The sequence below is a fragment of the Neoarius graeffei genome, chromosome 18, assembly GCF_027579695.1.
Source record: "Neoarius graeffei isolate fNeoGra1 chromosome 18, fNeoGra1.pri, whole genome shotgun sequence".
In the NCBI taxonomy this organism is placed as follows: Eukaryota; Metazoa; Chordata; class Actinopteri; order Siluriformes; family Ariidae; genus Neoarius; species Neoarius graeffei.
In genome coordinates this window covers 43,100,098-43,244,276 of record NC_083586.1, presented here as the reverse complement: position 1 = coordinate 43,244,276, position 144,179 = coordinate 43,100,098, and the positions used below count along the sequence as shown (strand labels likewise).

The window sequence follows — 144,179 nt, the reverse complement described above, 5'->3', positions numbered from 1 at the left end:
CATGGCTTTCTGCTCCTTGATGGATAGCAGGTAGATATGATTGCATGGAGGAGTCGTACCCAGGAGGAGGTCTATGGCACAGTCGTATGGGTGGTGAGGAGGTAGGCCACTAGCTTTATCCTTGCTGAATACTTCTTTGAGCTGATAATAACAGACAGGAACGTGCTCAATGCTCCCAGGCGAGGGGCTCTCAATGGACGTGGATGCCAGGGTGACTTGTGGAAGTTGGCATTGGTGGAAACAGGAAGATGACCACTGCAGGCTTTCTTGCTGTTGCCAGGAGATGAGGGGGTCATGTTGTTGTAGCCAGGGAAACCCCAGAACCACAGCTTGACAAGCAGTACAGGTGACAAACAGAGAAATGTAAGGTGTCGACTTGAATCTTTACAGGTGCGGTGCATGTGGTGATAAGTCCTTCCCCTATGGGTCTGCCATCAATGGCCTTTAAGCTTACTGGGCATGGTAGTTCCTCTGTGGGCAGGTTGAGGCTCTGGACAACCTCACGATTGATGAAATTTCCCTCTGTCCTGGAGTCTATGAGGGCAGAAAGGGCTTGGGTGGAGTCTGAGTCTCAGTAAAACATGAAGCTTGAGAGATTGTGGTATATGTGTTGGGCTGTGACTCACTGGGCTGTTGGGGCTGGATTCAGGTTGAGGCTGACCAGATTTTCTTGGGTTTGGTGGGTGCACTGGGCACAGTGCCAGGAAATGACCCTGTCCTCCGCAATAGAAGCATAATCCCTCTTTCTGATTCTTCTCTCGCTCAGAGCATGGCATACGAGTGTTGGAGACTTCCAATGACATGGGGTTTTGCGAAGGTAGTGGCAGAACTGGTTTGTGCTGCAAGGAGGCTTGGTTGAGGAGCAGGTGGTCAAATCTAATCACCAGGTTGATCAAGGAGTCTAGAGACAACTGTTCATCATGACATGCCAATTCGTTGAGGATCTCGGCGTTCAGACCCTGGAAAAATATGGCTTTAAGTGCCAGTTCGTTCCATCCACTTCCTGCTGCTAGCGTGCAGAATTCCAGTGCATACTCGGTCACTGTCCTCTCTCCTTGCCAGATTGTGAGTAACTTTTCTCCCACTTCTACTCCCTCAGGCTGATGATTAAAAACCCTCTTAAATAGTTCAACGAAATGATCATAAGAGGTGGTATGCTCACCGCCGTGCTCCCATACGGCACTAGCCCACCTCATAGCTTTGCCGGTGAGAAGGTTAAAGAATTGAGTGATTTTCTGTTCTTCAGTGGTGCCTGTGAGGGTAGTGAAGTACAGCAAACATTGAAGGGGAAAGCCTTTACATTCCGATACCTCTCCGGAGAATTTGTCTGGTTGAGGAACCATTGTTGTGGCACTGGCTGATGACATGGGACATGTCAGGAAGGCCTTTAAGACAACAGCAGTTAATTGTGACATTTGGGTGTTTAGTTCACTTAACATCTGCTGGTCTTCTCCTAACAGTCGTCCCTGTGCATTCAGAGCAGTTTGCTTCGCTTCTTCTGCTGCATCCATAGCGGTGAAGTATCCTGTCAGAGTGCAGGCACTTACTGATGCATGCACAGGGGACAGTGGGTGCATTGCAAACTGGCAGCCAAATCCAAATTGTGATCCAGAAGTCATATTCAAAGTCAGGCAAGGATTGATCAATGTGCAAATGGAATATTAGAGGGTACACAAAAGTCAAGGTCAGAAACAAACAGAAATGAGGTCAGGAACATAAGAGACTAACACTAGATTAACAGCTCAGTATGATCAGGTGTAGAATGCTGAGTGATACTTTGCAAAGTCTGTCTGTCAGAATTTTGTTTATATAGGCAGGCTGATTAGTGGAAAACTAGGAACCGGTGTGCTATCAGTACTCAGGCAAGGAGGGGCACCGTGGTGCTTGGGAATTGTAGTCTATTGCAGCCATGTTTGGAGGCTGCTCTGAACTGAGATCGTCTGTGCTGTTACTGACAAGCAACAATAGTGCAAAAACAGATTATTAAAAACTCTATTTCTCCCACCCCTCACAAAATTGCACACAATAGGAGAAAATGTGGGTCTTAAGACATATTTTAAAAATCTCAGTAGAGGAAGAAGACCTGATATGGATAGAAAGATCATTCCAAAGCCTAGGGGCAACAACTGAAAAAAAGCCCTTTGCCCCTAGACTTTAGCCAATATCTTGGAACTACAAGGAGTAGTTGTCTGGATGACCTCAGTGATCTTGGTGCTGAGTAGAAATGAAGAAGGTTGCAGATATATTTTGTAGTGAGACCATGCAAGGCTTAAATAACAAACAACTAAATTTTAAACTCAATATGGAATCTCACGGGCGGCACGGTGGTGTAGTGGTTAGTGCTGTCGCCTCACAGCAAGACGGCCTGAGTTCAAGCCCCGTGGCCGGCAAGGGCCTTTCTGTGTGGAGTTTGCATGTTGTCCGTGTGGGTTTCCTCCGGGTGCTCTGATTTCCCCCACAGTCCAAAGACATGCAGGTTAGGTTAACTGGTGACTCTAAATTGACCGTGGGTGTGAATGGTTGTCTATGTCAACCTTTCTCAACTGGGGTGCCATGGCACCCTGGGGTGCTGTCTGGCTTCATTAAGGGTGCTGTCAAAAAATTATATATTCTAACATTGAAATAAATAAAATGAATTAAAATTCCAAAAAACAATAGTTACACTAATGCAGATCATTGCCACCTCATGCATCATTAAAATTTGTCTCACAGCCCCCTTTCCCATGTCACAACGTCACTGCCGGGGTCAGCGTGACTGCGTATATTTTATATGAGGGTGCCTTGAGAATTTGCGTACTTCTGAAGGGTGCCGTGACTGAAAAAAGGTTGAGAAACGCTGGTCTATGTGTCAGCCCTGTGATGACTTGGTGACTTGTCCAGGGTGTACCCTGCCTTTCGCCCATAGTCAGCTGGAATAGGCTCCAGCTTGCCTGTGACCCTGTAGCACAGGTTAAAGCGGCTAGAGATGATGAGATGAGATGGAATCTCACTGGTAACCAGTGGAGAGAAGCTAGTACAGGTGAGATATGATCCTTTTTTCTAGTGCCAGTTAAAAGTATAGTTGCTGTTAAAAATCTAGTAGACCACTGCTAGCAAGCTAGGCTCCAGGGATCCTTGCTGGACTGCCACAAGTGAGAACAGGCAAAGAAGACAGTCTGCAACAAGGCTAAACTACCTGGCTCCATTGGATTGGCAATGCTGCTGAAGACAGCTTTTGGGCAGGGAATCTCTACCCAGCCTACAAGTCCCTAGAACTGGGCTGGGCTGGCAACCAACACCAGTCATACCTCCTGCTTGCAAACAATGACACCTTGCTTACTAAAGCCTCAACCAAGCTACATTGTTGGTGTCAACACTACTCTAGTGCCTTCTGTAAGTCCCTGCCACCTCCCTCTGACAGACAGCAGCTGTTTGCCAACTCAGGCACCATAAACAAATCCATCATGCAAAACCCACCCAACATCAGAGAGATCAGGGACACCATTAGGAAGCTCACGTCTGGTCAAACCTGAGGCACACATGGCATTTCAGGTGAAATGCTAAAGGCAGCAGCTGATTTGGTTGCTCCTTGGCTACAACAACTTTGCCAGCACATCTGGGAAGAAGAACAAGTCCCAGCCAATTGGAAGGAGAGTATCATCCTCTCATTTTACAAGAACAAGGGTGAACGGTGGAGTACCTCCAGCTATTGTCCCATCATGTTGCTCTCTGTGCCCTCCAAGGTTGTTACAGCCATTGTTCTCAGATGAATTCAGCCTCTACTGCTAGCCAAGTGCTGCCCCCAAAAAGCTAGATTCACCCTGAAGTGTTCCACCACAGACTGAATCCTTGCTCTAAGAGTCCTGGTGCAACAACAGTGGGAATACACTGTATGTGGCCTACATGGACCTCAAGGCTGCCTTTGACTTCTTGGTTAGGAATGCCCTCTGACTCCTTCTCCAAGGCATTGGAGTCCCCTCTGGGACCTCTACATCAACACCACTGTCGTGGTTGACTGCTGGCTGAACAGCATGATAAAGCACTGTCCTGATTGTGGCATCAAGTACCACTTCCACTTCTCTGATCTCTGCTATGCAGATAACATTGTGATCTTCACCATGTTCCTGGATATCGAGATTGAGATTACCAGCATCTGTTCACTGGACCCTGAGACTGACCGTTGCCTCCAACTAGCCCATAGAACCTTCAGCTGACTTGTCTGAGTGTGGCACGGTGGCGAGAACCACACAGCCACCAAAATCCACATCTTCAACACCTGCATCCTTCCCATCCTTTTTCACGGCTGCAAAACATGGACCCTATCCACCACAACCAGTCACCAACTTGATGCCTACCACTGTACAGCCTGCCTACATTACATCCTTGGCATCAACTTGTATCACCACATCACAAATGATGAGGCCTGTTCAAGAGCAGGCGACCTTACCCCCATCTGTCATCATAAAGAGGGGCAGACAGTGGCTTTTGGGCAATGTCACCCGTCTTGTGGATGAAGTTAGGGCAAAGTGAGTGCAGCATCCCATCCACCACCTGGTGTCACACCCTGGAACATCCTCACCTCACATGGACATCCCAGGTTGCGCAAGTAAGCCCACTGTCTGACCTCCTCACCTCAGCCTACGGTCTTTTTCCACTCTTCAGCTGTCCAGTTTGGGTGAGTCTGTGCCAAGAAAACCTCAGAGTCTTGCTCTTGGCTGACAGGAGTGAAACCTGATATGGTCTTCTGCTGTTGTATCCACCTCAAGGTTTGATATGTTGTGCATTCTGAGATGCTTTTCTGCTCACCATGGTTGTAAAGAATAATTATTTGATTTTCTGTAGACTTCCTGTCAGCTCAAACCAGTCTGACCTGAGTTTCCCCAAAGCACTGCAGCACAAAGATCATCGTTAAATGGTAGCTCGAGCAGCACAATGAATGCTGTCTCTCCTAGTTAAGAGCCTCTTAGTTTTAAGAGGCTTTTGGGAAATCCACCCCTGGTCATTCTCCTCTGATCTCTCACATCAGCAAGGTGTTTCAGACTGCAGACCCTCCACACACAGGATGCTTTTTGATTTTTGCAGCATTCCGTGTAAACTCTAAAGACTGTTGTATGTGAAATGCCAAGGACATCAGCAGTTTCTGAAATACTCAAACCAGTTCATCTGGCACCAACATCCATGTCATGGTTAAAGTCAAGATCACACTTTTCCCCATTCTGATCTAAATATCCACTAAAGCTCTTGACCTGTATCTGCCTGATTTTATGCATTGTACTGCTGCCACATGATTGGCTGATTGGATAACTGCATAAATGAGCAGATATATAGGTGTCCCTAATAAAGTGGATGGTGAGCATAAATAAGCTTAACTATATCATGATAGAACAATCCATATATAAAATTTCAGTAACTCAGGGCTTGACATTAACAGTAGTCCGACTGTCTGGGACAACCAAATGTTTGGTCTGGACAAGTAAAATCTGCATCTGCCTGTCCGATGGGACCAGTTGAATATTTGTTGACAATCACCAATTTTATAGTAATTATTCAAGAGTTACTCGTACATCAATAAAGTTCCAAGAAAACTAGTGCAAGCACCTTGTTACCGTGTTATTGTTTATGAAATTCCAGGGAAGCTGAGTACAGCAGGTGTGTGTAAAAATAACCATGTTGTTATAAATCTTATTATAGATTATTAGACTTTGAATTCATCAAAATCAGAAAAATGGCAATCAAATACCTCAATAAAATAAATATCTGTGGTGAATCTTCATTTCATTCAGACATTCATTGTATTTTTCTTTTGTATGGTACCGTACACATTAACCATCACAAATGTTGTAAAATATTTCAGGGGAATGTTACGACAGTGCGGAACTCACTTGCAATTTGTTTTCATTCACAATGTGGTCCTGTCACCCTTATCAGGTCCAACATGTTTTCTTTCAGTTTCATTTTGTCAAAAGAAAGTGAAAAAGATGACAATCCCAAAATGATAAAAGGATGTACAGAAATGAAACGAAAAGGAAACGCGAGTTCCTTCCAAAGTAGCTCAGAAAAATTGAGTCTCCTTTCACCTGGTGATCACAATGTTTTCTAATCTGTGTTTAAATTAATATATACTTCAAGTTTTACTGGATTAATCAAGATTTAACTTTATTTCCTCCAGAAGCTCTGAATTTGGATGAGTCTAACTCTTAAAATTGCATAAGAGATAATGGGTTATAACAACATATGCACCATAATGGAGCATTGGATCTCATTTCTTATTATCTGTAGCCGGTTTATCCTGTTCTACAGGGTCGCAGGCAAGCTGGAGCCTATCCCAGCTGACTACGGGCGAAAGGCGGGGTACACCCTGGACAAGTCGCCAGGTCATCACAGGGCTGACACATAGACACAGACAACCATTCACACTCACATTCACACCTACGGTCAATTTAGAGTCACCAGTTAACCTAACCTGCATGTCTTTGGACTGTGGGGGAAACCGGAGCACCCGGAGGAAACCCACACGGACACGGGGAGAACATGCAAACTCCACACAGAAAGGCCCTTGCCGGCCACGGGGCTCGAACCCAGGACCTTCTTGCTGTGAGGTGACAGTGCTAACCACTACACCACCGTGCCAGGAGCATTGGATAGTTTTTGTTTATTGTTACAATTAAAGTTTGAATTTTATTGAAAAATTATAAACCATTACAACAAATGATTATCATAACTATACCTGCTTTTTGATAAACTTTTTTCACCACTTTCCTTTCACTGAAATAGTAAATACATAGTAATAAAAAGGTTATGGTCAGGACAAGTGAAAAATCTTGCTGCTTGTCCAACTGGACAAGTGGATTAAAAAGTTAATGTCGAGCCCTGTAACTCATGCTGTTTATATGATTTAAAGCTTATCAACTGAGATTAACAGTAGTGAGTCTCCTTATATCTAAATAAACTCACAAGCTCTCATAGGATACAAATGTTTTTCCAAACAAACTCTATTTTCAAGAATACCAAGCTTATTGTTTTAATGCTCCTGCAAACCATTTACGAATAAACTTATGCATATCCAGTTCAAGAAATGAGACCCATTAACAATAAATATATGCTTAAAATATTGTTGGTTTTGGTTATGAAAAGACTACACACTGTAAACCCGAATAAGTTGAGTTTACTTAAAAAAATTGAGGAAAGTGGTTGCCTTAAAAAAAATAAGTAATTATTAATGATTGAATTGAGTACCTTAAACTTACAATCTTCTGGTAAGTTTAAGGTACTCAATTCAATCATTAATAATTACTCATTTTTTTTAAGGCAACCACTTTCCTCAATTTTTTTAAGTAAACTCAACTTATTCGGGTTTACAGTGCAGTTGTTCACACTAATAATAATATTCTCACATTTACACCAATTTGTTCCACAGTTTTTAAGTAGGGTCTGTATTCCAGTAAGGCAGTCATTGGCATTTTCACAGGTATCTAGCTAACATGTGCAAAACTGACAGGAAGTCCATCCATTATCCATAATCACTTATTCTGTGCAGGGTCGCACACTGTAAAATATAATAAGTTGACTTTACTTAAAAAAAATATGCAAAGTCGTTGCCTCAAAAAAAGTCATTTATGTTGATTTAGATAAATTAGATTGGGTTAACTTATTTTTTGTGAGTTTGCAGTACTCAAATTAACTTAGATTAGTTTGATTACATTAACTTATTTATTTTGAGTTTGCAGTACTCACATAAACTTATATTAATTTGATTACATTAACTTATTTATTGTGAGTTTGCAGTACTCATCTTATATAATTTTGATTACATTAACTTGTACTGTAAACTTAAAATAAATAAGTTAATGTTATCAAAATTATATAAGATGAGTACTGCAAACTCACAATAAATAAGTTAATGTAATCAAATTAATATAAGTTTATGTGAGTACTGCAAACTCAAAATAAATAAGTTAATGTAATCAAACTAATCTAAGTTAATTTGAGTACTGCAAACTCACAAAAAATAAGTTAACCCAATCTAATTTATCTAAATCAACATAAATGACTTTTTTTGAGGCAACGACTTTACATATTTTTTTTAAGTAAAGTCAACTTATTATATTTTACAGTGCAGGCAAGCTGGAGCCTATCCCAGCTGACTATGGGTGAGAGGCAGGGTACACCCTTGACAAGTCACCAGGTCATCGCAGGGCTGACACATAGAGACAAACAACCATTCACACCTACGGTCAATTTAGAGCCATCAATTAACCTAACCTGCATGTCAAAGTCTACTTTATTGTCAATACTGCAATATGTACAGGAAATACAGAAGATTGCGTTACTCTCAAACCCATGATGCAGCAAGTCTTGTCTTCAAATCATGTCACTTTGGACTGTGGGGGAAACCGGAGCACCTGGATGAAACCCACGCAGACACAGGGAGAACATGCAAACTCCACACAGAAAGGCCCCCATCGGCCACTTGGCTCGAACCCAGAACCTTCTTGCTGTGAGGCGACAGTGCTAACCACTACACTACCGTGCCGCCCCTGACAGGAAGTCATTTATACATCTTCAGCATTTTCACCACTACCTCTATCTATTTAACATAAACTAACATGACAGGATTTTAAATGTTAAAATGTTAAATGTCTGCAAGCTGAGAAGTCTACCATTTCTCAGCTTGCATAAGCTAAGCTGCAGTTCAGAGATGTTTATCATTTACACTGCTGGCAGCTAACTAACCTGACATGATTTCTAAGTCGTATTTTGTAAATATTTATAATTTTAAATGGTAATACTAGCCAACTAGCTATTAGCTAACCTGACTGGATTTTAAAGTCATAATAAGTACATGGTTGGAAATACCAGTCATCTAACTGAGAAAAGTTGAGCTGATATGTTTTCTTAAAGGATAAAAGGTAGCGTGACTACATTTTCAAACCCCAAAACTGGGACACTTCAATGTACCGCATGTTCATGCACATGCACATATATGCACTTATGCATGCACCACTGGCATTTTCATAAGGATGGGGGACAATCATTTCAGTGCTTAGCACACCTAGTGACTGCACCCTTCAACATCGTGCACAAAAACATAGCTTATTTGAAAACTGCATAATAACACTATAGTAAACACAAAACGCAAGGATTGCACTGGTGTAATATAACATATTTATTGATACTCAAATACCTTTCAAAACATAACGTAAGGTATTTGTAAGTATGCACAAGTGCTATTTGCCAGCTTTTTTTTTCCAACAAAACAACAAATAAATATCTTAGAATAGCCTATAAATAACTAAACAGGGTTTTTTTTTCCTCACAGTTTTTATAACATAAAAATAACTTTAACTTGCATCCTCACAACATAATGTCACCAGCTGGTCACGGTGAGTTTTATGCTGCTCTCTCAGTTCATTGAGACATTCAACCCCTCAGGTAGTTTGAAGTACTGGATCACTATTGGAATTAGCTTCACCACTTTGTAGTTTGAGGCATTGACAGCAACAGAGACGAGGTCGACATTCATAGTGTCAGCCTTCAGAAACTTCATAGTGTGAGGGGCGATTACATTGCTCACAATTGCCTTGGCTTTGGTGTGTAAAATGCTCTTCACAGAATTTTCGCATTAGACCAGCAGTATAGTCCATGGATCGAAAGCCATGGTTGTGTTTTACCAGATGATAGGCAAAGGTCTCCTCCTGAGCAACCCGTTTCAGATCACTGTCCCTGGCGTTTGCCCCACTGAAGTAGGCCGCAACGGTGCTACTTCCCGCTTGTCGCCACTGCTTATGTTTGGCCGTCTTAATCATACATGTCAACCTTTGGTCAATCAAACCTATATAACCAACCTCCAAAATCCGTATTTCCCTTATAAAATCCGTATAAGATGCAAATTAAAATAATTTACCTAAAATTTGAATGATAATTAACAATGATATATCCCAGTTACTTTTTATTCAATATTAATAACAATAAACCTTCAGAATGAATACAAAGCTCCAATGTTTGACAAAAACACAAAGTGTTATCAGCGTAGTTATGAAGGAAATACTTCGTTGTTTGGAGACAGGTTTCACCGAGCGGCTATTATGCGCGAGACTTCATATTAGCCACAAAGTCAGGAAAATCTGTTCGTAAAATTACGTTATAACGACCAAATACAATGAAAAGTATTTTTCCAGTCTCACCTGTGAAAGGTAATCCCATGTGATCTCGTTTGGACGGTAAACCTGTTGGTACAGTTAAACGCAGCACGTGAATGAGGCATCTTTATTCTCGGCTACTGTCTAGACGCTATACCAGAGACGGTTGAAGAATCTCCACTTTGCCACATCCAATATGGCGGCGAGGATGACATATGATTCTACGCAGAAGGCGGCGTCTGTTTATATGTCTATGACTTCACGGTTGGCGGGATTCTCGCAATGCGGTGATCAAAAGTGGAACAAAGTCTCGCTACCACAAGATAACGCGCGATTTCATAAGACTCTTTACTGGTTGTCTGTGGTGTACAGTACGTTTGTAAATGTTATGCGCTCTTTTATCATCGTGGGAATTGATTATAGCTCTAAATAAATATTGAAGTTTTTTTAAAGAATCCGTATAACTTTATTTATACGCCCGTATACTACGTTTATTGAATCAAATCCGTATAAAATACGGACATTCCGTATAGGTTGACATGTATGCTTAATGTGATCTTTATGTCAGCTTTTCCACCATGCGAAACTGAAAACACATGCAATGTGTGCAGAACGCAGCACTTTTGTAGCCAGCTACTTCACGAAGAAACGGGTAAGCCTTCTGAAGGTCTTTAGAAAAGACTGACTTTCTCTTCGGCATGATAGCATACCACTACTGACAGATTCGATGAGACCAAGCCACAAGCATCATAGCAACAGCTACTGATTGAGTGGCACACATACAGACAAATCAGTGTTGAATTCAGACGTGTGGTGCACTGTTTATGTTTTTTTGATTGGGTTAGATAATAATGAGTGGGACAGAACAACATATATGTGAGCGCTGAAAAGAAGTATGAGATTATTATTATTTTAATTTGTGGTGAGAACCGGGACAATTTGTTGGCGAGCTTTGAAAACCAGGACACTTTAGTGTTTTACAGATATTTGTCGGGACTTGGGATGCCCAGCTTGAAACCGGGACAGTCCTGGACAAACCAGGACATCTGGTCACCGTAATAAGAGGTCATATTTATTGATGTTCAGAATTTTCACCACTGACTCCAGCCATATTTTAAACATGAGTTAATCTAACAAGATTTCACAGTAATATTTAGAAATGTTTGTAATCTTTACTATTAACACTAGCCAGCTAACAAACTAAACTGACATGATTTAGACAGACAGACAGATTTTTTCAGATGATTTTTCAGTAGTAATGCTAGCCAACTAGCTAACGTGAGCTAACCTGATTATCTGTAAATGTTCATATTCTAAATTGTAACAGCTAATAAGTCACTTAGATGACGTGAACTTATATGCTAACCCTAACTCAAATTTATAGACCTTTGTCATTTTCATGAATAATGCTAGCCAGGAACTGACATGAGTCATATTTATACATTTGCATACTCTTCATTGGCAGTGATAGCTAGATGGCTAATTTAAACTAACTTGTGCTTAAAGCCTAGATGATAGACAGCATACTGCTATTTACAAAGCATTTACAATTTCACATGCTTACAATTTTGCATTGCATTAAGTCATGTTTAAGTTACTGTCCAGTTATTTATTGAGCTCAGCTTTGTCCCCTCTCACCCTTTTGAAGTCTTCTGTTTGTCTGCAAGCACAGACAATAGACCCCTTGCACTGATGTCACGTTTCGTTAGCAACTGTCGCTACCCTAGACCTGGGGGACAAGCGAACTTTGTTTACATACTGTTCACATACTGAAGCCAAGCGAAGATGTCCAATGTCCGTTGCTGTTGTCCGAAGAAAACGACAGCTAAAAAATCTCTACTACTGGGGGCAAAGCTGCCCTTGGTGTATTAAATTGTACCTTGCAGCTTCCTATGGAGGCAGCAATGAGAAATAAAATCTGAATGTGTTTGTGATTGAAAAGATAAGCTGCAGCAAGGGGGGGGGGGGGGGGGGGGGGGAGCAGCAGACCACAGCTGGACATAACCAGTAAGGGCGTTTTATGTCTTTCCTAAAAACAGACTCCTCTCTCATTCTCTCTTTTTCTGTCATACTCTTGCTCAACAAAGCCTATCTTTCTTCTCCGACCTGCTGAAAGTCACACAGTGATAGACTTCTTGAGCTGAGCCTTTCTCGTTAGCATTATGATTGACACAAATGGGCTCTGCATTTAGGCCTGAGGTTGACCTTTGACCTCCCCATTCACAGCAAGGGTGCCTAACCTTGCGTCAGTCATGCACAATGGCCTTTTTTTCTTCAGTTTCACTCTCAAAAGGCTTTAAACAGAGCTACCCATCTGACCGATGAACCAAACTGAATTGGGCGTCCATTCAACAGGCTGGTTTTTCTAGTGCTAACAGCCCGGCCCATGTCATTAATGTGAGGCTAGTATTTAAAAGGGGTGTTTTACACCGGTCAGTTAGATCCTGCGTCTCATTCAGGTCAGAGGGTTTTTTGTCAAAAAGCCCCAGCAAGAGATGACCTCACTCCAAAGTGTGTGAAGCTGAAGGGATATATGTGTGTGTAGTGCTAGCATGTGTCAGAATAGAAAGGCTTAAATGGATCCCTATTAGGTCCCCCAGGACTGTGAAACACACCCTCTCAATATGATTCAGCCTTCCTCTCCATCTCCATCTTGCTCATTTAGTGTGGGCTTCACGCCTTCGACTTGCTTTGTTTTCATTTAGTCAGGCTTTACTCTAAAGAAAACATTCATTCATTATTAAGCATATTGCAACCCCTTGTGATGCTATCAAAGTATGGTCTTGGAAAAAAAATTGATTTTTAATTTATTTTTGTGATGGGTAATACCAAATCCTGCACTGAAGTTTGCTTTAAATTTGGTCAATTTTGTGTAATTTTCCATTGAATTTCAGTTTATTGAAGGCTCATTCAGAAAAGACAATGATTTATCCTACTGTCATTAAATAATTTCTTCTCTAGCCCCTTCTTAGTTTGGGTAGTTTGTCTCTCCATTTCTCCCTCTGTCTCTCTCCACATCTCTTTCCCTCCCCCCTTTTCTCTCTCTCTCTCTCTCTCTCTCTCTCTCTCTCTCTCTCTCTCTCTCGGAGCAGGAGTTAATTAAAGAACAGCCATGACTGGTGTTCACATGGCCCAGCCCAACGGGCGCCTGGCAAATGACAGGGCAATGTTGATATGCGGGCTCCAAAACCCAACAAAGCAGCCAAGGATAACCACCCCATCCCCCCATCCCATCCCAAAAACACACCCCCTCAGACCATCTACCATGACTACGGGCTCTTGATGTCCCCCTCCCCTTTACCTTATGGTGTTCATATCAGCTGCCCATCACTGCTGATCTGTGAACAGCATTGCATCTCTGGTTTGACTTCTTTTTTAACTATCAGATTAACTGAATTATGAACTCTGATTTAGTCTGAACTAAATAGCCTCTGGGAAAAGTCTTCCTTGGCTGGTCTATCTGATTCTGGGAAAAATGTACTGTACAACAAGGTTCAAGATGCTATCAACAATGCAGCAGTATTCCTGGTCCAAATATCTATTGTAAATTATATTCTTTAAGGACACTGGCCAGGGACAAGTGTTTGTAATCAAATTAAAAATCTAGTAACACCCCTCCCCAATAAATAAATAAATAAATAAATAAATAAATAAGAAATGGACAGCAATGATGGAGTTAGTCCAAAACTAAAAATGGGTGGTGAAGCAGAGGACAAGACTCCCTCCCTAAGCCTGGCCTCATAATCATCAGTAATTGTGATTGTTACTGTTTGTTTGTGTTTGAGTCCACCATAGTTTATGGTAGAGAATGTCAAGTGTGGAAGATAGGAGAGAGAGAGAGAAATTAGGTTTCAGAGAGTTTGGAGCAAAAGGGCAAAAGTGCAAAATCTTGTGAATGTTATGGTTACGTTAAATACATTTTGCAAGGCATAAACCCACGTTTGTATATTAAGTAAAGCAGGTAAACAGGAACACATACTGAAACAGCATCAAGGTGACCCAGAATTTTCTCATGGCTCATGAATATTTATTAAAAATTTACCATGACCTTCCTTGGCTCATAATAACCAAGTATCTGAGTAAACATGATACACTATATGGCTGGAAGTATGTGGCCACCTGACCATCACACCCATATGTGTTTTTTCCCTAAACTGTTGCCACGAAGGTGGAAGCACACAATTGTCTAAAATGTCTTTATATGCTGTATGTATGCAATTTTTGTATGCATACTTTGTATGCCATTTCCTTTGGCACTAAGAGGTCCAAACCTGTTCCAGCATGACAATGCCGCTGTGCACAAAGCGAGGTTCATGAAGACATGGTTTGCCAAAGCTGGTGTAGAAGAACTTGAGTGGCCTGCACAGGGACCTGACGTCAACCCCACTGAACACCTTTGAATAAACTGGAAACCTGACTGCACACCAAGCCTCCTCACTTGATATCACTGCCTGACCTCACTATTGCTCTTGTGGATGAATGGGCAAAACTCCATGTTTGAAAATCTCATGGAAAGCCTACCCAGAAGAGTGGAGGCTGTTATAAAAGCAAAGACAGGATCAACTCCATATTAATGCACATGGTTTTTGGAATGGGCTGTTCAATAAGGACATATGGGTGTGATGGTCAGGTGGCCACCTGGCGACTTGTCCAGGGTGTACCCCGCCTCTCATCCATAGTCAGCTGGAATAGGCTCCAGCTTGCCCACAACCCTGCACAGGATAAGCGGTTACGGATAATGGATGGATGGATGGGTCAGGTGGCCACATACTTTTGGCCATATAATGTATATAATAAAAGTGAACATAAATGAATTAAATTCAGTTGCATATGAAGACTCACGATTGGTTTTTATCTCAAAACTTTAATGAATGTAGGCCCCTAAGAAATGTGATTTACTCATGGTGAAGTGGCCATATTATTGTTTTTGGACATGTTGGGCTGTTGCAATAGTTTGGACTGAAGTCTTTTTTTTAGAACACATAACATCAAAGAATAATGACATATGAATAACTGCTTGCGATATTTAATCATCATCATATACATTCATATTCAGTGGCATCTTCTTCTTGTGATAACCATGGAACAGCCACAGCATGCAACACCCTCAGAAGAGGAATTTCACTCTCTTACAGCCTCAAACAGGGACTTCACCCTACACAATCCTTTATAATCCAACTCTGAATAAATGGAGCTTCCACTCAGCGCGCTCCCCCTTTGGCCAGAGAAACTCGATGAGTCACCGTAAGGGATTCCCTTCCCCTCTCTACCAAATATGGGCAGGAAGAACACTCTCTATTCAAGAAGGAATGCAGGGAGCCCTCTGGAGTTGTGCGTAAATATAAGTGTAGCACAGGGGAGCCTCATGTATTTCTTTTATCACACTTCACACTCACCCTGCAAGGAAAATATCACGACAATGCAACCAAGAATGTCTAGAACTTTTTGGATCAGTCATCAACGCAGCATTTTAGCCAATCAGGACCACACGTGTGACTTCCAGCATCGTTCCACCCCCCACAATTTTCCTTAAGTTTACAGGAAGGCCTGGTTATTTGCCAAAGGTTGAGCCAAACATCTTTAGTCCAATTAAAGTTGATGTTTTTATTGTTGACTCTTAACCTTCTCTATGTGTTAGGAGGAAAAAATGTCAACTATGCTTGCAGGCTTTTAAGCTCTACATAAATGAAGCTTTTTTTCTTGAAACAGCCTTTTGGAAGACTTTATTACTATTTAAATCTTGAATAAAACAACCAAAACAAAACAAAATATGAAAAGCATTCATCACTACGAAAGTCGTAACAATAACCAGCTAAACATGAAATCTACTTTACATTGCAGTTATCCTTTATTTATACTATCTTTCAGTGTGTTAACTGCTTTGCAAAAGAAACAATCACAGAAAAAGCACAAAAGAGTAACGTACATATACTGACTCACAAAACACACTTGGCTGGCAATAGTATAATACTTGACTCCCATGGAACAGCCATTAGTCTAATCAAATCTGTCACCCATAAGAAAAGAGTTTCACATATCACGACTTATTGTTACAGTAAGTGGGGGTTAAGAAAACACACCCATGTAGGTGGTCCACCACATAAAAGACTAAGCCAAGGGTGGTCATTATAACTGTATAGGAGGTGATGACTCTAGACAGTATGACAGAATAGTGAGATGGTTTGTACAGAATTTGCTAATGCTTCAATCGGATCAAATCACATTATCTCAATTTGAGGAGACTGGGCCTTTCCCAGAATGATACAATGAGTATATCTCATCACAAATGTTATTTAAAATAGGTGGAAAACATGTTGCAAATGTAATCAAGACAATTGATATACATAATAGCACCATTCATAGAGCGACTGAGGTGGGTGGAAGATGATGAGCAAGGCTGAGATCAAGCCTGTACACCCACAATTGCAGATTTCGATGTGAATATTCCAGGAAATTAGACAAGTTAAACATTTACACATGTCGCTAAAAAGTGACTGACACTATAATGACAAAGATATTTCTCAGAAATGTGTCTGTAGTAGCATCACTGAAGAGAAAAAAATTGTCCTGTCTTTCATGCCCACACAAAACTCACCCAACATTCCCAAATAAACACCACTGCTGGGCTGGTGCCCCCAAACTAGTCGTGATTACTGGAAAAGGTGAGCATGTTCTTCCCTCACTTCCTTGGCCATTCTTCTCTGGAGCCTTCTAAAACCCGGCAGCCTCACAGTAAAATTACATGTGCCGAACCGACTCCTACGGAGTTAAACTGAATATGATTCAGCTCCGTAGGAGTAACTCTAGGCTGTGGGAGCAAATTTATCACTGGTGTTTTTATTCAGTAACTCTAGGATGTTTGTGTGCCCATGTTTGAGGAGATGTTGCATTATTGAGTTTTGGAAGATGGGTCATAAAGGGTCACTCTATAAGCATACACTACTCAACACTTCATCATTGCTAGCACTAATTACTGTTTTGCTACATCTCTTGTCTACTGTTACAACAATCCTTTTTTTCTCTCGCCATCTTTTTTTCTCTTTTTGCCACTGCCGCAATTTCGAGAGACCCAAATGTTCCCGACAGGAGACAACAAGAGGATAGTGGCACAGAGAAATTAAAGACCCAAGGAACCCGACACTATCATTAAAGGGAGCAATATGCCAGCAAATCACTCTGCATCGTTTCTGTAGGTTGGAGGAAAAAAACACAGTCCCTCATGGTGGCACGGCAATTCCAGATGCCACTACCCCTCATTGAGCCACTTGGTGGAGTCAGGGTGAAATAACATATTACTATGTCATCTATCCTGGGAATACTAAAGTCACTTGACGTACTAAGCAAGGCAAAGCTTACAAGATATTTGAACATTTAGCCTTCAGACTGGTTAGCTCATTGCAGAAAACATAAAGAATCATGATAAAAAGGCATACATTTAGTGCCATAAACAGAGATACACATAGAACAGGATGGAGATCAGGAACCTGTAAGTGGCCACTTGGAGTAAAAAGGGTTCCTCATAGGTTTTTGGATACTTAAGAGATCCTTGCATTCTAAAGAGGTTCTACATGGAGCCCTCACTGTTAAGGAAGAACTCTGTTGTAAGAGTACTCTGCTGTACACAGAACCTTTATATATACGGTAGGTCCTGTGTACAGCAGAGTACACAGGACCTATATATAAAGTACGTGGACCCAACCATGACCCAACCCTTAATAATCAAACCAAAGAGCCCTTAATGGTTCACAAATGTTTATATATAGCTTATGCAAATAGTATCACCAATTGGAACTACAAATGAATGGTTCCTCAAGGGTTACATGAATAGTAAGGAGTTATTATCTTTCTAAAGTGACTCTACTTTAAACCCTCACTGTTGTAGGGTTCTACATAGAACTTTCAAGAACTTCTCTAAATGGACAAGCCAATTAACCATTTCATGTTGTAAATTTGGAATGTAGAGATGATGGATATAGTAGCAACAGCTGAAATACTATAATTCAGTGGGTGATGGTTAGGTACAGTCTTAGAAAAATGGTTCATCAAAGGTTCTACTTGGAACCCTTTTGAAATAGAAACTGCCTATTGTAGGGGTTTACAAAAACTTTAACGGATTCCCCCAGAGGCACAAGAAAAAGGATCATAGGGTTCAAGCTTAACTTTCTGTTCTAAAAGTGTAGAGGTTAGAAATAACAAAGCATTTAAATAGTTCAACTTGAAACCCTCTCTGAGAGCAAAATCATTGACGTATACTATATGGCCAAAAGTACGTGGACCCAACCATGACATTCATATGTGCATCCTACTCCAAAGGCATGGCATTAATATGGAGTTGACCCCCCCTTTGCTGCTATAACAGCCTCCACTCTTTTGGGAAAGCTTTCCACTAGATTTTGGAATGTTACTGAGGGGATTTGCCCATTCAGCCACAAGAGCATTAGTGAGGTCAGGCACTGATGTTGGGCAGAAAGGCCTGGCATACAGTTGGTGTTCCAATTCATTCCAAAGGTGTTCAGTGGCGGTGAGGTCAGGACTCTGTGCAGGCCACTTGAGTTCTTCCAAATCAACCTGAGCAAACCATGTCTTTATGGACCTTGCTTTGTGCTCAGGGACACTGTCATGATGGAACAGGTTTGTCCCCTTAATTCCAGTGGAAATCAATTTATTGCTACAGCATGCAAAGACATTCTATACCTTCATGTGTCTTATGTTGCCAACTTTGTGGCAAAAGTTTGGGGAAGACCTACACATGGAGTTCATGGTCAGACATACACATACATTTGGCCATATACTGTAGGTTTAGGTATACCCTGAGAACAAAGGGTTCCTCAAAGACATAGTTAAGGGTTGATGGCTTCCTGAAAAGGTTAAACTCTCTATTATAGGGTTCTACATAAAATATTTAAATGGACCAACAGAAGGACAATCCAATGAATACCTTAGAGTTCAAGATTAATCTTTTTTTTTCCAAGGAGGGCAATGTAGGACAAGTTGTGTAGGCGAAGGTCCACTCAAGCAGGATCATGTGTGGTCCAGCTGCTGAAAGCTTAGTTGGTGATGGAAAGTTGAAAATGTGAAAGGAGTTGAATCTGTACATGCCACTCCCATGGTAGTCATGGGATGATGCAGTCCTTATAAGGTTCTGCTTGTGCTATGTGTTTGATGTACTATGACTGAAATTAATATTTACACAAATGCATCCTCCAGTTCATGATGATCTCCCATCAAATTAAAATTAATGATAATAAACCCAAATGGCAGTTGAATTACTCTGGCCTCTGATTTCTTGTGTCTCTCATGATAAACCAAACAAAAGATCCCCATCTGGACTAAACACCTGTGATATTTGGCAGCTAAGTTTCAGTAATGGTTTGCATTAGTGAGCTAATACTGTGGATCTGAGTGGTAGCAGTAGTTTCCCATGATGGGGGGTGTCTCTGCTATTCCCTGTGCCTGACTCAGAGCTGTCTTTGGGGTGAGGATCATGACTCCATCGCTTGTCAGATTGAAAGTCTGGATGTCTAGTAGGGTCTCATTACCTTGCAAGTAGTATGTCTGACTCACCTAACTCACTGTTGGAAAGGACATAGTCCCAACAAAAGTACTTTATCACACAAATATTCAGACATGAATACATCTCACTGCCATTCCTGTTCACTCTCTTTCTCTCCCTTGTGAGGCTTTTTCCACGACTTGTGGAATTCATGACTAAGCGTCTGATTCCTCCACATGGGAATCACATGTACCTTTCCCTCTCTCTGTCTCTCTTCTTTCCTTTTCTTTTCCGTACATAGAGAAAAATAATTACCTTGACATTCCAGCGAGGTCACCCTTAACAATGCAAGAGACTAGCCACCAGTAACAATCCAGCCATAGTCTGCCAGCAAAAATATCCAAAGTATTTCTAAACTGGGAGACATTCTTCCTGTTATTGCTGGTCACTGGTTCCTATCTTATTTCTAGATGGGGGGGGGGGGGGGGGGGTTGGAGGGATGTCAAAGCATCTTCCAGACCATAATTTTAGAGATTACATGAACATTAAGGTATTCAGACTGTATGCTGAACCAGACGGTGTGAGGGAGTGAAGCTTAGTGAGTCTGTGATAACAGGAAGTTGCTGGAGAAGCTACACAATGCATCAACGATGGCCGAGCTGCTCTGATGGTCCTATCTGTCAGCAGCTATTCTTGTTCTTCTCACACACCCACACGAACATGAATACACACTTTCCCCTCCTTCCCTCAAATGAACAGGCACTGACGTCCTCCCCTGGATCGGACCCCATTGTGATAAAATTGATTGTTTCACCACCATGTGCTTAATCCACTGAATGACCTACTCAGGGGGATTGAAAAAGACAAGTCTAAATCACTATGATTCATATGCCCATCTAGTACCATGGTCTATCCTAGGGCTCGCACAGTAGATGTGGTGAACCTGGGCCAAAATATGATCTCAAAATGTACAGCATCATCAGAATGTCCCCACACCATTACACCACCATGACCAGCCTAAACTGTTCAAATAAGGCATGTTAATTCCATGGATTCATGCTGTTGATGCCAAATTTGGAATCTACTATTTGCATGTTGTAGTAAACTAAGCAATATTTTTCCAATCTTCAACTGTCCAGTTTCTGTGAGCCTGTGCCCACTGTAGTCTCACATTCTTGTTCTTGGCTGACAGGAGTCAAAGAACCACCCAATGTGGTTTTCTGCTGTTGGAACCCTCAAGGATGTGTTGTATGTTCTGAGATGCTTTTCTGCTCACCATTGTTGTAAAGAATGGTTATTTGAGTTACCATAGACTTCCTATCAAGGCAGCACTGTCTGGCCATTCTTCTCTGACCTCTCACTTCAACAAAGTGTTTTTGCTCACAGAACCACTGCTCCCTGGATGTTTTTTGGTTTTTACACTATTCTGTATAAAATCCCAGATGATCAGCAGTTTCTCAATAATAAATAATTAAACCTGCTTGTTGTTTTGGTTGATTAAACACACTTTTGTTGCTTACAGTCCAAGTGATTACCAGTGATGATCTGGAGTGAGCAGATGAGACATAAAACAGTGTACACCACCACAAACCTCCAACTCTACAACGTCCCTAACTACCTTACATGCTGTATACTTACCTAACACACAGAAAATACTGTATGCTCAGGCTTTTCCTGCTCCCAATAAGACACAAGACCTGTAACCATATAACATTTCAAGTTTTTGTAGCCTGTCAGTGAACGTCAGAAAGTTACAGTGTACAAGAAAGTCTACAGTGATGGACTAAGCAGCACTAGTTGAGACCTACTTAACAACAACAACATTTTGCGACTTGAAGAACATATTCTACCTTCCAAAATCAAACCCTTTTAATCTATACCCTGTGATAGACAACAACTACAGGCCTGATCCTGACCAAGATAAAATTACATGCAAGATGATCTATAATATATACGTTTTAAGAACTCATATGTATGTATCTGTAGTGTGAAGCTACAATGTTTGTTTGGTGTTGCCAGTAAACTGGTTGTTTCTTACTTGGATCACTGATTTATGGTATTTATCCAATGAAGTGATGTCGCACAAGCAGGAGTGTGGTTATAATGAATACTGGCATGGATGTGATCTGGCCATAGGCAGGAGGCCACAGGTCAATTGTAACAGCACGATTAACAAGTGCACAATTATAACAGCACGATTGCTAATACGATATTGGTTTTATACCACAGGTTTATAAATCATGACAATTATGAAAATATGTGATATTCTGGATACAATATGGCCATATATATATATATATATATATATATATATATATATATATATATATATATATATAAATAAAAGACTAAAAATAAAAGATGAAAGGGATTGCTTTTATCAGAAAATACAATCCCAATTCCAAAAAGTTAGGCCACTGTGCAAAATATAAATAAAAACAGAATGTGAAGATTTACAAATCATTGAAACCCCATATTTCATTGAAAATAGTACAAAAACAACATATCAAATGTTGAAACTGAGAAATTTTATTGTTTTTTGAAAAATATATGCTCATTTTGAATTTGATGTCCGCAACACGTTTCAAAAAAGTTGGGGCAGGGGCATGTTTACCACTGTGTTGCATCACCTCTACTTTTAACAACATTCTGTAAATGTTTGGGAACTGAGGAGACCAATTACTGCAGTTTTGAAAGAGAAATGTTGTCCCATTCTTGCCTGATATACAATTTCAGTTGCTCAACAGTTTGGGGTCTCCTTTGTCACATGTTGCGCTTCATAATGCGCCAAGTGTTTTAAATGGGAGACAGGTCTGGACTGCAGGCTGACCAGTTTAGCACCCAGACTCTTTTACTACAGAGCCATGCAGTTTTAATATGCGCAGAAAGTGGTTTGGCATTGTCTTGCTGAAAGAAAGAAGGCTTTCCCTGAAAAGATTTTGTCTGAATGGCAGCATATTGCTCTAAAACGTGTGTATATATCATTCAGCATTAATGATACCTTCCCAGATGAACAAGCTACCCATGTCATGTGTACGAATGCAGCCTCATACCATACAGATGCTGGCTTTTGAACTGTGCACTGATAACAAGCCGGATGGTCCCTCTCCTCTTTAGCCTGGAGGACGTGGTGTCCATGATTTCTAAAAAGAATTTCTACTTTTGATTCATCAGACCTCGGGATAATTTTCCATTTCACCTCAGTCCATCGTAAAAGAGCTTGGACCCAGAGAAGGTGGTGGTGTTTCTGGATATTGTTTATATCTGCTTTTAACTTACATTTGTGGATGCAGTAATGAACTGTTTTCACAGACGATGGTTTTCTGAAGTGTTCCTGAGCCCATACAGTGATTTCCACTACAGACACATGTCTGTTTTTAATGCAATGTTGCCTAAGGGCCTGAAGATCACAGGCATCCAGTGTCAGTTTTCAGCCTTGTCTCTTGCATACAGAGATTTCTCCAGATTCTCTGAATCTTTTAATGATATTATGTACCACAGATGATGTGATCCCTAAATTCTTTGCAATTTTACATTGGGGAACGTTATTCTTAAATTGTTGCACTGTTTGCCCACACAGAGCGGTGAACCCCTCCCTATCTTTAATTCTGAGAGACTCCGCCTGTCTGGGATGCTCTTTTTATACCCAATCATGTTACTGACCTGTTGCCAATTAACCAATTTTTTTCCCTGCATTAGACCACTTTTTCAGTCTTTTGTTGCCCCTGTCCCAACTTTTCTGAAACATATTGCTGACATCAAATTCAAAATGAGCATATATTTGTCAAAAAAAACACCCCCCCCCAAAAAAAAAAAAACCAATAAAATTTCTTCGTTTCAGCATTTGATATGTTGTCTTTGGACTATTTTCAGTGAAATATAGGGTTTCCATAATTTACAAATTATCATATTCTGTTTTTATTTATGCTTTACACAGTGTCCCAACTTTCTAGAATTGGGGTTGTAATCAAAGGTGGGGTGGTTACAAAAATGGCACATTCTGCAGTATTTTATTCCTCTTATACCATGTCAGTGCACACAACTCTTTTATTTTATTTTCATTCAGTGCAATAAATATATTGTTCTTTTAATTTGTTTATAGTTATATTTAATTTTGTGGAATATCTGAAAAATAAAAAGTTGTTTTCTTTAAAAAAATCAAGTTGGCATGTGATTGAGAAACTGTAAAGCATTTCACTGGCTTTATGGAACACTTACAGTTACAGCTTTACCTCTGACCTCTGATACAAAGCGTTGACACTGGAAACTCCTTCTGTACCGTTACCTCAATGCTAAATAAACATTTCTTCACAAAATAATTTATCATGCCAAAAATTTTGGAGCATTCACCATAAAAGTCCTTTATGTTAGAAAAAAATACATTAATATAAAGCTTGCAGCCAACACTGCTGATGATCAGAGCTCATGTTCTGGCAAATTTATCAACAATTCTGACCAATTAGAACTGAGTATTCAACAATTTTATATATATATATATATATATATATATATATATATATATATATATATATATATATATATATATATATATATATATAGTGGTACTTGAAAGTTTGTGAACCCTTTAGAATTTTCTATATTTCTGCATAAATATGACCTAAAACATTATCAGATTTTCACACTAGTCCTAAAAGTAGATAAAGAGAACCCAGTTAAACAAATGAGACAAAAATATTATACTTGGTCATTTATTTATTGAGGAAAATGATCCAATATTACATATCTGTGAGTGGCAAAAGTATGCGAACCTCTAGGATTAGCAGTTACTTTGAAGGTGAAATTAGAGTCAGGTGTTTTCAATCAATGGGATGACAATCAGGTGTGAGTGGGCACCCTGTTTTATTTAAAGAACAGGGATCTATCAAAGCCTGATCTTCACAACACACATTTGTGGAAGTGTATCATGGCATGAACAAAGCAGATTTCTGAGGACCTCAGAAAAAGTGTTGTTGATGCTCATCAGGCTGGAAAAGGTTACAAAACCATCTTTAAAGAGTTTGGACTCCACCAATCCACAGTCAGACAGGTTGTGTACAAATGGAGGAAATTCAAGACCATTGTTACCCTCCCCAGGAGTGTTTGACCAACAAAGATCACTCCAAGAGCAAGGCGTGTAATAGTCGGCGAGGTCACAAAGGACCCCAGGGTAACTTCTAAGCAACTGAAGGCCTCTCTCACATTGGCTAATGTTAATGTTCATGAGTCCACCATCAGGAGAACACTGAACAACAATGGTGTGCATGGCAGGGTTGCAAGGAGAAAGCCACTGCTCTCCAAAAAGAACATTGCTGCTCATCTGCAGTTTGCTAAAGATCATGTGGACAAGCCAGAAGGCTATTGGAAAAATGTTTTGTGGACGGATGAGGCCAAAATAGAACTTTTTGGTTTAAATGAGAAGCGTTATGTTTGGAGAAAGGAAAACACTGCATTCCAGCATAAGAATCTTATCCCATCTGTGAAACATGGTGGTGGTAGTATCATGGTTTGGGCCTATTTTGATACATCTGGGCCAGGATGGCTTGCCATCATTGATGGAACAATGAATTCTGAATGATACCAGCGAATTCTAAAGGAAAATGTCAGGACATCTGTCCATGAACTGAATCTCAAGAGAAGGTGGGTCATGCAGCAAGACAACGACCCTAAGCACACAAGTCGTTCTACCAAAGAATGGTTAAAGAAGAATAAAGTTAATGTTTTGGAATGGCCAAGTCAAAGTCCTGACCTTAATCCAATCGAAATGTTGTGGAAGGACCTGAAGCGAGCAGTTCATGTGAGGAAACCCACCAACATCCCAGAGTTGAAGCTGTTCTATACTGAGGAATGGGCTAAAATTCCTCCAAGCCGGTGTGCAGGACTGATCAACAGTTACCAGAAACATTTAGTTGCAGTTATTGCCACACAAGGGGGTCACACCAGATACTGAAAGCAAAGGTTCTCATACTTTTGCCACTCACAGATATGTAATATTGGATCATTTTCCTCAATAAATAAATGACCAAGTATCATATTTTTGTCTCATTTGTTTAACTGGGTTCTCTTTATCTACTTTTAGGACTTGTGTGAAAATCTGATGATGTTTTAGGTCATATTTATGCAGAAATATAGAAAATTCTAAAGGGTTCACAAACTTTCAAGCACCACTAATATAAATAAATAAATGCGTGCACACGCGCGCACATACACACACACACACACACACACACACACACACACCGGCGACTTTATTACATACACCTATCCACCTGCTGTTGTATACCGTTATCTAATCAGCCAATCCCTTGACAGCAGCACAATGCATAAAATCAAGAGCTTCAGTTAATGTTCATTTCAAACATCAGAATGGGAAAAATTGTGATCTCAAAGTGTGACTTTCACTGTGACATGGGTGTTGGTGCCAGATGGACTGGTTTGAGTATTTCAGAAACTGCTGATCCCCTGGGGTTTTCACACACAAGAGTCTCTAGAGTTTAAACAGAATGGTGTGAAAAACAAAAAACTTTGAATGAGTGACAGTTCTGTGGGTGGAAATGTCTTGTTGATAAGAGTGATCAGAGGAAAATGGTCAGATTGGTTCGAGCTGCCAGGAAGGATAGTATAGTAACTCATATAATCACTCTGGTATAAACTGGTCAGAAGGCCTGGCTCAGTCTTGGACTGTCCTCTGGACTCCATTGAGGTGGTGGGTGAGAGGAGGATGTTAGCCAAGCTGACCTCAATCATGGATAACCCCTCTCACCCCCTACATGAGGCTGTGGGGGCTTTAAGCAGCTCGTTTAGTAGTAGACTGCTACACCCACGGTGTAAGAAGGAGAGATACCGCAGGTCATTCATACCTACTGCTGTCAGACTGTATAACACCCACAACTTGTAACGTAGCACCAATAACCTGTTTGTCGTTATATTTGCACTACTTCACCACTACTACCTCTGCCATCTCTCATCGATGCAATTGTGATGTGCAATTAATATAGGCCCTAAACTATTTTTATGCATACTTATATATATATATATATATATATATATATATATATAATTTATGTATATATGTGTGTATATATATACAGAGTCTACCTGTAATGTGCAATTTTTCCAAGCCTCTCAATAAGGCAATTTTTCTATACTTTTTCATGGTAGATAATGCAAATAGCCCTCTGTATTTAATCCTTCATTTGTCTAATTTTTATTTCAGTTTTATTTGTTATCTGTTTGACATTTTCTTGCTACTGTAACACATGAATTTCCCCAATGTGGGATGAATAAAGTGAATCTAATCTAATCTAATCTAATCTAATCTAATCTAATCTAATCTAACCGTGGTGAACAGAAAAGCATCTCAACATGCAACAGCAGAAGACCACATTGGGTTCCACTCCTGTAGCCAAGAACAGAAATCTTAGAATCAAGAACAAGTTCCTATTAAAGTGGCCGGTGAGTGTGTGTATATCCATCCATCCATCCATCCATCCATTATCTGTAGCTGCTTATCCTGTCCTACAGGGTCGCAGGCAATCTGGAGCCTATCCCAGCTGACTACGGGTGAAAGGTGGGGTACATCCTGGACAAGTCACCAGGTCATCACAGGGCTGACATATAGACAACCATTCACACTCACATTCACACCTACGGTCAATTTAGAGTCACCAGTTAACCTAACCTGCATGTCTTTGGACTGTGGGGGAAACCGGAGCACCCGGAGGAAACCCACGCGGACATGGGGAGAACATGCAAACTCCGCACAGAAAGGCCCTCGGCAGCCGCTGGGCTCGAACCCAGGACCTTCTTGCTGTGAGGCGACAGTGCTAACCACTACACCACCATGCCGCCCGTGTGTGTGTATATGTATGTGTGTATATGTATGTGTGTATATATATCTTCTGAATGTTAGTGTGAGTGCTCCTTCTGGCACAAAAATGAGATACTAAATATGCGTCTTCTTATAAATAATTCCTTATAGAAGTCTGAATAGCTCTATATTTTTCTCTAAATTATGGGTGTGACTGAATGTACCCTGTGTGTGTGTGTGTGTGTGTGTGTGTGTGTGTGTGTGTGTGTGTGTACTGTTTTTTTTCTGCCTGTCTGTCTTTTTTTTTGTATGTGGAGTAGACTAAACAAAGTGTGTCCTTGTCCCATAGGAGAAAGAATTTGTGTTCTGGGACTGTTTAGTGCCGAGATCTTTCATGTGTTGCTGAGAAAACAAAATGCTTAGAGTAGACCACAAACACGAGAGAGAGAGAGAGAGAGAGAGAGAGAGGTAGTTGATATTTTATAAGGTCATACATCACCATTTCAATGATGTGATACTGCTTTTGACCAACTTAAATCATACTGGTAATCACTCCACATTTTCAAAGTAAACCAAGAAATGCGTTTCTCAGTAGAAACCAAGGCCACCGCAGACAAAAGAGAGCTTGATAAAAGGTAGTAATGTAATATTAACATTTACACCTTATAAAACAACTTTATTTGGTTTCCTCTCAGTGGAGCAACATCGGATATTGTTATGACCAGAAGTCCATCTCAAAGAAAAAAAAATACACAAAAATAATGCTTTAAATGTATTACAAACTAGGTTGAGTGTATGTGAGTGAGTGTGTGTGCCTACTTAAGTCAGCATACATTACAGAAAGTCTCAGCATAAGCATAGTGACATCATTGGACATGGCCAGTGCCCAAGAATCACTCAGACCTATTTCATGAATAACTAGCATGATGTTTTTTGGTCTGCCTCCACAGGATCAAATAAATCACATCAATGGGGTACATCTAAAAGTTGCGTTGCTTGAAACACACTCTGTGGAATCTTGACTTCATTTTGCTGTTAATGGAATTGCTTCATTTTCTCCGCGTTGCTGAAACTGAGCAGTCGGACCAGAGCAAAATTTATACAGGCTGTGTGTTTAGGGCAATTCAGCAAGTTACCACACTATATAACTTTCTGTTCCCTTAAAACACTCATTATGCAGTAAATCAAGACCACAGTCGAGTACAATTTGGTTAACAAAAACATACTGATACTGACACTTCTCGCTTCATCAACTAGGAAAATGAGAAAGTGTAGCTACTGACTTCAGAGCTTCTCCCACTGTTTGGCTTGACAAAAGAACACAAGTCCAAATCAATCCCAGGCCCTCCATATCCATCAGCCAGGTCCACTGGGAAATGTTTCTCTATGGGGAACATGATAGTTAATCTAGCAGGTCCATCTCCACTGACCTTCTCTGTCAAACTTAAACACACACCGATCTGTAAAAAGCATCCTGACAAAATATTTACTATAGATGATGAATGGCCAGAGGGAGGATGAGTTTGTCCACCAGCCAAAAAGAGATGAAGAAAGTTAACTGCTATTAACTGTCCTTGACGGTAAGGCTGAAAATGAGGTAGACTTAGAGAGTCTAGAGGAGAGAGAGAGAGAGAGAGAGAGAGAGAGAGGTTATCCAGCTCCTATGAAAGTTAAGTGAGTAGAAGTGGTATATCTTGTTTGCTAAAGACAAGCCCAGGCTTGAAATGGTAGAACATGTCAGGCTGTGCTGGTGATGAAATGGCTCACCAAAATCTCAGTGCTGTTACAAAGAAAAAGGGGTTTTAAAAGTTTTCTTTAGAGCAGGATTATTGAACTTTGTTGGCAGGTGGGCTAAATAATAAAACACATGGGGCAGATGGGCACCTCTCCTGTTAACAACAAAAAAGGGGGGGGGGGGAATATAACCTACTCTAACCTACTCGCTCTTAGTAGAACAGGCCAAATTACAGCACAGAATATTAAATATAAGGAGTGTCTTTTTGCGTACAAAAACATCTAGCCAACATGTGTAAATTACATCTCAACGATGTCTCATGCTGCTTGTTTGCTAATTAGCAAGACGTCATTTTGGACCACTGTGAAAACATGTTCGTAATATTCCACCTTTTTAAATACCATTAGGAAAGTTGGAAAATTTATTCAGTTGCTGATCTCAGTCAGTTTTGTGTTACTGGCTAAAGAACACCCCTAAAAAGTAGGTTATGTTGATTAATCATGGGAGGAAAGTTGTGTAAAGGGAACTTGAGCTAAATCTGATTAGCTTATCACAGAGGGAGAGTGTGGAGGTTGAATAAATCTTCAACATGTGCTGGCTCTGTCTCACAACACTGATCGGTTTAAATCACACATTATACACATTATAAGGGCAGCTGGAAGTAGCAGATAAAAACAATTATGTTTGTACTGGCATATTCCCATTTAGCAAATGAGATCTTACCAATATACGTGCGCTACCTGGTATTAGCTACACAGTATATCCATCCTTATCTGTACCCTTACCTAAAAATATAGAAGTGGGAAATCATGATTACTGAAGGACAGAAGTAAATGCAAAAATGTGATCATGTGTCGGAAACACTAGCCTTTTGTTTCACCATATGCTTCACTGGTTCGGTGGGGAAATGTTAAAATATATTGTGTTTTACACAATGTAATCAGTTAGCACCATTAGCTAAGCTAGCCAGTTACCTAAATACAGTATTGTACTCATGATAACAGCTAATTGATTAGCATTGGGCGGCATGGGCAGCATGGTGGTGTAGTGATTAGCACTGTCGCCTCACAGCAAGAAGGTCCTGGGTTCGAGCCCAGTGGCCGACAAGGGCCTTTCTGTGTGGAGTTTGCATGCTCTCCCCATGTCCGCATGGGTTTCCTCCGGGTGCTCCGGTTTCCCCCACAGTCCAAAGACATGCAGGTTAGGCTAATTGGTGGCTCTAAATTGACCGTAGGTGTGAATGTGAGTGTGAACGGTTGTTTGTCTCTGTGTCAGCCCTGTGATAACCTGGCGACTTGTCCAGGGTCCATAGGCAGACTTGTCCATAGTCAGCTGGGATAGGCTCCAGCTTGCCTGCGACCCTGTAGAACAGGATAAGCGGCTACAGATAATGGATGGATGGGCAGTATGGTGGTTATCACTGTCACCTCACAGCAAGAAGGTTTTGGGTTCGAGCCCAATGGCCGGCGAGGGCCTTTCTGTGTGGAGTTTGCATGTTCTCCCCATGTCCGCAAGGGTTTCCTCCAGGTGCTCCGGTTTCCCCCACAGTCCAAAGACATGCAGGTTAGGCTAACTGGTGACTCTAAATTGAGCGTAGGTGTGAATGTGAGTGTGAATGGTTGTTTGTGTCTATGTGTCAGCCCTGTGATGATCTGGCGACTTGTCCAGGGTGTACCCCGCCTTTCGCCCGTAGTCAGCTGGGATAGGCTCCAGCTTGCCCGTGACCCTACACAGGATAAGTGGTTACGGAAGTGGGTGGATGGATGGATGATTAGCATTGCTAATGTTACTTCAACAATAAATAGTTCATATTCAGCAGTTTTGCTAACAAGCTACTAAATATTACTTTGCTAACAAACAATTTAGGTAACATCAAGCTCAATATTAATATGGGAGCATAGTGTTCTGTATGTGTTTGCTTTTTTCTGTGTTTCAGTGATGATTAACTAGATGCTAATATTGAACATGATACATTATAAACCCCTCAGCATTAGCATCACTATTATTTTCTGATTTGCAATTTTGGATTAAAGATCTGTTACTGCCTTTTGAGATTTTACAGTAAATCACAATATGGGGCATGGCTTTGTTGGAATGTATTTCCTTAATGCATTTTATATATATATATATATATATATATATATATATATATATATATATATATATATATATATATATATATATATATATATAAAACCCCGATTCCAAAAAAGTTGGGACAAAGTACAAATTGTAAATAAAAACAGAATGCAATGATGTGGAAGTTTCAAAATTCCATACTTTATTCAGAATAGAACACAGATGACATATCAAAGTTTAAACTGAGAAAATGTATCATTTAAAGAGAAAAATTAGGTGATTTTAAATTTCATGACAACAACACATCTCAAAAAAGTTGGGACAAGGCCATGTTTACCACTGTGAGACATCCCCTTTTCTCTTTACAACAGTCTGTAAACGTCTGGGGACTGAGGAGACAAGTTGCTCAAGTATAGGGATAGGAATGTTAACCCATTCTTGTCTAATGTAGGATTCTAGTTGCTCAACTGTCTTAGGTCTTTTTTGTCGTACCTTCCGTTTTATGATGCGCCAAATGTTTTCTATGGGTGAAAGATCTGGGCTGCAGGCTGGCCAGTTCAGTACCCGGACCCTTCTTCTATGCAGCCATGATGCTGTAATTGATGCAGTATGTGGTTTGGCATTGTCATGTTGGAAAATGCGAGGTCTTCCCTGAAAGAGACGTCATCTGGATGGGAGCATATGTTGCTCTAGAACCTGGATATACCTTTCAGCATTGATGGTGTCTTTCCAGATGTGTAAGCTGCCCATGCCACACGCACTAATGCAACCCCATACCATCAGAGATGCAGGCTTCTGAACTGAGCGCTGATAACAACTTGGGTCGTCCTTCTCCTCTTTAGTCCGAATGACACGGCGTCCCTGATTTCCATAAAGAATTTCAAATTTTGATTTGTCTGGCCACAGAACAGTTTTCCACTTTGCCACAGTCCATTTTAAATGAGCCTTGGCCCAGAGAAGACGTCTGCGCTTCTGGATCATGTTTAGATACGGCTTCTTCTTTGAACTATAGAGTTTTAGCTGGCAACGGCAGATGGCACAGTGAATTGTATTCACAGATAATGTTCTCTGGAAATATTCCTGAGCCCATTTCGTGATTTCCAATACAGAAGCATGCCTGTATGTGATGCAGTGCCGTCTAAGGGCCCGAAGATTACTACACCCAGTATGGTTTTCCGGCCTTGACCCTTACGCACAGAGATTCTTCCAGATTCTCTGAATCTTTTGATGATATTATGCACTGTAGATGATGATATGTTCAAACTCTTTGCAATTTTACACTGTCGAACTCCTTTCTGATTTTGCTCCACTATTTGTCAGCGCAGAATTAGGGGGATTGGTGATCCTCTTCCCATCTTTACTTCTGAGAGCCGCTGCCACTCCAAGATGCTCTTTTTATACCCAGTCATGTTAATGACCTATTGAGGTATTTCACTCACGTGACCAAGTCATGTGATGCTACCATTTTGGACGGCACGGCTCGAATCAGTTTGAATGCGAGGAAGGCGACAAACGAAAAACATAAAAGAAAAAGGAGCGAGATGCAGAAAACACCTTCACTATCCAGTGATGTAGGGCATTTACAGGGCGACCAGAGGGAGAGGTATTTGCAAAAATTGAGGTTAGCAGGCTTAGAGAACGACGTTTACCTGCTTCCACCAGGATTGTTCACTGACGTACGGAAGTACACGAAGCCCTCGTCTTTACCTGACTTCGGCCCACATGATCTGTATACCGATGTCGTTAAAAACCCATCGCCATACACAGGTATTGATCTGAAAGCGTATAAGAGTTTGGATGCCTACAAATATTTTGTGTCAGGCTGGGTAACATGCCTACATCAGCGGGTCGTCCCTGGAGCCGGTGGTTGCCATCTGATTACAGCTAAGGTTTGTTCACATTTTCATTTACTTTCGGTCCTCAGGATAAACAAAATGTTATTAAATGTCATTGAAATAACTTCTTAGTCTGTTGAGACATGGCCCGTTATAAATTTGCTGTTACCAGGCAATGACTAAGAACTGTATTATTAGGGTCGGTGTAGTTGTAGCAGTGTATTAGCAACTAGCTGTTAGCACTAGCTAATGTCAACAACATCGTAGCTGGTATGTTACTGTAGCAATATTTACGTTCAGTCATTTGGATGACTGTTAAAACCTTTCAGTCTCAAGTTTTTCCTTTACTGGATTTACTAGTTTACTGAGCTAGCGCGCTTGGCCAAGCCGGGAGCCATCGCGCGCTCTCCGGCCGAGCCGGGAGCCATCGCGCGCTCTCCGGCCGAGCCGGGAGCCATCGCGCGCTCTCCGGCCGAGCCGGGAGCCATCGCGCGCTCTCCGGCCGAGCCGGGAGCCATCGCGCGCTCGCCGGCCGAGCCGGGAGCCATCGCGCGCTCGCCGGCCGAGCCGGGAGCCATCGCGCGCTAGCTCAGTAAACTAGTAAATCCAGTAAAGGAAAAACTTGAGACTGAAAGGTTTTAACAGTCATCCAAATGACTGAACGTAAACATTGCTACAGTAACATACCAGCTACTGTTGTTGACATTAGCTAGCTTGCCGTCCAAAATGGTGGACACCGGGGCGTCACGTGACCCTGTGACGTCAGGTGAAATACCTCAATTGCCAATTGACCTAATGAGTTGCAATTTGGTCCTCCAGCTGTTCCTTTGTTGTACCTTTAACTTTTCCAGCCTCTTATTGCCCCTGTCCCAACTTTTTTGAGATGTGTTGCTGTCATGAAATTTCAAATGAGCCAATATTTGGCATGAAATTTCAAAATGTCTCACTTTCGACATTTGATATGTTGTCTATGTTCTATTGTGAATACAATATCAGTTTTTGAAATTTGTAAATTATTGCATTCCGTTTTTATTTACAATTTGTACTTTGTCCCAACTTTTTTGGAATCGGGGTTGTATATATATAATTAACAGGAAAAGTATACAAATGCAGAAAGGTAATTCTGAGCTCCCATTAGCAGGCAAGGTAACATTATTCTATTATATTCTATTATATAGTATAATTAAACTCATATTTGTAGCCACATTTGCTGCCACATTAACTGTTTGCTAGTTAATGTTCAGGTTTTTTTTTTTTTTACTGTGAACCTAAAAATAAAAACTAAACTATTATTATTTTTACCCAGTGCGAAGAGTAGACCTGTGATTAGCCTGAACACGATCAAACAAGTTGCCAGTTCGACGTCTTTCCCCCCTCACACTCATAATGTAACATTAAACAACCTGTTATTTTGTGGATGTCAGTAGTACCCATAACTAAATCTGATTGCCAAGAAGGGAAAATCTCCTCAGATTTTTATTTCTGTAAAGTGGTGGCGAGATGCGGCGGGCGATCTGATCTGTATGAGGTAATGGCGGGAGCAGGCGGCGGGAGTTTTTATGGCTCTGGCTCGTGTGCTGCCTGCCTCCATTTGACATTATCGGAACCTAATGAAAATAAATGTGATTCTGGCCGTAAGAGCTGGGACGCTGAGCTTTCTGAAGTTCCTCTAGAGAGAGAGAGAGAAAGAGAGAGAGAGAGAAACAGGTAAGCCCGAGGCTTAGCGGGGCGCGGTTGATCAAATGACCGTCAGTGGATATAAATCAAATCATTATGATGTCCCCCAAGAGAAACAACACAACAGGCTTCCATGCTTTCTCCCCCCCCATGATTTCCAAAACGAAGACGTCACTTTTTCAGCAGCCCCCTGAAGAGAAAAGTAATGGAGGAGCAGGAGAGCAGGCCCGCTAGGCTAACGGCCGTCTGTAGCCTGCCTGCGCGACCTACTGCTCTATTATAAATGACCCGCACTGGGCAGCAAGCGAAAAAATAATCTGTGTGACTTCACCCGATCAGTCACAACGTGCCAAAGTCACCCAGTAACGATGACATCATCATAAAGGATGATGTAATGCCAGGAATTCAGACCCATTTTCAGACTCAGCAAAAGTTTTGCCATCGCTCTGAGTTGGAGACAATTAGATTAACTTTTTTACGTGTCTGCCTATGCATAGTCAAAGTACAATAATATTAGCCAAAATTACAGCTATTGATTTTCTTATTTAGTAATGACATGAATGAAAAATTCAGTATGACATCTTCAAATGAAAAAAAAAATTTAATTATAATATCCCTTAAAATGCCTATTAAGTAACAAAGAATTCATTCTGATGTTAAAAAAAGTTTTTGAAATTGATTTTTATTGTATTTTACACGTCTTAGACTTGATTATTCTGTCACTATTTCTTGTCATGTCTTAAGTCCTTCTCAGTCTTTGGCTATTCTGAGAAATCTGGGGGTGTTTTCCACTGCTTATACAGGAATCTTTCCCTCACCTCTGTCCTTCGGGGCAACCACTCCACTCCCCCGTCTCAATAAATACAGTCCTAATTCAAACCATGTGCTACCAAATTGGAAACATGGATTTTAAACAGAGTATTTGCTTTTTCACAGACTAATGTGTCCCAGGAGACGTTTGCAGCCGGCCTGGCTGTGTCAGAAAGATGGACAGGAGGGCACCAGTGAATATGCGTAACCTTTCAATTAAAGACGTTCTCACAGGCCATAAGTGAACACACCACTTCTGATATACAGAGAAGTGTCAGTAAAAGATTCCCTGTCCTGCTGCTCTGAAATCACTGTGTGGTTTCAGCGGTTAAGTTCTGGGATTTTGGTTGAAGAAGCTAATCCTAGATCAGTGTGAAAAGGGACAGGTTTTAGCCAGAGATTCATGTGTAGACTGAAAGGATAAAAACTTTACATGAGGTTTGGATCAGTGAACACATCTGTGACAACGAACACATCATAACAGATTATATGCTCAGGTTTTTGTGTTAATCATTTACATCCCAGCTACCAATTTTATTTTTTTTAATAGTTCTAGGAATGTCCAGGTCCAAAAGTCTAATAACATTGTGAAAAGAAAAAAAATCATTATGATAGCAAATTTATGTCTGGAATATTAAAGTCTAACTTCTTAGAACATGCCAAATATGCTTTGCATCTAGCCACATCACACCGTCCCATCATTGATTATTTTCCTACAACACCATGCTTCATCATCTTCGATTCCTCTCACACATAGCAATTTGCCAAAGCTGACCATTTTTTTCTATTTATTAAAAATGACTTTTTATCCATTTATAGTTACTTTTAATGTAGTGGAATGTCTGTCTTGAAGTGTTATAGGAATTATAAATAGTTATTCCCTTACCGCGAGTTATTCCCTCACAGCAAGTTGGCCTAGTGGTTAGCGTGTCCACCTCTTGATTGGGAGATCATGAGTTCTACTCACAATTGGGTCATACCAAAGACCATCATAAAAATGGTACCTTCTGGCGAGGCAGGCTGCAATACATATGTGAGTGGGGAGTCAAACTCTTGCGGTTACCAGAGGACTAGCCCCCCACTTTAACCCTAGCTATGTAATAGGCGAGAGGCCAAGGGAAACGGAGATCGGCGCCTCCACATGGCGTGGGAAGGACTTTGATTGATTGATTCCCTCACCAGCTTCACTTTTTTTCTCTGCAGCTTGTCATGTAAAAAAGAAAACACAACACACTTCAATCAAATGAGTGTCAGAAAAGTAACAGCTTTATCTCTGTTATAAAACACTAACACTGGAGGCTCCTTCCATAAACCTAAAATATACAGTGGGGTCCAAAAGTTTGAGATCACACTGAAAATCTGGGAATTTTTTTTAAAACTTAAAATCAGAAGTAAACAGAAGGTTTTTGACTTTTTTTAATATTTAAAATAAAGAAAGTCAGTGATCAATAGGTCCTTATTTACAGTGCTCAGCATAAATGAGTACACCCCCTTTGAAAAGTAACATTTTAAACAATATCTCAATGAACACAAACAATTTTCAAAATGTTGACAAGACAAAGTTTAATATAACATCTGTTTAACTTAGAACATGAAAGTAAGGTTAATAATATAACTTAGATTACACTTTTTTTCAGTTTTACTCAAATTAGGGTGGTGCAAAAATGAGTACACCCCACAACAAAAACTACTACATCTAGTACTTCGTATGGCCTCCATGATTTTTAATGACAGCACCAAGTCTTCTAGGCATGGAATGAACAAGTTGGCGACATTTTGCAACACCAATCTTTTTCCATTCTTCAACAATGACCTCTTTTAGTGACTGGATGCTGGATGGAGAGTGATGCTCAACATGTCTCTTCAGAATTCCCTAAAGAAAATAATTTTTTTACACCACAAAGCTGAAGGCTACAAGAAGATCAGCAAAGCTTTACTTATCAGTCAGAATACTGTAGCAAAAGTGGTACAAAAATTTAAGAAAGATCCAACCATCTCACGAAGATGTCCAGGTCGTCCACGGAAGTTAACACCTCGACAGGAGCGTCTTCTGATGAGAAGGGTTGAAGAAAATCGGCATGCAAGTTCACTGCAGTTATCTAAAGAAGTAGAAAGCCAAACTGGGGTGACTATTTCCCGTGACACAATATGGCGTACAATGCAGAGGAATGGCATGCATAGATGCCGTCCACGAAAGAAGCCTCTCCTAAAGCCCAGGCACAAAAAAGCCCGCCTAGAGTTTGCCAGGGCCCATGCTGACAAAGATGAAGACTACTGGGACTCTATACTCTGGAGCGATGAGACCAAGATAAATGTTTTTGGAACTGATGGCTTCAAAACTGTATGGCGTCGCAAAGGTGAGGAATACAAAGAAAAATGCATGGTGCCTACAGTGAAACATGGTGGTGGCAGTGTCCTTATGTGGGGCTGCATGAGTGCTGCTGGTGTTGGGGAGCTGCATTTCATTGATGGTATCATGAATTCACAGATGTATTGCTTTATACTGAAAGAGAAGATGCTACCATCACTCCATGCCCTTGGTCGTCATGCATTTTTCCAACATGACAGTGATCCTAAACACACATCTAAGGCCACTGTTGGATTTCTGAAAAAGAACAGGGTGAAAGTGATTCAGTGGCCAAGTATGTCTCCTGATCTGAACCCAATCAAACACCTATGGGGAATTCTGAAGAGACAAATTGAGCATCACTCTCCATCCAGCATCCAGTCACTAAAAGAGGTCATTGTTGAAGAATGGAAAAAGACTGATGTTGCAAAATGTCGCCAACTTGTTCATTCCATGCCGAGAAGACTTGGTGCTGTCATTAAAAATCATGGAGGCCATACAAAGTACTAGATGTAGTAGTTTTTGTTGTGGGGTGTACTCATTTTTGCACCACCCTAATTTGAGTAAAACTGAAAAAATGTGTAATCTAAGTTATATTATTAACCTTAGTTTCACGTTATAAGTTAAACAGATGTTATATTAAACTTTGTCTTGTCAACATTTTGGAAATTGTTTGTGTTCATTGAGATATTGTTTAAAATGTTACTTTTCAAAGGGGGTGTACTCATTTATGCTGAGCACTGTAAATGTAAGCAAATTTGTGATATTGATCATATTAACTGCTTTGTAGAAAACATCAGATTTTCCTCATATCTAATCTCTTCTACTGGAGCATATGTTCAGACGACACTCTGATGGATTTTATCTAAAATGGATCATAAGGTTTTGCACAAACCAATGGAATCCATGCCAGCTTGAGTGCAAAAAGGAGAATAAAACCTCTGAAATTTTCACTCAAGGTGTTGTCAGTAATATACAGTAATTTGTAATTAAATTTGTTGTATTTGGACCCCACTGTACCGTATGTTTACTCACGGACAACTTCAACTTATTAACAATTACATGCCTCTGTAAATTAGTTTACATGAAGTGGCTGCTATATAAATCCCTGGGTACGTTGTTATGATAGAAACTGTAACTTACTCTATTAGAATGAGTACATTAATATAAACTTGTGACTTGCCTTACAGCTGGAACCACTGTCAGAGCTGCTGTTATAGAAAATTAATCAACCCTCTGACCAATCAGATTTGAGAATGTAACAGCGCTGTGGTATAAGCTACAGTGATAGTTAATAGTGTTCTGTGTTCACGGACATACACTCTTCATAAGCTTAAAAGCTTTGAAAAATAAAATTGCAAATATAACACTGTCTGATATTTGCATTAGTAGCACTTTTCCTGATTTGACAGGATTGATCGACAGATTGCTTTCACATACAATGCTTTCTGCATTGTTAACGTAGGCCATATGCTTACAATGCAGAATGACCTCATCATCACATTCTGTCATCTTTCAGTGCCGCTGTGGCTTCAACCACTACAAGAAACCAGCGAAAGAAAAAAAAAGATAAATCTGAAAGGAGGAAAATTTTAGATTGTTCACCATGGCTAAGTATCAAACAAATCATATGTCAAAATTTATTGCCCTTGCTGGTGTGAGAGGGAATAATGACTTAGTGTCCCCCTGGAAAAAAAGACGGCCGAGACCTCGTTTGCTTCCTTTATATTGTAATGGATAAAGGAGATGGAAACAGATTGAAGAGGAATATTTAGCTGTGATGTTGGAGTCATTTCAGGGTGGGAGTTCAAACAAGCCTCATGTTAAAACTAAACCAAGTACTTACACAGCACAGATGACCAAGAAAGGGTTTGTTTAAGGTTTGCTGATTCATGTAAGTGTAAAAATCAGAAAACCGCTCCAAGGTTCCTTCATCCAAAAAAGATCCTTGGAATTCCCTCTCTGAATTCCCCTCAGGTGACTAAAAGTACCTCAGATCTGGAGTGTTTTTGAAAACAAAGGCTTAACAATGTGAACTCCTCATTCCTGGTCAGGTTAGTCGATGGAGCGGGAATGCATTATGCACAGAAATGTGGGCTTTACGAAAGCAGAAACTGCAGTTCCGAAGCCTTGACTTAACACAAGCCACATGAAAAAAGGGAGAAAGGCTAAGTGGAATCAATAGACTGATGAGAGAATGACTGACAGGTTACTCTGACACACTCACGTTATTCCCCTTCACAGGAACCACAGAGTGACCTCAACATTGCATTTTGTCATTAAAAAAAGAGCAATAGGGGATGAAAGGTGGACTCTTTAACTCTAGCGGACATAGAAACTAGACTAGGTGACTGAAACTGGGTGTATTTTACTATGTAAACATGAAACCAACCCCCTCTCAACACCCCACCCCCACCCCACACACAATAAACAGTACAAGCCTTGGCAGGGAAAACATGTTTCGAATCACTTATCCGTCTCATTTCAAGGGAAATCAAATATACCATCAGTGTGAATGGCATCATTATGAAATAATCATTATGGTCATCTAAGGAAGTCTTCCCAGGACTTCTGATTCGACAGCGCAGCTGCAAGCCACCAATAAAAACCGTCCACCATTTTGTGGACCTTCAGAACTTGTTGACTCCAAACGCAAGGCCGCCCATACGCTTCCTGTTTTCTCATATAGACACTTAGTCAGAGAGGAGTCAGCCAGGCATCTGGTGGGGAAAAAAGAATGACTTGGGCACATTATTAACGTAGATAGCAGGCAGAAGACAAAAACAATGGGCTCTTTCAAGCTTGATCTTGTGGCCGCACAGCCTTAAGGGATAAAGTTTGATGACCTCTCTGTGGATTTTACGAGTCAGACTGACAGTTTGGGGGTCTGAAAAAAACAGTGACATATGACTAATTAGCTGTCTGTGAGTTTGTCTTAATATGTGCCGTCACCTCACTGTCATGACGAGAGCTCAAATCCATATTTTACAATGGATTAGAAATGTTTTTAATAATGACATGTCATAAACTATGAGCATCAACTTGAACCAAGTGGATAAACCTTTAACATATGAAAAATCTTTGAATATATCCAAAAGGTCAAAATAAAATGGCATTGATTAGTCTCTCGTGACTTCATGTGAAGCCTATTTGATTTCACAGGCAAAGAACGTGACCAGGCCTCTTTCAGAAGGTAGTGTTACCCACAACAGGACCTATTTTTAAGCTTTCTCACCCTAAAAATAACCACATTAATTTGTTTTCTTTTTTTTTTTGCAGTGAGTGGAGTAGCTAGAAGGACAGAGCGTAGGCTTTGTGGCATGATAAGATCGTGCGGGGGGGCGTCACCCTTTTCTGTGATTTAACGATGAATCACACTGAGAAGCTTAAGCCTGCAGGAAAGTCCCTGAGGCTAATACAGCGGAGGTCTACAGCATCAGACCTGGAGGTAGCATGCAATCTGGGGGCAGATGGACTCTACCCCCCCCTACACACACACACACACACACACACACACACACACACACGCCACAGGGCAGGGAAAGATCCAGTCCAGAAGCTAGCAGTGGTAGATGAGGTCATTCATATATAGACTACACACAATACTCATATACTATATATGAAGAGTTGCTACTCTTTCAACACAAGATAAATGAGAAAAAGTGATTCTGACTATTGATAGAAGATTAACGGTAATTCTGTATGCATCTGGAGATGAAGTGGAAATAGAATATGCCACAAAGGAAAAGCCTATGATTGCATAAACAGTGAAGAGAAGGTGACTCGGTTCTAAAGGTGTTTTCTTGTTATAATTTTCTTAATATATTTAGGTGACTTCTGATGGCATCAGAATAAATGTAGGGCTTCCACAGCAATGTTTTTTTTTTTTTACTTTTGTTGGTAAATCCTTTTGCAAACTATACTGATTTTTTTCTTTCTCTTCAATATTTTGGGCTATTTTAGATAGGTTTATAAAGAAAGGTAAATACTTATGCAAGGCATTGTATTTGCTCCATTTAAATGCTTAAGTAAACTGTATGAAACTGTAAAACTGCTTGTCATTGTGGTGGTGCGCTCAAGAATAAACCTTTAATTCCTCTACAATGTACAATTTTTCACCTGGTAAAGTGAATGGATTGATCTGAACTGATTTAATGCACATTATTAGTGAACTTGTACCTTTAAGGAGCACCATATTCATTTTTCCATGCTAAATCTCCATATCAAATGGACAATAATAAGCGGTGAAACAGTTTAATACCTTCTTTCTGTGAATCCAGACAAAGAAAGTCAGAAGTCCAATTTGACAAGCAACCATATGAATGCTTATACAAGCACAAACACACACCTCTGGCCTGCCATCAGTGCAATGAAGAAGAAAAAACAAAGAGAATGAGATAGAAAAGGCAGAAAAACAAAGACAAATGAAAGTACAGATATGCCATAAAGTCCATACCCTGCACTGGAAAAAGAGATGACATAGTGATGGAGGGATGACGTTTTGGAGAGATGAAGTGTGAGAATGGAGAAAGAGAAGATAAGACTACAGACCCCACAGAGAGAGTGAGAGAGAGAGAGAGAGAGAGAGAGAGAGAGAGGGGCCCACGCCAGGGACTTGCCACATAACTCCTTCATGACTACAGTGTTCCTTTGGATGGAAGAAGGGAGGATAGAAGGAGAAAAAGAATTGTGGGAAAAGAAAGAAAGATACCACTATTCATCCCTCTGCAAAAAGGGGGCTCTATCAAGTGACTCATCATATAGAAATCGCCGTCTGGCCTTGAATTAGAGAAGAAAGATGAAAGAAAAAAAGAGGGTGAGAAAGAAACATCTTCAGACCCCCTAGTAAGAAAGGGATGCCTTTGAACGACTCATACCACACACAGACACAGATAGACACACACACACACGTCCACCATGGCCGCCTGTCTGGCTTCACATGAGAGAATGGCGGGAGGGTGGAGGTGTGGGAAATCGGAAAAAAAGAAAGAAAGAAATAAGCAGATGCAGAATGTTTAGGAGAGTGAAAGAGCGATACTGTAGATATGAACTGCTGCTATTACAGGCTTGTTCAACCCAACACAAAGGAGACAGCGGCTGCTGTGGATGTCAAAGAAGTGCAGACTGAGAGAGAACAAGAACATGAGAAAGGAGAGATGAAATTCATGTTAGAAGAGTGAAAAGACAAGGAGGATCCTGAAATGAACAATGAATGGTGTGAGAGAAAGAACAGATGAGTAATTATGTATATAACTACATTCTAAACTTCAGCTGGTATTTATCAGCGTTAATCAGTTTCTATTTGACTCTTTATTAGGCGATATTTCAACATGAGATATGTGTTTGAGACAGAGAAAGAGAGAGAAAAAAGGTTAAAAATTAATACTCTGTCAATATCGCAAAGGATACAGTCATATATACTGAGCTGAATTAAAACGAGAGAAAAACAGCAGAAAGTAAGACACAGATAGCAGAAAGGAGTGAAAAGAGAGAGAAAAGGTAGGAAAGGAGGCAGGTATTTAAAAAAAAAAAGAGTGTTAGCGATACCCCCTGCAATGCTTGTCCCGTGCCCACTGTCCCTCCCACACACCCTGACTCACCCATCTAAATCTGACTTCATCAGGTCACAGGAAGTGACACAACGCCCTGACCATCCACTCTATCAGACACCGTCTGGAACCACTGCGGTGTCCTCAAATCGAGCTGATCCTCCATCGCCCAGCGCTGGGCCACTGAGGGCACCAGGGTCACTGAGTTCAATGCAATGTGTGGAGGCTAAACAATGGCTCATGCGACAAACACATGGGATACTAACCTCAAAACACTCCCGCAGCAAAATTAAAAGCACAAGAGGGACAGGCTAATAAAAGAGCTGCTCCTGGATCAGTATTGTAGTCTCAACATGCTGTGGTTACAGCTGGTACATGTACATGTTGGTTACACAATGTACCTTCTAGTTTGCATAAGCAACACTACACTGAAAAGCTCTGGGCACTTTTGGTGACGCTCACACAATCCACTGTTCGACACTGAACTGAACAGTTCTATAAAACTGCACCGTTTTGGAAAAGAATGATGAAAATAATCTCCTTTTAAAGATAACAACAACACTGGATCAGTGTTATATTTTGTACTAGATATTTCTCATGCCAGTGGCCTTACAGCATCTTCAGTTCAGCACAGCAGGATGACACAGAAAACAATGACAAGTTATAGCAGCCAGCTTGTGTGAAGTGTAAACTGGAAAAAGTGTTTGCGCTACAAAGAGACAAAACATATTATTCTTAGGAGATTTTGATTATGACAAGAGCTAACATGGAAATGGGAAAATGGTTGCATCACAGTTTGTAAGACTTTGTGGGAAAATGAATGTACTTTGACATATAAATGAACTTCTTTGTTAATCATAATAAGATGACATGAATAGCAGCCCATAGTTTTTTTTTCCAAGTCAGTTTCACTGATGAAAATCTTTGGATTTTTTTTTGTTAAAAATGTTATATTTAAAAATATATATATATATTTCATCTCATCTCATCTCATTATCTCTAGCCGCTTTATCCTGTTCTACAGGGTCGCAGGCAAGCTGGAGCCTATCCCGGCTGACTACGGGCGAAAGGCGGGGTACACCCTGGACAAGTCGCCAGGTCATCACAGGGCTGACACATAGACACAGACAACCATTCACACTCACATTCACACCTACGCTCAATTTAGAGTCACCAGTTAACCTAACCTGCATGTCTTTGGACTGGGGGGGAAACCGGAGCACCCAGAGGAAACCCATGCGGACATGGGGAGAACATGCAAACTCCGCACAGAAAGGCCCTCGCCGGCCACGAGGCTCGAACCCGGACCTTCTTGCTGTGAGGCAACAGCGCTAACCACTACACCACCGTGCCACCCCATATATATATATATATATATATATATATATATATATATTTTTTTTTTTTTTTCATTTATGTTTTGGTACTAAAGTGGTAACCATGTAGGGCAGCCATGTTTCCCAAAGTTGTCCCTCAGTATGAATCACATGAACTCATTTGGTGTTTTTTCTTTTCTTTTTTTTTCCAGACACACTTCAACTCATTAACAAGTCCTTCATGAGGTTAACATGGACTTAGATCAGGAACAACACTAACTCTGTCTGCAACCGCATATTATAAGCAACAGTATTTCCTATGAACTCATCTAGAACTATCGTTTTCTCAAAGTGGGGTTATGAAAGATACACATTTATTATTGATTTTTTTGTCATTTATATCTTTTTTGATTGTTCACTTCAATGTTAATAATAAACACAATAATTCAAAAACAAGTCCACCGATGGGGCGGCATGGTGGTGTAGTGGTTAGCGCTGTCGCCTCACAGCAAGAAGGTGCGGGTTCGAGCCCTGTGGCCGACAAGGGCCTTTCTGTGTGGAGTTTGCATGTTCTCCCCGTGTCCGCGTGGGTTTCCGACGGTTTCCCCCACAGTCCAAAGACATGCAGGTTAGGTTAACTGGTGACTCTAAATTAACCGTAGGTGTGAATGTGAGTGTGAATGGTTGTCTGTGTCTATGTGTCAGCCCTGTGATGACCTGGCGACTTGTCCAGGGTGAACCCTGCCTCTCGCCCGTAGTCAGCTGGGATAGGCTCCAGCTTGCCTGCGACCCTGTAGAACAGGATAAAGCGGCTACAGATAATGAGATGAGATGAGATGAGAGAAGTCCACTGATAAAATGTCAGCTTGAACTTAATGTGTTCTATGAGTGGAAAATTCATGACTACAGTTTTTTTAAGGTTCCAATAAACAGCCAAAGTGTTATTTATTATACACTTTTTCAGTATATCACAAGGCTAATATTTGAATAATTGCATGATATCCATTCATAAAATAAATCAATAATCTATACTACAGAATTTATTTTCCAGTTAAAGGTGCCTCTGTATCTAAAACGTATGAGATTTGAATTCCTCTAGATGATTGACATACAGAACATATCTGAAAAGTGTTTGAAAATGAGATATTCATTACATTTCCATATTGTTTTGAATAAAATTTTGTTGAAAATTAAGGTAGCCTAATGTAAGCAATTGGACTATTTTTACTGCTGTCTGTAGTTATGTGGCTAGCTTAACCAGCAACATTTAATGCATTACATTTAAGATGGTTTTAATTTTAATGTACAGTTCATTAATAGTTACTTATTTTTGAGATGGAGACTGAAGTGTTACTACAGACCAACTCTGATCAGTGGGTTGGGGTTTAAGCCCCAGCACCACCAAGCTGCTGCTGTTGGGCCCTTATCCCTACTGGATCAACCTATGCACTTGGACCCCACATAGAATTGGGGAAAAGATGTAAGAAGAAGGAGTGATATGCCACTTTTGTCCATTATCTGCTAGAAATGTCTGTTCTGTGGTGTAAATTCAATCAATATACATTTTATTTGTTCAGAAAATATAACCTACAATCCAGGTGTGTTTATTAATAGTAGAACATGCTCTAATATAATACACACAATATACAGTAGCTGGCAGGGCAGAGCTAGTAGACAATGTTCCCAGCCCTGGTCCCTGAGAACTCAAAGTCTTGCACATTGCTGCACACCCACTTCAACTCAGGAAGGGCTGTTAATCAGGTGATTAGTTGAAGCAGGTGTTCTGGGAGCAGGGAAAACACTAAAATATGCAGGAAAGCAGGATGGGAACCTGTGGTGTAGAAAAACACATCCAGTTGATGCCACTAAATATGTTTGATTTCTCTTACATCTAGATCAGAAGTGCTCCATTTCAGTTCAAAAGTCAAGGTGTCAGACATTACATTAAGATGAATTATGCTTGAGTATTAGAGAAGGATAAACACACCAAAGAGACAAATTATGGGATGTGATCTGCATCTCTTGGAAATTTCCATCTCATTACAGTTTTATTGATCTAAATCAAGGTTTCCTATTTTCATTCATGGAAGGAACCTCCAACACAGGTTGGTGACATTCCTGCTCGAGTACGTACTTTACCAGGTTGAGTCTGAAGTGAGAAATCACCCATCATCACCAGACTGAATGCGGTAATGAACTGGGTGTCACGGTGCATAGTGTGTGTATGGTGTGACCTCTACTGGCTGGACAAGGAACTGCGCTTTTATGATTGCACAGATGGAACTCAAGGATTAAAAATATGGCAAAATTCTATTTTTCATGTGATATTTTTCCACCCCTTAGTAACTGACAGACAGGTTTTTGGTGTTAAGCGGTATGAAACGATAGAAATGGGATAATTGTTCTCATACAATATATATTCCCAGTGTTTACTGTAGGCTCAGGACCAGGATAAAGCTTTACCAGGATATAGATTAACTATATAACTATGATAGACTCTATTTTTATTTGATTATAAATACTAAATTATAAACAGAACTGTACAATTTCGTAAGATTAGATACTGCTATGTTGTGTTTACTTCCAAAGCTGCAACTGCGTTTTATATAAGCTGGTCTGTAGCGGCATCTTGTGGCCATTAGTAAGTACAACACTAAACAAACTACCATCTAACTCGTGGAAACGTTTGAAAAAGAATTGTCAAGCCTGTTTTTCAGTTTTTCCCCCACATACCATAAAAGTACCTTAAGGTGTATTTTAGTATGTGACTGGTATTATGTAAAATGCTTTAATTTTGTGTTTCCACAAAGTTTGTCTTTTATGACAAACTTTAGCTTTTTTTTTTTGAAAGGCCTTATTAAAAACATTTCTGTCATGTAGTGGGGAAAAACAGTCTGCAATCAGCTGTGATAGTAGAATGGGCTTTTCCAGGATGACAACATTCCCCAACCATGGACACGTGAAAACTACATAAACATGAAAACAATACAACCATTTACTGTTGCTCACTCCAAGACAACTCGCAAGCCAACCTCATACAGCATGGGATATTCAGTGGAGAATGGCACTACCATTAACTCTTCATTTAACTCAGGAACCACACTGATATCAAAGTACCTGCCTTTAGATCCTATTAATGGAACAGCAAGTTGTCTGTACGTCAAAACTTGGCATTGTTTAGCTACAACAGGCTACACTTCGAATTATTGCATGCCAATGGATTTTAGACATGGTAACACTGCTGTATTGGCTTCAAGGCATTACAGTTTGTAATATTTAAATTGGTTTTTAAAAGGTCAGAATGAACATGGTCATGCCTCGGAGTTAAAATAATTGCTAGAGCCATCAATATTACTTGGGTATTTAATGGATAAATACCAACACAAGATTTTTACATCATTGTACACCTTGCAGTACAGTTAAAGTTCAGAGACTTATAATGATGCATATACAATAGATTGTTTTAATAATATGCCTTATCAATACATACAGTATTTTGAAATTTACTTTGTAAATTGAGATTTATCAAAAACTTAATCTTTAACACTAACAAATCTAAGACAAATTACACGGACAGTTCACTTAACTCTTCAGTGAAAATCTTTATACCTTAAAAAAAAATGGGCACACTAAACTGTACCTTTCCTCATTGCTGGTTTGGTGCCAATCTTTTGTACACATTTAATACACAGTGTTTGTTGGTTGTTTAGGTGCTGCCTTTGAAGAATATTGCTTGTCTAATTTTTTTTTTTTTGCTTCATCAGTCACTGAACTCGTTCCACCTGTAAAACTGCCTGCTAAGGGGAAAGGCGTTATAGGTATGTTTGACATTATGGAGATAACAATAGATATGACTAAACCATCAACTATTACAGTAGTCCATTTTAATAAATGGGCATAGATGGACGAAATGATTCAGGCAATTACAATGGAGATGAGATACACCTTCACATTGACAAAAAGGAGGTAGTTATTCCTTTAAAACTTTACCCTAAAAGTTACACTAGAAAGGCACTTGATAGAGTGCATACTTACACAAAGCCATTCAGATCTGCATCAAATTCTAATCAATTGTTTCTTGGCCCATGGCCCACCTTTCCTTAAAATTTCATCAAAAAATGTTCATTACTTTGAGTTACGTTTGGGGGGGAAAAAAAGTTGAAAACATAACCTCTTCCAGCAAAGTTGTCAGAGGAAATTATTAAAAGAAAAAAAAATCCATTTATTTTTTCTTGAGAAACCTACTGTTGCATTAGTGTAAATGTAGTTGGCTAAGGCTAGAGATCAGAAAGTTTTGAGGCTAAATCCAAGCATTGCTCTGCAAGCAGCAGTTAACCCTCAACTACTGAGTTGTACTTAACCCTAGGTTAGATATTGAGGGGAAGACCCAGGTTATTACAATGGAGATGCAGCCTTCATATTTCAAAACAAACAAAAACAGCCACTAAGCTATTATATTCATCATTAAACACTTCTACACAGTTGAAGAAACATTGCATGCTTATCAGAGGTCACATATTCAGGGATTTGTTACCTTCACACATAAAATAAGGCCTAATTCAGGGCTCGACCCTGTGAGGTAGTTTGGAGTTGTTCCAGTTTCTCAGCCAAGCCCAGGATCCTGCTGGAGCTCCGGGTGCGCCTTAACTCTGCCTCATTTAAAAGCTAAAAAGAGCAAAAACTGTCAGTTCAGCGTGAAAAGCAGGCACCTCTCCAGATAACACGGCAGTTCAGATGTCAGGCAGTGTGATGGATATGCCCATTAGCCGTCTAGTGGCTCCTGTGGACGATAAATGATTGTGGTCGCGCAGCGCTGAGAGCAGGTTGTTGACGATGAGCTGCAGACAGAGTCGGAGCTCCTTCAGGTTTCTGTCCCACTCACAGCTGCTTTCACTCAGAGCCATTCTCAAGCAGATGTTCTTCAAATCCACGCTGTCCTGAGACACCGACACAGAAAACGTAAAATTATAATAAAATATATATTTTAAAAAAAAAACCTCACCTTTGAACTCATCATGGTTTTACCTTGTGGTGGAGAAAACACTTCACTTCTCCAGAGAGACTGCTCATTAAATCCTGCTCAATGGAGATGGTCTGTGATAAAATGTCCACTAAACGTGCTAATAAACTTTCTCTGGCTCTTTCAGCTATAGGGACAGTGGATTTGTTGGAGTTGGTGTTATTCCTAAGCCTCCTGTTAGAATGAAGCTCGTGTAAAAGTTTAAGAGCCTCTGTCTGATGTTTCAGAGAGCCCATCTCTCTCATCCAATAAGAAATAATCTTCCTCTGCCCAGACTTGTAAACTAAGAGCTTTTTTCCCCTCCTTTAGCACAACAGAAGTCATCTGATACCCAAGTGCTGTATTGCGTCCTATAACTTCCTCGTGTGTTTCTTTTAGAAAAGACACACGCCTTCATACACCAGTCTTGTCCAATCAGCAGCTTTATTTACAGAACTATCAGGCTTGTTCAGAGTCACGTGGTCAGAAGTGTCAACCAGTTTCACTTGAAAAGCACTCCTGACTTTTCAGTTGTCCTAATTCCAAAAAAATCAATCAATCAATCAATCAATCAATCAATCAATCAATCAATCAATCAATCAATCAATCAATCAATCAATAATGGGGTCCTTAATAAAAGGGTCTAATCTAAAAAAAGTGACAGTCAGTAAATGTGAATATAAAGATTGCTTTTGATTGTATGGTTTAAAAAAATGTACTTCACATACAGTATACAGTGGTGCTTGAAAGTTTGTGAACCCTTTCGAATTTTCTATATTTCTGCATAAATATGACCTAAAACATCATCAGATTTTCACACAAGTCCTAAAAGTAGATAAAGAGAACCCAGTTAAACAAATGAGACAAAAATATTATACTTGGTCATTTATTTATTGAGGAAAATGATCCAATATTACATATCTGTGAGTGGCAAAAGTATGTGAACCTCTAGGATTAGCAGTTAATTTGAAGGTGAAATTAGAGTCAGGTGTTTTCAATCAATGGGATGACAATCAGGTGTGGGTGGGCACCCTGTTTTATTTAAAGAACAGGGATCTATCAAAGTCTGATCTTTACAACACGTTTGTGGAAGTGTATCATGGCACGAACAAAGGAGATTTCTGAGGACCTCAGAAAAAGTGTTGTTGATGCTCATCAGGCTGGAAAAGGTTACAAACCGTCTCTAAAGAGTTTGGACTCCACCAATCCACAGTCAGACAGATTGTGTACAAATGGAGGAAATTCAAAACCATTGTTACCCTCCCCAGGAGTGGTCGACCAACAAAGATCACTCCAAGAGCAAGGTGTGTAATAGTCGGCGAGGTCACAAAGGACCCCAGGATAACTTCTAAGCAACTGAAGGCCTCTCTCACATTGGCTAATGTTAATGTTCATGAGTCCACCATCAGGAGAACACTGAACAACATTGGTGCGCATGGCAGGGTTGCAAGGAGAAAGCCACTGCTCTCCAAAAAGAAAATTGCTGCTTGCCTGCAGTTTGCTAAAGATCACGTGGACAAGCCAGAAGGCTATTGGAAAAATGTTTTGTGGACGGATGAGACCAAAATAGAACTTTTTGGTTTAAATGAGAAGCGTTATGTTTGGAGAAAGGAAAACCCTGCATTCCAGCATAAGAACCTTATCCCATCTGTGAAACATGGTGGTGGTAGTATCATGGTTTGGTCCTGTTTTGCTGCATCTGGGTCAGGATGGCTTGCCATCAGTGATGGAACAATGAATTCTGAATTATACCAGTGAATTCTAAAGGAAAATGTCAGGACATCTGTCCATGAACTGAATCTCAAGAGAAGGTGGGTCAGGCAGCAAGACAACGACCCTAAGCACACAAGTCGTTCTACCAAAGAATGGTTAAAGAAGAATAAAGTGAATGTTTTGGAATGGCCAAGTCAAAGTCCTGACCTTAATCCAATCGAAATGTTGTGGAAGGACCTGAAGCGAGCAGTTCATGTGAGGAAACCCACCAACATCCCAGAGTTGAAGCTGTTCTGTACGGAGGAATGGGCTAAAATTCCTACAAGCCGGTGTGCAAGACTGATCAACAGTTACCGGAAATGTTTAGTTGCAGTTATTGCTGCACAAGGGAGTCACACCAGATACTGAAAGCAAAGGTTCACATACTTTTCCCACTCACAGACATGTAATATTGGATCATTTTCCTCAATAAATAAATGACCAAGTATAATATTTTTGTCTCATTTGTTTAACTGGGTTCTCTTTATCTACTTTTAGGACTTGTGTGAAAATCTGATGATGTTTTAGGTCATATTTATGCAGAAATATAGAAAATTCTAAAGGATTCACAAACTTTAAAACACCACTGTATGTAAAGATGCATACAGTATCTGATCTTAGCACTATTGCCTCACAGCAAGAAGGTTCCGGGTTCGAACCTCACGACTGACAGAGGCCTTTCTGTGCGGAGTTTGCATGTTCTCCCCGTGTCCGCGTGGGTTTCCTCCGGGTGCTCCGGTTTCCCCCACAGTCCAAAGACATGCAGGTTAGGTTAACTGGTGACTCTAAATTGAGCGTAGGTGTGAATGTGAGTGTGAATGGTTGTCTGTGTCTATGTGTCAGCCCTGTGATGACCTGGCGACTTGTCCAGGGTGTACCCCGCCTTTCACCCATAGTCAGCTGGGATAGGCTCCAGCTTGCCTGCGGTGCTGTAGAACAGGATAAGCGGCTACAGATAATGGATGGATCCACTGTGGTGACCTCGAACAGACAGCCGAAAGACGATGATGCAGTGTATGTAAGATATTAATTCACAGGATGGCAGTGATGGAGCAGTGGGTTAAGGTCATAGGTTTGAACCCCAGTATCGCTAAGCTACCAGACTTTTAACCCTATCAGTTCAACCTACCCACATCAACCCCACAGAGTAGTGGGGGGTGAGGAGATGATATCAAAGAAGATATTCTTGCCCATATAGCAAAAATAGCGTCCATCACAATACTCATTTTCATAGTACAGGTTAGTTAAGAGACTCTGAAAACAGCAGTGGCATTTTTAAAAACTGAGGAATTGAGGATACTTTTACTGAGCTAAAATAATTTAATACAAAAGGAAGCCGAAATAGATATTCACTTCTAATTGACAACTGTTCCTGTAACAAATGCCTTGGCGTTATGAAATTAGTGATGAAAAAGTGTATCTTGATGTAATTGATCAACAATATAAATATATTATCACCTGGAACCTGAGGATATGACATGCACATGTCTGAGCTACCGGAGGTAATTTAACACCTACAAAAGTAAATTAACATGTACAGTGGATATAAAAAGTCAACACGCCCCTTCTTAAAATTGCAGGGTTTTGTGATGTGTGTGTATAAAGTAAAAAAAAAAAAAAAAAAGGACCATCATTTTAGATCTTTGTTCACAAATTGAGTTTGAATGTGATGGTTCAATTCTGAGCACAGTCACATGCCCCTTGATAAAAGGACACCTTTTTTTTTGCACACTTTTGCTTGCAATATAATACTCAAGGCAAAAAAAAAGGGAGAATGACAGGATTTCTCATCTCATCTCATTATCTCTAGCTGCTTTATCCTGTTCTACAGGGTCGCAGGCGAGCTGGAGCCTATCCCAGCTGACTACGGGCGAAAGGCGGGGTACACCCTGGACAAGTCGCCAGATCATCACAGGGCTGACACATAGACACAGACAACCATTCACACCTACGGTCAATTTAGTCACCAGTTAACCTAACCTGCATGCCTTTGGACTGTGGGGGAAACCGGAGCACCCGGAGGAAACCCACGCGGACACGGGGAGAACATGCAAACTCCACACAGAAAGGCCCTCGCCGGCCCCGGGGCTCGAACCCGGACCTTCTTGCTGTGAGGCGACAGCGCTAACCACTACACCACCGTGCCGCCCGACAGGACTTATATAGGTTTCTTTTTTTACATCACAAAAATATGCAATTTTACCTTTGTATATTGTATCCACTGTAAAAAACGAGAATGTTTCCAATGAGCTACAGGTTATTGTAATAATTAGTTTTATTTCATTTCATTCAGGTTAGTTGGGCATCAATATTGAAAGCCAGCTGTTTGCTTTCTGTCTTTAAAAATCTACACGTCGATCAAACCCAGTATGTTAAATATAGTCAAAGAACAAGAAACATCCAAATTTGAAATAAATGAGATGAAATGACACCAGTTCCTATCACATACTGAATTCTTTAATTGATCTGGTTGTACAGAACACAAAGTGGGGAAATGCTGTGACATTCTGAAATTACTATATTAATTTATTATTTCTACACAATCTCCATTGACATAAACTTCAAAACATCTCAAGGAGGATGTTATCACACATATTTGAAATCCCTGTGTGAGAAACACTCCTTGTGCTTTTCCTCCTCCGCACAAGCCTCACATTGAGGTCATCATTCACAGAGCATATTTTGGTAAAACAGCAGACTTGAAATCAGTCCTCATGAATAAATGTCCAGGATGTGAGGCTACTGAATAAAACATCAGTGCTTTCAAAAAAAATATTAAACTTTAGTAGATAAATAATCCCAGTCTTGCCACAATGTACACTAGCTCCAGTGTCAAGTGATAAACACGATTACAACAATCCTCACTGGTCTACTGTACCTCTCACTAGTAAACGTTTACGTCATGCAGGATTTGCACAATGAAAGCCAAATTTGGTGCAAATGAGCATTACTGAGTGCACACAACAATTTTTTTTCCAAAAATCATAAATCAGACACATTAGACATAAAATCCTGCATGACAAAAATGCACCCAGGTTTGTGGTAAATTTTTTTTTCCCCCATATGAACACAAACGAACAGAAAGCTGCAGTATTATTCTGTTAAGGCCCAGATGGACCTTGGTGATATAAAAGTGGATCTCCATGCGCAAGTGAGATAACTGGTAGAATAAAGGTAAATCCAGTGGAAATCTGATCATCTCATTTATCAAAACGGAACACAAACTCCACTTGCCAACCTATGAAGCCGCGTGTCCTATAAGTACAGTCCTGTGTTGAGTCTTCATTTCAAAACGCATAATTGCCAAAAAATATATAGTAAACAGTCTAACAATTAAAGAATGAGCCTTTAAACAATTCTAAGAACTTGTGAAAAATGTTTGAAAAATGAAGCTAAATCAAGTAACATTTGAATTTTCCTCCACCAAAATACCAATGAACCAAATGGTTCATTACTATTGCTAAATTCCAATAGGAAATGTACTGCAGAGAGCTCAAAAGGATTTCCTGATATTTACAACTCTGCACAGCTAAAATATTAAAAAAAAAAAAAAAAAGCAAGAAGAAAGGGGGGGTTGATCATCCAGACTCTGTGATGATTTCCAATCCCATGTGTTACAAAGCCGTTTGTCACAGTGAATAAACGAGCGGAACTGAAAAACTTGGTCCACTTGTCCGTCATCCAACTTCACATTGTCATCAAGTTTAGCTTTAAAATAATCATCAAAATGTTGAAAATGGTCTGTGTAATTCTTTTAATTACATGGATCATTCAACATTTTAAAATCCACCAACTAAATCTGTTCCTTAGTCACATTTCTTCAGGCAGTCCTTATCTTTAACAGAAGTGGTTTTAACACAAGCGGATTTAATATGAAACGCCATGGAAAGCGACTCCTCAGTTACCCACAATGTGGCGATTCAAAGGAATAACGAGGCACCAAACTGGAACACTTTATTTCTTGCTCTCTTCTTGACCCCGTGTTTTAAACGTGAACCCTGCGGTTATTCTAACCACAATCAGCGACTCATCCCAGAGTCTTCTGTCTACAGTGTAGTGGCTTGGTTGGCACCTGTGCTTTTGCTGGCCTCAGACAACATGCTCAGTATTCAAAAAACAAACAAACAAACAAACAAAAAACACCTCAGTCCAGGTTTTAGTAAGTAAAATTCGAGTTAAGCTTTTGACCAAAATCTGGACATGATCACTTCAAATCATTTCACAGCTTGAGTGATAACAGCTGGACAGTAGGAGAGCTGCAGAGCCGTGCACAGGAGTAATATAACGGTTACGGACTGGAAGTGGGCGGTACCCAGCTATGGGGTTGAAACGGCAACATTCCACATTACATGGCTCTGTAGAAACCTTTCAGGAGCTTGGTCTTGAACTAGTGAGAGACTAAGCTAAGCAGGAGAGGACGGAGCTGCCATGTCCCCTCTCGGTCAACCGTCAGAGTCCGGGCTGCCGAGGGAAATGATAATTTCAAATGCTTTCACACTTTGTTCGTTTTGATGATCATCATAATTAATAAGTATTAACTCTAAATTTATAAATTTGTATTTATCTACATTCCCCAACCCACCCCACATGCTTCAATGCCATGTTGACATTTTTATTATTATCCCCCCCAATCCCCCCCCCTCCCCAATTGGTGGTTGTTTCTGGTTTTTTTCTTTGTTAAAAAGGACAACGACTGCACAGGCGGGCAATTCCGTGCCCTAGCAGTGAAAGTGAGCGATACAGAGGCTGCGGGCAGTCAGACCAGCTGAAAGTTCTAGTTTTCTTTCTTGGATTCGGCGTTTCCATAACTGGAGCCTGTTTTCTTCACCTCCGTTACGCCAATGAGACGGCGCACAGCTACAGAAGCTGGGAGAAAAAAACAAAACAAAACAAACACCACACAGAAACCAGTTAGGAGAGAAATCATTATCATGGGAATTATTTATATATTAACACTTACTGTGTCTTATTAGATCTTGCTTGTTTTTTTCATGAAACATACTGTATGTGCCATTTCTACTGTAATAGGATACATTCTACATAAAAAAACCCCACATACATTTAAAAAAAGCAAGTTAAATGACATTTATTTCAAAACTTAACTTGATTAAAATTGGAAGTAGCAAATAAAATTAATGAGTGAAAATGAAACTTGTTCCTGTAAAACAGAAAAGAAGAAGTTTTCTTCTTCAGCATGGTCCCATGGAAAGTAACAGAAATTAAGGCTTAGGGCTGACTATTTTAATCTGTAGAACCTCATTGCTTGGAATTCATATAAATTTTTCATGACATCAGGTTACACTACATTACATTAATGGCATTTAGTAGACGCTCTTATCCAAAGCGACGCAGAACGTACCCAGAGCAGCCTGGGGAACAGCTGGGGGTTAGGTGCCTTGCTTAAGAGCATTTTAGCCATTCCTGCTAGCCCAGGGAATTGAACCAATGACCTTTTGGTCCCAATGCTGCTTCTCTAACCATTAGGTTACGTTCCTTTTATGACATTTACTTATCGAGCTTCAACTGTCATGTATTTGTACTTGTTCTTAAGATACAACATTTTATTTCCAATGTATAGAAGTCATACAGAGGAATGAAGGACTAACAATTATATATATATATATATATATATATATATATATATATATATATATATATATATATATCGCACATTCAGCAACAGATAATGTTACAAAGCAGCTTTACAGAAATCTGGATGTAAATAGTGCGATTATAAATAATTACCTTTCCACAATTGTATAAAATAAGCTCAAACAGTGCGGTGTTGAAAGGATGTTCAGTGTCAGCATCACAGGCTTTATGATTACAACAGCAGTTTGTAGGTACAACACCTTTTACTCCATTAGTCCTTGTTATAATATCGCTCCTTTCCAAAATTAAAATGCGATTGCAGTGGTAGCCAGGGAAAAGAAAAATAATGATGATTGATTCATCATCTTTGAAAAGATACTTAGTCTAGATAAAAAGAAGGAGAAAGTGGAGAAGATATGTTCTAATCAATGGAAAACAACAAGCTCCCCCCAGTGGAGATTCTATAGCTGGAAAAATATTATCAGATTCTTTTGTACACCGGCCCAGAAAGCTAGTTTCTCAACACAAACGGACTGCTGGAGGCATTGTGGCTGTGATAGAGCCGATCATTACCACATTTTTTGGGACTGTCCCTCCATGGCCCCCTTCTGGGAGGGGGTTCATGGTTGCCTGGAGGAGGCACTACGCATGGACATTAACCTGGACTTTAGAACCATGTATTTATGTGATCTTGAGGAACTTGACTGTGGGAGAACGTTGAAATATTTGCTGAGGGTATTACTGGTGGCGGCTAAAAAGGCCATAACTAGAAAATGGCTTCAAAGAGACCCACCAAGTGTGGATGAATGGCTAGATGTGGTGTACGATGTGTATAAAATGGAAAGGATTACCTACGCAATGAGAAACCAACAAGACAAGTTTAATGATGATTTGGCTATATTTTGTGCTATGCAAGAGACCAGATTTTCTTTAAAGTTTTTGTTTCCTGTTTTTGTACTATTGTCTTTTTTTTTTCCTCCTCAGAATGTGAAGGTTTGTTTTTAAACATCTCCCCTGGTTCCCTTTTTTTGTGTTTTTTTTTTTTTACTTTATTGTTTTCGTGTACAATTTTGAATTGAAAAAGGAAAACTTCAATAAAAATTTAAATTACAAAAAAAAAAAAGAAGTAGAAAGCATGTTTACTTCTGCGAGCACAAGTATTAGTTTTTTGGGTTGTGCAAATGTACATGTACAAATGCCCTCAAATTATACTTAAGTATACAAAGTACAATTTAAATAGTTATGTACTTTCCAGCTTTACCAAATATACAAAATAATTTTATATACACGAGTACTGACCAATAATGAGGAAAATCATGAAGCTGATGATGAGGAGTGGTGAGCCGCTGACGAAGACGTCCCAGGCGAAGTTAATGAGTGGAGAGAGCAGCAGTGTTGCCCAGAACAGGAAGTTGAGCAGGGTCCATAACCGACGCTTGGGCTTAATAGTGGGTCCTGGGAAATGTCCCTCCTTGAAATAGAACTCTTGCAATTCATCCTATTAACCAAAAGACACATGTATATGATTTGCAATCCAGGTGATCACATTCGCAGTCAGATCAAAATGTTAGTTTTTTTAAGCCACGCCAGCATCAAGTCACATTCATGGCAGGAGCATGGTAATATATCAGTAAATACAAAACACAAACAAACAAAACCAAAATGACTAAATAGACAAGCATAAGTAAACTCAAAGGACACTCGGAGAGCGCAGACCTCCGCCAAAGACAGGAGTCGACTCTTCTATAATATGCAAATCTGCAACCGTAACCACTTTACATGTCTAGATACGTTTCCAAAATTATAATTATGTGCCCACATGTGTATCCCAGAGGATTAATGATACCAGTGAATGTGGACTGTGATAGGGTCACATCGTATTTCTACACTGTCTCTGTTTTGTCACGACTGAACTTTACTTCCGTCTACTGGATTTTAAAACATGTTGCGCTTTTGAACACAGACTTCCACCAAGGCCAAATGCCATATCTCACAAAATTAGCAAAAGTGAAAATAAGTTTGTGGATCCGCCCCGTGGCTTAGATCTGCTCAAATTTTTATCGGGTTCTTCCTTGGCCAATGCTACACCCTTCCACCAAGTTTCATTGAAATCGGGTTGGTAGGTTTTGTACAGTTCTGCATACAGACAAACAAAAAAGCCAAACCGTATCAAAAAATATTACCTCTTTGGCAGAGGTAACAAGACGACAGTCATCTATATTCCCCGCCCTATATACCAAGTTTCAAGTTATTATTTGTCACATTTTTCAAGTTGTGCTGCAGGAAACCAACCCTACCTCTTTACACTGACCTCAGCAGCCCATGGCATAAACCCACCGGACCTTTGGTCCAGCTGAGCTAAAAATAAAATTTTTTTACATTTCTTAGTATCAAAAGTCACATATACATTGCTTAATCAACACATATACCAACATTCAAAACCATACCACTCATAGTTTAAGTTCTGCTCCAGAAACAAAACCTACCCTTAAGGCTAACCTTAGAGACTAAATCTGAAATTGTTTCCATGGAAACATGAAAAATTAAAATTTCTCAAATTTATTAGTATAAAAAGACACATCTATATCACCTTGTTAACATGTATACGAAGTTTCAAATCTGTATCATGAATAGTTTTGGATGTATGCTCCGGAAACGAACACCGCTCTTAGAAACGAAGTCAAAATCTATTTTTTATGTAAAAATTTGAAAAAAATACTTAAAAAAAAAAAAAAGCAAACGAGCAAAAGGCACCAGTTCACATGTTGCTTGATATGTATACAAAGTTTCATGAAGTCATCTTCAGTAGTTTTAAAGACATGGCCCGGAAACGAAAATGTGACCAGACGGATGGAACCCGTTTCTATATCCCCCGCCAAACTTTGTTTGGGCAGGAGATAATTAACACAATTAAATAGGTGGCATTTTAGATAGTTTTAAAAAAGGGATTTAAAAGTAGAGAATATTCCATATGGAGCAAGTTAAGAATTCCTTCTGGTGAAACGTTATTAAATATCTCATCTCATCTCATTATCTCTAGCCGCTTTATCCTTCTACAGGGTCGCAGGCGAGCTGGAGCCTATCCCAGCTGACTACGGGCGAAAGGCGGGGTACACCCTGGACAAGTCGCCAGGTCATCACAGGGCTGACACATAGACACAGACAACCATTCACACTCACATTCACACCTACGGTCAATTTAGAGTCACCAGTTAACCTAACCTGCATGTCTTTGGACTGTGGGGGAAACCGGAGCACCTAGAGGAAACCCACGCGGACACGGGGAGAACATGCAAACTCCACACAGAAAGGCCCTCGCCAGCCCCAGGGCTCGAACCCAGGACCTTCTTGCTGTGAGGCGACAGCGCTAACCACTACACCACCGTGCCGCCCCGTTATTAAATATCTTTTTAAAAAAGACCTTACTGAACAGTGCTGAGTTTCCCAAAAAGCATCATAGCACAAAGATCATCATTAAATGGTAGAGCGAGCAGTACAATGAACACACTCTCTCCGAGTTAAGATGCTCTTAGTGTTAAGAGGCTTTTGGGAAACCCACCGCAGGAGTGTTTTCTGATGACGAGTCATATCGTATGGATGCATTTCCATAGTCATCAACATCACATACCAGGATAATATTTTTAAGATCTCTCTCTGACAGCCAGGTCAGTGGAAACCGGGAATCTACCAGTGGCTTCAAAAGATCCACCTCTGGATACTTTTGCGCCTTTTGCTGTAACGCTGGCAATTAAATAAAGAAAAAGTAAAGAAGTGCTCCATCACATATCTAAGACTTCATTATCGGCTCTCAGATTCTACTGGGACCCTAAATGAGCGCTTTATTAATGGTAAGTGCACTTGTTTGGTGAAGCAGATACTGTAAACCTAGTTGATACTGGACTGTTTTCATATCACTTGTAATACAAACATGTGTTGTGTGTTACAAGTGTCTAATTACAGTGCTCCAGACTGGCCATTCCCAGTTAGAGCCAGATTTTGTTCCAATAAAAATAGTCATTAGGGGTGGCACGGTGGTGTAGTGGTTAGCGCTGTCGCCTCACAGCAAGAAGGTCCGGGTTCGAGCCCCGGGGCTGGCGAGGGCCTTTCTGTGCGGAGTTTGCATGTTCTCCCCGTGTCTGCGTGGGTTTCCTCCGGGTGCTCCGGTTTCCCCCACAGTCCAAAGGCATGCAGGTTAGGTTAACTGGTGACTCTAAATTGACTGTAGGTGTGAATGTGAGTGTAAATGGTTGTCTGTGTCTATGTGTCAGCCCTGTGATGACCTGGCGACTTGTCAAGGGTGTACCCCGCCTTTCGCCCGTAGTCAGCTGGGATAGGCTCCAGCTTGCCTGCGACCCTGTAGAACAGGATAAAGCGGCTAGAGATAATGAGATGAGATAAACATCTTTCTTGCACCAATTTCTGTCTTAGATTTGTTCAGATTATAAAAGTATTAAACTTGAACCCATTTCTTGAAGCTTAACCAGAACAGTAATACAGGATGTTTAATGGGATTCGTAGATTGTGAAAAAAGCAAGAATGTGCGAAGCACAAGGTAGGGAGGCTGTATAAATCCTCCAGTTTTGTCAGAAAACAAGCTGTTACTGTGCATTTCTTCAATCATTAGCTTCCTGTTTTTTTTGTGTGTGTCATCCACCCCAAACTTAAAGGAAGTTGAAGGCAAGCCAAATCAGCAACATAACCAAACCAAAAGCAACTTCTGGCTGTTTAAAATAATATGAATAAATATCAGAATATTGTAAACCAAATGATGTCAACCCAAATGAAATTTCAAATCATTGAACAAGGCTTAATTTAAGAAAAAGTCCTGATTGAACTGGATTACTGTTACAATCAGAATCTTCATATGCATGCTGTATCTATTGCATCATGATGCGTGTTGGGTGATTTTTGGATAATTCGGACAGGGGTTGGATGTGCTTCTGACTAATGTTTCAAAACATAACTGGTGCTGACACAAATACAGATATTCAGAGAGCATTTTGCTGACACTGATGTTGTTTAAACACAAGTCAGATGACTGAAAGTGAAGCTAATGTGCTGTAAAATACAGTACGTTACACTTGTTCACGTGGATTCACATGCTTCTCAGTGTCAGTGTGACACTAAATGCTCCGGCAGTTTTCAACAGCTGGATTGAAGTCTGTTAAATCCTTTCCGAATTGACGTAAATACTACCAGTGAGAAATGTGATGGTCCCAGAAACTCAGTTAGGCATTAGAGAGAATCTGACCTTCTCCTGATAGAGCTTGTGAAGCCAGGCAGCACATTCCTTCTCATCATCAGGGATCTCCTCGACTGGGAAACGCCTGTTAGGCAGAACACAAAACACCAGTCAGAGTTACAGACCACACCACTAGAGGGAAGTGTTACTACACGCAAGGAAATGAAGCACTTCACAGGTGCAGGAGGGTCGAATTCATTATTGAGACATTGCTAAATACGTCTTCTGTAAAAGTTAAACTTTGATAGAACAGCTGTTACAGAAGAAGTCTTGATTTTTTTAAGGTTCAAATTACTGTGTATTTTTGGCTCGATCATCGTTTCTCTGTAAATTAAATATACATTAACTATGGAAAAGTTCCTGCGTACATGATTGTGGAACTCCACAAACGTTTAACGGTTATTCCACGAAATCGAGTTGTACGTGAGCTGATATAAGCCGTGTACGACGAGATTGAGTGGAATAACTGTTTTATTCTATCCACATTCACTGGATTTTGAGAAACGGAGCATTTTCATTCTTTGAAAATTCGATAAATAAAAACTTGATACAAAACGTCCAACAAAATCATTTCCGCTCAGGCGGACTTCTTAAAAACCTATCGATGGCTGCATGAATTGAATTTAGTGTTGTTTTTTTGTAGAACGTATCGTCTTGCTGTCGTGCCGAGGTATAGAATCACTTTAGATACATTTAATTCTTCCTTAGACATTTCAGTTATGTAATTTTCAAACTTCTTTGAGCTACTGAACCAGTCTAAAAAAATAAATAAATAAAATCAACAAATTTTAATGCTCAAAGATGAATGTAAACAAACCAGCAAAATTACAATAGCAATTTGTGAAAAATGCTAGAATAATTATTAAAAAATAAAAATACTTTCATTCCATATTTTGTTGCTTTTTTTTGGGGGGGGGGGGGGGGGGGGGGGTGTTTGTTTTCGAGTAGTGTTATTTCGTCCTCATTTGGTTCAGCAACACGTGCCGCCATTTTGTTTTTCTACTCATGGTATAGAGAGCGTGCACGTGACGTCACGAGGTCACGTGATATTTGTTTATCTGCCATCTTGGACGACATGGCCGCACATAGAACTTAGACGAACCTGTTCTAATTATCAAGTGTGTGGGAGCAGATCTTTCGAGAATGGTTATATCTTGTTCAGCATTTGGTTGTACCAATAGACAGGACCAAAAGGACGGCCTGTCATTTTATAGATTCCCCGCAGACGAGGAGAGACGCGCAAAATGGGTGTCCGCTGCGCGAAGAGAAAACTGGTACCCCAGTTCTACCAGCCGAATTTGTAGTGAACACTTCATATCAGGTAGGTGTAATCTTCTAATACATTTATATCTGATATTGAATAATAATTCTGCACAGATAAAGATAGCAGTGATTTGTGATATTTTTTTTCAGACAAAAACATACATATTTACAACCCTGTCATTATCTGGAACTGAGTTTAGATTTCAAACATTCTTACGATAAAACGTCCTGCATAGTCTCTTTATGATAAACGTCTTAATGCCACTTACCCGCGAGGTTATCAAGTAGACATTCTTCTTCGGAACCTTCCAGAGGTATAGTTGGGATACCCATCCCGCAACAAAATATTTATAAGCTTTCAGGCTCTTGTAAGCTTTGAGGGCTTTGCCAGTGTAACATGATTCACGATTAACGAGAAAATTGTAAATGTCGTGGTAGGCCAGATCGGGCAAATCGCTGGCACCGCAGCTCCGAATTTCCCTGAACAAGGATTGCGGCAAGTTGTACGGATCTGCAATCCCCAACCTGGAACACTTTTCCACGTAACACTGCCTCACGTCACCTTCAAGATGCTGAACAAACTTAGACAAGTTATCGCGCGATGTAGATGGGGTATTTTCCGAATTTTCTTGGGGATTACTCCCTGGATCCATTACGCTCGCGCAAGGTAAACAATCCTGAAGCCGTCCAATATGGCGGAGTAAACACGGACGGGTCATGTGACTGCACATCCTCTATACGAGCTGATAGTCTAGTAGCATAGTAGCCAATCAGAGCGCGCGACTGCTTATATCCAGTGAATGGGGATAGAATAATTCCAAAATTCAACTGCTTGAAAAAAATAGACAGGTGGTCATACAAACATGATCCCCTGAAATGACTTGTTCCTTTGCCAGTGGCACATATCCTATTCATGAATACCAATAATAGTTCACAGTCAGGAGATATTTTTATCTTTGTGCACAGGTGCCAATTGTTTGGGTTAAAATCACTCCATTGGTTGTTAAATGGAAAGTGTTAGCTGTTTGCTTCGAGTTTGCATACTGTGGGTATAAGTGCTTTTGTCAAAAGATGCATGAATGCATGATGCTAATAGTCCGTTTATGTTACATTCAACAACCGATGCTCCTTAAACTACTTTAACTGCGCTCACCAGCCACTTTAACATGCAGTTATCCAAACAGCCAATCATGTGGCAGCAGCGCAATTCATAAAATCATACAGATTCAGGTCAAGAGCTTCAATTAATTCTCAAAGCAAAGAGAATGGGTAAAATGTGATCTCTGTGACTTTGACAGTAGCATGGTTGTTAGTGCTAGACGGGCTGGTTTGAGTATTTCAGAAATGGATGATCTCCAAGGATTTTCACACACAACAGTCTCTCGAGTTTACACAAAATTGTGAGAAAAACAAAACATCCAGTGAGTGGCACTTAAAGCCTTGTTGACAGAAAAGTCAGAGTAAAATGGCCCGACTGGTTTGAGCTGACAATAATCACTCTTTACAACCATGCTAAGCAGAAAAGCATCTCAGAACACACAACATCCTGGAATGTCAGGCGGATGAGCTACAACAGCAGGTTGTTGAAGTTACGGTGGGTACAGACAGACTCACTGAAACTATAGAGCTGAAAATTGGAAAAACATCACTTATGGCCCTTTTCCACTACCCTTTTTCAGCTCACTTCAGCTCGCTTCAGCCCGACACGGCTCGCGTTTCGACTACCAAAAACCAGCACGACTCAGCTCGCTTCAGCCCTGCTTAGCCCCTAAAACTCGCACCGTTTTGGAGTAGGGCTGAAGTGAGCCAAACCGAGCTGAGTGAGGCTGGGGGCGTGAGCAGACACTCCCCTGTGCACTGATTGGTGAGGAGGAGTGTCCTCACATGCCCACACACGCCCCGCGAGCACGCTGGGATCTGTAAACACCGCAAACCCGGAAGGAGAAGAATTATGAATTACGAGAATTTCTGAAGCCTTATGCGCCTCGCCTCATCTATACACTCTTGCCAGTATCTGTCCGCGTTGTCGGTGACAACAAGCCACAGCACCAAGACCAGCAACACTAACGGCTCCATGTCCTCCATGTTTATTGTTTACTATTCGGGTCGTGAGACTACCGCTTAAAAGCTCACTGATGTCACTGTTTGCGCTGCTTAACGACATCACCTGACGTCCACCCACTTTCGCTAACTCCACCCAATGTGTCCACCCACTTCCAGCCAGCACGGTTCAGCGCGGTTGTAGTCGAAATGCAACTCCAACAGCCCCGCTCAGCCCGACTCAGCACGGCACGGCTCAGCCCGACTCAGCCGCGTTTGTAGTGGAAAAGCGGCATTAGTCTTTTTGGTTGCATATTTATTTATGGTCTGTGTGTTCAAATTTAGCATTTAAATGATTAAAACATCAATTACTGTGAAGAAGATGCAGATATTTAGAAGAATATGACCTTGTTTACTTTAAAATGCTAAAATCTTAAAAGATTATTTGGGAAAGTATTACATTCCCAAATAATTGTGATCATATGGTTTCAATAATATGCAAAATAATCATCGTCATTTTGGTCATTCGTGCACAGTTGAACTTGGCTGAACTACTTCTGGGCAACAATGAGTCATGGCTAAGCACTTACACTCACTGGCCACTTTAATAGGAACTTGTTCTTGATTCTAAGATTCCTGTTCTTGGCTGGCAGGAGTGGAACCCAGTGTGGTCTTCTGCTGTTGCATGCTGAGATGCTTTTCTGCTCACCACGATTGTAAAGAGTTGCTATGAGTTACTATATCCTTCCTGGCAGCTCAAACCAATCTAGCCATTTTCCTCTGACCCTCTCTTCTCAACAAGATGTTTCCACCCACAGAACTGTCGCTCACTCAGTGTTTTTTGTACCATTCTGTGTAAACTCTAGAGATTGTTATGTGTGAAAACCCCAGGAGATCAGCAGTTTCTGAAATCAGTCCATCTGGCTCAAACCAACACCCATGCCACAGTGAAAGTCACACTTTGAGATCACAATTTTTCCCATTCTGTTGTTTGACGTGAACATTAACTGAAGCTCTTGATTTGTATCTGCATGATTTTATGCATTATGCTGCTGTCAAGGGATTGGCTGATTAGAGAACGGCATAAAACAGCAGGTGGATGGGTGCTCCTAATGAAGTAGCCAGTGAGTGCATACCATCAGTGGACAGAAAATATCTTGTCATTATATACACAGAGCACACACAGGGTCCATAGTAACATTAACAACATCTCATCCAACTGATCAGCCAATTACCTCTTCTGATGCTGGTGTTTTAGCAGACAAAACTTTAAAATGTACAGGATCAGGGTTGGGAACCACCATTTCTAAACTTCGCACTCACCGGACTCTCATGTCGGCTCTGTATTTCTTGCCACTGATGATGCCTAGCAGCGTGGGGTTCTCCTTATCTTTAAAATTCAGTGTGACGTCGTATATCGCTTTGACTGAAAAACAAACGTGACAACATTTGTAGCTAAAGGTCACCACAGCATTAACATTATACCTGTAGGAGACAGAGCACTGTCACAGACCTGTTCCCTTCAGGCATTGCAGTGTGGTGGTGAAGCCCTTGGTGCGTGGCAGTAGGTGGTATTTGAGTTTGGGGAGACCTTTACTTTCAGCCACCTGCATGCTGATCTGGTGCTTTTTCTCTGTAAACCGTGTTCCCTCACAGTACAGCAGGAACTGGAGGAATGCACATCACACACAACAGACAAAGATATAAATCACTGGGCAGGCCTTAAAAGCAGTAATAATCAAATAACTTGGTAATCCCTCCCCTTAGCTGTTCCAAGTGGAGATTTCCATTAGCGTTATGTCCATAGCTATAGTATCACATCAACTACAGGAGTCTAATATAGGTTACAGGGGATGTACAATAACATGTAGTGTCTTGCAAAGTATTCATCCCCCTTGGTGTTTGTCCTGTTTTGTTGCATTACAAGCTGGAATGAAAATGAATTTATGGGGGGTTAGCACCATTTGATTGACACAGCATGCCTACCACTTTAAAGGTCCCATGGCATGAAATTTTCACTTTCTGAGGTTTTTTAACGTTAAAATGAGTTCCTCTGACCTTCTTAAGTCACCCCAGTGGCTAGAAATTTCATAATGTGTAAACCAAACTATGCCCAACATTTGAGAATGGCGCGTCAAAACGGCGCGTTGATAAGCTCTTCCCTTTACTACGTCAGCAAGGGAGATGATCCCCACGCCCCCCCTCTGGATTCCCACTTACTGTATGGATTGCCCCGCCCAGTTGTAGTGAGGAGACCATAGAGGACACAACAACATGGCATCACCTAAGCGAGCGAAACATGGAAATTGTGCTGTACATGGATGTGACAACACAGAAAAGAGTCTGTTTTTACTGCCGACGGGAGAGCCCCTGAAGACGCAGTGGCTTAATTTTATTTACTTCAATAATACGCCGTCGAGTCTACCTAAGACGGTGTATGTTTGTCGGAAGCATTTTCCTGAGGAATGTTTCCACAACTTGGGACAGTACAGGGCAGGTTTTGCACATCAACTGTCACTGAAGCCTGGGTCCGTACCAAGTATCCCTGCCGCATCAGCAACAAACACCGAACAAGTAAGTGTATAACTGGTCGTTTTGCCGTGTTTTAAAATTGGTGCGTTAGCCTAGCAATGGCTACATTAGCTGTGCAGCTAACCGCTTCCTGCAGTTAGCCAGGTAATCTGCGCTACAAAACTAAAGAGCATGCAGCATGCTCTGTTAAACTGAGTTTAGTCTGGAAATTGACTGTAACTTATGAGCTTATGTTTGACTATTGCTCCGCAATGCATGTTTTCTGTTGGATAAGCGCTATGGTGCTGTAGTTGCTGCTTCTATCCTCTTTGGTTATGGAGTGCGTGTTCAAGCCTAGGGTATTATACGTTCGTAAACTACCACTCCGAACACTCTCACTCTCTGTTCTCTGTGTCACGTTGAGTTTACGAAAGGAGTCCGAGGGAGAACGGGGTTTTGTCTTAGCAGCGTGGCTACAGGCGCTGATAGCAGCGAGTATGTGTGTGCGCAGCTTGGTCAAGCCCCTCCCCCTCCACCCATGGCCCGCCCCCACCCTCTACCCTTCCCCGCCTCCTGCTTCTCATTAGCAAAATGACGCACTGGGAAAAGCGCTGAAATGGGGCTTTCTCCCAAGAGGCTATATTTACGTGCCGAGGGTTCATTTCGAGAAAGCCTGCGGATATAACATCCGGAAGCCTCCACGAGCCCGTTTAAAGCATCAACAAACCACCATGCCATGGGACCTTGTGCAAATTGTGTCACAATAAAAAATAAACAATAATTAAGATGAAAAAAAACAGAACTCTAGAACGTGCATAGGTATTCACTCCCTTTCATATGAAACCCCTAAATAAGAGCTGGTGCAACCAATTCACTTCATAAGTCACATAATTAGTTGATTAAGATCCACTTGTGTGCAAAGTGTCACATGATCTGTCACAAGATGTCTATATAAAATCAACCTGTTCTGGAAGGACCCTGACTCTGCAACACTACTAAGCAAGCAACATGAAAACCAAGGAGCCTCCAAACAGGTCAGAGACAAAGTTGTGAAGAAGTATAGATCAGGGTTGGGTTATAAAAAATATCCCAAACTTTGAATATCTCACAGAGCACCATTAAATCCATTATAGCAAAATGGAAAGAACATGGCACCACTACAAACCTGACAAGAGAAGGCCGCCCACCAAAACTCACAGACCGGGCAAGGAGGGCATTAATCAGAGACGCAACAAAGACACCAAAGATAACACTGAAGGAGCTGCAAAGATCCACAGCGGAGATGGGAGTATCTGTCCATAGGACCACTTTAAGCCGTACACTTCACAGAGCGGGGCTTTATGGAAGAGTGGCCAGAAAAAAGCCATTGTTTAAGAAAACACATTTGGAGTTTGCCCAACAGCATGTGGCAGACTCCCCAAACACATGGAAGAAGATTCTCTGGTCAAACAAGACTAACACTGAACTTTTTGGCCATCACGGGAAATGCCATGTGTGGCGCAAACCCAACACCCTGAGAACACCATTTCTACAATGAAGCATGGTGGTGGCAGCATCATTCTGTGGGGATGTTTTTCATCTGCAGGGACAGGAAAGCTGGTCAGGACTGAAGGAAAGATGGATGGCACTAAATACAGGGCAATTCTGGAGGAAAACCTGTTTGAGTCGGCCAGAGGTTTGAGGCTGGGACGAAGGTTTACATTCCAGCGGTACAATGACCGTAAAAAACATACTGCTAAAGCTATACTGGAGTGGTTTAAAGGGAAACATTTGAATGTCTTGGAATGGCCTAGTCAAAACCCAGACCTCAATCCAATTGAGAATCTGTGGTATAACTTGAAGATTGCTGCACACCAATGCAACCCATCTAACTTGAAGGAGTTGGAGCAGTGTTGCCTTGAGGAATGGGCAAAAATCCCAGTGGCTAGATGTGCTAAGCTAATAGACACATACTCCAAGATAGACTGGTACCAAAATCCAGAATTGTGACACCCAAAGGCATTTTTGAGACAAAGTTGGCAAACAGTCTTATTTTGTCAATTTGGGTGTGCCGAATTCAAATCTGCAATATGCCAAGCTCTATCTGACCTCTGTTGACCTCTAGAGGTCACTGAACTTTGGGCCTGTAAACGTCTCAGCTGAACCCAGTTTCTCAGCTTTCTAAGGAATGAAATGTACTAAAATGATTAATGAAGTTAGCAAATGGCCTTGTTTGTTAAATGTTTGGGTGCTGAATTCATTTTTCATTTGTAAAACGACATATGACCTCTGATAATCTCAAGGTCATTAAACTTGGCCTGTAGGCCTATGCATTTAACGGGATTTTTAAACTGACTTTACTCCCCCAAAAAGAATATGAACAGACAAAAAACAAATAGAAAGGAACAAATACAACAGTAAATGCCAGTCCATGTACATGTGACTTACTTTTCACAATGAGAATGCCTAGGCGATCACCTTACATAACATTGCATTACATTTAGCGGTTATTGTTTATACAAAGCTACTGAAAAAAGGACAGATTCAGCAGCATACAAAATGTGGGGGCATACAGGGTATACAGGTTAATCAGGGTTAGTATATATGAGAGTTTTTTTCTTTGTTGTTTTTTGTTTTGTTTTAAACGGGGTAAAGCCTTTACAAAAAACAAACAACAAAGAAAAAAACTCTCATATATACTAACCCTGATTAACCTGTATACCCTGTATGCCCCCACATTTTGTATGCTGCTGAATCTGTCCTTTATTCAGTAGCTTTGTATAAACAATAACCGCTAAATGTAATGCAATGTTATGTAAGGTGATCGCCTAGGCATTCTCATTGTGAAAAGTAAGTCACATGTACATGGACTGGCATTTACTGTTGTATTTGTTCCTTTCTATTTGTTTTTTGTCTGTTCATATTCTTTTTGGGGGAGTAAAGTCAGTTTAAAAATGCCGTTAAATGCATAGGCCTATAGGCCACGTTTAATGACCTTGAGGTTATCAGAGGTCATATGTCGTTTTACAAATGAAAAATGAATTCAGCACCCAAACATTTAACAAACAAGGCCATTTACTAACTTCATTAATCATTTTAGTACATTTCATTCCTTAGAAAGCTGAGAAACTGGGTTCAGCTGAGACGTTTACAGGCCCAAAGTTCAATGACCTCTAGAGGTCAACAGAGGTCAGATAGAGCTCGGCATATTGCAGATTTGAATTCGGCACACCCAAATTGACAAAATAAGACTGTTTGCCGACTTTGTCTCTCAAATGCCTTTAACTCCTTAAATAAGCACTTTTTTGAATTTTGGTACCCAGTCTAAGAGACTTGCAGCTGTAATTGCAGCAAAAGGTGGCTCTATAAAGTAAAGTATTGACTTTGGGGGGTGAATACCTATGCACACTCCAGATTTCTGTTTTTTTCATCTTAATTATTGTTTGTGTCACAATCAAACAACAACTTTCACCTTTAAAGTGGTAGGCATGTTGTGTCAATCAAATGGTGCTAACCCTCCAAAAATCCATTTTAATTCCAGCTTGTAATGCGACAAAACAGGACAAACACCAAGGGGGATGAATACTTTTGCAAGACACTATATGGCCTGTCTCAGTTTTGCACTCTATAGTTTGCGTGATGGATCTTTTTATTTTGAAGGCCTGAAGCAAGTGACCATGTGCTAAAACCAAAAATATCTCTCAGCTAATCATGTCTATAAAAGGGTCCACAGGCCTGTGTGCATCAACCAAACATGCTGTTACATCTGAAAAACAAACATTTCAAACATTAATTTGTTCATTAGTCTGATGAGCGATTACCCACTCCGTAAACAAACCAAACATGGGAAATATCACTACATTCATTAGGCTACATATTTCCAGTTGAACACCTCTCTTTAGTGAGGCGGGATATCAGCACACAGATGTGATCGGGGTGTACATCAGTCGAAACCTGAAAGCAACTAACATTGCCACAACCTTCAACTTTCTCTCGTACGTAAAGTAACATCAGCACTGTTATATCACGTGTAGTGATTGCTAAATTATTGGATGACTTTGGCAATAGAATACAAAGATGAAACTAAGCTCCAGGAAATACAAAATGCCTGGACACTATTTCAGAAACTATGTCTCATCACTTCATTCCTCTCCAACAATTCCTTTAGTTATGCTTCAGGTTTGGGGATGAATTTATGCGGTGCTATTGGAATTATGGTAAAAACAAGTTGCCGACTTGGATGTTAGACATGAACGCCCCTTCATCTCGTAATTTCGAGTGGGAACTTCGGAAATACGACTCAGTTTGCAAAAAAAAAAAATTGGGATGCTGTATCAACTGTAACTAAAACCAGAATGTGATGATTTGAAAATCATGGAAACCCGATATTTAATTGAAAATAGTACAAAGACAACATATCAAATGTTGGAACTGAGGAATTTTATTTTATTTATTTATTTTTTAAAATAGATGCTCATTTTGAATTTGATGCCAGGAGCACGTTTCAAAACACTAGGGACGGGGCATGTTTACCACTGTGTTGCATCACCTCTACTTTTAACAACACTGTAAATGTTTGGGAACTGAGGAGACCAGTTACTGTAGTTTTGAAATGGAAAGGTTCTATTCTGGCCTGATATACAATTTCAGCAGTTCAGGGTCTCCTTTGTCGTATTCTGCGTTTCATAATACGGCAAACGTTTTCAACGGGACACCGGTCTGGACTGCAGGCAGGCTGGACCGATTAGTCCAACTAGCACATGTAGGCAGCATTAGAGCTACAGGAAACAAGAGTTCTGCAAGATTACCAAAAATAATCAGATAGCCTGATAGTCAACGTGCTACTTTGTGTTGTTAAAGGATGTGCAGGAAGTCAGTCTACATCACATACTGATCATAACAGAGATACAAGCAGATAATTCAGACAGGACTGGTTTTCACATGGGGAGGTTTGAAAATGTAAATCATCAGCTCGGAGATTTTTATTCCCGTTCGAATCAGTCAAGTGTTTTTACGGACTGAGCGATTCCAAGTCTGGAAAGAGTATGCAGTCTTTTACCTACAAGGACCTGTAGAAATAACTCGAGGCAATAAAATAACCTGTAAAAAATAACTCTAGGCTATATACACGCATATCTATAGCTCACTTATATCATGCAGCTCAGTCACAATTTCCACCCACACATCCTTCTGCATTACTCAACAGACAGATATATGTCTGGAAAAAGTATCCTGTTAGGATAGTACTGACGAGATTGACTGACTAAATCTGTCGCATTTTCTGCTATTAAAAGAATAAGCAAGTGTGACTGTTTCTCTTTAAATATAATTCCCACCACCACCACGTGTTGGAGTTCAGCCTATTGCTTGAGGATTACAGTCTAATTTCTTGAACACACTCACCCACATATACTCAGGATAATCCTTGAGTTGGTTGAGCCCCTTGAATACCGTCTCTCTGTCCTCCTCCCACTTTCTCTTGCAGAACACGATCTCCAGGAAGTACCAGGTCCAGCCAACCAGAGGAACTTTCAACAGCTCGCGTTTTGCCAGCACCTTGGAACTCTGGGACAAACGCGAAGAAAAAGTAGATTGGTTTTTTTTGTCTGGTTTGTTTCGTCCATTTTTTGTTTGTTTGTTTGTTTGTTTAAGAAGCTCTCCAAAATATCCATGTAGAGTTTTCATAATAATGAATGGTCATAACGTCTGTCATGAAAAAGCGGAAACACTAGTGTTGTATGACAGGGATCTCGCTCTAAGACGAAAGTCAAATTTTTGTCTGATTTTCAGACAAAAAAAACAAAACAAAACTGAATTTCCATTACCTATAATGAATAGAAAAACAGGCCACTTTTGCGCTCAGACAAAAACCAGCCACGTCACTTTGTGAGCTTTATTTACTAATTAGCAGGTTACCTGGCGTTGCCTGGGTTTTGCAAAATTCTGGGTTGTTCCCAGACTTCCATGTCAAATTTGGTGAAGATCTGCCGAGAAATGGTGATGTTAACCCAAGACAAACAAAAATTCAAACATCCACCACCCAGGGGCCCACCAACGACCCCCTGGGGCCCAAATATGGAATTTCTGAGTTTAGCCAAATTGTGGCCATCTCCTGTACCTACATGCCAAGTTTAGTGAAGATCTGTTGAGAGTTTGTGTTGATAAATGTTACATGAAAGGCCCCCAGGGACCTCCCTGGGGCCTGCACATGAATTTTGCTTATATCTGCAAAATTCCGGGTCATCCCCCGACCTACTTGCCAAATTTGGTGAAAATACATCAAAAAATGGCAACATTAGCTTAAAACAAACAAACAAACAAACAAACAAACAAACAAACAAACAAACTTTGCCACATTATATAGATTCAGACGTTTCCAGTACAAAATGTAAGTTTTTTCTGCTCAAACATAGTGAAATAACCCAATAAAGAAAAAATACTGCATGGACAATATTATATTTTGATTAATTTAAACATTCTACAAACAAAATTCCCTGAAATTCCATTAAGTTAAGAACACTCGACCTGTATTAAACACTATATTAATACACGGTACCAGTCAAAAGTTTGGACACACCTAACTCAACGTTTGTTCTTTATTTTAATTAAAAGTCATTTCATGTCTGAAAGTGGTGGCATGGTGATGTAGTGGTTAGCGCTGTCGCCTCACAGCAAAAAGGTTCTGGGTTTGAACCCCGTGGCCGGCGAGGGCCTTTCTGTATGAAGTTTGCATGTTCTCCCCGTGTCCGCGTGGGTTTCCTCCGGGTGCTCCGGTTTCCCCCACAGTCCAAAGACATGCAGGTTAGGTTAACTGGTGACTCTAAATTGACCGTAGGTGTGAATGTGAGTGTGAATGGTTGTCTGTGTCTATGTGTCAGCCCTGTAATGACCTGGCGACTTGTCCAGGGTGTACCCCGCCTTTCGCCCGTAGTCAGCTGGGATAGGCTCCAGCTTGCCTGCGACCCTGTAGAACAGGATAAAGCGGCTAGAGATGATGAGATGAGATGTCTGAAAGTAATGATGGCTGTCGTTTCTCTTTACTTAGTTGAACGGTTCTTGGCATAATATCGATTACTACAGTTGTGGAATAGGGCTATTTACTGTATTATTATTTACCATTTGATCACAAATGCATTAAGGTGGCAAGAAATTGCACTAATTAACTTTTGACGAGGCACAACTGTTAATTGAAAAGCATTCCAGGTGACGACCTCATGAAGCTGGTTAAGATAATGCCAATAGTGTGCAAAGCATCATCAAGGTAAACACTGGCTATTTTGAAGACTCTAAAATATGAAGCATTTTGGGTTTTTTAACCCACAAAATTCTAAATATATGTTCTAGATGTTATTTCAGAGTTTTGATGTCTTCAGTATTGTTCTACAATGTAGAAAATAGTCAAAATATAGAAAAACCTGTGAATCCGTACAGTAGGGGTGTGCAAACTTTTGACTGGTACTGTATATTAAGTCAATACGGGAGGTATCAGTGAAAGAGAACTAATGAGGTACTTTATCTAATTTTAAATTAGATGTCAGCATTAGCATTCTTGTATACGAGAGGCACATTCTTTACGGACTCACCCCCAGCACGCCGTATCTCTCACACATAGTCCAGCCACAGAGGAAATCGATTTCATAGTTGTGGTTGAGGATGATGATGACGTGCTCTTTTCCAAACTGATCCACTGTAGCCTGGTCAGTATAGAGCGTGCATTCTGTTCCTGACCACCACTCTAAAAGCATCACCAACTCTGTGTGTGTGTGTGTGTGTGTGAGAGAGAGAGAGAGAGAGAGAGAAAAATCCATTAATGTTCAGTCATGGTTATAGACTCCAGTGCTGTAGACGCCATACGCATCAGTTTTACTATTTCCCCATTATCACACACACCTTTTTAAAAGACATAAGCTTGATGATGTACATTCATAAATTAAATTTTCAATGTCAGTGGGTTTAGTATGCATGCACACACACCCCACTCTTGTATTACTATCAGACTTTCTATATGAACTATGTATTAGTGTAGCCAAATACCACTGACATAGGATTATACAGATATAAATACAGACACAAATAGAAGGCACATTATTATTATCAAGTTAACTTTATTATCAATAATGCCATATGTGTAGGACATACAGAGAATTGAAATTGTGTTTCCCTCTTATCCACAGTGTGTGTGTGTGTGTGTATATATATATATATATATATATATATATATATATATATATATATATATATATATAAATAAATTACTCATTAAATTATTATTACTTAAATTACTCATTAAAAACATCAGTACTATAAATAAACATAATGAGTTATTAGCTTTAAACCAAGCTCACTGTGAAATTTAAATGTCCTCTAAAAATTTATTTTAACTACACGTGAATGTGCTCTGTGCTGAATTCTTGTATAGTGAAGTCACCTTAATAAACATCATGCTGTTTCATTTTCTTAATTTAAACCCGTGTTCATGTTTTGAGAGTAAAGACACACACAGCTTTATCTTCCCTCATTCCCACTCAGTGAAAACCGTAAATTTTCCATTATTATGCAATAATGGTGTCCTGTGGGAACGGGAGCAAATCAGCAAAAGTTGACGCGTTAATCGTCCCCCTGGTGACCTAGTAACATTTACAGAAATCTTTTGTTACGGATCCAGTGAGGATTGGAACCGTCAGGCTTACGTGTTGTGATGGTTGTGATGTTGCTGGCAGTGAGGTAAATGAAGTAGTGATATTGCGATGGCATTACTCATACTGCCTCGGTGTAAAGCAACTGGTGGCAAACTCAAAACAACAAGCAAACATCAGCAGATACAGTGGGAGCTCCGTATCTGCAGGGGATATGTTCTAAGAGCCAACGCCAATAGCTGAAACTGCAGATAGGAGCAAAACATATAAAGCTTGTTCTTCATGTACATGTATACAGTGGTGTTTGAAAGTTTGTGAACCCTTTAGAATTTTCTATATTTCTGCATAAATATGACCTAAAACATCATCAGATTTTCACACAAGCCCTAAAAGTAGATAAAGAGAACCCAGTTAAACAAATGAGACAAAAAGATTATACTTGGTCATTTATTCATTGAGGAAAATGATCCAATATTACATATCTGTGAGTGGGAAAAGTATGTGAACCTCTAGGATTAGCAGTTAATTTGAAGGTGAAATTAGAGTCAGGTGTTTTCAATCAATAGGATGACAATCAGGTGTGAGTGGGCACCCTGTTTTATTTAAAGAACAGGGATCTATCAAAGTCTGATCTTCACAACACATGTTTGTGGAAGTGTATCATGGCATGAACAAAGGAGATTTCTGAGGACCTCAGAAAAAGTGTTGTTGATGCTCATCAGGCTGGAAAAGGTTACAAAAACATCTCTAAAGAGTTTGGACTCCACCAATCCACAGTCAGACAGATTGTGTACAAATAGAGGAAATTCAAGACCATTGTTGTCCTCCCCAGGAGTGGTCGACCAACAAAGATCACTCCAAGAGCAAGGCGTGTAATAGCTGGTGAGGTCACAAAGGACCCCAGGGTAACTTCTAAGCAACTGAAGGCCTCTCTCACATTGGCTAATGTTAATGTTCATGAGTCCACCATCAGGAGAACATTGAACAGCAATGGTGTGCATGGAAGGGTTGCAAGGAGAAAGCCACTGCTCTCCAAAAAGAACATTGCTGCTTGTCTGCAGTTTGCCAAAGATCACGTGGACAAGCCAGAAGGCTATTGGAAAAATGTTTTGTGGACGGATGAGACCAAAATAGAACTTTTTGGTTGAAATGAGAAGCGTTATTATTGGAGAAAGGAAAAAACACTACATTCCTGCATAAGAACCTTATCTCATCTGTGAAACATGCTGGTGGTAGTATCATGGTTTGGGCCTGTTTTGCTGCATCTGGGCCAGGACGGCTTGCCATCATTGATGGAACAATGAATTCTGAATTATACCAGCGAATTCTTTTTTTTTTTTTTAAAGATATTTTTTTGGGCTTTTTGCACCTTTATTGGATAGGACAGTGTAGAGACAGGAAATGAGCGGGAGAGAGAGACGGGAAGGGATCGGGAAATGACCTCGGGCCGGAATCGAACCCGGGTCGCCCGCATTCATGGTATAGCGCCTTAACCACCTGAGCCACGACGCCCCCATACCAGCGAATTCTAAAGGAAAATGTGAGGACATCTGTCTATGAACTAAATCTCAAGAGAAGGTGGGTCAGGCAGCAAGACAACGACCCTAAGCACACAAGTCGTTCTACCAAAGGATGGTTAAAGGAGAATAAAGTTTGGGGGTGTCGTGGCTCAGGTGGATAAGGCGCCATACCATAAATCTGGGGACCTGGGTTCGATTCTGACCTGAGGTCATTTCCCAAGCCCTCCCTGTCTCTACATTGTCCTATCTAATAAAGGTGAAAAAAGCCCAGAAAAAATCTTTAAAAGAAGAATAAAGTGAATGTTTTGGAATGGCCAAGTCAAAGTCCTGACCTTAATCCAGTGGAAATGTTGTGGAAGGACCTGAAGCGAGCAGTTCATGTGAGGAAACCCACCAACATCCCAGAGTTGAAGCTGTTCTGTACGGAGGAACGAGCTAAAATTCCTCCAAGTCGGTGTGCAGGACTGATCAACAGTTACCGCAAACGTTTAGTTGCAGTTATTGCTGCACAAGGGGGTCACACCAGATACTGAAAGCAAAGGTTCACATACTTTCGCCACTCACAGATATGTAATATTGGATCATTTTCCTCAATAAATAAATGACCAAGTATAATATTTTTGTCTCATTTGTTTGACTGGGTTCTCTTTATCTACTTTTAGGACTTGTGTGAAAATCTGATGACGTTTTAGGTCATATTTATGCAGAAATATAGGAAATTCTAAAGGGTTCACAAACTTTCAAGCACCACTGTACCTATGATAAAGTTTCATTTATAAATTACACACAATATAACAATAATGGTAACTCATAAAATAAAACAGTTATAACAATATACTGTAATAAAAGTGATGTGAATGTGCTCTCGCTCGTCTGACTTAATATTTTTATCGTGCTTGAGGCACGGAGACGGCTGAAAGTGCGGAAGACTTTTATTTACACAGGATAGTCAAAGCAACAAAAAAACACCAGGTCTGAAAACATGACAATACAAGTGAGGAACACAATGCACATCAGCATAGAAAATAAAGAAATAAAGACAAATGCAAGACAAACTAACAGAAGCAGGGGTTTAAATGAGGCAAGTAATAAGTGTCTACATTGAAAGCAGGTATTCGTGGATAATGCTGTCTACAAGCACGGTGTGTACTTCGAGGACTTATGCTTGTATGCTTGAGTGAGTCTGCAGATACGGCGGTCCCACTGTATAAGCAAAAACGGTATAAATAGCCTTTGCTTGAAAAAACCAAATGTTCAGAAACAGGAAAACAACTCTCTCAACAGAGACGTGATGCAGCTCGACTTGTGCCACGTTGCTAACTAGCTCATGTCTCAGCTTGGGTTTTTCACAGCAATGGACTTGCCGCCTCATGAATTAGACGTCATATCCGGTTTCATATGGTGGTCGCTCCGTTAAATACACTCAGCTGGGAAAAAAAAGGATATCCGTAACTTTTTTTTGTTATGGAAGGCTGAGTGGGAATGAAAATTTGTTATCGTTTCCATGTTGTTTTTACGTCATACATTAACGGATTTCCTACATGAAAAGGCCTTTGTTTAGCAGCATAGACACAGAAAGATAAAAGTACATCAGAGAAAGATGGTCTGCTCTGAAGTCAGACAGCACGTTATTAAGGTTCATAGAGGACACAAAATAAGAGAAGAGTAAAGAAAACATTAGGAGACACAGCACAATATATTTTTATTGCTCTAGAAGATGCAGACACCACATTTTCCCACAGACATTTAAAATCATCCCACTTGATAGCCATCGTGATAGTTAGAATCTATCAGTGATTCCTGAGACTATCGTTAATTATCCTAAGTTTAGTAGAAGGAAGGAGGGAAATAAGGAAGGAAGAGAGAAAGATCCCTTTAAGTTTAGGTCACACCCACTTTGGATTTAAATCTGAATATAGATATAGATACGGATATCTGGAGAACAAAATACATACAGATACACCCCTATGGTAAAGACAGACAGACAGACAGACAGAACATACACAGACATGTTTGTTTCACTATCCCTGTGAGGACCTTCCACTGACATAATTATTACTGCAGTTAATTAATGCTGTGCCTGCACCTCAACCTAACCTTAATCTCCGTAATGAAAAGGAAACGTTTTGGCTCTTTTATTTTTATTCTTTTGTTGTTTAAAAAAAAAAACACCACCCACAACAGCAATTGCCTTATGGTGACCATCCAAATGTCCCCACAAGGTCGAAATTGTCAGATTTTACTATCCTTGTGGAGACATCTGATCCCCAGTAGTATATAAAAACATGCATGCTTGTGTCTGTCTGCGTGCACACACGCGCGCACACACACACACACACACACACACACACACCAGGGCTTTACATTAACTTTTTTGCTCAGCGGCCACTGTGGCTAGTGGTTTTCCCAAGTCTTTAGCCATTCAGCCTTTTCACTAGCCACAGTTTTGTTGGCAGGAAATCGCAGTTTTTTCTTCACCGTGATACGTTAAAGTTCAGAAGATCTAGATTTAATTATGAATGGCAGCGTATAATGTATCTCTACAGTAGCACGCAAGTATTCAGTGCTGTTAAGGTAGATCCCTGTATGAAAACATGCAACCAATTCAGACAAAAATATAAACAGAGTATTCTGTTTATTGAACTCAAATTCAAGCCCCTTACAATATGAAATATCGTATAATATGAAAAATAACATTCAGTACAACTGAACTGATTCTAATATTCAAAGTCCAATTCAAAACATTTATCATTGAAAAACATTTGATGTTTTGATATGCAAGTATTATGTGTATTATCAAGTATTATTATGTATTATCTATTAATACTCTCTGTGCGTGTGTGTGAACATGTGTAGAGAGAGACATTAAATGTCCTCATTACATTCATCATCAGATGAGTCTGAATGGTCCATGAAAAATGGTCTTTGTGACCTGAGGCTTCCAGCATGCCGTAAGTTGATAGCTGGGGTGGATCAACTTCTTTCCAATCGCGTGAACGTTTCTAAACAGCAGCTCCATCCTCTCCAGCTCAGCTGACTTCATGACAGCCAGGGACTTGAAAGCAATGCTGTCCTGTAGTGAACCAGCCGTCTTTGCCGGTTTTGATGTTATAGTACCGATGTGTGCATTTGACTTTTCGTGGTCCTTTATAGTTTCGAGTTTAAAATTACTGGTGCCTGTCTTTGCCAGACTTTCTACAGTCTTCGCAGTACATGGTATTTTCAGTTTTGCTATGAACTAGCCAATCTCACCCGAACTTCCATTTGTCATTGAACTGTCTTATCTTCCTATTAGCGTCTTGTTCATCTCCATGGCCGCAGCCAGCTCTGAGGCCCCCGCGGTCCGGACCTCGGTCATTTTTAAGAGCTGAAAATACATTTGTACGCTAAATATTCAACTGGATAAAAAAATAATGAATAACATTAAAACGTCTCTGTAAAAAGTGCATTGTTAATTATGTTAAACGTTGATTCTGTCTTCTGTGTCTGTTTCGTGTACACGGCTCTGAGACCAAGAACACAAAAACGAATGAGTGCGCAACTCAGGGGAGGAACGCAGTGCAGCAGACATGGATTTTTCATGGTAACCATCACTTTCATGAAGCTGTTAAATTTACATTTTCGAAGCAGCGCAGTTGTAGCCTGCCTTGTTTGTGATTTTAAAAATAAATCATTCGATAAGCCAAAGCAATAGAGTGGAAAGTTTCAACTTATGTTTGCCTTGGATAACTTTGCCTAAAACATGGTGGTGTATACTGATTTTTTCCCAGAATTTTTTTGTGTAGGTGTAACGGATGCCAGATTGTTAATGTATCTTAGTTACATAGGCTACATGGTTAGGGTATCTTTTGTCCTTATTGCTTGGGCCAGATCAAACCATTAAACAAGCTTAAATTATTCTTACTCTTGCCACATACATGATTTTTTTCAAAACTGATGATATTCAGTTCAAACACCATTAAAAGTAATTTCAGGAATAGGTCTCTCGTGTGACGTGTAATTCACCCCTCTCATTTAAATATGTCAAACATTTTACGGTCCGCGCTTTGTGCATCACGGTCCTCAGTGATTTTAAAATGCTGCTCCGGCCCTGCGCATCTCTGCCCCTTTTTCCTGAGCAGCAGGGTTTGAAACTCCAGCTATATGCCGCCACATAGTGCGCTTGTCAGTCGTCAGCAACTTTGTTGCTTTGTTCATTAACCGCAGGTTACCGTATCATTGATTTTATCTGAGACGTTAACGAACGTTCTAAACAATTCTAACATGTTGTGTCAGAATGTTTATGCAGGTGCTCATGGGAGTTGTAGGCGCGTAATATTACATTGCAATGTGTTTATTATATCAGATGCCTTCAGAGAAAACTACAATTAAAATATATTGTCATACCATAGAATAAACCACCCGCCGAAGTGGCTAGTGGGACTAAAGTCATTACCCGCCAAAGCCCAATTTTACCCGCATTTGGCGGGTGCTAATGTAAAGCCCTGATACACACATACACACACACACACTACTTACGGCTCCATAGTGAATAGGACATGCGGGTGTTGATCCTGCGGTAGAGCTGCTTGTTGATTGGCCAAAGCACGCAGGTGCAGAGCTGAATGAAGTTGATGATGAGGCCGCTGACCACAAACACAAAACCGATGAGGAGCTGCAGGATGAACTGGCTCTTCAGCCAGGCCAACACACCCATGACGGACAAGCCCTCGCCTCACACACACATACACGCACACCTGTAGTGAGACAGATAATCTGCGGTTTTAACAGAACCGACAGTCAACACTAGGCATGTAAATGCAATGCACAAAAGGCATTTGTATCTCAAAAACTATATATTAATATGCAAATGAGGAATCACTGCATAGTGAGGTATGTGGCCATGACTGAATTTGCCGGTCACTCTGGAAAAAAAAGTCTAAGTGTATTTCTAAACCATGCCTTATTATCACCCATGTAGTCACTACTTAGGGACTTTTGCGAATAATAATACCGTTATTTCATGAATAGTTTCGGAAAATGTACTGTAAAATAACCAGCACAACTGCAATACGTGTCCAAGCAATGGAACTTCAGGGATCGACACAGTACCTACAATGCAGCTGAGGTAACACAAAAACAGGGAACTTTTGATTTTAGTCTTTTTTCAGGCAAATCTTGTGAACATGGAGCTAACATAAGCTAGCTGACTACTACGTATTTGTTTTTGCAACTGTAGGCGACATTATTACACAAAATCATCCATCCATCCATCCATCCATCCATCCATCCATCCATCCATCCATCCATCCATCCATCCACATCACTTAAAGGAAAAGAAAGCACATGGTTAAAATACAGTTATGAACATAGATTATGATATAAACTAACGATTTATGCGAATAATTGAAAAGAAGGAGCTCACACAACTAAGATATCCATCTCCAAAAGTCAGTTTCTATGCAGAATTCCCCCATCATGGATGATTTCATAAATGCCGCCATTGAAAATATTTTAACCACTCAGAAAAATCCCCCCCGATCTTTTGCGGCAATGCTCTGACATCACTTGGGCGCAGCACATGGAAGCTCATCTGCACTTAATCCCTCCACACACACATTACAAAAAAAGAAGAGAGAAAAAAAAAATCGCTGTCCCTGGCTGGAGATTATTTCATTAAAAGTTTATATGAAAAAAAATTTAAATTCCCTTTCTTTAACAAAAAAGTGGAGGGGGAAAGATAATACTGATGAACAGCGAGGGAAGAGTGAACAGCTGATGTACTCCTACATGACTGAATGGGTGGAGGCAACTTTTCATATTTATATCCCCGGTACAAGTAGTGCTGCCGTGACAACCTCATTCTGCACACTGTAACCTTGACAGACTACCTACAAACAGATCTGTATACAATCTGACCTACCCAAATCTGTCGAAGAGGCGAGTTTTTACACGTTCCTGGCAGCATAAGCACTCGTTAGCATGCTTCACCCATCAAGCACATTGAACTGCCACTGTGTATGAAATGTGCTATATAAGGAAAAACTTGCCTTGCCTAACGTTTGCACAAACACCATTGCGTGTTGCCCATCCGTTGTTCCTCCTCAGCTTCAGGATCTGAAGAGCTGGCTTCCTGTTCTGATTCTTCTTGAGAATCACCTTCCTCAAACTGATAGGGTTCTAGGCCAGCACAATCTGGAATGAATTCGTACTCGCTGCCTTCTGAATCACTTTCCGCCACCTTCTTTGCGGAAGTTGATTACCGCTTAACGCTTTGCTCCTTCAGTACTGAAGGGCGACGCTCAGCCTTGCACTCGAGTAACGTCACGAATCGCCCTTCCAACAGGCTGCATGGCAGCCTACTGGTAGCATTAGAGCAGCGATACAAAAACGCTCACATCTTTCTCATAAATGGTCAAACATGCCTGAGACTTTTCTTACAGGCTCTCGATATTACAAGCTACCAACCCATGCATGTATTTGTGGTACATTTTCCATTCCTTTAACCCATCAGGGTCGCAGAGGCAGCTGGAGCCAATCCCAGCTGACCCTGGGCGAGAGGCGGGGTAAACCCCATCACAGAGATGAACAACTGGTTCACACTCACATTCACACCTACTGCAATTTAGACTACGTTCAGACTGCACCCTGAAACGACCCATATCCGATTTTTTTGCCCATATGCGACCTGTATCCGATTTGTTATTGACAATCTGAACGACACAGATCCGATTTTTTCACATGCGACCCAGGCCGCTTGGATATGTGGTCCTAAATCCGATGCATATCCAATATTTTCACATGCGACTGCAGTCGGACCGGACAGGTCGCATTCATGCGACCTACACGTCATCAACAAGAGACAAACGTCGCTATTCTGCGTTGGCTAATCCCGCCTCTTTGGTGGAAAACAACAACAGTTTTCAGAATTTAAATAGACTTTTATAGAATTGATCAAGCTAATGGTGGATTTGGTAAGGACCTGGATGTTTATCTGTTAGCCTGATTAAATAAAACAGTTTCTATAACTGATTTATAACTTAAACCATCCTGTATTACAAGATTATAAGATTGTTCTGGAAATTTCCAGTAATTTGACACCTTCGGTCTCTTTCGATTACGTTCATTATGTCTTATATTGAATATTGTTAGTTTTTTCTTTTTTATCAGACATCTACAACCCTTCGGTCTCATTAGTCTGCTGCCCACATTAATCAGATTATTGTGTGAGTTCCGCCGCCGACACAAAAACCACATCGCCAGGTCTCGCCTCATCTCCATCGCAAACTGCACTGGTGTTTATGCACCTTGAGCCAGCGCTGAGAGAAGCTGCAGAATTCAGCTGGCTATAAACAATCTAAATAAATATTTATAAAAATGTAGAAAAAGTTTATTAATATGACGAAATAAATATGTGCAAATTATTAAGCCTGAATTAAGAGTTTGGTAATACAGCGGCCGTATCCCAAATGACTGCCTACTGAAGCTCGAGTGCACTATATAGAGTTTAAAAATCCATTACTTCCTAGTAACATGTAGTGCACTTATATAGAAATTAGAGAGACATTTAGGAGTCAACCCTCGTTACCAGGCTACACGTTTTCATTTCAGTTCAGAAACAAAAACACACACGAGACCTCACACTTTAACACTAACCAGATAATTAAACAACAAAAAAAAAGAAATCATTAAACATAAAGAGTGCGCTTTTTTTTTTTGTTTATGTATTACGTAGATGTGCTTATTACGTGTCAATTTGCGCATGCGGGACACTTTTGGGTCGTTTTCCGTTCATATTGGAGATCGCATACAAGTCTTATATAATTGGTAATGTGAACGGCCTAACAAAAAAATCGGATTTCACAACAAATCGGATCGTTTCAGGTTGCAGTCTGAACGTAGTGTTAGAGTAGCCAGCTGATCTAACCCGTATGTCTGTGGACTGTAGGAAGAAACCAGAGAACCTGGACGAAACCCATGCAAGCACGAGGAGAACATGCAAACTCCACACAGGGAGCCCCATTCGGCCCCAAGGTTCGAATCCAGAACCTTCTTGTTGAGAGGCGACAGCGCTAACCACTGCACTGCACACCACCCTACTCACAATCAAACAAATACAATTCCCTCTAGTACGAGTTCACTCACACAAAATACTGAAGAGCAGGAGCTTTCTGAATTAACCAGCAAGAACAGACTGGTGGTCTTAACACAGCATGCAAGTCGATTCCACCAAGTCTACTTTAAAAATTGATAGACTACGTGCTTAATAACGGCAGACTGCGATCGATTTCCTGGTCGATTTCCTGGTCGCGACGCTGTCAATTTAAATAATAGGAAGAACGCATGCTGTGTCTAAAATATCAAACAGCCTTCCCAAAAATGCAAAATGCACTTTAATGTTGTGTTGCTGCTACTGCAAACATATTCCCTTCTAAGGCAAACTTACCACAATGGGTTCTTCCTCTTTACAGTCCTCTTTTACACGGCCCGTCACTCAACACCACAGACCTGCAAGAGAAAGCGAGAAATAAAAGTTCACTCTCAGTGTGACCCACATTCACCACAGCCTGCGCCTTTTCGTATGCACCAGTCCCGCGCTAACACAAGGACACAAACCCGAAACGTAGACACATGTATAGCTCCAGATAGATCACTGCCCATTGTCTATTTTTACCTTGTAGCTGTGGCGGCATGCTTCAAAGACTCCAGTCCGACGACGGAGTTTCAGTTTGAATGGATTGAGTTAGCGGTTTAAAAGTGCCGTTCTGCTCGTACAACTTCTCTATCCGCACCAAAAAAAACCCGCTAAGACGTTGATGAAAGTTGGCAAAGGGGTGCCCCAGGCTATAGTTGTTCTGCCCGTCTCTCTCTCTCTCTCTCTCTCTCTCTCTCACACACACACACACACACACACACACACACACACACACACACACACACACACACACATTTAGGTGAAAGTTCATGCAGCTCATACAAATTCTCCCATGCCTCTCTTTCCAGAGCCCTTGCTCAGACATGCTATTATTTTCCCTTGCAAATATTGCATATCACACAATCCTTAAAATCATGCTGTCTATTTGACGTCCTTTGCTCCAGATTTCTTCAATCGAAGCACATTACATGCATTATAGATAGACCTTTCTTTCCTGGCCACTGTCTCTGGAAGACGTGTAGACAATACACCAAACTGTCTGACCACAAGTAATCCCACAGCCTCGGAACAAAATAAAAGAAGGAGAGGGGAGGGGGAAAAAAAAAAACGCCACAACATCTTTTCACCTAGTTATTTCCTCCTTTTGCCATGGTTACGCCATTGAGATTTCAACGTGTGAAAAAAGCAGGAACATTTGTCCAAAAATCATTCACAAACACTTCGTCTTGAATACCAGGACAGCCTGGTAAATGGGTAGACAGATATTGCCTTTTTTCATTGCAAAACCAGCTATTGATGTAGTTCTGGTGTGTCCTACTCTTAACAAACATTACGCAGGGATGAGAGTGGGTGGTCACCAAAAAAGCAGAAAACAAGATGGCGCCCGAAGCCGGGGGTCTGAGAGGGACACCCCCCCAGGACATTTTTGAAAAATAAGGCCTTAGAAACCACTTTTCCTGCAATCTGAGCTGTAGTAGATAAAAAAAAATCTGTTGTCTTTTTTATATATTTACATGAAAATATGTTTCAAATCAATAGGAGTATTGTTTGAATTCAAAATAAAATCACATTCTACATTCAAGGGTATGGTTATAATTTATGATCAACAAAAATGACAAACTAAATTCACATTAAACGCAAGTTTTATTAATTATCAAAATGTTCATATATTAAATAAAATTTCTTAGGGAGAAAAGGTCAGTCACCCTATGTCCTCATTAGTTGCATATGATTTCAAAGTCTTTTGAAATATTTAAGTTTTCAAAACTGTCAGCATTAATTCAGATTTACTGACCATCATATACATGTTCAATGTATTAAATCAAACGAATGCTGAGTTTATGGGATAATGTCTATGTACACTTTATACAATTATTTATAGTTCACAGTCACTTCTCATTTTCATTTAATCATTTCGACTTCTTCTTCAGCCTTTTGGCCAAAGACAAAAGCTTGTCAGTCCTCTAACTGTTTTTTATACCAGCATCGATTTCACGTACCTTCGCTTCGTCTCGCTTGTCAATTGTATTCGGCATTTTGAGTAAAAAAGCCGATACGAAAGAGAAACGTATTTTTGAAGCGCAGCGACGATGAACATGTGCAAGTTTCGATAAAATAGAACGATGCGGGTACTTTTGTAAGAACTGTCATGATTGGCTTTTGTTCTCTCCCACACTCTTGTAAGAATTGTTATGATTGGCTATCATGCTCTCGCCAGCGATGTTTTGGCCAATTACATTGTAGATAACACGTATTCTACCGCGAGACTTAGCGAGACTAAAGATGGCGAAAATGCAAACATGTAACATCGTTGTACGCTTGAGTATCACAAAGGAACATACCCCAACCCCCCTCAATGAAAAAAAAATCTCAACGGATTTGGCATAATATCGATTTTCGCTCAGGAAAAGTGGAAATCCGTCGAAAAGCAGAAAACTCTCATCCCTGATTACGTATGCTTATGTATTCTTACAGAGTAAAGGCCAATTTATGCTGACAACCCAGTCCTTGCAGATGGCGTCGCAGATAGCGTCTGCGTAGCCCCCCCACCTTCGCAAACGCTCTGCGCGCACCTCCCAAAAATTGTGACCACCGCAGAAGCCTCGCAGACAGCGTCGCAGACAAGAGGGCTCTGATTGGTCCACTCTACATCCGCTGTACACGCACTTCCGCTTCCCTACTTTCCCGGTTTGGTTTGTTTTCACGACCGCCATTTTTAAAAACACGAGCGAAGATGGAGCAGCACGAAGAGCGGTTGATCGAGGAAGTGAGGAAGTACGTAAATCTATACGACTCCAGTTCTAGTCATTATAAGTAACCGGAGGATAAACACTCCACTAACCACACCCACCAACTACTCCTAGCGATTTTGCGACTTAGCGCCCCCTTGCGTTGTGGCGGTGAATAACATTGCGCACGCCTATTACTCCCCGCTCAACGATAAATTACAACTGTCTGCGAAAAGCTATCTGCGAAAGCCTTGTCGCAAGAGCATGCAGAGGCCTTAAGAAGCAAAAATATGGTCTTTCAATTTCATACATCATATGAAGCAAAAGCTTGCATCGTAGCAGGTAACACCACATTACTTGGGAAAAAAAAAAAGAAGGAAAGAAAACCTTGAATGTAGATTATTCATTACAAAAGCAGCCCAGTAAGGACATGTTCCTAAACCTGAACATGAATCAATCCTGTCTAAAGACAGAATGAATGAAAATAAGTGGGGTTGGGATGGGAAGAGAGAGAGAGAGAGAGCGAGCGAGAGAGAGCAAGCTAAACTCGCTCGCATTGCCAGAAGGCTTCTGCTACAGTCTGCAAATTCTGGGGAACTGCCTACGTGTGAGGCAGAACCAGGATTTAGGGGAAACTGATGTAAAGAAAAAACAAGCTCCAACAAGAGACAATGAAAATAATTGATATTAGAGCAGAGGTATTATCACTGCAATCCGATCACTTCAATTTTTGAACCGTTAAATTCTTCATAAACCTTTCTGCATTGCAAATGTACTGTATTTAATACACGATATTGCTTATTTTACATTATTAAACCACTTCTCACCAGCATCTATTGTTTCTTTCCTGTCAGCAGTTTTATTAAGATGCTGCTCAAAGGGCTTTGCTTGAACATTACGATCTGAAAGAATCGTTCTTATTGGTCAGATTGAGCAGGGTGACACTTGGCCACACCCACTGTTTGCTCAAGTGAGAGGCAAAGTTCAATCAGTCCCTATGGTGAAAACAAGATGTTTATATGTACAGAATATGATGAGAGCAAATATCAGATTGAGACACTAATCTGAGTCATGCATTTACATGCACTTACGTAATCTGATTATCAGAAGACTTGTCAATAATCTGGTTTCTTTGTAAATATTTAACATATAAACCAATATAGGTGGCACGGTGGTGTAGTGGTTAGCGCTGTCGCCTCACAGCAAGAAGGTCCGGGTTCGAGCCCCGTGGCCAACGAGGGCCTTTCTGTGTGGAGTTTGCATGTTCTCCCCGTGTCCGCGTGGGTTTCCTCCGGGTGCTCCGGTTTCCCCCACAGTCCAAAGACATGCAGGTTAGGTTAACTGGTGACTCTAAATTGACCGTAGGTGTGAATGTGAGTGTGAATGGTTGTCTGTGTCTATGTGTCAGCCCTGTGATGACCTGGCGACTTGTCCAGGGTGTACCCCGCCTTTCACCCGTAGTCAGCTGGGATAGGCTCCAGCTTGCCTGCGACCCTGTAGAATAATGAGATGAGATGAACCAATATAATAATGTTTTCCAGCCTGGTGAAAAACCTCACAGGATCTTTAAGGATCCATGAGGATTGTCAAAGACCTGCCAAAGATCCTTAAAGGATCTTAGCAAGATCTTCATATGCAAAATCATTTGCAAAGATCCTCAGGGATTTGACAAAGATCTTTTAAGGATCCTACAAAGATCTTTGCAAGGATCCTGCAAGATCCTCAAGGATTCAACAAGGCTGTTTCAAAGATCTTAGAAGGATCTTGTTAAGATCTTTGCTAGGATCTTTGAGGAGGTGATCAGGATCTTTTAAGGATCTTTGTCAAAATCTTCACAAGATCTTTGCAAAGTTCCCCCAAGATCCTCAAAGATTTCAGAAGGATCCTTCAACGATCATAAAAGGATCATTTTCAGGATCTTATAAAAATCTTAATTGGAATCCTCAAGGATTTAATCAGGATCTTGTAAGGATCTTTGTCAAGGTCTTTACGAGATCTTTGTGAGGATCCTTTAAGAACCTCGAGGATCTAATAAGGATCTTTCAAAAAAAATATTTTAAATGATCCTAATTCAACAGAATTGACAAGGATGGAAATAGATTGAAACTTACATAATTATGATTTCATAAGAATTGGATAAGGATATACCAAGGAATCCTGAATATCCAACATCTTAAAAGGATCTTTGAAAGAATCTTTCATGATTTTCAAGGTTTCAAAGATCTTGAAAGGATCTTAAGGATTTCATTAAGCTCTTTTTAGGATATTTTCAAGATCTTCACAAGAATTTCAAAGATCCTTGAAGATCTTGAAAAAAACTTTGAAGATCCTTGAAAATCTTGGCAAGAAGTTAAAAGATCCTTGTAGATCCTTGAAGATCTTGGCAAGAAAACTGAAGATCCTTGAAGATCTTTGTTGAGCTCCTCAACAGGATCCTCAAAGACCCTCACAAAGAACTTTACGGATCCTTAAAAGATTTTCACCAGGGCAACCCATCAAGGAAGCTTAAAAAGACTTGAAAGAAAACTTCCTGACATCTTTAAAGCATCAGTCAGTACGTTTACATGCACATCCAAATCGAGCTACTGTCGGTAATCGAGCAAAGGGTCCCAGCAGGGGTGCCAGAGAAATCCAATCCTACATGCACAAGTGAAATCGGGCTATTGTGCAAGGTGCATTGTGCACCCGAGCCACACGTGGCGCTACACGCCCCATCGTGTTGGTACACTTCCGGTTGTAGTCATGAAGAAGAGCTATAGTGTTGCCAGATACTGCTGATGTATTCCAGCCCAAAACATGTTCAAATCCGCAAAAATGCACTTAAAACCCCCCAATCTGGCAACACTGGCAGTTCCGTGTTCAAGCTGTTAGGCTTGCTCTAACATACTGTATGGCTACAAACTGTCCTGCGCAGACCACTGTTTTGTAAGACAACTTATTTTGCACAATAATATTTTTCTAAAGTCCATTTTTTGCTTACAAAAAAATATTTTTTTTGCTTACAATTTAACTTATGTCTTAATAAACACACAAAAAGTTCAATTTTTTTGTTTTTATTGAAATTCTTCAGATGTTGGACATATATATACACACACACACACAAATACAATGACTTGTTTATGTACACAATTCACAGCTATGCAACAGCTGTACAGATGTATTTGGTGATACAGTAAGTGAGCTAAATTTTAACAGTGCAAACAATGCCACAAAAAGAAAAGATTCATGCCGTTGTCATGCCGACCAAGGCTGTTGTTTTTCCCGCTTTTGGTCTCGTCACTCGTCACTTCCGGAAGGGGCAGTGCTGAAGTAAGCGGCTCGACTCCGTAGCTCGACAGGGTTTACATGCACTAAGTAGCTCGGCTACAATCGCATAATCTAGGTCGTGTAGCTCGATTGCGAGAAATCAAGTTCGGTTCAATTTCAGCCTAGCTAAGGTGTTTACATGCCATTTAGAGCTTCGATTTCAGTCGAGCAACAGCAGAAATTCGATTTTCTCTATGTGCATGTAAACGCACTGAGTTATGCATCATAAACTGAACTGAATAACGATAATCCAATTATTAGAACATAATGTATAAATCTGTTAACAGCTTTAATCTGATAATAGTATGCTATTAACATGAGAATTTTAATAACCTGTTCACTAGCTAGTCACATTCTCACCATAGGTGTACGATTAGATAGCTTTTGTTATATTATTAAGTGTAGGCTATTTCAACGTTTCCTTTCCACAACATTACTAGCCATAAAATAGTAAATGGGAAATATTTTACAAGGTAGGGGATTAATCCAAATCTTAATTAAAATCACATCTCATCAGCTCTGCCGCAATAACTATCATTGTCAGAAATAGGGGTACAGTAGGAGTCCATTTCTGTCCCCCAAGGTACAATCTACACTAATGTACCCCTTAGGGCTCATTTTTGGACCTCAAGGTAACTATGTGTACCTTTTTAGGGCCAAAAATGGACACATATGCTCCCAATCAGTAGATAAATGGTACAAATAAGTGCCTTGGAGAGTACTGCCACAGTGACAAGCCATTGTAACCCTAAAGGAACAATAATATACTTTATTTTCTGAAAGTGTAAGGGATGATGTACAGCAGGCTGGTCATTATCATGAAAAACCCTAACAGGGCGATGCAGGACTTGATTGACCTTGAAGGGGTTTATTTCACACTAACGACCTTCTCGCTGTACATTATCCTGTTTATTACATGGCTACTTAGAAAAGAAATCGATAAAGACACAAAATTCGGATTTAAAAATTGATTTTCTTGCTTCCGCTAATGACATGGTCCATTGAAACGGTCTGTTATACAGAAATAACAGACCACTGAATGCCGTAATTGACCGATCAGAAATCAAATATTCAGCAAAAGTTGTAATAATAGTCATGTTAGCCAACCAGTATGCATCACCTACCTCAGGTGAAGGACTGTTCCCCAAATTCCTTTCTGAATGCTATATAGTGGAAGCTAGAGAGCCGAATACCAGCTAACAATTTTCCTCCTCATGTCCTCACACATTACAGGAATTCAACTTGCATACTAACGAATCTGTAGTTTTCCATCTTGTGTGTTGTAACTGCTGTGATAATGTGACATGATAACTCAGAAGATGAACTCTGCCCAGTCTTAACCATACGCTGATACAACTGACCAAAGGCCACTGTGTAACAGGACAGCGTAGCCTGCCTGACAAGAGAGACCACAAAAAAAGTTTAACTCAGACGCAGTCTGACTCATCTTCTTACTAGGGTTGCAGCGGTCTCAAAAGTAGCCGGTCACCGGCGGCAAATCGCCGGCTATGGCTTGTTATGCCGCCGGCTATTGTCAGTCGAGTCACAAAATTTAATATTAAATATTTCTGACAGCAAAAAAAGTTGTGAACGTAAATTACATCCACTATGTCATGTATGTCCGTTGCCGCGTCAACTGTGTTTACATCCTCGACATGAGTGCAGCCATTACTGCCACCTGTGTTGCCAGATTGTGTTTACATCCTCGACACGAGTGCAGCCATTACTGCCGCCTGTGTTGCCAGATTGGACGGTTTCCCGCCCAATTTGGGCGGTTTTAAGTGCATTTTGGCGGGTTTTGAACATATTTTGGGCTGTAAAACGTCAGCAGTATCTGGCAACATATTTTTTTACTTAATACAAGAAATTAATGGATGCCAACGTTTTTGCCAAAATGGTATTTTATTTTCCATTGTTTAGGCAGCTTCAGCATCATACTGTGAGATTCTGTTCAAATTGTTTTTTCTTCTATGAAGCCTGAGCCATTTATTTTATTAGTTTATAATTATTGTTTAATTTACTCTTCAGAAGAGACTGCCTGCACACAGTACTAGTATTAGTTTTTTTTTCTTACATGAAAGCTGAGGCATTTATATTATATTTTAAGGTAACTTCATGTTGTGCTGTGAGGTTCTCTGCACTTTAACTTTTGAACCAACAGGAGCATTTGGATAAGTAAAGCCTATTTTTCTGCATTTTTGTAGTCCTGGTAATCTTTTATATTGGTAAAGTTGTTTATAGGACCATTTCTCAGTGTCTGTTTTTTTAATCAATAGTTTTTCAGTAATAACTTAATATTTAACATATCACTCAATTTTAAACAGCCCCCGCGCCTCCCCCATGGCTTGCCCCCATAGTCTCCAAAATTTCTGTGGGAAACACTGGCGTGCGTAACAACGCTAATCAAGCTTAAGCTAGACGACCCGCCTCAAATACCTGTCCCGGGTAAATGTTATCCCAATTTTAGATGGCCTGTTCCAAACCATCCCGCCCCATGAAAAATTCGTACTTCCATCCATCCATCTATCTATCCCTGCATGCTTTGCGTGCATTATGTCTGCCGCTGGCAGACATTTTACCATTTTGCACCCTGCTGTAAATTATTTGTACCCTGCTATTCTCCCAAACTTTGAAGCCCCTGGGGTTGGGCGATATAGCCTGGAAAAAAATATCGCAATATTTTCAGACATTTTCATGATAATGATATTTATATTAATAAATATAAATTATGTTATGAAGCTAATGTTCAAAGACAAAAGAACATGAGAGCACACGAAGACTGTAAGTATATAGATGTTAGGGAAGGCAAGTTTTTCTTATATAGCACATTTCATACACAGTGGCAGTTCAATGTGCTTTACAGAGGTAAAAGCAAAACAGTAAACAATAGAAAATAAAATTACATAAAATAAATGGGGAAGAAGAGAGAAAAAAATAAGAAGAATTAAACAATAGTAGAAATAAAATAAAATGAAGTAAAAGTTCAGTAAAAAAAACAGCAGAATAAAATAGAGTAAAAGTAAAAGTTTAAAACATGCAGAGACTGTAAAAGTTAAGTAAAGTTTAAAACATGTAAAGATGACAATATTTATCAGTTAGCAGAAAGCATCTGAAAACAGCTTGGTCTTTAATCTAGATTTGAAGCTGCCAACAGCAGGAGCATTTTTGATGTCCTCTGAGAGTTGGTTCCATAGCTGTACTGCATAGTAGCTAAAAGCTGCTTCACCACACTTTGTTTTAACAACAGGTTTTACCAGTAAATTTTGCTGCTGCGATCTGGTAGATCTGATTGGGTTAGGCCGCTGCAACATATCAGAGAGGTAATTGGGCCCTGTACCATTTATGGCCCTTTTCCACTACCCTTTTTCAGCTCACTTCAGCTCGCTTCAGCCCGACACGGCTCGCGTTTCGACTACCAAAAAACAGCACGACTCAGCTCGCTTCAGCCCTGCTTAGCCCCTAAAACTCGCACCGTTTTGAAGTGGGGCTGAAGCGAGCCAAAGCGAGCCGAGTGAGGCTGGGGGTGTGAGCAGACACTCCCCTGTGCACTGATTGGTGAGGAGGAGTGTCCTCACATGCCCACACACGCCCCGCGAGCACGCTGGGATCTGTAAACACCGTAAACCCGGAAGGAGAAGAATTACGAATTACGAGAATTATGAAGCCTTATGCGCCTCGCCTCATCTATACGCTCTTGCCAGTATCTGTTGGCGCTGTCGGTGACAACAAGCCACAGAACCAAGACCAGCAACACTAACGACTCCATGTCCTCCATGTTTATTGTTTACTATTCGGGTCGTGAGACTACCGCTTAAAAGCTCACTGATGTCACTGTTTGCGCTGCTTAACGACATCACGTGACGTCCACCCACTTTCGCTAACTCCACCCAATGTGTCCACCCACTTCCAGCCAGCACAGTTCAGCGCGGTTGTAGTCGAAATGCAACTCCAACAGCCCCACTCAGCTCGACTCAGCACGGCACGGCTCAGCCCAACTCAGCCGCGTTGGTAGTGGAAAAGCGGCATTAGAGATTTGTACACCAGCAGCAATGCTTTAAAGTCAATTCTGTAGCTTACTGGAAGCCAGTGAAGGGACCTTAGAATTGGAGTAATGTGCTCTGTTCTTTTTGTTCGTGTGAGAACCCTAGCTGCTGCATTTTGAATCACCTGAAGTCGTTTGATGGTCTTTTTTGGCAGGCCTGTGAAAAGGCCATTGCAGTAATCAACCCTACTAAAGATGAAGGCATGTATAAGTTTTTCCAGATCATTTTTTGACATAAGTCCTCTTAGTTTGGAAATGTTTTTTAGGTGATAAAATGACGATTTAGTGATTGCTTTCATGTGACTGTCAAAGTTTAGCTCGCTGTCAATGAAAACACCAAGATTTTTAACCATATCTTTTGTTTTAATCCCCTTTGTGTCAAGAATAGTGGTAATCCTGAGTCTTTCATCTTTTTTCCCCAAATAGAATTACTTCTGTTTTATCTATGTTCAGCTGAAGAAAATTTTGTGACATCCAGTTGTTGATTTGGTCGATACACTGGTAGAGACATTCAAGGGGGGCATAATCATTAGGTGATAGAGCAAAATAAATTTGGGTGTCATCTGCATAGCAGTGATACAAAATTGAGTTGTTCTTGATAATTTGTCCAAGTGGGAGCATATAAAGATTGAATAATAATGGTCCAAGGATCGACCCCTGGGGGACACCACAGGTCAAGGACATTGATGTTGAGGTACAATTTCCCATGGTAACAGAGAAGCTTCTAAGTATGATTTTAATCAATTGATAACTTTACCAGTCAACCCAACCCAGTGTTCAAGTCGATATAGCAGTATGTTGTGATCAACAGTATCAAAAGCTGCACTGAGGTCCAGTAACACCAGGACCGATGTTTTGCCTGCATCAGTATTGACGTAGGTCATTTATAACTTTAATCAGCGCTGTTTCAGTGCTATGATTGGCACGAAATCCTGACTGAAAGTTATCAAAACAGCTGTTTGATATCAAGAAGGCAGTTAACTGATTGAAGACAATTTTTTCAAGGATTTTCCCGATGAATGGTAGATTTGATATTGGCCTGTAGTTGTTTAATACTGAAGCATCCAGATTATTCTTTTTAAGTAGGGGCTTTACAACGGCTTTTTTCAGGGACACAGGAACAATGCCAGTCTCTAGGGATGTATTTATGATCTGAAGCACATCTGTAATTATAAGGTGAAGAACAGACTTAAAAAAGTTGGTGGGCAGAATGTCCAATTCAGATGTTGAGGAACTGAGATTTTGTACAGTTTTTTCAAGAGTCTCGTAATCAATCAAACAAAATTCTAACATTGTGTTGAAATTGTCGGTCTGCGTCACTGGTGATTGCAGCTTTTCAGTTATTTGCAACTGAGATATATTATGAGCAATATTCTGCCGTATTTTATCAATTTTACCTTTGAAGAAGGATGCAAACTCGTTGCATTTATTAACTGAGAGAAGTTCAGGTGCTAATTGTGGTGGGGGATTAGTTAGCTTCTCTACTGTTGAAAATAGCACACGGGCATTGTTCATATTCCTGGTGATGATGTTGGAGAAGAAAGACTGTCTTGCTTTACGAATTTCATAATTATATTTACAAAGCATCTCTTTATGGATTTGATAATGGATGTGAAGTTTAGATTTGCACCATTTTCTTTCAGTCTTTCTACATTCTCTCTTTAGCAATTTAACAGCTGGGTATTGCTTCCATGGTGCTTTCTGCTTGTCATTGACTCTTTTGATTTTGAATGGAGCAATATCATCCATAATTTGGGTCATATTTAAATTAAAAATTTCCAGTAAGTCGTCTACAGAGTCTGACATTTTGGTAGAGATCCGAGAGAGAGCTTGCTCAAAGAGAACACGTGTTGTCGTTTATGACTCTCCTACCCATAGTCGTTGAGCTGTTCTGAATGTGAGGGGACATAGAAACATCAGAGAAAACACAGAAATGATCAGATAAGGCCAGGTCAACAACAGTAGTAGAAACAGTAAGACCCTTTGTGATGACGAGGTCAAGGGTATGACCACGAGAGTGGGTCGGCCCCTGTACATGTTGTACTAGGTTGAAGTTGTCAATAAGTGCAAGTAGTTCTCTGGCATAAGTGTTTTCAGGATTATCTACATGCAAGTTAAAATCCCCAGATATAATAAGACAGTCAAACTCCAAGCAAATGACTGACAACAGTTCACCAAACTCTTCCAGAAAAACTTTGGCTGAATGTCTCGGAGGCCTGTAAATAGTTAATAACTATGTTACGAGAGCATGTAACAAGTGTACATAAGTGTTCAAAGGATGTAATATCACCAAATGAGGACTGTTTACATTGAAAAGAGGCTTTGAATATATTTGCGATCCCTCCACCTTTCCCCTGTCGGGTAGCACTCATGAAATTAAAATTTGGGGGAGCTGCTTCAATAAGGGTGGTAGCACTATTTGCTTGATCCAGCCATGTTTCAGTTAGAAGCAAAAAATCAAGATTGTGTTTGCAAATAAGATCATTAATTAAAAATGACTTGTTTGAAAGTGATCTAACGTTCAGAAGAGCTAGCTTTACAGAAAGTCTAAAAGTAATATCCGCTTGGGCACTCTGATGTTGTTTTGAAACAGGAAGGAGACTAGACTGGTTTACCCCCTGGGTTAAATATGCTCTATGTTTTCTATTTCTTATTAACAGAGGAATAGAGAATGGCATAGGCATACTGGGTCCCAGCTTGTTTTCAAAACTAAACCCAATGCAGGGACCCACAGCACATCATACAAGACTCTCTGTATGTTCCATGAGGTTGGGAGGGGGAAGGATTGGAGATGTCATGTATTTTTTAGATGGTGAAAAAGATTGGTAGCCAGCTGAAAGTCCTGGGCGAACACAATTCAGTCTGTTGGTTGATTTTCGATGAACTGGGTACACTGCTTGTCGCGAATGATTTGGGCTGGAAAAAGAGAGTGCAGCCATTGGCAGCAGTCTCTGCATACTTTTAGGGAAATCCATGCAGGGGGGAGACGGAGATGGTACAACAAAGTCAGAAGAGCGAGACTGAGATTGGGACTTTGGTGAGGTCTTTGTGAGTGTCTCCCTGACAGTCTCTGTGATACTTGCATGGGGTCGAGATGTGGATGATGCAGCCTTGGCATGATTGTCTTTGGTCAGATCCTCAATCTGGATGGGCGATGCAGATATCTGTGGCTGCTCATTGTTAACAACATGCTCACATTCTCCATGTGATTGTTGATGTCCTTGGCAGTCTGCCCCAGATGGTTCTTGGCAGTCTGCCCCATGAGCTTGCATGGATGATTGTTTTGACTTTGCAGAGGTATTGCTGATATTTGTAACTGGGTCAGTCTGTGATATCTTATCAGCAGTTCTGCTCAATGTTGGCTGAAAAAAGAAAGCATGTTGGAGAGAGAGGCTGTAGTGATCAGCTAAAACTTTGGTCCCAATCCGGCTGAGTTCAGTGCTATTTGGCTTGAAGAATTCTCTGCGATTCCAGAAAAGGTTAAAATTGTCTATGAAGTTCATACCAAATAAAAAACAAGTTTTTCCAAGCCAGGTGTTAAGACTGAAGAGTCTAGTAAATGCAAAGCTTCCCCTTGCAGGGAGTGGGCCACTGATAAAAGATTGTATTCCAGTCTTATAGAGATCAGAAAAAAGTTTTCTGAAATCACCTTGGACAAACAGCTATTCTCTGAAAACATCATCATTTGCTCCCACATGCACAACAATACGTTTGATAGTTTTATGCTCGGACATGAGTTTCAAAATGCTGTCTTTGGTGTCAGAGATGGATGAATTTGGAAGGCAGCAAATAATCATCCCATGTCCTTTTAAATGTCTTACAGTGGAATCACCAAGAACAAGGGTTGTGGGATCAGGTGGTGTTACGAGCTGCTTTTTGCCTCTTCCCACAGCTCTTCGGTTGTGGTGCGATCTCTTTCTATGATGTGCTTGTCCGCCTGAAAATTCCACTTCCACATCCAGAGCTAGGGGGTGCTCACGAGCTCTTGTGCACACTTGCAGCCAGTTTGGGCTCATTAATGAGCTCCAGCGTTGTGCTTACGCACTGCGTTTTTGCTCCTGAACTCTCGCTGTATTTGGTTTGATTTTGTTCCTGGTGGTTTAGCTTTGTTTACCATGTTTTTTTTTTCTGACGCTAACTCCAGTTTTGCATAAATAAGGCCTTGGTTTTTCCACTCATGTCCGGGTGTCTGCTCTTCCATCTCCTGCTACTGCCGACAGTACTGTAATAGTAGTGTCGTGGCATGCGAGACAGGTCTCAAGACCAGTTTTTGAAGGTCTCCATTTAGTCATCAACTGTATTTTTACTTGACCTTGTCTAGTCTCGGGATTTTATTTCAAGACTGGTCAGGACCACAGCTGCGGGAATTTCACTAAATTGCCTGTGCATTGTCTGATCTATTTGTTAACATTGTTACTGTGACTGGATGTAAATTTTCCTACGTCAAATGCGACCAATAACGTGACTCACTGCCAATTTGAAATTGCTCTTACTGTTAACGGATGTCACCCCTCCCCACCCCTCCTCCACACACACTGGTCTGGTCCTGGTCTTGACTTGGTCTCACCATGCCTTCGTCTCGGTCCTGACTTGATCTCAACCCTTCGAAGTCTTGGTCTGGGTCATGACTTGGTCTCGGTTTAAGTGGTCTTGACTACAACACTGTGTAATAGGTCTAATATTTATTAAGCTACCGTATTTTCTGGACTATAAGCCGCTACTTTTTTCCTAGGTTTTGAACCATGCGGCTTATACAAAGGTGCGGCTATTCTGTGGATTTTTCTTCCACCGCTAGGGGCGCTCTAACCGGAAGTAGAATCAAAAATAAGATAGACGGAAAATCAATGCAAAGAAGAATTAGCAGATCTTTAGCAGATAGAACACGCACGACAAATTACTAACTGATAATTATTTTCAAATCCAGCGAAGATGATTAAAGTGACTTGTGGTTTCAAACACAGGAGAAATGAAGGTAAATAAATACCGGTTATTTTCTCTTGGTTCTGTTCCGTTTTAATCAGCAAAGTTGCTGCCGTGTTAAAAGGCACTGTTCGGAAAGAATCTGTTCAGGTACATACATGTACATTTACAGTACAAAATCATTCTGTACATGCAGTAAATATCAACATAGATATCTGCGGCTTATAGCCCGGTGCGGCTTGTATATCTTTTTTTAAATTTTTTTTAAAAAATAGAGCGGATGCGGCTTATATACAGGTGCGCTCTATAGTCCAGAAAATACGGTAGTTTTATATATTATGCTACATTGCAAAGACTCTTCACTGATGTATTCATGGTGGTAAAAATACTACAGCTACCTGTTCATTTCTGGAGGAAAGCTGATAATTCTGCTAATAATATTCAGTTGGCTGTCGATATGAATCGTCATATCGTGATTAAATTATAATTTATCGGGGGTGTCGTGGCTCAGGTGGATAAGGCGCCATACCATAAATCCGGGGACCCGGATTCGATTCCGACCCGAGGTCATCTCCCGATCCCTCCCCGTCTCTCTCTCCCACTCATTTCCTGTCTCTACACTGTCCTATCCAATAAAGGTGAAAAAATCCCCAAAAAATATCTTTAAAAATTTTTTTTATAATTTATCAATATATTGCCCAGCCCTACTTCTTACACAGATGTAGAAAGTACAGTTTTACTGTGAAAGCTAATTAGAAAAAAAAATGAAAAAAGGCACATACTGGCATGGTACTTCAGCTTAGGACGACTAGCAATAAAACGTCCTCAGTCATCGGTCCCGATACTTTTCTTTTTATCTTATAATAGTAAAGATAGAGTGAAAAGGAGATTAAACATAAAGGGATAAACCCACTTATGAGAAGTCAGCGGTCATGCTTGCTTCATCACTTAGCTCTGGGTCGTCTCAAAAAAAAAAAACCCCGTCTGAAGTGGGCATCTTTCCAAACCAAAATGTCGAACATTGCTCTATACAGCCTCTTTATTCTCAAAAAATAAATAAATAAATAAAACACAGACAAGTGATCATGACGTATAATATTACTCACACTTGAACCCTAATGGACTTGTGCCTGAGCAACACGTAAAGAGCTAAAACCAAAGACAGACAGCAAAGGAAAAAAAAACCCTCTCTCGCAAGAACTTTCTAGCTACAACATCCACAAAACACAACAAATGTTGAAAAAAACTGTAAATGTTTTGAACTCACACAAAAGCCAATTTCAAACACTTATACAACAAACCTACATACAACATACAAAAAGTTGAAGCAGCACTTACCAGTAGGCATAGTAGGCCACCGCCATGACCACTAGTGCCCCACAGATCCCTGTGAAGATCATCACAGTCCCCTGGTTCAGCATCTTCAGCTTGGGTTTGTACCCACAAAGTAATACTGCGTCAAAAATGGAAGAACTGGGAAAACTTTGGCTGCCGAAAAGCCTATAAAAAAAGTCAACCAAACTCCCCAGTATTTACCTCAGAATTTCTGCTCAGAGAGTCATAAAAGCCCACAAGGTCAGAGGAGAAAGAGGGCCATCCACTCCCTGCCTGGCTAACACGCCATGTTAATGTTAATCCCTATGTGTGCAATTATGATGACGGCAGCAAGAACAAATTGAGATCCCATAAACTTGAGGAGGCGCCACATGAACCTGCGTCAGCACAAACCTAGGGGATTGAGATCTTCAGGGTTGTGAGGGAAGAGAACACCCATTAATTATCAACACAAAAGGCTAATCATCTCTCCCCTACCCCCCACCCACGCTCTCAGTTAGCAATTTGCTAGCCAAAGTTAACTATTTCAGTAAAATGGACTTGACAAAGGGGTTGTCTTTTTCAAAAAGACAGAACCACTGTGCCTTCATTTTGCTAATCCGCTCTGGAATAGATTAGCAGTGATTAGCGCTCTGGATAAATCACATCCCATTTACATCAAACTGAAACAAGGCTGGAACTTCATAGCCACTCTCCTTGGATGAATCCACTGTCAATCAAAGCAAAGATTGTGGCAGGGACATAAAATGTCGGTCACTTCAGTGCCCAGTTATTTAGCCCCACAGACGACGCTAGTTTTGTTCCTTTGTGCTCCAAAGCACCAAGACCTCAATCCACTTTAGACATTTATGTTGAATACAGAACAATGTAGCACAGTAATCATCCAGTTTTTATTAATACACTTCTCTCTTCTCAACACTTCTCCCCCCACTGTAGCCTGCTCCAAAGGATGGGAAACCCCACAGTTTTAAAAAAAGAGCGAAGGTTCCTCTAAGTGGATTCTGTACGTCTGCATTTCTAACATTTAGCTAGAGCAAGCACCAGTGTTGTAGCCAAGTCATGAAACCTCGAGTCTGAGTCCAGTTTCGAGTCCCCGGTGTTCAAGTCTGAGTCATTAAAGAAAATTTCAAATCGAGTCCGAGAACAAGCCTCCATCTGCACCATTTGATGGTGGCTTTTGCTGCCTTTATGTGAAAGCGTCTCTGCTACTGCGGCCCGGTCACACCGCCCGAACTTTGCTGGAGCGTTCCTGGAGCGGTGAAAAAAATTCATCACCGCTCGTAACCGTTCACCACCGTTTAACAAAAGTTGGCCCCCGTTAAAGCAACGCCGTATACGCTCGGCCACCGCTGATGTTTCTCGAGGGGCCCTCCTACCGCTCCGAAAGTTTTGAGCTGCACAAAATATTGCGAGCGGTGAGGAGGGGGCAATTTTCCGCCCCGGCAAAGTTCACCCCCGCTCCACCAACGCCCAGTCAAAGTTTGGCACCGCTAGACGCAAGTTCGTGGACGCTTGGGTCCGCTAGGCCAACGCAGAAATCTTGAACGCTGGACCACCGCTGCTTCGCCAGCGTTGCCCGGGCGGCGATTAAACGTTGCACAAACTTCGGTGGAGCGGTTGTAAGCGTTTTACGAGCGGACACGGGGTTGCTGGAACGGTGTCGGGCGTTGAAGCAGCTATCCATGGCGGCGATGAACTTTGGTTTGGCGCTGGTATAGAGGTGTCGGAGCGGGACCAGAATTTGGCTATAAATACGGGGAGAAATGGACCAGGAGCTCATTTGGAATCGAGCTGCCGTTGAGTTCAGACCTCATCTATATCGAATTTGCTCAAAGTTACAGTAAAACTGTATCACCATGGATGCTGAGAGACTTGCTATGATTGGTGCTAAACCAACTTTATACCCCCGCCGAGCCAAAGCCCGCATGCGCAGAACGCCGCTATACCAACGCTCGTGTCACCGCTAAACCAACGCCGGCTTCAGCGGTGCACCGCTAAGCCAACGCCCATGTTTTCGATTTTTTTCCCATTTTGTGCGCGGTGACGAGCGTTGTCGAAATTCGGCCCCCCCTCCCTACCGTTCAAGGAACGCTCCAGCAAAGTTCGGGCGGTGTGACCGGGCCATAACGTTCCTGCTCGACTGCCCCATTTTAGTTAATAGGCTACAGATAAAAAGCTTGTTCTTTGCTCAGCAAGCCCCGCCCACTATCAACAGGGCAAATAACATGAGAGAGGGTTAACACTAGCTAGTTCATCGCTCAGCAAGCAAGCCCCGCAACCAACAGAGCAACGAACATAGCATGTCACTTGCTTCTCTGGGTGGAGTCTTACCAAATGACGATTGAAGTTCGAGGTTGTCCCCGTCGTCTCCTCGATAGTTCTTCTACATATGGAGCACATAGCAGTGCATTTTTTCCCACTGCACGAGAAATCTGTATAAGCAAAGCGGACAATCCTAGGGCTTCTCTTCAGGCATTTTAGCGCCGTTAACGTTAGTTTGTTCCTGAACATGACGTATGAATAGGTGAATGTGCATTCTCTTGCACAAAATTAGTATAAAAGTTAATGTAGATATAAATATCTTATGGCAAATTATTATGGCATGTTACAAAAAAATAAAGGAAAAAAAAAATCAGTCCTCATCTCCAATTTATGACTCATCAGTGCTTAAGTCCAAGTCAAGTCACAAGTCCTTAAAATCAGGGCACAAGTCGGACTCAAGTACTCCAACCCTGGCAAGCACAGCAAAAGAAACACTAACTCACTGCTGGAACAATAGCGCAAACAAGTCATGCCTTTAGATCTATTTATTCCTAAACTTTACATCTTTCCAGATGTGGTGGAACATTTGAAACACCATTCATCATATTAACAGCACTTCTGGGCTGCAATAAGACTGCAGTTAATAAGCAATTATTGGACGAGGCAGAACAAAATATCATGATTTGTTAGTGGCAAGCAAGCAGCAATTATCTGTCGATGCCGAAGGCAAACACTAACAAATCACAATATTTTGTGAAAACCGAGTTCAATAATTGTTTTATCATTCAAATTATTATTATTTTTTGGAAATACTGATTATAAAAAGTTTGCATGACGAGTCAAACGATAACAAAAATCTGATGCAATCACCATTTTATTTACACCTCATAGAACTCAAAATACAAAAAGTGTGAAGTAACTGCACATGAGCAGACCATTATTTGTAGACATTTATTTGCAGTTTGCTCAGCCAATCAAAACAGCATAAAAATAATTTGAACAATAAGATTATTTATACAGGTAGTCGTCGACTTACGACCTATGCGACTTACGACCGATCGACTTTACGACCGTCTGGTTATGACTGGCAAGTGTTTCCCAGCTGAGCTAGCTGAGCGTACGACAGTTTCCGCCCCAGCTCCTGGCAGCGCCCAGCATCCAGCCAGTGTTGCCAGATACTGCTGACGGTTTCCAGCCCAAAATATTTTCAAAACCCACCAAAATGCACTTAAAACCGCCCAATCTGGCAACACTGCATCCAGCCTCATCTCTTATGTGTGCAGTGTTTCGCTGGACAAACAACGAGCGAGCTACAGCGCGCGTACGGCTTAACCAGATCTTGTGCTATAACGTGCGCAGCTGGTAATCAAAGTAACTTTCACTTTTCTGTTCTGTTACACTGTTCTGTGTCCAATGTCCAAAACGAAAAGTTAGTTTTCAACTGTTCAGCTAAAAAAAATGTAATTAAAACGATTGTGTTGTTGAAATGATGTGTTTGCAATTTATTTATAATCAAAAACTGATACAGGTGGATGAAAGCGTGATAGTGTCATAAAAAAGTACTATACTAGTACTACTGAGTGATAAGAAGTCCTAGTGAATGCTTGATAAGTAGACAATAATAAATAATTAGGTGTATTTTTCACCGCGCGCTGTGCGTGCACACTATGGCTCAAAATGATATACCGGCAAGAAATAAAAGTTACTTTCACCCCTGAATATGCAGTGTTTGACTTAAACCAAATAATGAGCCACGGTAATGAAATAAGAAAATGTTGATAAAATAAGACTTTAAGATGATTACAATATCATTACACATCACAGGGCGGCACGGTGGTGTAGTGGTTAGCGCTGTCGCCTCACAGCAAGAAGGTCCGGGTTCGAGCCCCGTGGCCGGCGAGGGCCTTTCTGTGCGGAGTTTGCATGTTCTCCCCGTGGGTTTCCTCCGGGTGCTCCGGTTTCCTCCACAGTCCAAAGACATGCAGGTTAGGTTAACTGGTGACTCTAAATTGACCGTAGGTGTGAATGTGAGTGTGAATGGTTGTCTGTGTCTGTGTGTCAGCCCTGTGATGACCTGGCGACTTGTCCAGGGTGTACCCCGCCTTTCGCCCGTAGTCAGCTGGGATAGGCTCCAGCTTGCCTGCGACCCTGTAGAACAGGATAAAGCAGCTAGAGATAATGAGATGAGAATGAGATGAGATTACACATCACAATATACTTATGTTCATTTAACATAGGTCGACTTACGACCAGATCGGTTTACGACCGGTCAGTCGTAACCAAACGCAGTCGTAAATCGATGACTACCTGTACTCGGTTTTTAGGCTGCAAGTTTGAGATTAACACCTTTCACTTCAAGTTACCAGTCAATAAGGTTACAACTAGAACTATGTTACAACTACAACACTGACACAAGTTGATAAGAATCTCCACTACAGTCATGTGATGTTTAAAACAAGCAAGAAAACCCCAGTAATATTTTAAGAACCTCCTGAAAATACAGTATGTACATCACGGAAGCCACTTTGAGAACCATGGCATTACGGGACCTGACAGGAAATTACAAGAAGCATGTAAGATACTGGAAACCTTTGGACACAGATTAAAACCAGTCTTGGACATAAAACGTCAACATATTAATAAACAGAACTGTCTAGAATTACAGTTGAGGTGACTGCAACACTGACAGTTTTCGAATGGGGAAGAAGTGGCTAGAGATAATGAGATGACATGAGACAAACTGCATATCAACAAAACCATCAATGACGACGTAGCGCACTCCACCCCCGTCTAGTCCGGAAGGAACAATTTAAAGTGGGCCATCTTGCGCAATAAATGTTGCAAGCTATACCGTATCTAGAAGCTATACACCAGGCTTGTAGTACTCGAGTCCAACTCATGCCCTAATTTTAAGGACTCATGACTTGACTTGGACTTGAGCACTGATAACTTGGACTCGAACTCGTGTATTAACTGCATTCGGACTCGTAAGTTCAAGATGATGACTTGGATTTCTTTCTTTATTTTTTTTGTAACATGCCATAAGATATTTATATCTACATTAATTTTTATACTAATTCCGTGCAAGAGAATGCACATTGACTTGTTCATACGCCATATTCAGGAACAAACTAACATTAATGGCGCTAAATTGCCTGGAGAGAAGTCCCTAGGATTGTCCGCTTTGCTTATACAGATTTCTCATGCAGTGGGGGGGGGAATGCACTGCTGTGTGTTCCATATTCAGAAGAACTATCGAGGAAACAACCTCGAACTTCAATCGCCATTTGGGAAGACTCCACCCAGAGAAGGAAGTGACACGCTATGTTCATTGCCCTGTTGATAGCGGGGCTTGCTTGCTAAGCGATGAACTAGCTAGTGTTAACCCTTTCTCATGTTATTTGCCCTGTCAATAGTGGGCGGGGCTTGCTGAGCAAAGAACAAGCTTTTTATCTGTAGCCTATTAACTAAAATGGGGCAGTCGAGCAGGAACGTTAGTCCAACACAGTAGCAGAGACGCTTTCACATAAAGGCAGCAACAGCCACCGTCAAATGGTGCGGATGGAGTCTTGTTCTCGGACTCGACTCGAAATTTTCTTTAATGACTCGGATTTGAACCCTGGGGACTCGAGGCTGGACTCGGACTCGACTACAACACTGCTATATACACCCTAGGAATACCGACCTATCTGCCAGAAAGAATCCAAAACAGAGAGGAATCGACTGAGAAGAAGCGATTTTTGTTGAACTGCTCATTAAGGCTTAATTAGTCCATAACTTCATTAATAATTGTAATTAAGCAAATCTGGGTACAAGTTATATGCACCCTTGGTATCCCTACCTTCATGCCAGAAAGAATCAGAATGGAGCACTTGCATGTGACGTCACAGCCGATCCAGATTGTGACAGACGCCATCTTGTCGGTCAAACGCCATATTTCCGCCTTCTACTTCTGGTTCTACTTCTGCTTTTACTTCTACCTTTTCTTCTGGAAAACCCTACTATATACAATTCTACTACAACGGCTGCGGCTACAAGCTCTCCCTACCTGTGCACGTTTTTTATGTTTTGTTTTTTGTGTGTATTTTTGCGTGTTGTTCATCTGTACCGGACTTCAATATCCACTACAACCGTATGGACTTACTGGACATTGGTTTCCAGCAGAAAATGACGGTTTGTAGCGATTTCCATCGCATGCACAACATTCCGGACGAGATAGCGAGACCAGCGGGGTCTCCGTGGATTGTTATCAGAAGCAAAGCGAAGGAGGCGGCGCCGGGAGCGGAAGCAAAAGCGAGGCTGCAGAGCCAGCCTGTTGACTAAGCTCAGAAAACAGCCACTCAAATCTCCACTGCTAAGCCTCTATCTCTCCAACGCCAGATCCATGGTAAACAAAACGGACGATTTGGAATTACAGCTGGAATTACCTTATTCTGTTCTATAATCGGCTGGTCAGTTAAGTGACTTACCCGTCCAATGAGGATTATTTTCTTGTTTACAAGATGCCACATCTGAGTCGCTGACAAATCCTGAATTTCTGTAAAGATAACTGTGCAGAGATTTATAAGCACGCAGTGCTTCACCACTGAACAGCGAGGGAAAGTTGATGAGGTAATTATACACGTCTGGGTATTCCGCTGGCAGTTCAATATCCACTGACATGGTCATGAAAACTACGTCCGGTAAGCCATAAGGGTCACTAATCTGTAGATCGTTTATTTTAGACATATATCTAGTTATCTGTTCATTAGAAAAATGAGCCGTGTAGTCCATCGGTTGAAATTGATCCATTCTGTACACGAGTGCAGCAGTATTCAGCTGTGTTTTTTACCGACAAGATGGCGGCTGTGTACTTTCTGGTCACGTGACTGCAAGATCTCTATTGGTGAAGAATTGAGGGAGAAGAAGTGATTTGTGTGGAAACTGCTCATTAGGGCTTAATTACTCAATATCTTCATTATTAATTGCAATTATGCAAACTTGGGTAAAAGCCATATGCACCCCAGGCAGACCTACCTTCCTGCCAAAAAGAATAAAAATCAGTGAAGAATTGAGAGAGGCGTCCGACAACGCCGGACGGACGATGGACAACGCGTGATGGCATAAGCGCACTGCCTGTTGGCCCGATGAGCTAATAAGACAGGCCATGCTGTTGAGCAATCATGACAATGGAAGCTTGTTTCCACGACCATAATAAACGTTTCTCATCATTATAATTTAGATTCTCATAATAATGATATAATCTCATTATAATAAGCTACAAAGTCATAATTATGACCTACATTCTCGTTATTATGACAGACTATTTTTCTTTTTCAAGCGGCTTCCAAACATGGTAGGAAAAATGTAAGACGAGGCCAAATATCAACAACTGAAAGGATCCTAAAGCTATGCAGAGGATATGAAAGACGTTAAAGGCCGTTATAAAGGCAAAAACGTGGGCGTATAAGTTACAAGACAGTATTTATACCATATTTAGAAAGGAAGAGACAAATTGCTTTGCTACTCATGATAATGAAGGACCATCTGTGAAACTTGACACTCAGTGTCTCGATGGGACAAATTCAATTTCTTCGTCGTCGTTGTCTCTATTTTGTCCTGTCAGTCTAATCTTTTGCAAAACCAGCTCCCGGAGACACAAGTGGCGTATTGTGTTTCCAGTTTACCGTGTACCATCATGCCTGGAACAGTGAATACATTCAGATGGGCTGTTCTGATTTTTTTAGGAACAAAGGCTGAATCCAAGCATGTTTATGATGCTGGGAATGAGGACAAGTGCAAATTACCCATGCTGCTCTTTCGAACGATGGACATAGTAAATGTAACTCGTGGTATTTTTTCCACCGTCGAATAACTCAGCTTCTTCAAGGACTTTTTCAAACATGTTACTAGCTGCCTTCATTATCCTTATTATGCTGGAAGGTTAAAAAAAGGCAGGTCAGGACAAGCAAACACGACACCTTACATAGCAAAAGCTTAAAGGTTTATAGCGCTTAAAAAAAAAAAAAAAAGTATTCACCGCCAATATCTACCAAAATACAAGAATCTCAACAAGGTGTAAACAAAACATTTAACCCACACGCTACCAATAGGAGCCCAGCTCCATAAGGAAAAATTTGAGGTCAGATCTCAAAAATACTCTGTAATACACTCACGAGCCACTTTATTAAGAACACCCATACAAACATCAGAATGGGAAACATTAAAGGAACAGTCCACCGTACTTCCATAATGAAATATGCTCTTATCTGAATTGAGACGAGCTGCTCCGTACCTCTCCAAGCTTTGTGCGACCTCCCAGTCAGTCAGACGCAGTCAGACGCGCTGTCACTCCTGTTAGCAATGTAGCTAGGCTCAGCATGGCCAATGGTATTTTTTGGGGCTGTAGTTAGATGCGACCAAACTCTTCCGCGTTTTTCCTGTTTAAATAGGTTTATATGACCAGTGATGTGAAACAAGTTCAGTTACACAAATTGAAACGTGGCGATTTTCTATGCTATGGAAAGTCCGCACTATAATGACAGGCGTACTAACACCTTCTGCGCGCTTCGACAGCACATTGATATCTGAGCTCCGTATCAATGCGCTGCCGAAGCGCGCAGAAGGTGTTAGTACGCCTGTCATTATAGTGCGGACTTTCCATAGCATAGAAAATCGCCACGTTTCAATTTGTGTAACTGAACTTGTTTCATATCACTGGTCATATAAACAGGAAAAACGTGGAAGAGTTTGGTTGCATCTAACTACAGCCCCAAAAAATACTATTGGCCATACTGAGCCTAGCTACATTGCTAACAGGAGTGACAGCACGTCTGACTGCGTCTGACTGACTGGGAGGTCGCGCAAAGCTCGGAGAGGTACGGAGCAGCTCGTCTCAATTCAGATAAGAGCATATTTCATTATGGAAGTACGGTGAACTGTTCCTTTAAACACTGAGTGGGCGACAGTTCTGTAGGTGGAAACGACTTGTTGATAAGAGAGGTCAGAGGAAAATGGACAGATTGGTTCGAACTGACAGGAAGGATATAGCAACTCATAGCAACTCTTTACAACCGTGCTGAGCAGAAAAGCATCTGAGCATGCAACAGCAGAAGACAGCATTGGATTCCACTCCTGCAGCCAAGAACGAGTTCCTATTAAAGTGGCCAGTGAGTGTAAATGCACTTTATAACAGACTTGGAACCAACTGCAGGATCTTTTAGGAGCTGAGAGTCAGCTGTGATCCTGTAGTCAGATATGTTCTTGAACAATAAGTGTACTGTAATAGGGTTAGCTTTTATTACCTCAGCGGCTAATAAGGATTATCGCTGATGGATGGGTCATGTTTCTTAGACCACGTGGCTGTTCAAAGCTCTGTACTGACTGATCACCTGATCTCAGTGAACACATCGATAAAAATAAAGACAAACTCACGCAGAGAGTCTGATAAATGCACGACACATTTATTTTATGAATGCGGTTCAACTATTTAAATACAGGCAGACTCAGCGATTATACAGTACCAGTCAAAAGTTTGAACACACCTTCTAATTCAATATTTGTTCTTTATTTTTATTAATCAAAAGACTCTTCATGTCAAAGTAATGATGGATGTCGTTTCTCTTTACTTGTTTGAGCGGTTCTTGACATAATATGGATTACTACAGTTGTGGAATAGGGCTATTTACTGTATTATTACTGACTATTTACTGTTTGATCTCAAACACATTAAGAAGGCAAGAAATTGCACTAATTAACTTTTGACGAGACACATCTGTTAATTGAAAAGCATTCCAGGTGACGACCTCATGAAGCTGGTTAAGATAATGCTAATAGTGTACAAAGCATCATCATGGTGAACGCTGGCTACTTTGAAGAATTTTAAATATGAAACATTGGGTTTTTTTAACACTTTTTTGTTTACCACATAATTCCATACATGTTCCAGATGTTATTTCATAGGTTTGAGGTCCTCAGTATTGTTCTACAATGTAGAAAATAGTCACAATACAGAACAACCTATGAATGAGTAGAGTAGGGGTGTACAAACTTTTGACTGGTACTGTAAACCCTCATATTTATGAGCCACTGGAGTTGTTTAGTCATATATATATATATATATATATATATATATCCACGGGCGGCAGGGTGGTGTAGTGGTTAGCGCTGTCGCCTCACAGCAAGAAGGTCCTGGGTTCGAGCCCCGTGGCCGGCGAGGGCCTTTCTGTGTGGAGTTTGCATGTTCTCCCCGTGTCCACATGGGTTTCCTCTGGGTGCTCCGGTTTCCCCCAAAGACATGCAGGTTAGGTTAACTGGTGACTCTAAATTGAGCGTAGGTGTGAATGTGAGTGTGAATGGTTGTCTGTGTCTATGTGTCAGCCCTGTGATGACCTGGCGACTTGTCCAGGGTGTACCCCGCCTTTCGCCCGTAGTCAGCTGGGATAGGCTCCAGCTTGCCTGCGACCCTGTAGAAGGATAAAGTGGCTAGAGATAATGAGATGAGATATATATCCACACAGACACCAAGCCTTTTATTAAAATATAGATTTGAAACATATGATATAAACAGCACTTTTTTTTTTTTACTACAAGAGTTATTCCACAAAATCGAGTCGTACGTGAGCTGATAGCAGAAGAGGCACGTAGCGCTGAGTCGGCTATAAGCCATATATGACGAGACTGAGTGGAATAACTGTTTTATTCCATCCACATTCACTGGATTTTGAGAAACCGAGCATTTTTATTTTTTGCAAATTCAATAAATGAAAACTTTATACAACACGTCCGACAAAATCTTTTCCACTTAGAATGAAAACAAACCAGCGAAATGACAGTCGCAATTTATGAAAAATGCTATAATAATAATTTTTGAAAAAAAAAAAGTTCTTACCATCATATTTTGTTGAGCTTTTTTTGGGACAATTTTTGGGGTTTTGTTTTCGAGTAGAGTTTTTATTTCATCCTCGGTTGGTTCAGTAACACGGGCCGCCATTTTGTTTTCTTCTTTTTTTGGTGGTTGGCAAACCAACTTAAAGGTGCATTACTGCCACCGACTGGGCTGGAGTGTGGAACAGGAGATATTGGGGGGGGGGGGACTATATTCTTTTATTTAGCCATTTCTGTTTCTTTTAAATACTTGATAAAGTGATATATCCAGAGCCTAATCTAGGGCGCGTAATACGCAATAATACGCGTTTTTTATCTGTCTGTCGCACATCCACTTTTTGGGCGCAAGAGTGATATCGCGTATCTATTCATTTTGTCGTGCATTTATAAGTAGAGAGCGTGTAGTCGCGTTTTACTGAATCTTGTGCGTATCAATTTGTCAGCAGCGGTCTCAAAAGTAGCCGGTCACCAGCGGCAAATCGCCGGCTATGGCTTGTTATGCCGCCGGCTATTGTCAGTCGAGTCACAAAATTTAATATTAAATATTTCTGACAGCAAAAAAAGTTGTGAACGTAAATTACATCCACTATGTCATGTATGTCCGTTGCTGCGTCAACTGTGTTTACGTCCTCGACACGAGTGCAGCCATTACTGCCGCCTGTGTTGCCAGATTGTGTTTACATCCTCGACACGAGTGCAGCCATTACTGCCGCCTGTGTTGCCAGGTTGTGTTTACATCCTCGACACAAGTGCAGCCATTACTGCCGCCTGTGTTGCCAGATTGCGCGTTTTCCCGCCCAATTTGGGCAGTTTTAAGTGCATTTTGGCGGGTTTTGAACATATTTTGGGCTGTAAAATGTCAGCAGTATCTGGCAACATATTTTTTTTACTTAATACAAGAAATTAATGGATGCCAACGTTTTTGCCAAAATGGTATTTTATTTTCCATTGTTTAGGCAGCTTCAGCATCATACTGTGAGATTCTGTTGAAATTGTTTTTTTTCTTCTATGAAGCCTGAGCCATTTATTTTATTAGTTTATAATTATTGTTTAATTTAGTCTTCAGGAGAGGCTGCCTGCACACAGCACTAGTATTAATAGTTTTTTTCCTTACATGAAAGCTGAGGCATTTATATTATATTTTAAGGTAACTTCATGTTGTGCTGTGAGGTTCTCTGCACTTTAACTTTTGAACCAACAGGAGCATTTGGATAAGTAAAGCCTATTTTTCTGCATTTTTGTAGTCCTGGTAATCTTTTATATTGGTAAAGTTGTTTATAGGACCATTTCTCAGTGTCTGTTTTTTTAATCAATAATTTTTCAGTAATAACTTAATATTTAACATATCACTCAATTTTAAACAACCCCCGCGCCTCCCCCATAGTCTCCAAAATTTCTGTGGGAAACACTGGCATGCGTAACAACGCTAATCAAGCTTAAGCTAGACGACCCGCCTCAAATACCCGTCCCGGGTAAATGTTATCCCAATTTTAGATGGCCTGTTCCAAACCATCCCGCCCCATGAAAAATTCGTACTTGCATCTATCTATCTATCTATCTATCTATCTATCTATCTATCTATATATATATATATATATATATCCCTGCACACTTTGCGTGCATTATGACATTTTACCATTTTGCACCCTGCTGTAAATTATTTGTACCCTGCTATTCTCCCAAACTTTGAAGCCCCTGTGTCAGCACCCGCTAGCAAGCACTGCGGTAAATACAGCGTTGTTTACACACCAATCGGAAAATATCGGAAAGGACCGAAGTATTCCGAATGGTTTATTTAGCAGGTAAAACAGTTTTGTGAACTATTATATCATTGGTCACTGAACCGGAAGACAGTGTATCTCAACCAATCGTGTGAAGTGTTTTAAAAATACCCAAAAGCACATGGCATATCGTTCTGTCTCATCCAAACATAACATTCAGAGCCTCCAGGATTTCGCAATTTGCAACATCAACGCAAATTCAACCAATCCCCGTGAATTCACGGCGGTGTTGCAATTATATCCAATCACCGCAACTTTCCCGCAAATTTGACCAATCGTTGGCGTCGTCTTGCGGTGACGTCGACAAACTACCTTCCGCCTTACTTCCGTGTATACGTTCAAGAGAAGCAGCATGTACGCAGTGTTGCCAGATTGAGCGGTTTTAAGTACATTTTGGCGGGTTTTGAACATATTTAGGCTGGAAAACGTCAGCAGTATCTGGCAACATTGCATGAATAGGCTTAAATTCTGTTACTGAAAGTGTGTTATGTTTACAGTGAAGCACTGTGTGCACTTTATTTTTTTTTACTTAAAAATTAATGGATGCCAACATTTTTGCCAAAATGGTATTTTATTTTCCATTGTTTAGGCAGCTTCAGCATCATACTGTGAGATTCTGTTCAAATTATTTTTTTTCTTCTATGAAGCCTGAGCCATTTATTTTATTAGTTTATAATTATTGTTTAATTTAGTCTTCAGGAGAGACTGCCTGCACACAGTACTAGTATTAATAGTTTTTTTTTTCTTGCATGAAAGCTGAGGCATTTATATTATATTTTAAGGTAACTTCATGTTGTGCTGTGAGGTTCTCTGCACTTTAACTTTTGAACCAACAGGTGCATTTGGATAAGTAAAGCCTATTTTTCTGCTTTTTTGTAGTCCTGGTAATCTTACACATTCTACATGATTGCTAGGGTTTTTTTTTAGTAATTTGTTTAATTTTTCTTGTTGAAAGTTCAATTTAGTATTATGTTAATGATTCTAAAAGTAAAGATTAATAAAACTGTTCTGTTTATAGATGTACTCTTGAAAATATCTACCAATGTATTACTTATTTTTCTGTCCCCACTAACTGGAACAAATGAGGGATATTTTTACCCATGTTAATATTTTCTGTCCCCTGTTTCTACAACTAGTGAGGGATCTGTCCCCTATTTTCAAATTCCTAGATTAGGCTCTGATATCTGACTTGATGCATTCCGCCATTTTGTTTCTCTCTACTCATGGTACAGTATATGAGCTGATTGGCTACTCTACTACTAGGATATCAGAGCGCACAATTGCTCATATCCAGTGAATGTGGGTATAATATATTATAACACACACACACACACACACCTGAATTTAGCTTATCAAGCTTTTGGTTAGAAATAAAATTATATTATATATAGGGGAGAGCGGGGTAAGATGAGCCAGGGGGTAAGATGAGCCACCCCCTGTTTCTAATGGCCCTTTTCCACTACCCTTTTTCAGCTCACTTCAGCTCGCTTCAGCCCGACACGGCTCGCGTTTCGACTACCAAAAACCAGCACGACTCAGCTCGTTTCAGCCCTGCTTAGCCCCTAAAACTCGCACCGTTTTGGAGTGGGGCTGAAGCGAGCCAAACCGTGCCGACTGAGGTTGGGGGCGTGAGCAGACACTCCCCTGTGCACTGATTGGTGAGGAGGAGTGTCCTCACATGCCCACACACGCCCCGCGAGCGCGCTGGGATCTGTAAACACCGCAAACCCGGAAGAAGAATAATTATGAATTACGAGAATTTCTGAAGCCTTATGCGCCTCGCCTCATCTATACGCTCTTGCCAGTATCTGTCCGCGTTGTCGGTGACAACAAGCCACAGCACCGAGACCAGCAACACTAACGACTCCATGTCCTCCATGTTTATTGTTTACTATTCGGGTCGTGAGACTACCGCTTAAAAGCTCACTGAATCAGTGACATACAGAGCATAGTGGACGAGTTCGCAGAGCGCAAGGCTCGTCGTATGCCCTTCAAATAATGCGCGCAGTAGGCTATTGATGTTTTATTATGAGCCATGTACAGTATGTCGCCTAATGTTTTTTTTTGTTTCTGAGTTACATGTTCGTTTGAAGGACTTAATGTACAAACTAACATAGTTGCACCCCGGAGTGTTGAAATTGGTAAACACAGTGCATTCAGTGAGGTTTGCACCGCCCTCCTTTTATTTCTGACTCTTCCTGTCAGCGTTGCAACCTCTGAGCGCTCATTCGTATGCCCTTCAAATAATGTGCGCAGTATAGGCTATTGATGTTTTATTATGAGCCATGTACAGTATCCTAATGTTTTTTGTTTCTGAGTTACATGTTCGTTTGAAGGACTTGATGTACTAAATAACATAGTTGCACCCGGTAGTGTTGAAATTGGTAAACACCGCAGTTGCGGACATTTTGTAGCCTAAAATGATGTTATGATAAGCTTTAATAAAGGGCCCGGTCATTTGCCCCGCCCCCGGCCCGGCTCTGACTTGTTCCGCCACTGTCACTGATGTCACTGTTTGCGCTGCTTAACGGCATCACATGACGTCCACCCACTTTCGCTAACTCCACCCAATGTGTCCACCCACTTCCAGCCAGCACGGTTCAGCGCGGTTGTAGTCGAAATGCAACTCCAACAGCCCCGCTCAGCTCGACTCAGCTCGACTCGGCACGGCACGGCTCAGCCGCGTTTGTAGTGGAAAAGCGGCATAAGAAACAGTAAACAAATGTGACCATGTGACCACATTCAAAGGGGGCCGGGACCATTTACTTACACTTGTGGAGAGGAGCACCACATGTCAAACTAGGTGAGGGACATATTTATAAAAATGTGTTTTTGTGCTTTCTAAGTCAATTCCATGTTTGTCCACAGTGATGATTTAGAGAAGACAAAAGTAGAATAATATTTAGACACATTAGGGTTAAGTTAGTGGCTTTCTAAGCTATGATATGAATGCTAATAAAAATAATTTTGATTAGCCTAATCCCCTTTATTAGCATTTTTCTACAAAATGGTGGCCATGGGGTAAGATGAGCCATTAGATGTGGGGTAAGTTGAGCCACTGGCTCAACTTACCCCATTGGTGGCTGAGCTTACCCAATATGGATGACACTTAAGTTTTCACATTTACTGGTCATATATGACAACAACATATTATATATATATATATATATGACATCAGATGAGGAAGACCAGTTGTTAGATGTGGGGGATTATGTTGTGGCAAAATACACAGGGAAGAAGAAAGTGCATTTCTTCATTGGCCAGATAATCAAATTGGATGTCTTCGAAATAGAGGCAAGATTTCTCAAAAGAAGCCGGTTATGCCATGGCTCTGCAAGAAAGCCAACCTTTGTCTTCAAAGAGAAAGATGAGGCTGTCCTGTCAAGACAGGATATTGTGAAAAAATTGCCCCGCCCCTTTACTGTTGGGGGGACAGCACGGAGGGAGAGGCAAATGGTGTTCCCTTGCCATTTGAACGCTTGGAACATTGAATAATGATGAAATGATTGAATGATTGATGGAATGATTGCTGCATGTTTTAGCAATGTTTTAACCTACTGAAAGAAATAAGATTCTTTTGGCACTGTTCTACTGTTTTAGTAATTTCTATAATATAGTATATCTCTCATTCCCTCTCTAACCATCCCTCTTTCTATCTATCTACGCATATCTCTCTCTCTATCCATCTATCTATCCCTCCCTATCCCATCTCGTTCTATCACCTCTCTCTTCATCTCCCCTTCTCTATGCAACGGCCCTATCCCCCACTTGATTGACTTGACTTGATTCATTGATTGCATTTCTAATAATAAAAGTTGTTTACTTTGTTAACCTAACATGTTTTGTGTTGGCTCAATTTACCCCACACAGTGGCTCATCTTACCCCGTGCATGGGGTAAGTTGAGCCACTTGACATTTTTTTTTCAAGAGGTAATATCACTCTAACCATAAGAGCTTATCAATTATGTTTTGCTCAGATAGTAACAGTACACTTTGAAATTTGGTATGGTGTGTAGACTGGAAGCAAAAATGGCTTTAACATGTAGTTATGATGAAAAATGTAAAAAGTGGCTCATCTTACCCCACTCTCCCCTATCAGGGCTTTACATTAGCACCCTCCCACCTGCCAAATGTGGGTAAAATTTGGCTTTGGCAGGTAATAACTTTAGTCTCACTAGCCACTTTGGCGGGTGGTTTATTCTGTGGTATGACAATATATTTTAATTGTAGTTTTCTCTGAAGGCATCCGATATAAAAACACATTGCAATGTAATATTGCGCGCCTACAACTCCCATGAGCACCTGCATAAACATTCTGACATGTTAGAATTGTTTAAAATGTTCGTTAACTTCTCAGATACGGTAACTTGCAATTAATGAACGAAGCAACAAAGCTGCTGATGACTGACAAGCGCACTATGTGGCGGCATATAGCTGGAGTTTCAAACCCTGCTGCTCACGAAAAAGGGGCAGAGATGAACAAGACGCTAATCGGAAGATAAAACAGTTCAATGACAAATGGAAGTTCGGGTGAGACTGGCTAGTTCATAGCAAAACCGAAAACACCATGTACTGCGAAGACTGTAGAAAGTCTGGCAAAGACAGGCACCAGTAATTTTAAACTCGAAACTATAAAGGACCACGAAAAGTCAAATGCACACATCGGTACTAACATCAAAATAGGTGAAGACGGCTGGTTCACTACAAGACAGCATTGCTTTCAGTCCCTGGCTGTCATGAAGTCGGCTGAGCTGGAGAGGATGGAGCTGCTGTTTAGAAACGTTCACGCGATTGGAAAGAAGTTGATCCACCCCAGCTATCAACTTACGGCATGCTGGAAGCCTCAGGTCACGAAGACCATTTTTCATGGACCATTCAGACTCATCTGATGATGAATGTAATGAGGACATTTAATGTCCCTCTCTACACATGTTCACACACACACACACACACACACACACACACACACACACACACACACACACTATTAATAGATAATACATAGTATACATAATAATACTTGATAATACACATAATACTTGCATATCAAAACATCAAATGATTTTCAATGATAAATGTTTTGAATTGGACTTTTAATATTAGAATCAGTTCAGTTGTACTGAATGTTATTTTTCATATTATACGATATTTCATATTGTAAGGGGCTTGAATTTGAGTTCAATAAACAGAATACTCTGTTTATATTTTTGTCTGAATTGGTTGCATGTTTTCATACAGGGATCTACCTTAACAGCACTGAATACTTGCGTGCTACTGTAGAGATACATTATACGCTGCCATTCATAATTAAATCTAGATCTTCCGAACTTTAACGTATCACGGTGAAGAAAAAACTGCGATTTCCTGCCAACAAAAGTGTTCCTAGTGAAAAGGCTGAATGGCTAGTGACTCGGGAAAACCACTAGCCACAGTGGCCGGTGAGCAAAAAAGTTAACGTAAAGCCCTGATATTTATTTATTTTATTTTTTAATTGTGTCCTTTCAACCACTTTGAACTTTGAGTCACTTAAGATTATAAGTGTAATAACTGTCACTACAGTTGCACCAAGCCAATTTCGAGTTTCTCTATGATGACGAGATTAAAGATGTGGATATCAGATGTTTGTTTGTTTTTTTAAACCAGTACTGACATCCTGTTCACAACTGTGCCAAATCTGTACAGGCTTCTGTCACCAAGTAATGCGAAACTTCAGAGGCACAAAGATGGTGTGCCTTAGGACAAGTTGTGTGAAACGTGTTGTGTCAGGCAACATCACACACATTCACCTTGTGAAATGTGTCAGTGGGTCAGATTGGAAAATGTGTAAAATTCGATCCAGCAGTGATCCAGTGTTTGAGACCAGTATCACCCAGACACCAGTACTCAGTAACAGACTGGTACATTCCTAAACACAACAATTGATCGTAATTAAGAGTGATGATTCCCACTGCCATTGTCATCATATAAATAAAACAAAACGGCTAAATGCCTCAGACCAGAGTTAGTCTGCACTACTCTGACAACCACAGATTTAGAGGAAAACCAGATGTGCTACACTGGAATGGATTAAAGGGAAAGAAAAAGGGAAAAAAAATGTCAAAGCTGGTCAGGACACACTGTGAAGTGAAGCAGCTGTGTGCGTTTGTCGCATGAAGCCATATGGCAGACAGTGACACAGAAGGTCTGCACTTCATACAGACCTCTACTAATAATTAAAGGAAAAATCCACGTGACTTGCAGATCAATATTAATGATCAATATATGCTCTTTAGTGGTGTAAAAGATTGAGTTTCTGATTAAATTCTGAGTTGACATTTTTGGTTAACAATATTGTTTCGTTACCTGTTGATAGCGGTGCCAGCGAGAACTAGCCCTTACTTCATCCCTGATTAAAGAAAGATCTGTCTCTCCAGCTCGCTCACCTCTTTTCGTTCACGCTTGGAGATCACTAACTAGCTGAGCCGAATCTCTGGTGTAACTCAGCAGTACTGCATCACATAGCTACAATGCATGCTGGACCCTGGAGTCTGACCTCTCTCTGTAGTATGTTGAACGTCGCTGGAAAAATATATGTGAGAAGGGGGGAGGGAAGCTCTTTAGCTGTTAGTAGCAAACAGTGAAACCTGGCCGTTATCCATTACGTCCGAGATCAATTTTTCCCTCCTCTTAAGCACCACTGTAACTGCGCTAGGAATAACAATATCCCACCGTGAGGTCAGAGGAGCATGCAACCACTAACTTCTCAGACTGTAAAAACACAGACAGCATAACTTCTCTCAAATGCGGAGCAACCACAGGTCTAGCGCCCCTGCTGGCTGGCTGGCTGGCTGCAGTATAGTATAATGTGTAGCTCCACCCATCTCCATGTGTTTCAATGATATAATAGCTTAATTTCCATGTCAATTTTCTCGTCTAAACTGTCTTTGGGGAAGCCATAGCCTAATGATTAGGGAAACAGCTTTGGGACCTAGCTTTTGGTTCAATTCCCTGGACCAGCAGGACTGGCTTAAATGCCCTTGAGCAAGGCGCCTAATCCCCAACCGCTCCGGCAAGAGTGGTGGCGTACCTTGTGTCTAATTAGCCAAAGAAAAACTGACGATGCAGATTATCAGTTCGGGCATTGAACCCAACCAACAGGACAGGACACAAACTGTCTTTCCTTCCATCTACAGTGTCTATCAACCGTGAGTTGGCCTAGTGGTTAGCGTGTCTGCCTCTTGATCAGGAGATCGCGAGTTCTACTCATGGTCCGGTCATACCAAAAGACCATCATAAAAATGATACCTACTGGCAAGGCACACTGCAATACAGATGCGAGTGGGGAGTCAAACTCTCGTGGTTACCAGAGGACGAGTCCCCCACTGTAACCCTAGCTATGTAATAGGTGAGAGGCCGAGGGCTATCGAAACGGAGCTCGGCGCCCCCCGATGCGCCACATGGCGTGGGAAAGGACTGACAGTGTCTATCTGCATATTTTTAATTTTCCACAGAAATTAGTTTTTTAAATGTTATTCTAATCTACAATATCATAAGAAGCCGTGGAATGAAGTGATTGACAGACTTGGAGACACATTGGACATTGAGGGAAGGGGACAGGTGTACCCGACATTGACTCTCGTCTCTACTGCACAGACTCTGGCTCCAGATAGATAGCAGCAGAAAGTCCCTTCTGTCCAAACATGGACAGAACATATTTGACAACATGACGAAGGAACTTTGGCTTCATTTCTATAGAAAGTAACTGATATAGAAAGTAACTGCATGCAGCCATGATGTCCCTGTTTTTTTATAGTCACTGTCTCACATGAATAATACAACACCAAGCACCAGAATTACTTAACACATCACAAATGTTACTATCGCCGTCGTCACTGCCAAACCCGATCGAGGCTTGAGGCGAACCCTGTTTTGGTCGACTTGGCCAGAATTGCATCAGTAGGGTCGCCAGTTCCTTTCACACACAATTTAGAGTAGCCAGTTAACCTAACTGCATGTCTTTGGACTACGGGGGAAACCCACACAGACACAGACAGAACATGCAAACTCCACACAGAAAGGCTCCCGTTGGCCACTGGGCTCGAACCCAGAACCTTCTTGCTGTGAGTCAACAGTGCTAACCACTGCACCACCCTAAATATTATTATACAAACACATTTAATGTGTTTCAGGGTGGAGTTTACTTTTAAGTGCACAAAGTAAATTTATTTTGGCTAATTTACAGTTTACCGTACCACGTATTCAGAAATGGGTCATGCGGTACATTAAAGCATATATTCAGAACCATGGCCTCGCTTTTTGTTTATAAATGCCTTGAGACCTCAAGAATGGCACAGGAATAGTTTTAAGCATTAACAATAAATCTAATATAGTAATTTTTACAATTAAAGTGATTCATATAGGTAGCAGTCCGAGTGAATGACCTTGACATCCGTGACATCACAGCAGGAAATCTATCGGTCTCATTGCCATTTGCGCTATACTAAAACACAGAGCTGACTGCAACTCCGATCCTCCATTTTGAGCTAATTTATCGCCATGTAGACTAGGGTATTAGGCAGAAAAAGAAATTTACCAGTCAAAAATAATATTTTATATAATCCTGATAAGCGCCGCAGGTGCGAAGACGAGCGCTGCAGGCGCGAAGTCCCTCTAGGGGGGTCTGGGGGCATGCCCCCCCAGAAAATTTTTGAAATTTAGACTTCATTTCCTGCATTCTAGGACATTTTCAGGGTGAAATGGCGTGTAATTTTTGATCAGAAATATTGCATATTTTTACTTTGTATTTTTTTCAGTTTCACTCCTGAATGTATCAGATGTATGTATGGTGTTTGATTTGGTAACAAAAGTGAAAAGAAAATAAACAACAATGAATTGTATATAATCTTTTGATCTAGTTACAGTATTTAATAAAAAAAAAAAACCAACAGTATTCTATTTTACCATACCCCAATGAAACCCCCTTGTTAATCAATGTATCACACATACCTTTTCTGTCTTTTTGTGGAAAAACGAATCAGTTTTTGTCACATTCAATTTGGGGCGTTTGTTGGGATTCATCTTGATCCAGAAGAGTGAGTCAGCAAAAAAAAATGTGGTTCTCCCGCCAAGAAAGAGGAAACTACAACGCAGGGTGTTTGGCAATTTTCGACCAATCAGAATTCGCGATTTATTCAGTCCGCATGTTACAAGATTCAGTGCGGGCCAAAATGGCGGAAACGATGAAATATTCTGATTTTTCATTTCAAGTTTTCAGTATTTTTCGTATTAAACTGTGTTTCTTACGATTTGTAAATGATGGCGGAACCACACACGGACTGGCCATCGGGAGTAGCGGGAGTTTTCCCAGTGGGCCGGTGGTTCAGTGTGGGCCAGCGGAGAAAAAAAAAAAAAAAAAAAAAACAGTTGCGCGCTGGCCTTTAATATGATAAGCAATGTTAACAGTTTCTTTAACAAACTGTTAACATTGCTTATCATATTAAAGGCCAGCGCGCAACTGTAATAAGCAATGTTAACAGTTTGTTAAAGAAACTGTTAACATTGCTTATCATATTAAAGGCCAGCGCGCAACTGTTTTTTTTTTTTTTTTCTCCGCCGGCCCACGCTGAACCACTAGCCCACCGGGAAAACTCCCGCTACTCCCGATGGCCAGTCCGTGTGTGGGCGGAACATAACTGGATTTATCGGACGACATGTGGGAGTATTCATGTGCGAAAATTTTCGGCATTATCGTCCGTTTCAGTATCCATCTGTGTGTATACTTGCCCGTTGAAATCGGCAATCACCCGTCAAATTTACGGGTGGACGGGTCTCTGCCTAATACCTTAATGTAGACGTGTTGCTGGCGGGTGCAGCAACATGACAGAAGGTGGATTTACGTTGCATTCATGGCCCAAGAACATTCAAACTGCAAAGATTTGGACGCATTTTGTGAAAAGTTCATGGGCACATTGGGCGTCTACAAAGTGGTCTCTCCTCTGCTCTGCACATTTTACTGAGGACTCAACGAAACCTCTGATCTGCTGAGGAGCGTTGGCTATAAGCCCGTATTGAAAGAGGGTCCAGTATCAACAATTAAAGAAAACTACAAGAAAAGGAAAGTAAGTTCAGTTACACCAGTTCTTCCGGAGTATGAGCAGAGGATTGTTGCTAAAACCCAGGACAGAACGGGATGTGGCATATCGCTCGGGCAGTGACCTCCCTGCAGTTGTTGCTAAAACCGGTGACGTCCCGTCCCGGGTTTTAGTAATTGCCTGAGCCGAGCAGGAATGGCAGAGTACTCAGTAATGGAGAAAATGGAGAATGAGTGGAGCAGCCGTCTGATTTCTGCGCTGGATATGCTTGCCTCAGCAGCAATATCTCGCCCTTATGTGGAAGAAGCGAATGAACGGACAACTGAAAGTCAGATTGTTTCAAAACAATTGGCCACAAGGTCGGCCTTCAAGAAGCGAGAACACAGACGGGTAAGCTCCGACTCTCATTTGGATACAAAACACTCGTTGTTTACCTGCATTTAGATTAATACATGTAACTTGCATTGTGTGTTTAAGTTACCGGTATAAGATTATTTAATTTGCTTCAGAATGTGATTGTCTCAGTTCATCTGATTATTTAATGAGCCTTTTACGTTTTATCAGTGAAAATGCATGCATGTACATGTATGTTGCATAAGTTATAACACCCATCCTGTTTTAATGAGAGTCAACCCACAATCAGTGAAGTCAAATCAGTCTTAGTTGAGTGAGTCGGTAACACCATTTCTTTCTTTCACCATAAATTTTTATTTATATGACTTTGGTCTATAGCTGTCAAAGGCCTCGGCCTTAAAACCAGTTACCGCAGTGACGCCACGCACTCAGGGCTGGCTGGCTCAGCGGGGCAGCTCGAATGCCAACTTTGCGGTCGATTTTAACTCTCAAAAATATACATTTTTATTCTTATTTATGCAGCATAGAAGAGTCAAGGATGGAGATACTATCCACTCAGAAATTTATTTAAAAATAAAGGTTCTGCGTATCGGGCGGCACGGTGGTGTAGTGGTTAGCACTGTCGCCTCACAGCAAGAAGGTCCTGGGTTCGAGCCCAGTGGCCGATGAGGGCCTTTCTGTGTGGAGTTTGCATGCTCTCCCCGTGGGTTTCCTCCGGATGCTCCGGTTTCCTCTACAGTCCAAAGACATGCAGGTTAGGCTAATTAGTGGCTCTAAATTGACCGTAGGTGTGAATGTGAGTGTGAATGGTTGTCTGTGTCTCTGTGTCAGCCCTGTGATGACCTGGCGAATTGTCCAGGGTGTACCCCGCCTTTCGCCCGTAGTCAGTTGGGATAGGCTCCAGCTTGCCTGCGACCCTGTAGAACAGGATAAAGCGGCTACAGATAATGGATGAATGGATAGGTTCTGCGTATCTGCTTTAAAGTGCGTATCACGGGTAAATTCAGGAGCAAGATCAATGTAATTGTCTTATTTTATATTAAACTTTGGTCAAATATCTGTCACATTTTGCATTTCGTGCAATTTTTTTTTACCTTGCGCAATACCAGAAAAATTCAGTTGAAATCAAGCCATTTGAGGCGAATTGGTCCGCCTCTGAAAAAACTTGGCATTTGGATTTCCCGGCAAACATTGATTTTCGTGACGTCACGTGTGGGATGCCTCCCTCTGAATCCTACGTCAGCGCTGATTTGTTTATGAGAAAACGACCTGGTGGTTTTCTGCAAATTTCTTCAACGCTATCACGTAATTATTAAAATGGTTAACAGATGTATCGTAGGAGGGTGTAGCATCTTGATGGGATTAGTACTCATCGTTTCCCACATTGCGCTCAGGTGACAATTCCATATTTCAATGCAAAATCGCTAGCTGCTAAACTCGGTCTACACAGGCTGTGCACTGAAACCATGCAAGCTTGCGCAGCCTGCTGGTGCTTCCGCAGGTGACGTCACGAATCTGGCTCCAGACTCTCTTGGGATTTTTCCAGACGCATTTTGTTATTTTATTTTTTTCTGCTGTAGACAGATGGCCTTGTGCAAAATTACCCTTCTGGATGATTAGATTAGATAAAACTTTATTGACCCCTTTGGAAGGGTTCCCTCAGGGAAATTAAGATTCCAGCAGCATCATTACAGGATAAACAGAGAATAGAAAATAGAGAAAAAAACTTCTAGATAAATTAATTTAATTTAAAGTATTTACATATACAAATGTAAAAAGAATAAGTAAAGGGGCATTCTTTCATCTCATTATCTCTAGCCGCTTTATCCTGTTCTACAGGGTCGCAGGCAAGCTGGAGCCTATCCCAGCTGACTATGGGCGAAAGGCAGGGTACACCCTGGACAAGTCGCCAGGTCATCACAGGGCCGACACATAGACACACACAACCATTCACACTCACATTCACACCTACGGTCAATTTAGAGTCACCAGTTAACCTAACCTGCATGTCTTTGGACTGTGGGGGAAACTGGAGCACCCAGAGGAAACCCATGCAGACACGGGGAGAACATGCAAACTCCGCACAGAAAGGCCCTCGTCGGCCACGGGGCTCGAACCCAGACCTTCTTGCTGTGAGGTGACAGCCGTGCCGCCCAAAAGGATTCCATATTTTGTAGAATTTAGTGGTGGAGCCATGCAATGTAGCCCTCATCTTCTCTAGCTTGGAGTAGGACAAAAGATCCCAGCATATATGCACTTTAACCTGCAGTTAAGGTTAGTTCCTTCACATACAGTAGTTCCAGAGATACAGTAAAGTGTAAATTCCCTGTTATTTTCCTGTACTATGAAGCAGAGCACTTGAATCAGAATCACTTTTATTGCCAGCTATGTGGACACACAAGAGGAATTTGATTCCGGTTACACTTAGCTCTCATAGTACAAAAGAGACAAAAAGCGTATACACAAAACAAACAAACAAAAAAAAATGATGCAATAGGTGCATAGTGCAAAGTAATCCAAGTAAGTCAAGTATGAAATAGATAAAGTATACATGACGGTATGAGTGTGCAGATATTTTACAAGTGATATTACTGATATATGAATCTGGATTTAAAGAAGGGAATTTGAATATTTTAGGTATAACATGCTCAAAACTGTGGAGATGACAGTGGACTTTAGGAGGAGGCCCATCACCATCACCAACAACACTGTGACTGTCATTGAAAGCTTCAGGTTTCTGGGTTCCACAATCTCTCAGGACTTGAAGTGGGAGACAAACACAGTCACTATCATCAAAAAGGCTCAGCAGAGGTTGTACTTTCTGCGCCAGCTCAGGAAGCTCAACCTGCCTAAGAAGCTGCTGACACAATTCTACTCTGCCATCATTCAGTCTGTTCTTTGCTCTTCCATCACTGTTTGGTTTGGATCGGTCACCAAACAGGAGAAGAACAGACTGCAACGGACAATAAGGTCTGCAGAGAAAATTATTGGTGTCAACCTGCCCTCCATCCAAGACTTATACTTGTCCAGAGTCAGGAAACGGGCAGGTAACATCTCTGCGGACCCATCACACCCTGATCACAATCTGTTTAATCTTCTCCCCTCAGGGAGGCGATATAGATCACTGTATGCAAAAACAACCAGACACAAGAACAGTTTCTTCCCTCAGGCTGTCTCTGTGATGAACAGCTAAAATCCAGATTCATATATCACTTGCAAAATATCTGCACACTCATACTGTCATTCTGTGCTCACTGTTACTTGTATTTATACTTATTTAAATTTACTATTCATCTTTGCACTATGCACCATATTGCACTAAAAGGGAAATCCTTTCTGTGATGAACAGCTAAAATCCAGATTCATATATCAGTAATATCACTTGTAAAATATCTGAACACTTATACCGTCATTCTGTGTACACTGTATACTTTATATTTATTTAACTATTTCATACTTGACTTACCTGGATTACTTTGCACTATGCACCTATTTTGTTGTTTGCTTGTTTGTTTGTTTGTTTTGTGTATACTAGAGCTGTGCAATATATCGTATTTTTATCACGATATCGATATTGGTGTCAAACGATATCAAAATTCATAATATCGATATGAAACGATTTTTTGTCATTTGTCGAAAGGGACATGCACAATATTTCTACAATGGCAATAAAACAACAATAACATTGACGTGACAGTAAGGTAAAACGAACCATTCTGTCCCCTAAGGCACACCGTAGCCTTGCATACGTCATCCATTCTACTCCCGCGATATCTCCGCAACAGTAAAAAATCAGTTCTTCTGTTTTCATACGTGTCGGGTGATTTGATATATTGATTTCTTAATATGTTGTTTGATTTGCTTGCTAATAGTTATAATAATACAATTAACATATATTTACGTCATATTTTTGGATGTGGGACTGGGTAATGTAAAAATGGCATCTACGGAAGAAAACAAGCACAACAATATTAGCACATATCCAGCTTGCTAGCCGTGTTAGATGTGTTAAACCGTGTGGATTTAAGTGGAATAATTGCGAGTCGTCCTGTGGTCAAGGCAGCGTTTTAAGGTAAGGCAATTTGGTTATTAATGTTGCCCGCCGCGGCATGTTTACTTGGGTTCATTTGATTTTGACTTGTGCATCTGCAGCTAGCATCATGCTTTGAAGTAGGTTCTGCTAAGGACGGGTTTATTGCGCGATGTAGACGGACTCAGATGTAATTACATTGTTTTTAAAATTCCGTGCGCTTAAAACGGTGTCCCCCTGCTAATCATGTAGCCCTAATCATGTGTTGCTTTTACTTTTCTTAATGGCGAGTGAAATATCTCTGCAAATGGTATTTCAATGCTGACATGCCAAAAAGATAGCGCAGTCCACATTTGGAAGATGAAGGAAGAGAAGCCTATTTTCATGTATGTTAATTCTTAAGGACTTGTCTCTATATTGTGCGTGTTTAATGTTGGTGTCTTAACAACACACAAGCTTACGTTGTAGTGTGTGTGTGTGTGTGTGAGAGAGAGATTTTATCCTTGGCTGGCTACGAGCCAGTGTGGACGTTACGCAGTAATCACTGGTAATACCAGCGCTGGCTCCATCCTCTGTGATCGGAAATGTTGAGTGAGGAGAACGTGAGCCTTGTGCAGGCTATAGGACCTATGCAAAGTATGCGCTTGCACAGTAAATAGTTTAAGTAAAAGGCGTTTCAGGGTACAACGGGAAGGGTTGACAGGTAGCCTATGAGGCCTGTACTATAAAAATGTGGCCCGGTGCCTCAGGTGTTGATGATCAGGGCTTTAAAAAAAGGTGTATAAATATCGTTTTAAAAATCGCGATATCGATATTTACTGAAAAAATCGTGATATTGATTTTTTCCAATATCGAGCAGCCCTAGTGTATACGCTTTTTTATCTGTTTTGTACTATGAGAGCTAAGTGAACCGGAGTCAAATTCCTCGTGTGTGTCCACATACCTGGCAATAAAAGTGTTTCTGATTCTGTATAACTGCTTATTAATATAAAATCCACCCAGGCAAACCTTAAACTGAACCCATTCATGACTAAGCCACACCCCTTGTTGCGTAGCCACGCCCATTCTGGTCTCTGCACTATAGTAACCTAGCAGTCGCGCGACATTGACGCGCAGATCAAACGAGGTCAGTGTGATGCGGGTGGATTTGGGAAAAGAAAAAAAAACACAAAAAACACACCCACAGTCGAGTATTTACATGTTTTAAGGTGTCACTGCACATCTAACCGCAGTGTTCAGTGTGTACAGCTGTCAGTTAGCGCACTGCCGGCTGCAGCAGCTCGTAAAGCTTTAACACTCCTCTGCCCAGACGTTATTAAGCATCTATTAGCCATCACACGGAAAACATCCGCAACGCAAAGCAAAAAATATAAAGAAAGAGAGAAAAATCATCGCAATACTGTGTATTACACAGAGCTCATCAGGCCAAGGTTTCAGCTCCAGGTTACTAAATAAACTAAATGATATTATGCAGTTTCCGGTGTGTTCACTGTCACTCCACTGCCTCGACCCGAACTCAGCATCAACTACAAGCAGCGGTTATAAATATTAAAATGAAATTACCGTCTCCCGAAGCGGACACGCTCTCATATCAGGAGTTCTGAGTCGAAATTCCGTGTTTTTTTTTTCTTTTCCAAATCCTGCGAAATAACACTCCTATAACGTAAACAGGATTGTCACTGATGTGTTTAAACGATCGCTCACTCTTTGTCCGTGAGCGGCAGATCCCTCGTCACTACCATCGCAATCTCGACCACGTTTTATTACACACCCGTATTCCGACTACTCCCGCCTCCTCAGTGATGATTGGCTAGTTTTAACAAGTTGTCCAATCAGATAAAGGAGTTAAGTATTAACAGCAAATAGCTGTGCAGAGAAGGCGGGTTTTGTAAGAACTCTGGTGGAAATAAAAACAAAAGCTGACAGACTGTACTTCCTGTCCGATCATTTTGTCTGTTCGACTAGAAATGATAGTTACATAAATAGTTCCGCTTAGCACACACGAATGTATTTTCACTTGCTTCTGAATAGGTGTTAATTCCCGCTTGTGCAATTATGAAGTCGTTGTGCTCAAGTGCACTGATTAATTTTCGATTTGATTAAAAACTGTTCATTTGATTTTTTTTTCATTCTTTCCTTGAACCAGAGTGATATATGAAACTTATATATAAGTTTTAGCAAAAAGCTTTCACTGAGAAAACCCATTTGGTAAACTAGACTGGTACCAAAATCCAGAATTGTGACACCCAAAGGCATTTTTGAGACAAAGTCGGCAAACAGTCTTATTTTGTCAATTTGGGTGTGCCGAATTCAAATCTGCAATATGCCGAGCTCTATCTGACCTCTGTTGACCTCTAGAGGTCATTGAACTTTGGGCCTGTAAACGTCTCAGCTGAACCCAGTTTCTCAGCTTTCTAAGGAATGAAATGTACTAAAATGATTAATGAAGTTAGCAAATGGCCTTGTTTGTTAAATGTTTGGGTGCTGAATTCATTTTTCATTTGTAAAACGACATATGACCTCTGATAACCTCAAGGTCATTAAACTTGGCCTATAGGCCTATGCATTTAACGGCATTTTTAAACTGACTTTACTCCCCCAAAAAGAATATGAACAGACAAAAAACAAATAGAAAGGAACAAATACAACAGTAAATGCCAGTCCATGTACATGTGACTTACTTTTCACAATGAGAATGCCTAGGCGATCACCTTACATAACATTGCATTACATTTAGCGGTTATTGTTTATACAAAGCTACTGAAAAAAGGACAGATTCAGCAGCATACAAAATGTGGGGGCATACAGGGTATACAGGTTAATCAGGGTTAGTATATATGAGAGTTTTTTTCTTTGTTGTTTGTTTTTTGTAAAGGCTTTACCCCGTTTAAAACAAAACAAAACAAAAAACAACAAAGAAAAAAACTCTCATATATACTAACCCTGATTAACCTGTATACCCTGTATGCCCCCACATTTTGTATGCTGCTGAATCTGTCCTTTTTTCAGTAGCTTTGTATAAAGAATAACCGCTAAATGTAATGCAATGTTATGTAAGGTGATCCCCCTAGGCATTCTCATTGTGAAAAGTAAGTCACATGTACATGGACTGGCATTTAATGCTGTATTTGTTCCTTTCTATTTGTTTTTTGTTCATATTCTTTTTGGGGGAGTAAAGTCAGTTTAAAAATGCCGTTAAATGCATAGGCCTATAGGCCAAGTTTAATGACCTTGAGGTTATCAGAGGTCATATGTCATTTTACAAATGAAAAATGAATTCAGCACCCAAACATTTAACAAACAAGGCCATTTGCTAACTTCATTAATCATTTTAGTACATTTCATTCCTTAGAAAGCTGAGAAACTGGGTTCAGCTGAGACGTTTACAGGCCCAAAGTTCAATGACCTCTAGAGGTCAACAGAGGTCAGATAGAGCTCGGCATATTGCAGATTTGAATTCGGCACACCCAAATTGACAAAATAAGACTGTTTGCCGACTTTGTCTCAAAAATGCCTTTAACTCCTTAAATAAGCACTTTTTTGAATTTTGGTACCAGTCTAAACTGATTTCGGTCCAGAATGTTTCTTCGTGTTTGGATGCTCCTACTGTCAGGCATTTTATAGGCACTCTATGGGCCATCATATATCCTGGGGTAGATCCTGGTGTTTCGTAAACATGGGTGGGAATCACTGAAATGTCGAACCCACCTAACTGTTACAGGTCACCAGTCTATTGCAGGGCAAACACAGAGAGACAGACAACTATTCACACTCACATTCACACCTATGGGCCAGCAGCCAGTTGACCTCATCCACGTGTCTTTGGACTCTGTGAGGAAACTGAAGTACCTGGAGGAAACCCATGCAATCACAAGGAGAACGTACAAACTCTACACAGAAAGGCCCTGGCCAAATGGCAGCTTTGAACCCAGAATCTGCCTGCTTAGGGTGGCACGGTGGTGTAGTGGTTAGCACTGTTGTCTCACAACAAGAAGGTTCTGGGGTTTGAGTCCAGCAGACGACAGGGGCCTTTCTGTGTGGAGTTTGCATGTTCTCCTCATGTCTGCGTGGGTTTCCTCCGGGTGCTCCAGTTTCCCCCACAGTTCAAAGTTCAAAGACATGGTTAGGTTAACATGGGGTGGCTTTTGGCCGAAGTGCCCTTGAGCAAGGCACCTAACCTCCAATTGCTCCCTGGGCGCTGTAGCATGGCTACCCACTGCTCTGGGTATGTGTGTGTGCTCATTGCTCACTTGTGTGTGTGCATGCATGTGTTCACTGCTTCAGATGGGTTAAATGAAGAGGACAAATTTCACTGTGCTTGAGTGTGCATGTGACAAATAAAGGATTCTTCTTCCATAATGCTCGATGCTAACCACTGCACCACTGTGCCACCAGCACTGACTCCCAGTAATATTGTTTAGATCAGGGGTGTCCAAAGTTTGACCCCAGGGCCAAATGTGAACTGGTGAACTGTTGGCCAACAAATTTTAATTTGTTGGTGGCAGTTAGCTAATTTTGAAGAGTCTTTGTTCCCCTCTGGGAACACGTGCAAATTAATTTACTGGCTGAGATTAAGTCATAGCTACAGACGAAAAGCACAAACTGAATAAGGGGTGATTTTAAAAAAGCTGGAAAGAAGAATAATTTTTCATTTGCTATAGAAATACGATATGCATTTATACACATTTAGTATTTTGGATAATACATAAGTGATCTTTTGGTGACTGACCCTCAGGTATTTTGATGTGGTCTAATCTGGCCCCTGTCTTAAACAAAAAAGTTTGGACATCCTTTGTTTAGATGAACATTTTCCAATTAGAAATTAAGACAAAGAGTGTGAGCCTCTGTATAGGATAAGAGGCACCAGTATGAGCTCCAGGACTCCGGGGACAAGGCAATTTTTTCATTCTCTAGGATTCCCTTAGGGCGGCATGGTGGTGTAGTGGTTAGCACTGTCGGCTCACAGCAAGAAGGTCTGGGTTTGAGCCCAGCGGCCGGCAAGGGCCTTTCTGTGTGGAGTTTGCATGCTCTCCCCGTGTCCACGTGGGTTTCCTCCGGGTGCTCCGGTTTCCCCCACAGTCCAAAGGCATGCAGGTTAGGCTAATTGGTGGCTCTAAATTGACCATAGGTGTGAGTGTGAATGGTTGTTTATCTCTATGTGTCAGCCCTGTGATAACCTGGCGACTTGTCCAGGGTGTACCCCGCCTCTTGCCCATAGTCAGCTGGGATAGGCTCCAGCTCGCCTGCGACCCTGTAGAATAGGATAAGCGGCTACAGATAATGGATGGATGGATTCCCTTATAGGGTCCTCAAATTCATCCCCACCCCTTCATATAGGATAAATGATCCTTTATCTCTGTCTGCCATATGGTCTCCTGGGGCACACACACACACATATTTGATCCCCAGCAGTCAATATTTTACTAGTGCCAATCAGTATGTCCTGACCATATCTGGTTTCTTTTAATCCATTTTAATGGAGTGCACATGGTTTTAGTTCTCAAAATGGGCTCCGGAGTTTAATGATATTGAACAATACTAGTTCTGGAAATTTTTTGTTCCCTAGGGTTCTTCTGGGCCCCTTGTCTGTATTGGGCCCATGGAATCATCTCGCCCCATTTACCATGATATATAGGATATAAGATATATAATACTTAAGTAATATTTAGTAGGCAAGGGAGCTCCTCTTTCCTGGATTACAACAGTCATATTCATACTATGAAAAAAAGGCATAATAAATTACACAGAAAAGAGAAATAAGTTTACAATAAATAAACAAACTATGTATACACTTTAAAAATAAGTATGCATACTACACAAACAGGTATGCACACTAAAATGTGTGCATACTTGAAAATTTTCAAGTATGTATTTAAAAATTTTGAGAATTGTTCATTCTGATTACATGAACAATAAATAAATCAAAATGAAATATGTCGATAATTAATTTTATACAGTAAAAATCAAAATAAGCCTGTAAGATCTCTGTCAAAAAATGCAAGTTAATCAAAAGAATTAACATTTTGAACCGGTTCTCCATTTTGACAGCATGTGTCTAGTCAGCGGGAAAACAGTGAGAGTGACGCCATTGGAGTGAAATATCGGAAAATATGTAACTCAGGTCTGCGATGTATTTTGGATGAAAAATGCGAGTTTTTCAACACGAGAAGATAAACTTTATATCTTCAAACCAACGTGTGATTTTCTTTTCATTATACAGACACATTCACAAACAAAAAGTCCCAAATTTATCAAAACAATTCATCGATTTCCTCATGAGTGACATCTAGAGATTTATTTCACAGTTTTGGTTCTCCATGTCCTGGATCTAGCTCGTATGAAAAATATGAATGGTGTATTTCCCAGTAAAACACCTATGTCCGTACACACACACACACACACACACACACACACACACACACACACACACACACACACACACACACATACAGTGTCTTGCAAAAGTATTCATCCCCCTTGGTGTTTGTCCTGTTTTGTCGCATTACAAGCTGGAATTAAAATGGATTTTTGGAGGGTTAGCACCATTTGATTTACAACCCCGATTCCAAAAAAGTTGGGACAAAGTACAAATTGTAAATAAAAATGGAATGCAATAATTTACAAATCTCAAAAACTGATATTGTATTCACAATAGAACATAGACAACATATCAAATGTCGAAAGTGAGACTTTTTGAAATTTCATGACAGCAACACATCTCAAAAAAGTTGGGACAGGGTAATAAGAGGCTGGAAAAGTTAAAGGTACAAAAAAGGAACAGCTGGAGGACCAAATTGCAACTTATTAGGTCAATTGGCAATAGGTCATTCACATGACTGGGTATAAAAAGAGCGTCTTGGAGTGGCAGCGGCTCTCAGAAGTAAAGATGGGAAGAGGATCACCAATCCCCCTAATTCTGCACCGACAAATAGTGGAGCAATATCAGAAAGGAGTTCGACAGTGTAAAATTGCAAAGAGTTTGAACATATCATCATCTACAGTGCATAATATCATCAAAAGATTCAGAGAATCTGGAAGAATCTCTGTGCGTAAGGGTCAAGGCCGGAAAACCATACTGGGTGCCCGTGATCTTCGGGCCCTTAGACGGCACTGCATCACATACAGGCATGCTTCTGTATTGGAAATCACAAAATGGGCTCAGGAATATTTTCAGAGAACATTATCTGTGAACACAATTCACCGTGCCATCCGCCGTTGCCAGCTAAAACTCTATAGTTCAAAGAAGAAGCCGGATCTAAACACGATCCAGAAGCGCAGACGTCTTTCTCTGGGCCAAGGCTCATTTAAAATGGACTGTGGCAAAGTGGAAAACTGTTCTGTGGTCAGACGAATCAAAATTTGAAGTTCTTTATGGAAATCAGGGACGCCTTGTCATTTGGACTAAAGAGGAGAAGGACGACCCAAACTGTTATCAGCGCTCAGTTCAGAAGTCTGCATCTCTGATGGTATGGGGTTGCATTAGTGCATGTGGCATGGGCAGCTTACACATCTGGATAGACACCATCAATGCTGAAAGGTATATCCAGGTTCTAGAGCAACATATGCTCCCATCCAGATAACGTCTCTTTCAGGGAAGACCTTGCATTTTCCAACATGACAATGCCAAACCACATACTGCATCAATTACAGCATCATGGCTGCGTAGAAGAAGGGTCCGGGTACTGAACTGGCCAGACTGCAGTCCAGATCTTTCACCCATAGAAAACATTTGGCGCATCATAAAACAGAAGATACGACAAAAAAGACCTAAGACAGTTGAGCAACTAGAATCCTACATTAGACAAGAATGGGTTAACATTCCTATCCCTAAACTTGAGCAACTTGTCTCCTCAGTCCCCAGATGTTTACAGACTGTTGTAAAGAGAAAAGGGGATGTCTCACAGTGGTAAACATGGCCTTGTCCCAACTTTTTTGAGATGTGTTGTCTCATCTCATCTCATTATCTCTAGTCCGCTTTATCCTGTTCTACAGGGTCGCAGGCAAGCTGGAGCCTATCCCAGCTGACTACGGGCGAAAGGCGGGGTACACCCTGGACAAGTCGCCAGGTCATCACAGGGCTGACACATAGACACAGACAACCATTCACACTCACATTCACACCTACGGTCAATTTAGAGTCACCAGTTAACCTAACCTGCATGTCTTTGGACTGTGGGGAAAACCGGAGCACCCGGAGGAAACCCACGTGGACACGGGGAGAACATGCAAACTCCGCACAGAAAAGGCCCTTGCCGGCCACGGGGCTTGAACCCAGACCTTCTTGCTGTGAGGTGACAGCACTAATCACTACACCACCGTACCGCCCCAATTCACTTCATAAGTCACATAATTAGTTGATTAAGATCCACCTGTGTGAAAAGTGTCACATGATCTGTCACATGATGTCTGTATAAATCAACCTGTTCTGGAAGGACCCTGACTCTGCAACACTATTAAGCAAGCAACATAAAAACCAAGGAGCCTCCAAACAGGTCAGAGACAAAGTTGTGGAGAAGTATAGATCAGGGTTGGGTCATAAAAAAATATCCCAAACTTTGAATATCCCAGGGAGCACCATTAAATCCATTATAGCAAAATGAAAAGAACATGGCAGCACTACAAACCTGACAAGAGAAGGCCACCCACCAAAACTCACAGACCGGGCATGGAGGGCATTAATCAGAGATGCAACAAAAACACCAAAGATAACACTGAAAGAGCTGCAAAGATCCACAGCAGAGATGGGAGTATCTGTGCATAGGACCACTTTAAGCTGTACACTCCACAGAGTGGGGCTTTATGGAAGAGTGGCCAGAAAAAAAAGCCATTGTTGAAGAAAACACATTTGGAGTTTGCGCAACAGCATATGACAGACTCCCCAAACACATGGAAGAAGATTCTCTGGTCAAATGAGACTAAAATGGATCTTTTTGGCCATCATGGGAAACGCCATGTGTGGCGCAAACCCAACACCCTGAGAACACCATTCCTACAGTGAAGCATGGTGGTGGTAGCATCATGCCGTGGGGATATTTTTCATCTTCAGGGACAGGAAAGCTGGGCAGGACTGAAGGAAAGATGGATGGCACTAAATATATGGCAATTCTGGAGGAAAACCTGTTTGAGTCAGCCAGAGGTTTGAGACTGGGATGAAGGTTCACATTCCAGCAGGACAATGACCCTAAACAGACTGCTAAAGCTACACTGGAGTGGTTTAAAAGGAAACATTTAAATGTCTTGGAATGGCCTCGTAAAAGCCCATACCTTAATTCAATTGAGAATCTGTGGTATAACTTGAAGATTGCTATACACCAACGCAACCCATTTAACTTGAAGGAGTTGGAGCAGTTTTGCCTTGAGGAATGGGCAAAAATCCCAGTGGCTAGATGTGCTAAGGGGAGACATACCCCAAGAGACTTGCAGCTGTAATTGCAGCAAAAGGTGGCTCTACAAAGTATTGACTTTGGGGGATACTTATGCACACTCCAGATTTCTGTTTTTTTTTTCATCTTAATCATTGTTTGTTTCACAATAAAACAACAATGTGCACCTTTAAAGTGGTAGGCATGTTGTGTAAATCAAATGGTGCTAACTCTCCAAAAATCCATTTTAATTCCGGCTTGTAATGCGACAAAACAGGACAAACACCAAGGGGGATGAATACTTTTGCAAGACACACATGTTAGGTTAACTGGTGACTCTAAATTGACCGTAGGTGTGAATGTGAGTGTGAATGGTTGTCTGTGTCTATGTGTCGGCCCTGTGATGACCTGGCGACTTGTCCAGGGTGTACCCCGCCTTTCGCCCGTAGTCAGCTGGGATAGGCTCCAGCTTGCCTGCGACCCTGTAGAACAGGATAAAGTGGCTAGAGATAATGAGATGAGATGATATGTGTGTGTGTGTGTGTGTGTGTGTGTGTGTGTGTGTGTGTGTGTGTGTGTGTGTGTGTACGAGTGTTTTCCTGGGAAGTATGCCACTTGTATTTTTCATAAGAGCTGTATATAAAAGGTCAAAAGTTTTGATTAGAAAAAAGTTAAAATGAACCTTCAATGGGGTGCCAACTCTAATGCTTGTGTACGTTAGTAGGATGATAATTATACATTGATAAAGTTCTTGTGACTGAGTCTATCACGAAATATTTATATCCTGATGGACATAGTCTCTTCCAGGTTGACTCCACCCCATCCACATGGCTCACTGAATAGTTTGATGTTGAAAAATGATGTAAATCATCTTCCTCTGAGCTGTAGAGCTCAAGTGGGCTCAAGGCCTTTTCATTCCACATGCACAAAGTTTGACAACAAAGTTAGGAAACAGTCTAACCTTTGGCCAAATAAAACCCAAGTATGAATACTTAAAAAGAAAGTATGCATGCTTAAAAATTAAGTATTCAAAATAAGTATGCATACTAAAATAATAAGTGTGCAAAAGCAGCATCTATACTACAACACAAATGTACGCAAAGTAAGCATGCAAGCCATGCCCGTTTTAATACCCATCATTTTAATGGTCGAATTAATATATTTACGTTCCACAATTGGATCACAATCCTGTAGATTTTATACATCACTTTTACACATCGTCTACCATCAGCAGATGCATCACACTTACAATTTTATGGTAGTTTGCATCTTTTCAGGGCTTAAGACAGAACATGCACGCATCATCACACACACTGAGTTTAGTCACACTAGCGCACCGAGTATGTATTATAATCATTACTTTCTCTTTATTGCATCATAACATACATTTTATATATTATAAATGTGGATTTGTACACTACAATCTTCATTGTAACATATTAAAAATATTCAGAACCAGAAAACAAAGCACTATAAACTTTTACCAAACATTTACAACATTTTTTTTAATTGTAGGTTTTTTTGTCCCCATTAAGAAATGAGAAATTAGAAGCAAATGAAAGCAATTTAAAAAAAGCCCAAAAACAAATAAGTTACAACAGAAAGAAAAATAAAATACCATAGCACAGACATGACACTTGATTTTCTCGGACACAAAGTTAAGGGTGGGGTTGCTGGCCATTGCCCTGTTTAGTACTGACATCATTATTTATATTTGGCAGCTGAGTGCCTTTTTATTACAAGTGCACACTTTGAAGTGTGAACTTATGGATCCTTGCCACAACTACTTGTAGATCCACAACGGGAAAGGGGAATACTACAGCTAACACAGTGGTTCATTACAACAGGGTCACTGGTAAAGATTGAGACTGGAAATCACTTTGACAGACCAAGACACAATGTATTATTTCTAATTATATATGTCAAAAGTTCTTGACTTATTTTATCTGCACTTATCACGTTACCACCTGTCTGTCAAAATTCAAGCTGAAACATCTTTATATCCTACAGTTCCTAAATGAATCTAGAGTTAGAGAGATTTCTACAATCTATTTATTCTTAATTCTATTTCGACTAAACTTTGAATTGTTGGACCAATTTTATGAGATTTCCTGAAATGATGGACTGATCTAGAATCAGCTTTGGCATGGTATAGTCTAATAAATACAACTACACGCATGAAAGAGAGTTGCTTAAAGATTAGTGTTTCCCAATCCTGAAAACTGAATACCAACCCCTGATCTATTTCCACTGAAATATGTACTCATGTCTGCTTGCTAACCATCTGGAATGCCAATTAGGTAGCAAGCAAGATAAAGTAATAACGTTCACAGAAATAAGTACAGAAGCCTATTTGGCTCCAGATAAAACCCAAATTTATTTTTCAAACTTGAAATATTTTGTAATACACATTCCACCACAGTGTTGTGGAATTCTTGAATCTGATTGGTCAGAAGGGGTTGATTAATTTTCTGTAACAGCAGATCTGCCCACATTGCCAACTAAAGGCAATCACAGCTTTATGTTAATGTGACCGTTCTAACAGGCTATTGTTTCCATAGTAACAACTCATATGCAGGTACTTGTACATCAGACGCTTATATAATTTAAGCCTAACAATAAGTGAAAAAAAACCCAGACATTTTTCTGTTGTTTTAAATTTTCTACTGTGAGAAAAACCGGGACAGAAGATTTTGCACTTTGTGATTAAGTTACACAACAATCTGCATTAAAAAAAGCATTAGCTTAAGAGAGAGAGAGAGAGAGAGAGAGAGAGAGACTAGTACGGGAATGTCTATTTATAGCTGTTTATAGCAGGAACTAAATTATTTATCAGATGTTCCACAGCATTAAATGTAACCCTAATCTGACAAAATTATGATATAATGTTCTTTAATTGAAAGAAATTTTAGTAATTGACAAATTGCATGGTATAGGATGAGTAACAAAACACTCCTGGATGTAGTGTCGCATGAAAATAACTTCAATATGGTAATAGCACAGCTTGTCCACTTCACTTCATACTTCAGAAAAATAAACCATTTTATCTGCATTTTTTTTTTACCTTCTGAGCAGGTAAAAGTCTACAGTCATGTTGATTTGAACACCAAGGCTGACAAGCATCAACAAACTTCACTTCACAATAAGATATTCAAAAGGTGGTCCCTTAAGATGGTTTAAAGCTAGACTGCCTTTCAGATTTTTCAAGTGTAAGTCATAAAAAGAATTTTCCCCGACACCCAATTATTTTTGTTTAGTGGACTGAAAGCTACTGAATTTGGATCACAGACTTAAAAATTTTATTAGTTTTTACAAAAAAAAAAAGAACAAATTCTCCGCTATTTTTTCCTGCTTCACCATGACGCAATACAAGACACTACGTCATGCATCACGTGGTGGGCTTTCCCCGTTCGCACAAGGCATTATGGGATACAAATTTGAAATAGCAGAGCACAATGGAGGATGTGAATGAAACTGGAAAGACCGACTACAGTAACGGAAAGCGAGAAGAAAAGACGCTATGTTGTGTAGGAAAGGAAAAGCAGGATCAAACTAATAAATATCGGTGGTCAGCGAGCACCTCGGTGTGATCAGCTGTTTGTTTAGCGACATAATCATGTAACTATCAGTGCACGGTCAAGGTAAACCTGTAGATGGCAGTAATGCAACACTGTGGATGCCAGCTGCCGTAAAACCCAAAAGAAAAAGAAGAAAGTAAACCTGTGCATGCGCACACGGACTTCCTCTGTCTGCTTGATGAGCGATTTCATGCACATTATTTGCTAGGGAATCCCCTCAAATTAAATAACTTCCCAGCCACAGAATGGCCTGGTGTCTTTTTTTTTTTAGATATTACAGAAATAAACTTACATCACAATGACCAAATTTCAGAGGGAACTAAATTTCACCGATTTTATGAAATTGAAAGGCCGTCTAGCTTTAAGTCAACAACTGTGTGTTGAAGGAGTATTATCAAGTTGAGTAATTACAGTTGAGCTGCATGAAGCAAAAAGTGGACCCAAAAACTGGATTGGGAAACAGTGATCTTGGTTATCACTATAAAATGGTTTGGCCCATAAGAATACAGAGTTCATATTATTAGCTGGCACTATCACAGCCCTAACAGGTGGCAATGTGATGGCAGTAGCACATCCAACTACATATTGGTAACAAAGGAACAGAGGACTAGGATTAAAGATCGTTTTGGGACCTAACTAATCACAAAGATGCTAGAAAATACTTAACGACAATCTCACCTCCAGTCCACATGAGGGAGCTCATCATCAACCCCTACCGACATGTCACATTTGGTCACTTTTGAGCCACACAGTCATACAATCAACACCACACAAATTCCACAGACGGATATACATTATTACATACACTATGTACATGAAACAAACAAAAATGTTGTAGTACACTGCAAAACGTCCGCCCTATATTTCCCTCAGGGAACGTGCTAACACTGTGATAACAGTCAAAAATATTCGCTTGCCCACTGAGAATGTGAGCCGCATTGCTATTGTTAGGTTTCTATCGGGGATGTCATAGGCCATGACAAGGTGGGATAACTGTCTTTCAAGAAAACAGACACATGGACCCCCCCTCCCTTTAATACCCTCTTACCCAGCAAAATCCGACCTATAAACTGTCTACAAACACATATTGGCAGTGCCTGGTACTTGTGGA

The 144,179-nt window shown here is 40.8% G+C and overlaps 2 protein-coding genes across 3 annotated transcripts; both read right to left on the bottom strand.

Annotated features, from left to right (window-relative positions):
* Positions 1-48,203: 48,203 nt before the first annotated feature.
* dleu7 (deleted in lymphocytic leukemia 7) lies at positions 48,204-50,138 on the bottom strand. Its single transcript, XM_060899525.1, has 2 exons — positions 49,792-50,138; positions 48,204-49,703 (listed from the first exon to the last, which is right to left on the bottom strand). The coding sequence occupies exons 1-2, from the start codon at positions 50,029-50,031 to the stop codon at positions 49,497-49,499; spliced, it is 447 nt and encodes a 148-aa protein (XP_060755508.1). The 5' UTR covers positions 50,032-50,138; the 3' UTR covers positions 48,204-49,496.
* A 3,814-nt stretch (positions 50,139-53,952) lies between these two features.
* On the bottom strand, positions 53,953-131,887 carry agpat3 (1-acylglycerol-3-phosphate O-acyltransferase 3). 2 transcript variants are annotated; one of them, XM_060898837.1, is made up of 10 exons: positions 131,692-131,887; positions 86,726-86,787; positions 82,819-83,036; positions 75,728-75,897; positions 73,548-73,709; positions 67,168-67,321; positions 66,978-67,080; positions 62,361-62,436; positions 58,409-58,607; positions 53,953-56,383 (listed from the first exon to the last, which is right to left on the bottom strand). In XM_060898837.1, exons 3-10 carry the CDS (start codon positions 82,994-82,996, stop codon positions 56,292-56,294), a joined length of 1,134 nt encoding a protein of 377 aa, XP_060754820.1. In that variant the 5' UTR covers positions 82,997-83,036; positions 86,726-86,787; positions 131,692-131,887; the 3' UTR covers positions 53,953-56,291. The 2 variants fall into 2 exon arrangements, with proteins under 2 accessions (XP_060754820.1, XP_060754819.1); XM_060898836.1 differs by lacking the exon at positions 131,692-131,887 and adding an exon at positions 86,954-87,173.
* Positions 131,888-144,179: the final 12,292 nt, after the last annotated feature.

Excerpts from the sequence above, each read along its gene's own strand:
- agpat3 (XM_060898837.1), bottom strand. The coding sequence starts at position 82,996 with ATGGGTGTGTTGGCCTGGCTGAAGAGCCAGTTCATCCTGCAGCTCCTC. Across the intron at positions 67,322-73,547 it reads ATTATCCTGAGTATATGTGG|TTCCTGCTGTACTGTGAGGG; the intron begins GTGAGTGTGTTC and ends GCATTCCTCCAG. Across the intron at positions 56,384-58,408 it reads CATGATTTTCCTCATTATTG|CTTCTGTAGCTGTGCGCCGT; the intron begins GTCAGTACTCGT and ends TTTTTCTCCCAG.
- dleu7 (XM_060899525.1), bottom strand. The coding sequence starts at position 50,031 with ATGAGAGAGATGGGCTCTCTGAAACATCAGACAGAGGCTCTTAAACTT. Across the intron at positions 49,704-49,791 it reads AGTGTTTTCTCCACCACAAG|GACAGCGTGGATTTGAAGAA; the intron begins GTAAAACCATGA and ends TCGGTGTCTCAG.